Source organism: Ixodes scapularis, unplaced genomic scaffold, assembly GCF_016920785.2.
Source record: "Ixodes scapularis isolate PalLabHiFi unplaced genomic scaffold, ASM1692078v2 PGA_scaffold13__105_contigs__length_92229423, whole genome shotgun sequence".
NCBI classification, from domain to species: Eukaryota; Metazoa; Arthropoda; class Arachnida; order Ixodida; family Ixodidae; genus Ixodes; species Ixodes scapularis.
Window position 1 is genome coordinate 72,221,377 of NW_024609839.1, and position 144,179 is coordinate 72,365,555.

General features: G+C 45.0%; 2 protein-coding genes, 2 non-coding genes and 1 pseudogene across 4 annotated transcripts; 3 read left to right on the forward strand and 2 right to left on the reverse strand.

The window, feature by feature from the left end:
• Nucleotides 1-37,082: 37,082 nt before the first annotated feature.
• Nucleotides 37,083-54,336, reverse strand: LOC120842944 (cytochrome P450 2H1-like). The gene is made up of 8 exons (XM_040214180.1): nt 54,122-54,336; nt 52,698-52,822; nt 51,704-51,810; nt 51,178-51,482; nt 47,041-47,150; nt 44,068-44,326; nt 41,583-41,770; nt 37,083-37,261 (listed from the first exon to the last, which is right to left on the reverse strand). Exons 1-8 carry the CDS (start codon nt 54,334-54,336, stop codon nt 37,083-37,085), a joined length of 1,488 nt encoding a protein of 495 aa, XP_040070114.1.
• Nucleotides 40,466-40,538, forward strand: Trnat-ugu. The gene has a single exon. It is a non-coding gene; the product is annotated as a tRNA-Thr (tRNA).
• Nucleotides 40,768-40,840, forward strand: Trnat-ugu. Its single transcript has one exon. It is a non-coding gene; the product is annotated as a tRNA-Thr (tRNA).
• An 11,125-nt stretch (nt 54,337-65,461) lies between the features above and the next one.
• On the forward strand, nt 65,462-66,590 carry LOC120842940 (annotated as a pseudogene).
• A 5,213-nt stretch (nt 66,591-71,803) lies between these two features.
• On the reverse strand, nt 71,804-89,626 carry LOC8053180 (cytochrome P450 2C15-like). The gene is made up of 8 exons (XM_040214170.3): nt 89,412-89,626; nt 86,100-86,224; nt 85,283-85,458; nt 82,541-82,845; nt 81,420-81,535; nt 77,429-77,711; nt 73,794-73,984; nt 71,804-71,979 (listed from the first exon to the last, which is right to left on the reverse strand). Exons 1-8 carry the CDS (start codon nt 89,624-89,626, stop codon nt 71,804-71,806), a joined length of 1,587 nt encoding a protein of 528 aa, XP_040070104.3.
• Between the last annotated feature and the right edge of the window lie 54,553 nt (nt 89,627-144,179).

Sequence of the window (144,179 nt, forward strand, 5' to 3'; positions counted from 1 at the left end):
ACGGGACCGAGAAAAGACAGCTTTCGTCACGCCGGATGGACTGTACGAGTTCAAAGTGATGCCCTTCGGACTGTGCACGGCGCCAGCAACTTTCCAGCGTGTCATGGACACAGTGCTGGCAGGGCTGAAGTGGCAGAGCTGTCTCGTCTACCTCGACGACGTCGTCGTGTTTTCCAGCAACTTCGACGAGCACTTGCGACGACTCCAAGCAGTTCTCCAAGCCATACGGAGCGCCGGACTCACTCTGAAGCCGTCAAAGTGTCGGTTCGCCTATGACGAACTGAAGTTCCTAGGCCACGTGGTTAGTAACGAAGGCGTCCGCCCAGACCCCGAGAAGACTCGCGCCGTCGCGGCATTCCCAGCGCCGAAAGACAAGAAGGCCGTGCGAAGATTTCTCGGACTTTGTGCCTACTATCGACGCTTCGTTCGGGATTTCGCAAGGATTTCCGCACCGCTCACAAACCTCACGAAGGACGCCCAGAAGTTCGAATGGGCCGAGGAGCAGCAGCAGGCATTCGACGAGCTGAAGCGAAGACTCCAGACTCCTCCTGTCCTAGGACACTTTGATCAGGATGCAGAAACCGAGATTCACACGGACGCTAGTAATGCAGGACTTGGAGCGGTACTGGTTCAAGTGCAAGAAGGAACCGAGCGAGTCATCGCCTACGCAAGTCGGACGCTGTCCAAATCGGAGAGAAATTACTCCACGACTGAAAAGGAGTGTCTTGCGGTCGTCTGGGCAATCACGAAGTTCCGCCCATACTTGTACGGGAGCCCATTCCGCGTAATCACAGACCACCACTCGCTCTGCTGGCTTGCGAACCTCAAGGACCCTTCAGGACGCCTCGCTCGATGGAGTCTCCGACTACAGGAGTTCAACATGACTGTAGTCTACAAGTCAGGCCGCAAGCACAGCGACGCCGACTGCTTGTCCAGGGCCCCTGTCGAAACACCTTCCGGCAGCAGCGACGACAATGACGACGAGTGCTTCCTAGGAGCAGTGACCAACGACGACCTGGCACGACGTCAACGAAACGATCCTGCGCTGCGCGCATTAATTCAGCACCTGGAAGGGCGCGGGAGTACCGTGCCCCGTGTTTTCTCACGAACCCTGCCGACCTTCGCCATTCGACAAGGTGTACTCTGCAAAGAGAACTTTGGGGACAGTAACTCGCCGTGGCTGCTGGTAATCCCGAGTGACCTTCGAGGGGAGATCTTCCAAGCCTGCCACGACGACCCGACGTCCGGACACCTTGGTTACAGCCGGACACTGGCCCGTATTCGTGAAAAGTATTACTGGCCCAAGCTCCCCAAGACCGTCCACCTATACACACGATCATGCCACGAGTGCCAGCGACGCAAGAAACCTCCGACGAGGCCGGCCGGACTCCTGCAGCCCATTTCTCCTCCAACAGCACCCTTCCAGCAGATCGGAATGGATCTACTTGGTCCTTTTCCGCCTTCGACGTCGGGGAACCGCTGGATCATCGTCGCCACAGATTATCTCACGCGGTACGCCGAAACGAAAGCTCTTCCTTCGGGGACTGCTGTGGAAGTTGCTAAGTTTTTCATTGAGTCCATCGTCCTCCGCCACGGCGCGCCAGAAGTTCTGATTACAGATCGCGGATCATCGTTCATGGCACAGCTGACCCAAGAAATCCTCCGACTCAGTCACACCAGCCACCGTCGTACAACTGCGTACCACCCGCAGACCAACGGGCTGACGGAGCGACTCAACAAGACAATCGCCGATATGATCTCTATGTACGTCGACGTAGAGCACAAGACGTGGGACGAGGTGCTGCCCTACGTCACGTTCGCCTACAATACGGCGGTTCAAGAGACCACTGGATTCACACCCTTCCAGCTGGTACATGGTCGGAAAGTAACGACCATGCTAGACGCGATGCTACCCCATGAGCCAACTGACACTGAGAGCGACGACGCCCAGGTGGTTGCTCAACGGGCCGAAGAAGTCCGCCAGCTCGCCCGACTCCTGATTCAAGACCAGCAGCGCGTCGACGCGGGCCGCTACAACCTTCGTCGCAGGGACGTCCACTTCCAGCCCGGAGACAGGGTGTGGGTATGGACGCCCATCCGCCGCCGTGGCCTCAGTGAGAAACTGCTGAAACGGTACTTTGGACCATACAAGGTACTTCGTCGCCTCGGCGAGCTGAACTACGAGGTGATGCCCGACGGAACACGAACATCTTCACGCCGCCCACCACGACCTGAGGTCGTCCACGTCGTGCGCCTGAAGCCGTACTACGCTCGATAGGACTGTGGATCTTATGTGTTTCAAATGACTCTTCAGTTTGCCGTTCCTTTTATGTGCTTTGTTTTGTTTTGTGTTGCATCGGGGCGATGCACTTTTAAAGGGGGGAGTAATGCCGCGCGCAGGGGTCACGGACTTCTAGAACTTTCTCGTTTATTCTTGTTCCGGACATAACTTCTATCGTTTATCCCCGCTTATGTTGTTCTAGAAAGTGCGTGTTCATTCTCGCCCCGAGCGCGCTACGCTCGAACCTTCTCCGCCGAATCTTCGAGATAGTGACTCACTCTAGATAAGACGCCGCTCGCGACCTTGTCGAGTCAGTCTAGCCCCAGCGCTCGATCCTGCGGTTTCGCCGACTTCGACGCCTGCGACGCTCTGTTATTATCTTTTGTACTCTTTTATTTTTTTGGCACAAGTTCGCCACATTAAACGTTTATTTCTTTCTGTTTATCTATTGTTTTTAGTCACCACCCGTGACAATATATACATTTTTTTTTTTTTTTAGGGTTGACAGATTTCTTTAGAGAAAGCCGTGAAAGTTACATTTATGCGGTTTCTGCAGGTGACTTATACGGCCAGGGGGACAAAGTATAGGGATCTAATCGTAACAATAAGTCGGCTAATGAACTAAAATTTGTGAATCGAATTTTTAGATAATAAAAATAGACATATTGTTCTATTGAGAAACTTGTCAAGCGTCATCGGAAACCACTAGATCAGTAATGTTCAGAAAGACGTTGACCGCGTGAGAAGCGTAGTAGTGCACTAAACTTACCATTCGTGGAGCAGGTACTAGGCAAGCGGTTGTAGAACGCGGATGATTAGATTATCATCGCGTTCCGCCACTGCTAGCTTTGCACTCGCTGTACGAGTGATAACTTTGGTGCGCCCCAGACTTTCCCACGTTTTTCAAGTCGTTCTAAAAAGAGTGGATTCAGTGGTTTTCGATGACTCTCTGTAAGTATCAAATTGAAATCATATGTCAATTTGCTCTAATTAAAAAAACATTAATAAACAAATCTTAATTAAGTATCCGACTTATCGCAAAGATTAGCTACCCCCATAATGGCCGCCGGGCCATATAACTCACATGCACAAACCGCATAAGTGTGACTTTCACGGCTTTCTTAAAAGAAATCTGTAAAGCTTAAAAAAAAAAAAAAACAGGTTTCTTCTTTATAGTATAGACCAACACGCGGCTCTGACGTCACGCCTCTGCGGTGGCGCTGCTGTCGGCATAGCGCATGCGCAGTTGCTTCGCCTCACACGAATCCGGTTTCTGCGCACGCGCAGTGCCCACACCTGGTGTAGGCAAACGCGGGCGTGTTTGTAAACAGCGTGTCGGTCTATATAGTAGTATATACATATATGGTATATATACATACAGGGCATTCCACGTAACTTGAGCCAAGGTTGCAAAAAAATTGTGCTGCATTTTATAAAGACAAAACTAAATGAATATGTTTGTTCTCTGTTTGGATCAAGTCATGCTATTTTTGATTTCGCCAAATTAACTACTTAGTTAAGATTAATTCAATATATTTAGAAATATTTATTTTGAGCAAGAGTTTCAATGACAAAGTCGCAGAACGTCCTCAGAAACAGTTAATTCAGTGGTTTTTATTTAAGAAGCCCTAACACCTTTTTTTCTTATGGGCTTCGAAAAACGTTTGCGAAATATGATGGGGGGGGGGGGGGGGGGGGGTGGAAACGTGTGACTTTCCGCGTGTCACGTGGGCACCTTGTATTGCAGCGCTCTCAGCCGGTGCTTTAATAAACTAGCCTGCATGCTGAATAGAGCACTGTTGACAGGGCGCGGTTGACAAATTCGCGTTTGTTTGTGTTTTTAGCATAATTCGGACACTTTTCTTGAAGTCCAGAAAAACGAGCCGCGTTAAAGATTATTTGATAAAAAAAAAAAACATACTGAATTGGTTGTTTCTGAGAGTTTAGTTATTTTAAATATAGTAGTCGACTATAAGAAAAAGCAAACTGGAAATGAAATATTTTGGCTGTATGTCCTCTATTTGAGCCGCAGTCGTGTGAAATATGTACTCATTTGACTTATTGTGCGCCTCTACAATTTCGAAAATATATTTTTATTTTTGTTTACGTTTTTAAAAAAGACCCCTTGGCAGGACTGCTTTTTCTAGGATGTGAAGTATGTTTGGAAAGGGATGACGCATCGCTGGCTAGGCAAGGACTTGATCTCGAAGACGTACTGGAGCTTGCCTTGTAAGAGTGCGGTAACAAGTTGATAAAAACAAAACAAAAAACGTTTGTATGCCATGGTTTTTTTTAACAAGTTTATAAGTGGACAAAAACAAACATTCTCCACTTCATCAGACGCGCCCAGCGAATAGCCATAAGTCTTGAGAAAGCGTAAGTGAAGTCACGTACTGTCATCTTGCACTTCGATTTTGCTGAAAGCTGAGCGTCGTGGTCCAGCGCGAAGTGCAAGGATATCACTGGAAGAGCAAGATGGTTTCCATCTTTACCTGCATGGCTACGACCGAACAAGGAATCTTCGGCGTAGTGAACGAGGACATCGTCCACAACTCGTCCCACTCGTTCTTTACACCCAAGGTTGTCGATGGCCGGCTGGAGGAAGTATTGCCTACTTTCACGCAACTCGTTTATAGTTCAGACGATGCCCTCCAAAAACAGACACCAGGTGTACGAATTCAAGGAAAAGAATGTTGTTTCCAAGTGGAGAAAAAAAAAAAAAGAAGCGGAGGGCGCGAGCGTGCACACCTTCGATCGGCGCTCTGCGAACCATCAACTTCGAAGGCGAAAATACCCCAAATCTTCCAGCAAGAACCACAACACCGGGTGCCTAAATATATTCGCTACCTGGGGACACCAAGTTTATGAAAATCGGACTACCGCCTGGCCTTCTCTGGCCAATTCCTCCTCCCGACAGGCCGTCACCCCACTAAGGGGTAACGGGAAATACGGCGCCTGCGGCAGGCCAGCGGCGGGGGCGGAGCCCTCCCCAAGGCACCCAAACCCGAGATGGAATACGTCGACGTGGCAGGTGAGAAAATTTCACCGGAAGAGTAGACAGCAGAGGCAGGCTGGCTCGTGAGCCATCAACAACGGGGCACAGGAGCCCTCAACGAGCTAGGTCTCACGGCGACGAGCACAGCCAAAAATGACGCAGGTGGCCGGACAACAAGCCGAAAACCACGTCAGAGGCAAAGGAAACAGCGTCAACCACCAGCCCTCCCACGTGAGGGCATAAAAGTCATCCTGCGGCTACGAGAGGGCCTCGATGTTACCAAGGTGACCTCCGCCAGGCTACGCGACAGCGTATTCTGCGCCATCGGCCTCAAAGAGCTGGAAGCCGACGGAGACCTACTGCGAATCAACCCGGAAAAGAACCTCATCGTGACAAGCACACCAAGCATGGTCCGAGCCAAGAAATACAACTCCATTTCAAAAATCTGCAGCGCAAGCCAGACCTATAAAGTTACCGGGTACGCGGCGCCGCCAGAGGAAACGGCAAAGGGATACATAATATCTCCGATTATGACACCGCGGAGGTCATTACGCAAAGCCTCGACTACAAAAAGAATCCTACCATCTTTCAGGCAAAAAGGATGGGACGAACCAACTCGGTGGTCATCGTCTTCGATGGCAACAAAGTGTCCTATTATGTATGTTACCGAAAAGCGAAGTACCAACGTTGTTTTTTTTGTTTCTTTTTCTTTCTTTTTTTTTTTTTTACATAAAAAAGCACGAAGTATGTTCACCTGCGGAAAAGTGGGGCACCGCATGGACGTCTTCTCGGCACCCGAAGACAAAATATGCCGCTCATGCGGTATACAAAGAATCCACGAGAAGGGCATCAGTGTGACCCCAAGTGTGCCCTGTGTTGTGGGGATTACCCCACAGGAGACAAAAAACTGTAAGAACCGTTTCGAAACGCTGTACCAGGGTGTTGGAACGAAATGTTTTTCGTTCCGTTTTTATTTTCGTTCCATACAAAAAAGTTCGGTTCCGTTTCCGCTCCGGAACGAAAAAATAATGCTCCGTTACGGTTCGTAACGGTTTCTTTTTATGCAAAAAAAAAAATCGCAGCAAAAATTAAAAGGAACGTAACGTTTATTTTTACACAAAAATAGATAATTCAGGCGCTCTAGAGGAATCCGCGGAAACGACATTGCTTCTGAGATCATGTTCATTGCCTTGAGAAATAGATCATGATCAAGGCACCGAGCATGATCTCAGAAGCAGCACGTCATCAAGTGTGCTCGGTGAAAGGCAAGACCTCTGGTCCCATCAAATAAATTTCAGCGCCGAGAAGGCCCTGAAGGCCCACGGGGATGAAGAAGTACACTTTTGCAACAGAGTCTCAGACTGCCGTATCCGTAGAAAAACAAAAGATAGACTTCTACAACGCCGGGTCACAAATTCCCGCGCTTGCCGTGATCTGTTGTCTGTCTGTGTCGTCCGAAGAAGGCATGGAGGGAGAGGGCGCAAGAGCCAAGGAGAGCATTGCGAGCGTGTGGAGGCGTCGCGCCACCGCGCTCTCATTGGTGGGAAGCAATGGCGCCTTGCGTCATGTTTTTTTGTTTCTCGTTGTATTTTTCGTGTTTGTTTTTGCTATGCTTGTTCGCCCGGAGTTTAGACGCGGGGGCGATGGCTTGCTTGTCTTCTCTTTAATTATGGTACAAACCAACGGCAGTCTCTTCGCTGCGTGAAACGAACTACCGAAATACCTGATATTTTTCCTTGAACCGAAAACCGATAAGAAAATTTTTCGGTTTCACTCCGGAACAAAATAATAAATAACGTTTCGATTACGTTTCCGTTCCGCCAAAAAATATCGTTTTTTTCGTTTTTCGTTCTTGGTTTTCATTTTGTTCCGATACCCTGCGCTGTACCTTTTACGGAAGAGACAGCGAGAGAGAGAACGCCACGATGGCGCCGGCCAATATGGCGGGCTCCGGAACGTAGCGTCGAGGTCCGTGCTGGTTGGCGGCGAAGGCGGCCGGGGGACAAAAGAAAGGGGGACGAGAGATGACGCCGGCTCTCGGCGCCGTATGCTCGTTGGTTGGCGGCAGTTGGCGTCGCGACCGCTTGCGCCATTTCCTAATCTCCCGTGCGAAACGGCGCCGTGCTGTTTCAAGACCCGTAACTCCGCTGCGTTTCCACAGAAGTTAAGTATTTTTCTTTTCTTTGTTTTTGCCTCAGGTAGGTTTGCTCTTTGCAAACTTTACACACAAAAAAAAAAAGAAAAAAATCACCATCTGGGGGCAACGCTGCAGAAAATGGTAGTGCGATAGGTTAAGAAACCGAATTTCGCGGTCGCTTTAAAAAGCCTGGCCACTATACTGGGGACACCCTGTATATACAAACAATTTTTGACATGATCCGTGCCCCTTCGTATATTCTTCTTGCTCATTGTTTTGTAGTGAGCTTAGGTGGCTTCTCTCTTATTTCGAGTTCAAAATTTTTCTGAATATCACATGCTCGCCTACTATACGTTGCTTTTTAAAAACGTAAACAAAAAAAAAAAAAGCATATTCTTGAAATCGTAGAGGCGCACAATGCTGCTAAGGTTGCTGTATTTGAGTCATATTTGGGCTCATATTTTACACGATTGCGGATCAAATAGAGGACATACAACCAATATATTACATTTTTAGATTATTTTTTCTTGTAGTCGACTATTATATCGAAAAGAATTTAAAAAATAAAAACTTAGAAAATTGGCGTTTTTGAGAAAATTGGTTTCAAACTTTCAATATTTGTTATTTCTCATAATGTTTACGTGAAGGTGGTGAAGCGGCTAGTGGACAGTACCATAATAGTATTATTGTATCTATAATGGGCTTGCTTTGGGCTTTCTATTGATCTAAAGAACAACAATTTACCTTAAGTACAGACAAAGTAAGGACTTGTCAAAGTGGACCGAAAATCGACCTCAACGAGGAGTTTAGCCTTTTCGTTTGAAAAAATTAAAATTTCTAGAACTATTTGAATACATCAAGGTATATTTTAATACCTAATAAATAAGAAGAACAGGTTAAGACGGACGTAGAAAAACTAGTAGCGGCAGCAGAGGGTGTCAAACACGCGACTTGCGTCGGCAGGCCAAAACACTAGTTTCTGTCACTGTGCCTTCTACTCTTCGGAACTCGAGAACAAAAAATCTGGGCAACATGCGGTTTGCGCCCTCCTTCATTTCAGAAATGCCACCAAAAACATTTTTTTTTTTCACAATTAAAAATTAGATTTTTTTAACCTGCCCGATTAGAGATGAAACCACCACGAATTTGAGCCATAACATGTGCGTATACACGCACACATACATATTAATGTGACATAATTTAAAAAAAAAATAAAAACATCAGAACAGGACTCGCTGCGTGTCAAATGTCTTCTTTACCCGAGCATAGATCACACTCTGCACGCGCATGACGCTACGGTCTTATCGCAGAACATGCATATAACGCTATCGCCGGTAGTGTTCTCGTGCCTGTACACAACACACATTCACTATGCCGTTGCTATTTTTTCGGCAATGCACTCCACATGTTCCTGCACGTACTCGCACCTCAATTATACGTCGTTTCACTCTAAGTGCGAGCGCAGCGTTCGCTGTGAGCCGAAGGAGTCGATCAAGCAGCTTCGAAAGTGCAGCGTTACGACGCTGGTCTAGCTATGCAGTAAAATCCACTAAAAAGCTCTGCTATGATCCCCCCCCCCCCCTCCCCCTTCCCAAACTCGAGCGTCGCCGAAAACATACGATTCAATAGACACGAAAGAAGGTACAGTATAAGTTACCACGTTCAAGGTACCGTCTCTTTGAAGCCAAGCTCGTTTGACATCAGACATACATACCCCAGTAAGTCGAATCCACATAAGGCGATCCATCCTGTAGCAGGTGTAGGTAGGAATACGTTCGTCGACCAGAGCAACGTGCGCGGCACCACCTGGACGATCGCCGGCGTTTATGACCGCGAACTGCGACTTTCGTACCTTGGCGACTGTCCCTGTGGGCTCAGTGCCAGACGAAATTAGTATTTGGTGCCGGGCTTCTTTATTAATTTTATTTCCTTCTTTCGTAGCCGAAAGACATGTACTTTGATAGACACGACTCTCGCGGTTTATCGATTGACCTTGGTCACAGACCTCAATCGTTTCGAGGCGGTTGTGGCCTCGTCTGGCGAGGAAGTTTATCATGTATTTGCCGTATTTTGATAACTATACATGGTTTTGTTTCAAGGTTGTTTATTATAACGAGACGTGGCGACTTTTCTGAAGGACACGGTATGTTAATGGTTAATAAAGCTTGGACTTGTGTTGGGCTAGTTGGTTGTAGTACATAGCTGAATGTGCTGCCCTGCGAAGTTCTACAGAACAAACGCGTGACCAGACAAAGAAAGGAAAACAATGAGCTACATTGAGATGAGGAGAAACACAACGTTCATTCAGCTATGTTAATGGTGATTATTACGCGATAAAAGCATTCTTGTGAGCTAGCAAAGCAGGCACTTGTCAATGTGTGCTGTGTGTGATAATTTTTACGTGTGAACTAGACGCTAGGTACCGACAGTGCACCAAGGCCGGACAATGAGGCGCAAAAAACAATTTACAAATTTTATTTTCAATCGAAATTCGCTTTTGTGGATTATAAATAGGGTACCCACTTCATCTGCCATTTCGTCAGACATTTAAGAAAAAAAAACCGAGTACATGGTCAAGTCAGTTCGAGTATTTAAAACGTTTTTAAAAAATCTCAGCTGCCGTGTCTAAAAAAAGATTTGAAAGCCTCGGGTTACCGCAGTGCATGTTAAAATGATGCAGAAAGAGATCGCTTATTAAGGACATTCCTCTCACCAGGACATACCAATAAACTGGCCATTTTTTAAAGAAATTCTTTAAAAAATAACTGCTCAGCTAAAGAAAGCTAACTCACGCTAATATAAGGAAACTTTTTATGATGCCAATAGAGAACGTGCTGATGTTATGTGGAAAAGGATTAATGAAGTTCTTAATCGTAATAGAGGGCCAAAAAGTATAGGTGAGCTAAGCATAAACTATATAACAGTGTCTAGAGCCTCTCTGGCGGCGACGGTGGAAGAAACACATTCAGGTGATGACACTGGCCGCTCTTCCCGCGGGGAGCGAGCGATCAGATCGTGTTTGGAGCGAGCCTCGAACCAGGAGTAGTTAGTTCCGCGCCGCCGCGGAGGGCGCTGAGGTATGAGGTCTCTCCTTGGCGACCAGGGTGTCGGCGGCTTAGCGTGCTCGTCTTTTTCGCGGTGTGGTAATGCGGCGGTGGTGTGCGGCCCGTGGCTGGCCTCGTGTTTTGCTTTGGTGCTGTGTTGATCACAGGTGCCAGCATCGTGCGCGAAGGTGAGCCTTAAAGAGAAACTCCGCTTCATTTTTGATATTTAGAAAACTATAAAGTCCTCTTCAGTATCATACAGGAAGACCACATGTAAAATATTACGATCTAATTTCGTCTATATATTTAGTAAACTAGCCAGCAAAATTTCAAATAAACCAAGTCGCCGAAATCTGCCAACTCTAGCGTACGACGTGAGGCACAATCTTCAGCGCAGCCGATGCCGCGGAATCGGAGCAGCAGACATTCAGCCACTACGTCAGAGGAATGTCTACGTCATCCTCACGCTTTGTTTGTTTTTCCTTCTCAGAGCGAAATTGAACGATGACGTCATGAGTTTCTCCTCCGGGTGTTGGCTCAACGCCGTCCACGTGATCACCGCAATACGGATATGCTTGTTTGCGCTGCCCTGCGCGCTTCTCGGAGCTGAGAGCTGGGAGCAGTCTGTTTTGTCTCGCCGCTGCTCTAGCTTGAGAAGGACGTTTCGTTTACGATATGAGCGCGGGCCGCATCTCCGATGCCTACCTGCGATGAATGTCGAAAGACCCATAGGCTCACGATGTTGCGTTGCTACCTGCTCGAATTGCCAGTTGACCAGCTTGGAAGGTGTCTTTCACAAGTTTCCACATGACGTTGTAGCAAACTACATTGGCGAAAATTGCGGAGCAGACGACACTTGTGGTGGGGTGGGCCCACGCTGAGGTGAGCAGAGACGAGGCGAAAACGATGTCTACTGTTTAATAACAATAAGAGCCGGTGCTGGTGCCGCCCACAGCTCACCGACCGTCGTGGCGTTCTGAAGGGGTGGTGTTCCGTGCTGTCCGTCACTGTGCTGGTGCCTGGGCAAGTTGGCTCCGGGCTCACAGGGTTCAGGGACTTGGAGCGCTGACGCTTGCAAGTGGCCTTGCGATTGAGGCGATCCGGGCTTCTCAGGGCTCGGAGGCTTGGGGCGCTGACGCCAGCGGGTGGACGTTGTGTTTCTCTGGTCGGGCTCACAGGGTTCTGGAGTTGAAAGTGCTGACGCTCGCGAATGGCCTTGGGGTTGGGGGCGATTCGGACTTCTTGGGGCTCGAGGGCCTGGGGCTCTGACTCCAGCGGGAGGCTGTTCCGTTGTGTTTCTTTGGTGCGGTGTTTCCCGCGCTCCCTGGCACTTTTCTCGGCGCGTCTTCCCGTTTGGACTCGCTTCCTCCGACCTGTCCCAACTTGGTCCCCATGTCCGGTTTCTCCGCTTCCCCTCTCCTCTTTCGTCTTGTCCCCTTCCTCCTCTCCCCCGGGTTGTCACTGTTTACGCCATCCGAAGCAGCCTGCTCGCGTCACGTGTCCTGTACCCCGCCCCCACGAGCGTCACAAGACCACGTGGTTCGACGTGACGTGGTTATGACTCTGACGACACGAGACCAATGGTGCCTGACGCAACCGAAGTTTCGGTTTCGATATCTGCTGATGTTTAAATTAAGATTACAAAAACTATATTCCACATTTCGCGAATCCGAAAACGTGGAGCTGTTTAGTAGTGCTTTGGGAAATGGAATCGCATATAAGCCTAAAATTTTTGGAATTGAGCGGAGTTTCCCTTTAACCTGACGAAGAAGAAGGAAGAGAACACAGGTTTACGGACTCTGCAGACTTGGTGGCGGCGTAGCGGCGGCGAGGTACCACAAGAAACGATGAGCGAGGAGATGCGGGACCACCGCTAGGAGAAACAACCGGAGCGGTCGGTTTAGGAAGGATCCCATACTTGGGCGCCATCTATCCCCGTGCGAGTGAAGCGCTCGGTTAGCCAACATAATGTGGTCGCCGCGTCGGACAGAGACTCATCACCTAAATGTGTCTTCCACCATGCTAGCGCCGCATATTAATGCCCACTTTGTTAATGTAGCATGCAGGCCTCATAGCGACAGCGTCTTATCAATTGTTCGTCATATAGGTGACCGCATTTTCTTTGAGCCTAAAAATGAGCGAGATGTATTTAATATTTTTATGTGACAAATAAATAGCAACAGCTGTAACGTCAATGAATTTCAAATTAAGCCCATTAAGTTCGTAATGAACACTTGGCATATTATTTTACTTATTTTTAAGCTCTGGCCTGTTTCCGAAAATTATTAAACTAGCTGAAGTGTCTGTTATTCTTAAAAGAGGTAATAAATCTTGCTAAACAACTGCAAACCTATATCAAATCTTCCTAGCTTTTCCAAGGGGCTTGAAGAAAAAAACTTTTTTTTTAACGTTTCGATATTTTTTTTTGTGAAACATTCTGTACTAACAGATTTGCAATTTGTTTGGGAAAAAGTGAAATCCACGCAGTCGGCTTTATTATTAGAAAAAAAACTTATACTACAAGATATTGAAAACCGACTTCGAACGCATGGTGTTTTTCCTGATTTCAGTAAGCCTTCGATTGCCTTAGTCATAAAAACTTGATTTGTAAACTAAGTAAATATGCTGTTCGCGGCACACCACTGATACTTTTAAAATCTTACTTAAATGATCGCTAACAGTGCGTAAATATTCACAATAAACATTCCTTGTTTTTGAACATCGTGCGTGGTGTTCCACAAGACAGCATATTTGGGCCTGTTTTATTTAATGTTTGTACAGCTCTAAATAGATTATCTTTTTATGACAGATGTATATATACATATATATATATATATACACAGTACTGAACAAAAATTTATGATATTTTGTTTCTTTTACAGAAGTATTGCTCGACGTCTAGTTCATTGATTCATATTTAAGCAAGCATCAGTTCCTACTCTATAAATACGTTAATGTAGTGTTCCATTACAATTTTTATATCTGTATCACAGTTCGAAGAAAAGTTACCTACGTAAAACCGAAATATCATATCTTTTTGTTCACTACTGTATATATTTGTCTGATTTTGAAAACTGATTTACGTTCACGTTTTATCTAGTTTTTCGTGGTTTCATGTTTTTGGTGTATCTATTTTATATTTTGTTTTTGTATTAATGTTAGTATTGTATAATGTATGACTAGACTTTTTTTGTTTGTTGTTCCGTCAGAGCTGCTGCCCATGTAACGGGTTTCCGGACCCCGTCAACCCCTTCAAGCTGATTTTAGCAGCTTTTTGTCCAGGAGACCCCTCGAGTATATGTCTGGAAAATAAAGCCTTGAATTCAAAAAGGTGTTTTAAGGGAGCATAGGAAACACTTGTATCATTAGCACGCCGATGCGCGAAAGACTTTTTTTAAATAAATCGTCCAACCCCCCCCCCCCCCCCCCCCCCCAACTCTTTTGTAGTCAATCTCGCAACGGAACGAACTCAGAATAAGTTAACGCAAGCTAAAAGTGATTTTTATTTTCAGAGACCTTTGGGCTGCGACCGAGAAGGGTCGGACCGCCTTTGCATTCAATTCGAGTTCGAATAACAAATGCGCCACCACGGCACTGTTCAATGTTAGTCGTGTGAGTTACCACATTTTATTTTTATTTTTTTATAACTTACAAAGAAAATACTTCTGGCACCTGAGCTGCCTGAGCCGTGTTGGCAATCTTAGTGATGTGTTGGAAACACTCCTGGAAACCGTAGTCGAGTCGTCCGTTATTAAATCTTATTCGCCTCGGCTAGCGTACTGCGTAGCTTTTCTTATGGACATTGTCTCTCCGTAGGAAGATACAGATTATCTGTGGTAATAATTTGAAGGAAAGGCCGTCATCTACTTGAGCCACCATGCTGTACTGAACTACTTACGCATAGGGATAAGGGAAACGGTGTCTTGTTTACCACAAGATAACAGCAATCACCAACAACAGTTTCTGGCTGTCCACTCATTTTCTGCTCCTTCTTCTCGTTTTTGGTGCAGCCATCTTTTTTTTTTTTTCAATTCCGGATTTGAGCATTTGCTTTGTTTACAGTGGTTTGCCAGTTTTCTGGTGAAGATCGACCTAGGAAGGTGTAGTCGGTGACGCTCAGACGGTCTGCCGATTGCCAATCCTCTTTTGGGCCGTCCGCATCAAAGAGCAAGTTGGAAACCACTGACTTATTTTTAGAGCGGGAGCTGTTAGTTTCCCTTTCCTATCAAATCTAGTGGTGTTCGTACGGCAAAAACCCACATGATCGCGGCACGCGCACCGCCCTATCGCCGTCGGCGTCGAGCGGTCGTGTATCACTACCCCGTGATGCACGTTAAGGACCCCAGGTTTGCGGTTGTACTGCACTGGCTAAATTTCTCGTCTACAGCTGGGCGACAAGTCGCCGGTTAAGGCAGGCTAAGCTCAGGCTGAATAAACATAGACACACCAATATACTTTACTTGCTTGCAAGACATATTTTATTTTGGCTGGCACGAATTTTAATTCGAACCCCAAGGAACTCAAAGCGCAATATGAGTCTGTCGCTTCAATTAGTATCCGTCTTGAAAGCTTGACATATTCGCATCCACTGGTAAATATCGGAATTGACGTTAATGAAAGAAAAAAGAAAGCCGTTTACCATTCCTGTAATGCCGAATTAGAGCGGAGCTCTTGAGGAGGAGGAGGGGAGGGTACATCCCTCCTTTTCCTCCCCTCCTCCTCCCCTTCTATTTGGTGGGTAATTCTCGCTACATTTAGCGAAAATTTCCCCGCTATTATTGGCGGGAAATTTACCAACAGGGTTATTTCAGATAAGATCGACCGAAGGGTGGCTGGTCGACATTTCTAAATCAACTGATTTTTTATATGCTACTGTCTAGTGTATGGTATAAACGGATTCACACTTAGTTTCGACCAGGAAAATATCTGGGGCAGGAAAAGTCGTAAGGCATGAAGAGGTGGACAGTTGCATTAACGCGTACTGATGGAGGGGGCACATTTGGGAGTGAATAACTTAAACGCTAACATTAGGCGAACGCTAATACTTTTTAGACACAAAATATGGGTACAGCTTGCTTGGAATGTAAAGTAATCATGTTTGTTTAAATTTTATTTATTTTTCTAGAAATTGCCAAACATGCCTGCTCGAACGGCAAATGGCAAAATCTGGAGGCCTGTATCTCATGAAATAATTTAATCATTATCATATAAGTTGCAGGTAGTATTCTGCTTATATATGGCTATTATTTAAAAAATAAATAAGGTATCTGAGTGAGACGGCAGTAAGGATATATTTAGGAAAACATAGGAAAAAGAACCAAACAATGAAAAATTCCGATGCTAATAAAGAACAAAAAAACACCACCTTCGATTTTTGTTAAATTTGGGCACCCTGTTAGACTCTATTTCAGCATTCATTTCTATTAAAACATCTTGCATTATTTTATTGAGAAAAAAGACAGAACTCCCCAAAGTAGTGTCCTTTTCCAAAGCCTACACTTAACAGTGCCCAATACGAGAAGTGACTCTGAGTTTCAGTTTCAGGAGGCTGACACACATCTTCCATATATTTTTGTTCAGATGAGGTCACTGACAACTTGAGCAATTGGTCACACAATAAAAGTGAAGAGAAACTTTATACAGCATTTTACATACAGCGTACAAAGAGGTATCATAAACTAGACTAGTGATTCGAGAACTTCGAGGGACTAGTGATTTGAGAAAAGATGATGCAGTGTGAAGTTTTACTTTCCGGTATAATTTATATCTAAAATAAAAGAAACAAACTTTATTTTCACACACGAAAATAAAGATAGAATAATAAAATTGTTTAGGTTAGCTATGTATTTCCAGGGACACACCATTTTAGGATAGCGGTGCCACCACGCCGGACTGTAAGAGCTTCAATACTGTCGGTTTACGAATAGATCGTGGCAAGCCGAGATATTTTATCCTGCTCGAGGATAACGTTTCGTGATTCTCATTCGGTGATCAGATAAAGATTATAAGCTATCACCAAGTAAGATAGTAGGTTAAATACCCCGCGAAGAAAACTGTGATAAATAAGATCTCCCTGCATTTAAAATTATCCTTGGGACATTAAATTTGGCACTTTACACAAGGGCTTTCCTCGATGTACCCATTTATTAAAGTTTCTTCTAACCAGATCCGACTGTCCGTGCTACATATCTGTCACAGGTTTCTTCTGTTGATGACTTGCACAGCCGCCACGCGTGGCAAGGCTGAATGCCATGAAAGGCGCCCACCGTCATCCACTTTTTTTTTTAGAGCGCAGCTCTTAGGGGCCCGTTCCCGGCTTGAGCGGCGTCGCCGTCGCCGTCGCCGTCGGCGTAACCAAGGTCATCCCAAGGTCACGTGACCCCTCCAGGTCACGTGACCCCTCCCAAGGTCAAGGTCACGTGACCCCACGTGACTCCCAAGGTCACGTGACCCCTCGAGGTCACGTGACCCCTCCCAAGGTCATCTCAAGGTCACGTGACCCCAAGACCCCACGTGACCCTTTGAAGGTCACGTGACCCCCAAGTCACGTGACCCCTCTGAGGTCACGTGACCCCCAGGTCACGTGGTCTCCTCCCCAAGGTCACGTGACCCCCAAGGTCACGTGACCCCTCCCAAGGTCATCTCAAGGTCACGTGACCCCAAGGTGACCCCCACGTGACCCCCAGGTCACGTGACCCCCCTCCCCGAAGTCACGTGACACCCCCCCCCCCCCCCCCCCCCGAGGTCACGTGACCGCCCCCCCGGAGCATATTAAAGAATGAGGGGAGGAGGAGGGGTCTACCCCCCCCTCAGTACCCTTCACTCCTCCTCCTCAAGAGCTGCGCTCCAATTCGGCGTTACAGGGATTTGTAAACGGCTTTCACTTTTTTTTCTCACGATACCGAACTTTATTTTTGTCCAGGCACTCAAGGAGCACGCCTTTCAGTTTCTCGGATAGAACGCTCATCATTGGCCTGGCCGTTTGAATGGTGTTTATTAAACTTCCTCTCAGGTTGTTCAGCGTGGCCTGGTGCTTCACGAGTCCGCCAACTCCGTCACATGCATTTGTCCCATGTCCAGATGCAGAAAATAACCACTGGGCTCGTGCGCAATCGTTCTGCGCAAACTTGTGACGCTGGTAGCGATTTTTAAAATGCCTGGCGGCCCCGTCACTTACGTACGTCACGTGCGAGTGTACCGCAATGTTGTCTTCAACCCACGTTTTCACTTTTTCTAGAGCCAAGCACGTGAGAGCGACGTCGTCACACAGGTCCTCACTGATGAGAGCAACGCTGTTTGTAGATTTTCTTGCCGTCGCTACACATGTAAATATCGTAACTTTTTTTTCTTCAGTGGTATGCTTTAACTTTGTCAGGAAGCACGATAATCCAGTTTTCAGCAAAGTCAAAATGAAAGACAATGCGCCCACGCTGCATGCAGCTGCGTTTCATCGTAGATCGCTTTATCTTGCGTTTGTCGGGTATGGTTGGGAAATATCCAACTTTCAACCGTTACTTGAACGACTTCGGACTCCCATGTTGTAAGTACAATCTCTTCATCCTCTGGGATATGAAGTTCCTCGAGTGTAAGATACTGGCCTTTTGGGCAGTGATCACAGTCTGCTTAAATAAACAGACTTGTTAGTGGGTCGCATAGAAATGCTGAGTTCATTTCACCAGTGTTGAATGTTGAGCTTGTAACGTTCTCTAAAGCGGCAATACAAAGGTAATGATTGGCGCAGCGCACCCAAACGCACACTTCCTGGTGCGAAATACAATTGACCCATCTAGGAAGCAATGAATAAAAGTTCGTTAGCCCAACGCTGGAACCAGGATGCTTGTCTTTGTATACACGAAAGGCCTTTCGGATGGGGCGTGTCGGGAAACGCTTTGGCACGAACGTTTTCTCCCCATCGAGCATAACAGAGATCACGTCCTTCTGGATGGGACCTTGGCGCGAACATTGTAGCTCGTCTTTCGTGAAGTACTCTAAGGCTGCAGACAGGTTCTCAAGGCTCACCTTGCACCTCGTGTAAGGATCCGGCTCATACCACACGCCATGCTTTTCCTTACCTAAAACGTAAACACTGTAGCCATGTTAACCTTTCCTAGGTTAACATGGCGACAGTGTTTACGCTCTGTGTTTAGGCGGGGCTCGAGTATTTTGGGGTTTTGTTTTTTGTCGGTGTGCCTCTCTGTGCCTGATATTATCGCCCTCGAAGCCAGCGAGTGGGATGGCGACAGGCACGACTGCTCAGTGAAGAAGCATCTGCGGCCATATTTTGCTGGTTGAAGCGAACCCTCTCGTCCTTGACAGCAAGCGGGGAAATGCGAAAAAAGATTGTATCCGCCGTTTTGCCAGAACGAGCGACGAGTGTCGCGTACTACTTCCGTCAACTATTGCGCCATAATCGTTATCTTGGCGAGGAAATGATTGTTGCTAGCCACAGAACACTATCACGCAGAAAGGGAATGCTTGAATATGTTTGTTTTTTCTAGATATATGTCAGTGATATGTATACGAGAGAGAGAGAGAGGGTGGGAGAGAGGAACATATGGTGCCGTAGGAAAATAAAGTAAACAAAGGTACCCGATGGCTGCAGGATCTTTTCTCGGATCACTAGTTCGTAATATGATAGCTCTTTTTACACAGTAGTTTCTCCCCAAGTTCAGTGTGTGAACGATTTCTATAGTTATCAATGGCCTCATATGAATAACAACATATAAAATATGCGTGTTAGTTTCATGTAACTGGAGCTCAGAGTAACTTCTGGTATAGGGCACTGCTAAGTGTAGGCTTCGAAAAAGGACCCTACTTTGGGGAGTTATTTCTTCTTTCTCAATGAAATAATGCAAGATGTTTTTAATAAAAATGAATGCTGAAATAGAGTATAATAGGGTACCCAAATTTAAAAAAGTCCAAGGAGGTGTTTTTTTTTTATTCGCATCGGAATTTTTCGTCGTTTGGTTTTTTCCCATGTTTTCCTAAATATATCCTGACTATCGTCTCACTCAGATACCTCATTTATTTTTTAAATAATAGCCATATATAAGTAGAATACTATCCGAAAATTATATAATAATGTTCAAATTATTTCATGAGAGAGAGGCTTCCAAATTTTGCCATTTGTCGTTCGAGCAGGCATGCTTGGCAATTTCTAGAAAAATAAATAAATTTAAATAAATATTATTACTTTATATTACAATCAAACTGTACCCATAGTTTGCGTCTAAAAAGTATTAGCATTCTCCTTATCTTATCGTTTTATTTATTCACTCTCAAACGTGCCCCTCCATCAGTGCGCGTTAATGCAACTGTCCACCTCTTTATGCCTTACGATATTTCCTGTCCCCAAACATTTTTTTTTCTGGTCAAAACTAAGTGTGGATTCGTTTATACCCGACACTAGGCAATAGCATATAAAAATATCAGTCGATTTAGAAATGTCGACCAGCCACCCTTTGGTCGATCTTTTCTGTAATCACCCAACATTTTCCCTCTAAATTTAGTTTGAAATTTAGCGAAAGATTTCCCGCTAAATTTCGCGGGAAAACTGAATTGGTGTTGAAATCACGTGCGTAAATTTCTCCGCTAAATTAAGCGGGAAAATTTCCGCGCTAACTTTAGCAGGGAAATGTCCCAAACGGAAGTGCCCGTCTTGTAAACCTTTTGTAAAGAATAATAACTCTCATCACATGGGTTATTCTTTAAACGTAAAAATATGCGGCTCAAAAGGAAATTGCAACAAATAACAAAGGTTTAACAACCAAGGTCTAAGCTGTCAATCAAACTCTTAGCCAATGAGAGCCGATTGGGATTAACGTCACGGAATCCCAACTTCGTGGCGCGCGATTTAAAACGGGCGAAATAGCCGCAAACTAATATCAGTCTCACGCAATAAATATTGCTGCAAAAATGTTTTTTTTTTCTCGCGGAAAAATTGTTTTTTGACATGCTTGTCCCAATTAGGCTGTTTAAAAAAATATATTTTTTCTTTGCAGTTACCCTTTAAGAGGCGTCGTGGTTCTCAACCGGGAAACGGGCGTCTAAGAGCTGTGCTCTATAAATAATTTTTGAGTTAACATGATCTTGTCATGGCTGAGAGTCGGATCAAGCAAGAAAAATAATGTCCCCTTACCCCACTAATGCCGCAAAGTCAGTTTTATCACCGAATGTGATTTAGCGAAGAGCTACACTCTCTCCGCGGCATCGCATTTTTAAAAGAGCAAAAAGAAAAAGTGAAAGCCGTTTACAACCTGTAACACCGAATTAGAGCGCAGCTCTTGAGGAGGAGGAGGAAGGGGTACTGAGGGTCACGTGTTCTCGGGGGGGGGGTTCACGTGACCCCTCGAGGTCACTTGACCTTGGTGGGGTCACGTGACCTCGGGGTAAGGGGGTCCACGTGGGGGGTCACGTGACCCCCCACGTGACCTCGGGAAGGGGTCACGTGACCTGGCGGTGTCACGTGACCTCGGCAACGGTCACGTGACCCCCAGAGAAATGTTTCCGCTAGATTTAGCGGGTAAATTTTTTCCGCTAGATTTAGCGGGGAAATTTTCCCGCTAGATTTAGTGGGGGAAAGTTTTCCGCTAGATTTAGCGGGAAAATCTTTCCGCTAGATTTAGCGGGTAAATTTTTTCCGCTAGATTTAGCGGGGAAATTTTCCCGCTAGACATGGCGGGGGAAAATTTTCTGCTAGATTTAGCGGGGAAAGTATTCCGCTAGATTTAGCGGGGAAGTTTTTCCGCTAGAATTTCCCGCTAGATTTAACGGGGAAATTTTTCCGCTAGATTTAGCGGGGAAATTTTTCCGCTAGATTTAGCGGGGAAGTTTTTCTGCTAGATATAGCGGGGGAAATTTTTCCGCTAGATTTAGCGGGGAAATTTTTCCGGTAGATCTAGCGGGAACATATTTCTGCTAGATTTAGCAGGGAAATTTTTACGCTAGATTTAGCGCAGAGGTTTTTCTGCTAGATTTAGCGGGGGGAAATTTTTCCGCTAGGTTTAGTGGGGAACTTTTTCCGCTAGATTTAGGGGGAAAATTTTCCCGCTAAATATAGCGAAAAATTTCCCCGCTAGATGTAACGGGGAAAATTTTTCCGATAAATCTAGCGGGGAAATTTACCCATAATGCACCGCGCGGTTACGCCGACGGCGACGCCAATGGCGACGCCGACGGCAACGCCGCTTAAGCCGGAAACGGGCGCCTAAGAGCTGCGCTCTAAAAGCAACAAAACATCACTTGCAAGGCCTGTCCCCATTTGTTACCTAGCTTTCTTATTCAAAAGCACACCGGCGTCGCGCGATAAAAAAAAAAAATGTATCATGTGCTCAAGCTATATCAGCTCGTCGCAACAAAGTGACCACTCCTGATCTATATATCGTCTTCTTTCTTTCTCTGGTTTTATGTTGCTTTCGTTTGCGTTCTTTTTCTCAGGAAGCCCATGGTTGGCTCTTTTGGCCTCTAAAGTGTAATGGCACTCTATCTGTAGTCACGTGATGTAACCCGTAGGGACGGAGAAACTAGAATGTACTCGAGCGAAGCTCGACGTTGATTGGCTGGCACTCGTGTCCAATCAGCGAGGAGATGAGCGCTGAGTCAGCGTTCTCTTGGCTGTCGGTATTTCGTTTTCCGCTTCAGTCGTGCGTACCGGGAATGGTTGGGTACCAGCCATATGACACATTCTGTGTTGAAAATTAATATAGCATGCTCTTAACAACTACTCTATAAGTATGTGTTGAGAGCGTACCCAACATGCCGCTAGCGTTGAAGTCTACCCACTACTATCCTTGCAATCGGAGCCAATCGGAGTTCGGCGTTCTGACGTCACCAGAACCCCCTGCGCAAGAAGCACACGAACTTGCGTTTCACATTCGCACCTTCCAGCGATAATGGTACCACGGTGTCACAACCGAGCTCCCTAGCTCCTGGATTATCGGTTTTCGAATAGAGGCGGCTTGCTTACACCTTCCTTATGCGGAGTATAAGGCACGGTTTTTTACATCGCCGGTATTTCACAAAGTTCGAATTACTGGCGCGTCGCGGACCCAACCTCGTACCGCTGTACTGCGACGATCACGCAGATGGCATTGATTTTTATAGAAACAAGAGCGCCCCCTACAGGGCTTGAAAGTTGCGAATAGTCACTGAATGCGAAGTGTTGAAACTCGGGAGAAATTTTACGCAGGCTTGGTGAGGAGAGTGAACTAGAGGGTGCGCTTTTTCCAGTTTGTTTTCCCCCGAAGCTCGGTGCTTACCCCGCGCAATGCCAGTTGATTTAATTATTTTCGTAATGTAAAAAGTGCAAATAATAAACGGAGTGACGTTGTCGGTTTAGTAACTTTGGAAGAACCAAAGCTCCCAAAGTAAAAGAGTTCTGCCTTAAAGTATTCGCAACATATGGACCGCCATTGAAAAGTATAAGCGACAATAGCCCACCATTTGGGAGCTAGGAGTTCAAGCAGTTCCTGGAACAGCTCAAGATAGGACAAGTTACATGAAGCCTCAACCACGCTCGATCAAATGGCATGGCTGAACGACCCGTGAGACAGGCCAAACAACTCTTGCGAAAGAGTGCGAACAGTGAAGAGTTTTACTGCTCCGTCTTTGAGTGGCACAACACTCCACGAGATGATGTCCTCAAATCGCGAGTACAGAGACTGATGAGCCGACACACAAGGACACTGTTACCTGCGCGATCGTAACGTTACCTGCCCGCTGTTGTGTCACGCAAGGCTGTCACACCTCGTCTCACAGAAATAAGGCGACAACAAAAGGCGAACTGCGATAGAAACTCAAGAACGCTGCCAGACATTGACACGGTTTCTACAGGCACCGTCCACAACACCCTGCGGCGCACATGGTAACCTGCCATAGTCGTAGGACATCCAGCGCCGAGGTTCTACAACATTCTAACCTCAGAGGGTCAAGTCCGCCGAAGAACCCGTGAACACTTGTGACCGGCGACAGATTCTCGACAAGAACTGACCTCCACGGGGAAAGAGACAGCCGGCACGGAACAGAATCCCACTGATTTTACTCAGAGTCGGGCTCATCCGGGACCGCAGCCGGGAAGAGGAACATGGGAAAGAAGGCCGTGTTGATGGTGGCGCTCTACGCTAACTTTTCCGGAGAAAAGACATGTAGTAACCAGGGAGAGAGGGCGCCACCTCTCTCTCAACGGTGCCGCGGTTTGAACACGGGCGCGGAGCGCGCAACATAAAGATCATTCGTTCGAATCTCCGTCCTGGCTGGTGCATATTGCTTGCTACAGGCGGGATGCGACAAGCCGGTTCTCTGGTGAAAACAATAGTCAGAGGATACGGGCTTCACCCATTTCGGTCCCTTTGCTGAAGGGATAAGAGTCTTGTACGGTACTAATTTCAAGTGATCAAATTACTTGTAGCCTATCACTTTGTTAGTAATTTCTCAATCATTTGAATACATACACTAGGAAGTAATCTCAATACTTATATGATTACTCTTGGAACTAGTAAATTATTACTTGTTACCATTACAATTTTTTCCTACCTTTTTCTAATGACACTTTTTGTTTCTACAAATTTCCTTCCAAGTAATCGTCTGAACCATGACTCCGACAGGAGGTTGGTTTACCAAAATTGCCGGAATGAGGATATGGGTAGATTTTTTATTAATTCGGTAATCCTTATCCAATAATCTATAGTGCAAAAAGAAAAACGTTTTGACGCCGGCAGGAAAATTTTGTTTTGAAATCTCAAGAAATCTGAAAAGTAACGATTACTTATCTTCTCAAGTAACCAAGTAATATATTTTAAAGCTGTTTAAGCACGGGTAATTGTAACTGTAATCCATTAATTGTTTTTAGTAACGAGTACAAGACTGACAGGACTGGTCACATGCACGGTTGAATGCTGCATTGGTCGCGCAGGCCGGAGTGACTGCAAAACCGCCCCTACTGGGCCAACGTGAGAACCCGAACCCCAGCCGAACACTAACACAGTGTTTTGCTACGTTAGAGTGTAGTTACGCCGGAGAGCGCTACGTCATTGTTGCTTTTCCCAGAAGTGTATAGTTCTAAAGTTAGCTGCTCAGGGCGCAGCAGTTGAATTTCCTTCTCAATACATTCATATGCCACGTTCTCCTCAAACCACAGCGTTTTTCACTAACAATATAATTGGGAAAAAATTACAAATTCGGCCTTTTTGAAAGAAATATGAAAATCAGTTCGCCCGCGACATTTCGAATGTTCCGATATTCTCGCGACCGCCCCGCCATCTCTGCCTAAGAGCGTGAACCTCGGACACGAGCGTGAAAATTTTTGTGAATGTCTCCGGTAGGTGTCGACTTCTCTCGTCTGCAGGCAGCCGCCAAACTCTGTGCGTGGCGTTAAAGACACCTTCAGTAATCTCATATAAACCAACGAACTCGGTAAATTAGTATTGTACAGAAAATGTTTAAAAAAGATCTCATAGATTTTTTTTTGCAAAATATATATTACTTTTACTGACACGCAATCTCTTTGTTCGCTTAGTCTATGGCACTGGGTACATTTCTCGCCACCCTTTTTTGTAAATCAAGTGATTTCCGTGTTGAGAGTGACCATACTTACACGTCGATCTCCACTTTAAAAAGTTTTCAGCTCAGCCCAGATGTGCTTGGAAAGCCGTCAGCTTTTCAGCTCCTCAACCTTGCAAATCCCCTCAGCCCTTCAGCCATTTTGTCGTGTACGTTTCGGTCGTTCATATGTAAATTCGTTGGCAGTTTAGTTAACAAACCTTTTAAGTCAGGAATGCGGCAAATCAGGGAAGACTGGAAGCAGTGGCATGCCGGTCTAGTCTTGAAGCAATAAAAATGATGTTGGGGTAACTAAAATGTACGAAACGAGTACATACATAGGCCCTTTGGTCTCTGGCGAGAAGTACCGTCTGTATAAACACTCATGTCAGATGGGAAAGCTTCTATTTCTTCGTACGTGACTGATTCACAGATGCTTGAGTGTTCATTGATATGGCAGATTCTACACGCGCTCATTTTAACGTTTTGACAGTTGGCAGGGCCCCGTTTTTACACCACTGTTTAAGGTAGTTTACCTTTACTTGTGCATCAAATATCGTGGTTGTTTCAACCATTTAAAAGCACAAATTTTCATATTTCAAATTTAAAAAAAGACTTGCTAGGCTGACATGATAATTACTTTTTTATTTATTAAGGGACACAACCACTATTGCTGTATAATGATTATAGAGCGTCTATTACATAGCTGCTTTACGATAATGTTCCCAAACATCGTGGCCTCGAGGTTCCTAATTTTATGTATTACAGCTTAAAAAATATCTTACCCGTCATATTTATAATATTTGCATGCTCCCGCGACAGCACCGCAGTTTCTGCATGGCGGTGCGAACCACCGGGACGAGCGTGACTTCATTGTGAGGGCGTCCGATAGGTGTCGACTTCCTCCATCTGGGAAGAAGAGAGACTCTCGCGGTCGCCGGTGGTACGTCAGTAGTGGAAAGACTGGAAAAAGATGAATCAGTGAAAAGGCACAAGCGATTTTTAAATTAAGTGGCCTTCTAGAGGCACACATAGAAGGGTCGGTCTGCAGAGGACCATTTGGTCGTTTCGTGTCTGATTCACTTGCGATTCCGAAGTCGGGACAGCGCTTGTACGGCAAAAGCATGCGTTGTGAAAGCTGCGTCTTTCCGCGTGCATGACCGAGAACAAGCGCTTATCCGTGCATCTGGAAGTTTCGTTTGTATTCTTACCCCGAGGGTAAAAGATAAGGAGGCTAGAATGACCTCGCCTAGTCAGTCTCGTCCTAGCTCACTCCCGAACATTCTAGGTCGAACGTTCGACATTACTGTTGTGATAGGTAAGGAGCCGAGCGCGGTATGGCCGAGCCATTCACTGATTCATCCTCGCAATTGCCGGCTGTCACGCCGACGCACCGTCGCTTGCTGCTGCCGCCGTCGACGCTCGCTGCTGTTTTCACGACGTCTGTTCTTCCTTCTGACGTAGAACTAAGAACTACGTCAGAAGGAACTAAGAACTCTGTCATCTATGCACGATCTCGTCACTTCATTGTTACATGCGGCGCCGCACACCTTCTTGGGAATGGGCTCTATCACTAATTTTATCACTATCACTTCTTGGGAATTGTCACTATACTCTGTCTCATCCTACGATGGACTAAAGGCCAAAGCGACAGGCCGCCAGGCCCAATCACCGTTCCACGCTATACTATGACACGCTTAACATTGATTAGTGGAGCACGAATAATGCTCCGAATACAAAAGCGCCGCATCATTTCTATAGCTTCGACGCTGCAACGAGCCTATATGTTCTGGCTTTCTTTGCGATGTAAAATTGTTGAGTCACTCAGTGCTCTTCGATTTAAACCACTGTCCATCCGTCCCCTCATCAGTGATCCGAGACGCGGGCACCGATACGTGTATCTAAGTGAAATACCGCGCGATTTCTAAGTGACTCGTGATTGGAGCTGGCGGTTCGTAGCTTTTGCCTTTAGTCCATCGTAGGGTGAGACGAAGTATAACATATATATTTACAAGTGAACAAATTGACCCACATAATTACGCATTCAACATGCCAAGTTGGATCAGCTGTTCACTGAAAGTAAAGTTGTTCATTGATTTAAGAAATATAAGCCACTTAGGTGGCCCCCAGCAATCATTAGCTTCATTTTTACATATCCAAACCTTCTCACGCAAGCAAGATGAAAATGTGAAATAAAGCTTCAAAAAATGTTGGCACTCAACAGACTGTATAACTGGTTGGGAACCACGAAGTGTCCGAAGCTTTCTTCCTAGCTCCTTGAGACAACATTCAAATGCTCGTTCCATATGTCGCAGCATCTCTAATGTCAATGTGGTTATGATATTTAAAATTTTAAACTGATTTAGAAACAAAACAAATGTTTATCTACAGAGAACAAACTAATGACATAATGCCGTTGTCGCACCCGGAACCATGCAGAAATAAATGAAACTTCAAATTAATATATAGGAAGCCTCATTCTTTTTTTTTTTTTATCCTCCGTCTGTTTGAGGACCGCCAAAGACCATTTTAAAGATTAAACCCAATTGTTACACTTTAAACAAGCAGTTGTGCACAAATCGAAGTGGGGCTAAGTGTATACCATTAACTTTACTAAAACCGTACTTGTTCGGGGTGGAGAATATAGGAAAGCAAATGTTTTTACTACGAGAACGAGCCTGCCTATAGTAAGGTAAACCCGCAAACTAACAGCTATGGACAGCAAAAGTTTGATGGTAAGTTCGGTGAGCAAATAGAACTGGGTACGGGAAGTACATACTCACCTGTCTTTTTTTTCAAATTTGGGCGAGGGTAGAGCGAGGGGAGCAGCGGCGCCTTCCAAGGCCCAGGGCGCCGGCGAGGCCAGCGTGTCGGTTTAGAGTTTTAATTTCAGACCGAAAACAAAACAAACAGAAAGAAATGTATAAAATAAATTGCATTTTATTTTCATGGTGCGGTGTAGACGTTTTGTTGAAATTACTGTTAGCAAACAAAGTTTCATATTTGTATTTTTGTATTAATGAGAGCCCCCCACCACCCAAGCGCTGCTGCCGGTGGCGACGCTATACACAGCGCCGCTGATGGTGGCGACGCTAATGTCAGCGCCGCGAAACTCGGACTCTGACCGGGGGTTGACGACGGCGTGCAGGCAAGCAGGCACATGGCACGCCGTGGCAGGCGCCATTCCTCACGTGATTTTTGTGACGTATTTCAATAAAACTATTTAGTCGTTTCAAGTACTTTAAATAATTCTAAAGCATAAAAATTTCAAAAATGAATACTTCTCACGGGAAGAGTTCTAACTAATTTTAACCAAATTACAGAAAAGCGTCACGTAGCGGAGGGCATTAAACGCACTATCTGGGCCGCGAACAAGGAGGTTAGAAGTACTAGGAGGGGGCACGTTGCAATATTGGTGAAGCCTAGTCATAAAAAGTTTAAACGATTTCGTGCCCAGCGTGACCGCAGATCTCTCTGGCGATTGGTGCGCGTGACATGTCACGTGTGAGGTGGATGGTTGATTGTAGAAGGACTCCTTGCAGGCTTGCGCGCGCTCCGTCCGGTAGGTTTTATCAGAGCCGTATATGTAGAGAGTTTGGTCAATGGGAGGCGCGGGCAGAGCCAGGGCGTGCGGCAGACTCGGAAAGAGGGCTTGGCATGCTCTCTTGGCCAACCAGAAGCCGAAAAGAATCCCCTAGCGGTGGTAGCGAGAAACAGTTCTGAGCCGATTGATCATCGAAGGTCTATGTTCGTATATTGTTTTAATAAGTGCGTAAGAGTGAAGTGTAGTAACTCTTTGTGGTTGAAAATAGGGTGCATGTGTTGTTTCATCATGATCCTGCAGAAAGATGTAAGAAACGAATGCGCCACTCAACTCTGTTTTGCGCGGACAGAGTGTGACCGCTCTGACGGCAGATTCCCGGCGCTCGGCGTTTGGAGTAAGGATTATGTCGATCGTTCCGCTAGTCGCACTCTTCCACCATCATTTTGGATGATTGTGATTGAAACATCACGTGTACCGTATTTTCAGCCATCGAGAGTTACTCCAATGCAGTTATCAGGTTTGTTTCTCGCGACCACCGCCAGGGTATTATTTCCGGCTTCTGGTTGGTCACATTCGAATTTCTGAAGACGCCCTGGAACACGCCCAGCCCGCTTTCGGCCAATGGCGCCGCTTCATTTGTCTCCTATACTTCCCAACGAATGGCCAAACTCTCTACATATACGGCTCTGGGTTTTATCAGATCGAAGGCTAGACTGTGGTGTGTTCTAGTACCCCATAGCAAGACGAAGGTTAGCTACGGTCACGTGATGTGGTCACGTTGGCATGGTAAGTGAGGAGAGTAAGGAGGAAAATGAGAAAGAGGTGAGGCGTCAAGGGAGCATGGCTTGTGGAGGTTACGCGGCCGACGTCATGCCCTCTCCTAGCCTTCTATCCTCCTTGGCCGCGAATCGGCTTCTGTGTCCTCCATAGAGTAATATAGTAAACGTAAAGAGAGGACACAGGAGCCGATTCGCGGCCCAGATAGTGCGTTTCATACCCTCCGCAACGTGCCGCTTTTCTGCAATTTGGTTAAAATTAATTAGAACTCTTTCTGCGAAAAGTATTTATTTGTTAAATGGCAATGCTTTAAAATTGTTTAAAGTACTTAAAACGGCTAAATAGTTTAAATCAAATACGTCCAAAAATCACGTGATGAATGGCGCCTGCAATGGCCTGCCTGCCTGCGCGCCGTCGCCTCTGCATCATTCTGCATGGCCTCTACTCGTCCCTGCGTCGTTCGTCTGTGCCGTGCGTGCCGTCCATCTGTGCTTTCTGCTGCATCATGTTCGGTCGACTTTTCATCAATCAAGGTGACGCATGACCACCCGCGTGCTCGCATGCTCTGCGTGAATTTGTGGAGCCGATCGGTTCGAGCTTCTCGCGCTGTTGTTTCTGCCGGGCTGTCTGGCTGTACTTGAACCTGTGTGCATGTTGATTTTCGATGAGATTGTTTTAAAAAAAGAATTTAACTTACGACCCTGCACACGACATTGTCCATGGGTTTTCAGATGACGGTGTTGAACGAACCTCTAACATTGCAGATAGAGCCTTGGTTGTTATGCTGTCTGAAATTTCCAGGAGGTGCGTTTAGCCCCTTGCATACACTGTTGTGCACACTCCAACAACGTCTTCTGTTTAACGCAGTCTCCTCATTTCTCTCATTCGGAAGCTTAAAGGGGCGGTGCAACGATATTCAATGGGAATGTTTTTCACTTTACACGAGCTTACTGGCACTAGTGGGACTCAAGGATACTCGCACGCAACGCCATTGACCAAGAAACTCCTTTGTTGCGCTGTAAGTTCGAGGACAAAACCAGAGTGTTTTCATTCAATCTCTCCTTCGAAAAACCTGATGACGTAGCTGGGCGGTAGTAGTACCGCCCAGTGACGATATTTGAATACGGCTCATAGATTGGACCCGAGCATGGCGTGGACACTCGATTTGGGCTCGTGATAATTGATAGCTCGAGAAACATTCGGGTAGTGTCCTGTGTCCAATCGCTGCAATGACGGCAACAGCCGAACCATAACAATGTCTAGAACTCAGCGCGTGTCCTGTGCCTTGCCAACCCCAGCGCATGGCTATGATCAACATTGGCGGCATATAATCGGCTCCAGATCACGGGGCCGCTTGTTATTGCTGCGAGTTGAGGGGGTGAACTCTGCTCGTTTTTCTTTATTTTTTTCTGCGACTTCGATCGCGTGTGGTGAAAACGAACGGGTATTTAACAGATTGTTAACGTCAGGGATTCGTTCTAAGCGGTATTTGCGCAAAATAAAAATATCAGTGCATAGCCCCTTTAAGACTGTTGGCTTTACAGTAAAGGCTGTGGTCTGTGGTTAGGGGGCTTCAAACGTCAGCTTCGTGTGTGTGGTGATAAGCCATTCCTTGAAGTTGGCAACGAACACGTTTACCTTGTCTTTGATGTTCCACACCTTCCCAAAACAACCAAGAGCAATCTCCAAGCCCACAAACTTTGCATTGGAAATGAGGTCATTGAGTGGTCTTCTATTGTTGAACTTTATTGTTCTACCCATGAGATGAGCTTGCAATTGGCTCCGAAACTTACTGAGAGACACATTTTTTCAAGAACCTTTCTGTAACATGGAAGATAATTGTGCCCCACAGGTACTGAGTGCCTCACTCTTTCTTGCAATCATATCCCTTGTTTATGCCAAAGAACTTCCTGAGGCAGCCATGGCTACAGCCTATTTCTGTGATAAGATGTGCATACCTTTTGACTGTCTAAATAGCTAAAAAAAATTCAAGAATATCATTTTGAACGTCGTATAGCTGCGAATTCGCAAGCGAAATTGCACCATGGGAATGAGGCATACTTCCTGTCATGCCGTGTCTAGATACATTTCCAGTGAAATGATTTTCCGGCTTGGTCAAGTTCAATGAAAATCCACTTTACCTGTACTTGATAGCCAGATCCAGTACACATTTCTTACTTGAAGTAATAAGACGTCGTACTTGCAGCATTGGGTGCAATTTACGTTCGTTGGATTCGAAATTTCAAGAATCATTTACGATCAGCTCGCATACAGCCTGTTTGTTTTCTACTAAACCATTACACTGACAGTGTGACGTGCAGCGACACCAAAGTAATTTTATGAAGGATCCTGCAGGCTTTGGTCAGAGATATCAGAGTGCGCAATGAGGCAAGTTCTTGGTGAACGACAAATGTACCGATGCCATGCAAATCGCCGTACGCATCATCTCCAAAATGTCGATGCGTCTACAGTGACAAACAGCTTAAAGGGGAGCTCTGCTCATAAATCGTACCGAACGAAGTATGTCTCACGTCGCCTCAGTGCATGAAAGAATGGCCACACCTACAATGTTACGTCAAAGAGACTCCGCAATTTTCACCAAAACAGTTCTGAATAATGCAATAACCAGCTTCTCAGCGGATCACGAGCAGGTTAGCTGTTCCTGAAGCCACGATTGCAAACCCTTTACGCTGTGGCGTCATTTTCGAACGGGTATTTCTTTTCCAGTGATTTCTCATGCCGTTTACGCCGACGAATAGTTCTATCTTTTCTCTAAGTTACTTGGTATTTCGATTCAATCACTCAAACATGGCGCTTTCTCATTTGACCAGTCATTCAAAATTATTTTCAGTATTTTTCAGCTTAAATACCTAAATTGGCGCACGCACAAAGCAGCTAATATAATACTATTCTTAACATTTTCACGTTTCAGCTGTTCCCCTGGTATTTTCTTTAGGGCGCGGCAATTAATTGGTTATCCTAACAATTAATCGATGAATACTTTAATTGCGATTAAGTTTTAGAGTGTTTAATCGTATAAGCATGACACAAGGTGAGCTAAAACAACTAAAAACTTTACTATTACTTCTTTTTCACCGCCGTGCTTTTCATCTTCGAAACGCAAACGTTATCCTCTTCGTCAGCAGAATACTCACCAAATAAAATATATATATATATATATATATATATATATATATACGATTATTCATGGCTATTCAAGGTCACGATTGTTCAATTCACGAGAAGCCCATTAGGTTTTCTACGCGTCCGGTGACATACTGGTTCGCGGCCTCCAGCACAGGGAGGAGCTCCTGAAGGACAGCAGGTTGCGGCAAGGCGGAGATCATTCATCTTGTTAGTGCAATTAATGCAAAGGTACAGCGAGCTGGACAAGACTAATGATGTTTGTCCTATGTCCCTCCCGTTCTCCTTCTCCAGGGATTATCAATGTTTCATTACTCTGCCTGTGCACCTGGTTTAGTGCTTTCCTCCTCGGCAGGCGCTCTAGAAACGGTGGACCAGATCATCCTTAGTTCACTCTACTGCAGCAAGGATGATTGTGAAGAAGCGGTAAGCTCGCTCATATCGGAAAATACTAAAAAAAAAACACACTTTTTCTGCTATCACGGTGGAATGATTATCTTTGAGGCGGGGTGCTCAACTGCAAACGTTTATTTACAGGTGAAGACGCCTGTTGCATTGTTTATCGTAGAAAGAAAAAAACATGAAACAAAAAATGTGCCGTTTCCTTTTTTAACGGTTGTATGCCTGGAAATTAACGCGACGAAATAATCGATCAACTATTGCCGCCTCAGTGGCTCCGAGGCGAGAACGCTGGCCTCCGGATCCCCAATGTGGCGGGTTCGAATCCCGGCGGATGTGCCCGGAATCTGACGGAGGCTTATTGCGGAGAATGCGCCGTGGTAACCGAGCTTTTGGTTGCACGTCAAAAGATCTCCAGGTGGTCCAAATTAGTCCTCAGTCCTCCGCTAAGGCTTGCCAGATGCCCGTCGTTGGTTTGGCACGTAAAACCCCAAATTTGTCGATGAACTAATCGACTAAACAGTGCCGATTAGTCGGGTTAATGCTTGTGCGATCTTTTTTTTTTTTTTTTTTTTTACTTTAGAAAGACATTAGTGCAGAAGCATATTGTAATTCTGAGCTAATACTAGCGCACAGTTATAAAGCACCCTAAAAAGTATACATACGTATTTTATTTAACTGATAGTATAGAGTTATAATGTTGTTGTTGTCGGTTTTCTTTTCTTTCGCTGTGTGTATTTTAAATTGAGTCGGCGCATTGTACGCGCTTCTAGAACAAGAATACGCCAAAACTGGATTAAACGGACATATTGGACGTGCATACATCAGTTGCTGAAAGTATACTGGTCCATGCTAAAACGTGCTGTAAGAGTGCATGCGTCATAAAAACAGTGCGAATGAAGCAGAATTTTGCTGCAATGTTTTTTTGCCAAACGAGGTGTCTTAGAGTCGTTCACAGTTTAAGAAACCCGAGGTGTGGCTCGTAATGTTAACGCCTCTTGATTCGTAATTCGTTATTCGGTGTTCTTATCGGCTCATGACGCAATCTTAGACCTTCAACAAAAAATACCGGTGGCTTGGCTCGGCTATGCCAGGATATACGTAGCGTGAGCTTATGCACACAAAATGAGAGGCGCTATCAGGCGGCTCCGGTGCAGCGTCAGGCTTGGCTACTGCGCAACGGAGGTGCACAGCTGGGCACGCGGCGGCGCCAGTGCGTCTCCCACGGCTATGACGTCACTCCTCTAGAATGCGCTAACCGGCGAGGCGGACGTGGCTTCGGCGCGCCAGCTGTGTGCCGTGTGACGTCACTGTTCTTCGCGCATGCGCAGCACGGAGCACGGCTCAAATTATGCGAGCCACGCGAAACTGCCCAACTTCGGCCACTGTAGTTCACGCTACAAAACGATTAGTGGGTGTCTCCACGTCAGATCGTGCAATAATGGTCCAGGGCCGATTCTTTTTGTAATTGTTGTGTAAACAAACAAACAAAAAAGACTTTCGTAAAAGTTGTGTTTTTGGGCTTTACGCGAACGTCGCGGCTAAGTTTCTTCCGGAGATATAAAATTTTGAAGCTCGAGGCGCGGAGGTTGCCGATGTTTCGATTTAACTAATTTGCAAAGCCGTCCATTTTGCACCGAAGCATGCACGTAGTACTACATTTTTCTACTTATCTTAGAAAATGTTCACGACGTGTACCCAGAACATTAAAAACTGCAATGAAATGTATATTTTTTATGCAAACAACAAAACTTACGATACACGGCAAATATAATCATTTTGGAGACATTCATAAGTTATTTACCAACGAACTACTTCCTAAATAACAACGTGAAATGTATCAATATAATTGTCTTTAAATGGTCTTCCGAATATATAAGAAAAATATTCTTAGCCATTATTGTAGTTATGTTATTAATGCAGAAACGCGGCTCATTTCTCCAGATGTTGCGAAATTGCACGTCAATATTAAAAAAAATAATCTCCACTTTAAACTTTTCCTAATCATTTAAGGTGGCTTGAACTAACTTGTGACGGCAAAATAAATTTGAATTAAAGATATAGTGTGCATAACTAAAAGCAATTATATCCATCAATATTACAAAAGATATAAGGCATGTGCGGCCTTTTTTATGGTGCCCGGCTAATTCCACTCAATTGTCATATGTTTTGAAAAGGGGGTCTAAGGGGACAACGCAAGCCAACAAAAACAAAAAAGCTAAACTAGGACGCCATAACTTTTTTACACCCTACGATAGAGTACCACCGCTCTTAGCCTTTGTCGGTTCTGGAAAACGTTTCGTTGGAGCCCCTGAGCGAAGACAAGCTAGCTTAATTTGAGAGAAAGTTCGTGGTCGTTTTCCACCTTAAAGAGGTCATATCTTACTGAATGTTTGCCATCACAAGTTGGTTCAGTTCGCTGTAAACGGTTCAGGAGAGTTTAAAGAGAAAAAAATATATAGATTGACAGGCAGTTTTGGCATATCTAGAGAAGTAAGCTGCGTTTCGGCATTAACAACAGAACAACAATAATAGGTAAAAAAAAATTTCTTATATATTGATCAAATGCATTTTAAGATAATTATATCGATATATATATTTCGTTCTGTTATATGATGTAGATCGTTCGTCAATCATTTGTGAATGTGTCTTTAAAACATCTTTATTTGACATGTTTCGTAACTTTTGTAGTAATATTTTATTGTAATATTTAATATCTTCTCTACATGTCGTAAACCTATTAAAAATAAGTGGAAAAAATATTACCATGAGCATTTTTAGGTGTGAAGTTGACAGCTGTGGAAAATGTCACTCGAAATCTCGCCAATCTCCACAGCTCGAGCTTTAAAGATTTTATCCCCGAAAGATAATTAGCTACGGCTTTCACATATAGCTGAGTGCTCCTCCCGGGATAATTGCTTTAACATATATTTTTACATAACTATATAAATATATGACCCGGATTATCATTGGATGATCTGACCCTGCGAAGGTAGCCACGTATTATTCCTGCTCTAGTGCCTGTTTGCGTAAGCCCTTCAGCTTTGAATCAACAGGACCAAATTTCAATGTGGACCTCAGTTTGAGTTACCTCCAGTAATGTTTGGAGGTGGGCTAGTCGGTGATGCATTGTAAACATAGAAATAAAACAGCGCAAACAAACACAAGGACAAGTAGAAGGAGGGACACAGACACAGCGCTGACTCACGACTTACTTTCTTTCTCATCTTTTTAAAACATTTCAACATAAGAAAACAAGAAATGAAAAATAAAAGAAGAAGAATCCAGCATGTAGGATATCCTCTCTGTCATATGCCATCTGAGGAATTTTTTTACACAAACTATACATTATATACCATTACAAAAAAAACCAAATTAAAAAAAGCCAAAAACCACAGCGCGAGCCCTAATGTTCTGTGCGTACCTGTCTTGCACGCGGACTCTTGGTATGTCGGAACCCTTTCCTGGCTGCATGTAGGCACGCGCCTGTGGTGATAGGATCACTCCCATGGAAGCAGAAAGAAAGTGTTAAAGAGACGTGCCTAAACTCCGAAGAAACTCGAACTCTTCACTGTATAACGTCACTGACTCTGAACTGACGCATAGATCGGGACCGTGTTGTCGAATGTAAAACGCTTCATGAATTTCCCTTGCCATTTTTTGGCAAGGGAAGTTCAGAGTCAGTGACGTTATACAGTGAAGAGTTCGAGTTTCTTCGGAGTTTAGGCACGTCTCTTTAACACTTTCTTTCTGCTTCCATGGGAGTGATCCTATAACCACAGGCGCGTGCCTACATGCAGCCAGGAAAGGGTTCCGACATACCCTGCAATCCGCGTGCAAGACAGGTACGCACAGAGCATTAGGGCTCGCGCTGTGGTTTTTGGCTTTTCTTAATTTGTTTTTTTTGTTGTAATGGTATATAATGTTTAGTTTGTGTAAAAAATTCCTCAGATGGCATATGACAGAGAGGATATCCTACATGCTGGATTCTTCTTCTTTTATTTTTCATTTCTTGTTTTCTTATGTTGAAATGTTTTAAAAAGATGAGAAAGAAAGTAAGTCGTGAGTCAGCGCTGTGTCTGTGTCCCTCCTTCTACTTGTCCTTGTGTTTGTTTGCGCTGTTTTATTTCTAGAGTTACCTCCCGTTTGGCGCTTAGGCACCAATGGTGCCTAAGCGCCATTGGTGCCTATGACAATGGTGCAGTTGCGAGAACACTTTATTTTTTTCAGTTTCGAGGTACGAAGCGCAATTTCTGCTCTGGAAAAACGTTGAGCGCAGTCGGCTGGATGGCCAGACTTATGGTACGTCCTTCTTCGGGGAGGATATTGAATCTCTGCAGAAGCGTTGTCACGTAGATGAAGATTTCGATGGTTGCCATTATTTCTCCGGGACACATTCGTTTCCCTAGAGGGGGCCAAATAAAACCGCGATAATGCAGAACGAAGGAAGGTTAGCCATTAAAATCACACTCACGCCCTTAAAACCCTAAATTATGCAAACGTGCTTTTTGCAGAGCCATAGCCATCGTGATTGAAACGTACAGCGCAAACAGACGGAACAGACGAGAAAATACATACAATTGCTAACTTACAACTGAAGTTTAATCGTCAGGGCGCAAACCTATGTACGGCGACCAAACGATTAAGGAAGAGCACACACGTACCCCATGACACAGCGATTGTGTGTTTCCTCTGTTCTCTTCCGTCTGTTTGCGATGTACGTCTTAATCATCATGCCTTGCCAGCACGCCCAAGCTTCCATTTTGAACATAGCCATCGATCCACTCGCATCTACCCATTCTACAACAAAACTACAGTGTCCATTATGATGCCTGACCATAGTCATAATCTTGTCAATAACCCAAGATAAAAAGATTAGACTACAAATGTAGGGAGTTTTCACGAGATGTCAACCAGCCATTTGGTTCTTAGTCTGTTTATTGTTGTTTTTTTTCAAACAAATTGACTAATTTGAAGGATCACATGGCAACCTGTTGAGGAGATGTCAGCGTGATAAGACTTAAAACCTTCTGTACTTTGCGTGTTCGAGGGGTCATGAAAATCCTTGGAACACTCACCTTCGGCACACACCAGACTGCTCACAAGAACAAAATGGCGGACAAAATTACGTCAGTGAAAACGCCCTATAGACCAACACGCGGCCCTGACGTCACGCAGCTGCGGTGGCGCTGTCGACGGCACTGCGCATGCGCAGACGCTTCACTTCACGGGAATTCGGTTTCTGCGCACGCGCAATGCTGACACCTTGTGCATGTGGGCAAACGCGGGCTTGTTGGTAAACAGCGTGTAGATCTATACTCCTCTTTTCCATTTTAGAATGCAAGTATTCAAAGAATATACGCAAAGTTTAACGTCGGCAATTGAACATGTTGGTGTAAAAATTCCAAAAACATAAAGGGATATTGAAAGATGTGTCGTATGTATTGTGTTCTATGTCCCTCTTGCAATGTTAGTATACTATGTTTTACCAAAATAAGTATGCCGTATTTTACCCCTGATTCTGATATCTTCTATGGCATTTTAGTACATAAATGTATTGAATACCAAAAATATGTTTTCCATTATTCTCTCTAAACGTTTTTAGCTTTAAAGTATTAGGAAAACAAAAGTTATATTTTGTTTTCCGAAGATGCTTTTTTGGTGAATTTTCCCAAAGGTGTACCAAAGGTTACTTTTTCCAAATGTGTATTTTCCCACGGGTTCAGTCTCTCACACTGGAAATGACGCTAAAACTTTATATTTTCAAAGGCGGACACCGACGCGCATGGCCATTTACCGTGAGTACCTTAAGTTGACTCACGGTTGTACTTGAAGCGTCATCTCCCGACAGGCGCAGCAAGCAGACAAAGGCTCTCGGGTGAAAGCGTGCGACGTTTTCTTCTGCTTGCTTAGTCTTTCGGGAGATGGCGCAACATGCACAACCTTCGATTCACGGCCGATTCACATGGTGCGATTTTGATTGCAAATTCGCAGCTGCGACGTCGGACACCGCAGACTCCACCACTCTCTTTTCGCCGAAAGAGGGATGTCGCAACTGTGAAATCGCAAGTATAAAGTCACACCATGTGTGCCGGGCGTTACACAGTCGTCTGCGTCAGCGTCCGCCGTTGAAGACGTCAAGAGTGTTGATCTTATTTTTCGCACAAAGAGAGCTACACTGTGAAGTTTTGCGAGGTGAAATGTACCACAAGAACTTGGGGGACGCTGCAGCTTCGCCTTTAAGAGTGAAACGCGATAGCGTCATCGGGCCCCGTTCCCCAAAGCCTTCTCATATGAACCCACGCTCTTTCCCAAGCCTTGCAAGCGTGTCTGTGTGGCCTAATTGGAAGCGTCAGGTGTCATGGGACGTGACGGTTGATATCACATGCGTCACGTCACGTGTGACGTCGTGTGACGTCACGTGTGACGTCACATGTTAAGTTGCACGTGACGTCACGTGGGACGTCACAAGAGCCAGGTGACCCGCTTCCTGCTAAATGTGGCGGAAACATTTTCCTTTTTCCGCCAAATTTAGCGGGTCGATAGGGTCATAACGTTACAGCCACGTGTGACGAAACACACGGGACGTCACCACAGCCACGTGTGACGTCACACGCGTGACGTCATATGTAATTCCACACGTGACATCACACGTGGCTGTGACGTCATGACGTTATCATCCAATCATAATTTTCCGGTCCCACCGACGACGCCGCCGGATGTTGTGCGACAGGAGCACCTTAACGCTGCCGCGTTAGAAGTGAACCTTAGGAGGAAGTTGAAAGACGCTTCAGACAAGCGCCACTTTATGCGGAAGTTCTGATGCGACTCTATAATCGGTGGCGGATTCGAATGCCGCCCGAAATGCCCGCAAGCTGCCGGAGGTTTATTGCAGAGAAGACGCCGTCGGGGGGGGGGGGGGGGGGGGGGGGGGGGGGGGGGGGGGTAATTGAGCTTTTGGTTGGTTGCACGTAAAAAGATTATTATTATAATGCAATTAAATGCAAAGGTGCAAGCGAGCTGGACAAGAATGACGAAATTAATCCCTGGAGAAGAGGAACAAGAGGGACAAAGGACAAACATAAATCTCCAAACACAGCTAGGTGACTGGTGAGCGACCGAAAAAATCCGCCTGGTCCGGGGATCGAGCCCGGAACCTCTCCATTACAGGTGGAGCGCTCTACCAACTGAGCTAACCAGGGGTTAGACGTCAGTAGAGCAAACGGGTTTTATCAGCTGCCACCAGTCGAACACCAACAAGGGTGAAGCTTGCAATTTAAAGTTATTATTATAATGCAATTAAATGCAAAGGTGCAAGCGAGCTGGACAAGAATGACGAAATTAATCCCTGGAGAAGGGGAACAAGAGGGACAAAGGACAAACATAAATCTCCAAACACAGCTAGGTGACTGGTGAGCGACCGAAAATGTTTGTCCTTTGTCCCTCTTGTTCCCCTTCTCCAGGGATTAATTTCGTCATTCTTGTCCAGCTCGCTTGCACCTTTGCATTTAATTGCAGTATAATAATAACTTTAAATTGCAAGCTTCACCCTTGTTGGTGTTCGACTGGTGGCAGCTGATAAAACCCGTTTGCTCTACTGACGTCTAACCCCTGGTTAGCTCAGTTGGTAGAGCGCTCCACTTGTAATGGAGAGGTTCCGGGTTCGATCCCCGGACCAGGCGGATTTTTTCGGTCGCTCACCAGTCACCTAGCTGTGTTTGGAGATTTATGTTTGTCCTTTGTCCCTCTTGTTCCCCTTCTCCAGGGATTAATTTCGTCATTCTTGTCCAGCTCGCTTGCACCTTTGCATTTAATTGCATTATAATATTAACTTTAAATTGCAAGCTTCACCCTTGTTGGTGTTCGACTGGTGGCAGCTGATAAAACCCGTTTGCTCTACTGACGTCTAACCCCTGGTTAGCTCAGTTGGTAGAGCGCTCCACTTGTAATGGAGAGGTTCCGGGTTCGATCCCCGGACCAGGCGGATTTTTTCGGTCGCTCACCAGTCACCTAGCTGTGTTTGGAGATTTATGTTTGTCCTTTGTCCCTCTTGTTCCCCTTCTCCAGGGATTAATTTCGTCGTAAAAAGATCCCCGGGTAGTCGAAATTAATTCTCAGTACTCCGCTGGAGCGTGCCACAAGCCCCATTGGTTTGGCACGTAAAACCCTCGAATTTTTTCGAGTCTATAAACATAACACCCTATACTTGTTTGTGTACGTTTTTGTTTTTGTATTCTTTGACTTCCATCAGCGCATAGTACGCCAAGCAACTAAAAACTGTTCTTAAATATATCTTAATACGCCCCCAATTTATACTCTGCAGTCCAAAAAGAGGTAACGTATTTCTGCCCAAATAAAATAATTATCTGTCCCACCCCTAATTTGTCTGCATAGCATTTTTAATGGCCAAGTCGTACTATAGAGTGACGAACCGTAGAAACCGTCAAGCCTCGAGGTTGTGCAGCATGCACGCAAAGGTACCTTTGGGGACTTAGGGTCACTTCGTGTTCGTGAGATAAGTACGAGTGATCGCAAGTTCATCAAAGATGTCTTCGCGTGCACACGTGTTTGAAGCTTGTCGACGTCGGTTGTTTCTGTTTCTCGCTCTAGTGAGAGTCGGGCCAAAGTACTCTGCGAAGAAAACAAATTTCGGATGGGGCAGATAGCTCCAGCAATCAAGCTTGTTCGATGCCGTGTGTATATAAAAAAGAGTAAGTGAGGCTTACCAATTGTGAAGGGAATTAGATACTCGGGTTTGGTCACCAGCGAACCATCACTTTTGAGAAACCTGGATGGATCGAACACTTCCGGATTTTTCCACAACTCAGGGCTGTTGTGAACTGCCCATAAATTGGGCATCACGGTGGTTCCTTTGGGAATGAAGTAGTCTCCGAAGAATGTTTCTTCACCAGCCCTGGGAACAAAGGAATATAGTTTGTTCAATTTATTTATCCGCGAACAAAAGCATGGTCTTTTGTGTTAACGCTTCTCAATTCATGATTGGTTCCGCGGTGTTCACACCTGTCGATGCCGCACTCTGAATGACTGCAGAGACATAGTAAGATGTTCGAAGTTTGCCACGCGCTGTGTTTCTTAAACTCTCCATGACGATAGTGCGATCGCGTGTGCTTTTTACCTTCCTTACGTGATTCTCCTATGTGAAAATGCTTAGCCCGAGACGGTAGTTGACTTGGATCACTCGCCCATGTTTGTCACCGTTATCCGCGGTAAGACTGAAGAACACCCTCGTTTTCTCGCAAATTCCCCACGAAAGTTTCTGGTTTCCTGTCCGTGTGTACCCTCTTTCCGGGCATTCGATGTAGGGCCAGCAAATTTTGACTGAAAACAACGTTATTTTCTTAGTCATTGTGCATGAGGTTTTGACTTCGGCAATCGTTTTTGCCAAATTTTTTTGTTGTCTCTTGTTTTACCTTACTCTCGACATTTTTCATAACAATTTTCAAAGTTAACCAGCCGGCTCCCGCACATACTATCTATTTGTTCAAAAGGGTTTTCCTGTAAAGATGCTCATAGCCTTTGGTTCCGGGACATATTGCTTCACATGCTGACTAATAAAACAACACAAATGTTTGTTTTTAGGGGCAAAGCTCCTTAGGGCTTAGCCTTGTCCGTCCGGCGTCCGTGCTCACATTGATTGCCGTCCCATTTGTCTTCTTAAAAAAAATTAAACAAATGTTTGCACAGTCGACGGGATTCGAACCTTTACGAGGAGACCCCAATGGATTTCTAGTCCATCGCCTTAACCACTCGGCCACGACTGCGGGACGAGTAGGGGGCTCTGAGATGTGGTAGTAACTCAAGAGCTGGGGATGTCATCGATGAAACGTTGCATGTAGCCGCTCAACGTCTATACAGGAGAGGGTGCTGCGGTGAAATGCGTATATAATCGCGTTAAACTTTGCTTCCATTAACTCAACGTTTATAGACGAGGGGGTGCTGCGGCCAAATGCTCAAATGGGTATATAACCTCGTTCCATACTGCACATTCTCTTTCTCACATGGGTCAGGTAGTGCCACTTTATCGCGGAACTAAAGAGACCTCCTCTTTCTCGTATCATCAGCACCCCCAGAGCTTCGCCCCAATCAACATCATTCACCACGTGGAGATGCGGTCTTCTTTTTTTTTTAATGTTTTATCTGTAATATTGCTTCATAACTGGTATAGCTTTAACAGATATGAAATTTTGCACACGTGTACTTCAGGAAAATCGAGACTGTCGTTTTTGAAATACTTCACGGTTATCTGTCTCAACGCTTAATACCCGCAGGCAGCGATGTTCGTTCCACCATGAACAAGCTGATTCACATTGTCAGCTCTGAGGCAGCCATTTTGCGCCCCCCTCCCCCCCCCCCCCCCCCCCCGCACCCCCCCGTGGGGGCATCGAAGGCCAAAGCAACACTGATGGTTTCGGCTTTTTTTCTCATACCCAGCGTAAACCAACGTAATTTGCGCTCACCACGCGGGAGTGGCGCTACTCTAGCGGGCTCCGCTTACGGCTAGATTAGCGCGTCGATTACCCTACTCACGGAAGGTAGGGTGATGAACGTCAATGGCGTTCTTTGCCATCTTAGTTTCGGTTCGAGGACGGACATTTCTCGTCCAATAACGCCCACTACAAATTTATAATAAAACGTTAGACCAAAGCTAGACCACTTAGAGATTGAGCGTCAGTTTGCCACATCAATTCTTCCCCCAAAAGTGTAATTTAATAAAGTTATATTCAAACAAATTACTTCGTTAGCTGCCTAAACAAGTTTTCTTTCTGTAAAAATGAAGGACCGACTAACAAAATTAGCAGTCATGCGTGAATCCACTGTACAGTATTGGTGATGGCTGAGACATCTTCTGAACATTGATGCATCCTTTTGTGTTTTGCACCTTGCGTGAAGGAAGAATCGAAAATGTCTGCTCGAAAAGCGACGCCCACATTTATAACTAGGAAACTATTTAGACAGATGGTGTCACACTCTCACGCAAGAGTGTACTGTCATGTGACACCATAATTTCACATGATAGCGTGACGTTTCGCGACACCTTGTCGTCACGGGACGATAGCGACGACGAACGCTCTTCACCATTTCGAGTAGGGGGGAACAGCCCATAACAGCTATAGATGCAAAACAACCTTTTTATCTCCGATCGTAACAAGACGTTAATGAGATGCAAACAAACGTACGTGAAACACTTACTCTCTTGGCACCCCGAGCGGTGAGTTGGTTCGCCAGCGGAATATCTCCCAGATCGTAGCCATAGTGTAGGGCATCTTGCATCGGTCTTCCCAGCAGGGCTGTCGATCCACGCCTACCACGTGATCAATTTCTCGCTGGATCATCATCTGAACTGTGTCTGGGTTTTTGGCTAGGTTGAACAGGTGCCACTGGATGGCAACTCGAACGGTGTTGGAACCGGCAACGAGGAAACTGAGAACGTTTCCCTCGAGGAATGGCACTGTAAACAAAAAAGATATAAATAATGAGATGCAAACGTCACCAGTTTAACTACCGTAAAATACCGTGAATGCGACTACTTTGTTCAAATGCCCGCTATTAACATTTAGCAAACTTGGGAATTTTACCGGAGAAGCATCTATTCCTAGATTAACCAACTTTTCAGTGAAAGTGGGGTAGGAACTGCCCCGGTACTTTATGGGTGTGGCATTTGGAAGGCGTCTCTGATGGGTGTGTTTACCGCTTACTGAAAAGTGTTGCCTACACTTCCTTGCGATGGTGTCATAGAACTGCTTCGTTGTCGCCAGCCGCTATTCTGATGATGTCGCGGGAGTGGTTGTGGACGTGGCAGGCACCTGTTCGGCTGCAGGTCGCTCTGCAGCGTGACAGTCCATGAAAGCTTCAGCGGTCGAGAGTTGGTACTCCGCGATGATAGCGACACTCGCAGTTTGCGGCATACGACAACGCCACACGCCGGTTTCTGTGACGTCATTTGTTGCCACTTCGGGACAATTTTTGATGCATAGACGAAAAAGGCCGCTGAACACACCAGTCGAAGACAATCTCTATAGGCACCGTATGTCTTAAAAAGACGCGCCAGGGAAACCAAAACATATATAATATACGATAACTAAATTCAAATTTTAAAGTGTATGGTGCTCGGTCTCCTTTTCGCAGATATTGTGTTAGTTTTGATATAACTTGTTTTTCCATGTTCTAAGTGCAGTGCACGCGCCATAAAAAAGAAACAAAAAAAAAACATGTTCTTGCTTGCATCAGGGGCATCGCAGAACACTTAAAAGAGCCTAGTAAAATAGGCTAATTCGATCATTTTAAAGCACTGAGTGCAATGTACAACTCAAATGTTGTGTTGGGGACCGCTGCGAGGTTGTGCGCCCTACTCCGATGTGTTTGAACCTCGCCAAGCACAACCCAAACTTGGAAGCTTCGCCAGTAGTGTGCTCGAACTTTCGTCACTGTTCGCATTTCATTCGAACCCGATGGTAGATGACATGGTCAACGTAGTAAATAGGGGCACAGTAACGTAACACACACGATGAAGAGGTGTGGAATATGGGCTCATTAAGCATAACCACTTTCAAAGGATTACGGAAGCATACGAGGCGCGTTTTCGAGTTCTTAATTTTTAATTGTTATTTTGATTTGAATAATCAAACCAATCACTGAGATGTTTTGTTTCATTCTGAAGAAGAGAAATGTGTTTTTAATATTTATATGGCGTGATAATAGTACAGCGTATCGTCAGCATATTGGTAAAGTTTACAGCTGGTAAAGTTTACGGCTTTTATGTTTACAGCTGGTAAAGTCTACATGTATATTCAGAAGTAATGGCGACAAAATGGCGGCTTGTGGAACGCCGGGTTCTAACCTGACTTCTGAACTCCGCGTCTTTTCTATGTAAACTTGTAAATTCAAATTGGTTGTCACATATGATGCGTAAATGATTAAGAAACTGACTCATTAATTGGAACAGATGTTCTTCAAATATCTGACTTATACAGGGTAAATTCGAAACGGGTCGGTAATGTTCCATCTTCCGACCATCTCCTCAGTTGTGAAGTGGCGTAACTTTTGCATTCTTCATGATATTAGGAATTTTTGTTTATCATCCATGAAACTATTGAGCACGTTCATAAGGACGTTTTTAATGCAGTCAAAATTTCGACGTGGATCACTCACTTTATATTATCAGCCCCAGGTGATTGTTTAGCCTTAAAACTAAACGCTATACTCCTCAGATCATCCTCTGTTAATTTAGGAAGGAAAGCTGAATCCATGTTTAAACTTACTGAGCTAATTGACAAGGTAACGTTGCCCGGCATAAAGCCTGACGACTTCGTAAATAATGTGTTAAACCTATCGGCAAGTGAAAATGTGATTGTACCAAATATCGTTTCTAACGTCTCATCTACCGAATTCGTAACCTTACGTCCACGAAGTTGGTTAAGTGAAGATCAAGTTTCTGCAACATTAAATCTCGTCGAACGGATCTAACATTGGAAGTAATATTTCTTGGCTGCCTGAACCAGCGCATCTGCGTGATTACGCGCGCAGCAAAATACGGTTTCTTTTTTTAAGTTTTTGTTGTTTGTTAATAACGATATTTTTACTACGTACTTAGAAGGCTCATCTCTATGACCTTCTTGGTCGCCGAGAGGTCGTCTAATAAGAATCCTTATAATTTCGCGACCATGTTTCGTTCTTCTTTTTCTGTGCATAAAATATGTAGGTTTAAGGAAAATAAAAACACTAAAACCCACTATAAATTTTTGCGCACAATATTGCCGGTCTTTTAGCCTATTCTCTCACTAATGCACACCAGTTTGTTTGCAAACGTGTATTCGTACGTAGAAGTCGCGGCGTCAATGCTCAACAGCACTTACAGCTGAAATATTTGTACTTGAGCGCCCAGGCGCTCTTTCCTTGTTCGCCCCTCATTAGTGCAGCACGAATAAAATTTAAAAAAAAATATTGGCTGAAGAGACGCGAACTATCCACAGCCAGTGGCAATAGAGAGTTTTAGGTAATCGATTTTGCACATCTGATACGGAACGATGGGCCCTCTGGTACGAACTGCGCATGCTCTACTGCAGAAAGACTCGCGCATGCGCAGTGCGTACCGGAGGGCTCATCGTACCATATCAGTGAGCAAACATGGTTCCCTGAAATTCTCTAATACTGATAACGACCTACTGTTAAAGTTGAAGTTATCCTTCTCCTCCTTCATCTTCTTGAGGTAACCGTCGATGAAGTCTCTGTTAAAACCCGGGTTGAGCGTCTTCTCGTGCTCCTTCGCTTGCTGCCTTTTCGGTGGAAAAAATAACAGCATAAGACATTTTTGGTTTCTTTTCGTTTTTGATGAATTTATCATTTAGTCCTCTCTCCTGAAAAAAAGAAAGACATTTTTATCTTGTCGGTCGACGTCCTTTGCCGAGATATAGATCTCGTCTATCTAGCATTTCGTCTTTTGCGAAACGCACAGCCCGTTTGGTGAAATAATGAAATTATACGTGAACGAAAGAGATACCGGAAAGGAAAGCCCAGATGACAGAGTTTCATTTTGTGTTTTTCTTTCTTGTATGCAGCGGCGTCGCCGTCGTCGTCGCCGCCGTCGGCGTAACCGCCGGACGTCACACGTGACGTTAGGAGGGTCCCGAGTGATGTCACGATGGTCGCGAGGCTCGCGAGGGACGTCACGGGGGTCACGAGTGTCACGAGTGACGTCACATTGGTAACGAGGGTGGCGAGCGACGTCACGTGTGACGTCACGAGGGTCACCAGTGACGTCACAAGGGTCACGAGTGACGTCACTCTTCACGTCATTCGTGACGTCACACGGGCATACTCTCCCCTCCCCTCCTCCTCCTCAAGAGCTGCGCTCTAATTCGCCATTACAGAGCATTGTAAACGTCTCCCTTTTTCTTTTTTTTTTGTTCGCGTATAATTATTCACTTACACACTTAATCTTCCTGCTAACAACTAGAGCAAGTTCGAACATGTTCGTGAGAGAGCTGAGTACTTGTGTCGCGCAAAAACCTCTAGACTGCATCATGAACCAACTAGGCCAACAACAAGTTTGAATTGAGTACATGCCATACATGAATATTCTTATGATCAGTTGCAAGAATTCTACCACACTGCCTAGCTTTACTCTTGCCGGAGCAAACTCTGCAGCCACTAGCCCAATTCTGTCTTGTGTTCAGTCGGAAGCAGAAAATAACAACAAAAAGAAAAGACACGCCTTTGACGGCGTGATTTCATTACAGCATCACTTCACAGTGGCACCCAAGATCACTAGGTAACAGTCATTGATGCTGGAAGACTGTAGTCACTAAAATAGGTTCCAGCTTACTGCCACCTACTGGACCCCGAAATGACACAAATAACTTCTTTATTTTCGGGAGCGAGTGTGCAGGGACAAGATGCCACATTGAGCTGGCCGGGGCTCTTGACCCCGACAGCAGCAGTGACTGCTGCCAAAGAACCATCAAAGAGCAACATTGAACACACATTCAAATACACAAAAATACGCTGAACAATATAAAATACGCTAAACCTTCAAACATGCTTTCCTACATTTTTCGGTAATTAACACTGTCCAGTAAAAGAGCGTGTTAGGACGAAAAAGAGAATAACCAAGTTAGGGTATTTATAGACCTTTTCCATTGCAGACGCCACCAGGCAGTGCTCCGGTTTTTGACGTACCAGCAACCTTCCGGCTCATAAAAAGAATGAACAAAGAGCACCTTGAAGGCTGCTTCACACGTTTGCAACGGTTGCGTTCGCATGCAACCGAAATGACCGTAACGACCAAAACGCCGCAGCAAGCGTGACGACTTATGGATTGCTTCGCGGAGCCATCCGTTGCATCGCTTGCCACGCTGTGTAGTGTGAACACTTGTCCCGATGACTTTGTCTTTACGGTCGTTTCCGTTGTATGCAAGCGCAACCAACGCAGATCTGTGAACCAGTCTTAACACCGCTACTTGAAACGTCGACGAACCATTTGACCACCAGTTCTCCTGGCGAACGAACCAAGAAGCGCGAGATCTGTTGAAACTTTTCGAATATTCTCGTAAACCAGCTGGTCTTATTCTTCTATGCGTTATATCGAGCACAGCCGAAGGCCCTCGCTAAAATTTCAGCTTTGTTTTCCGTGTAGAATTTACGCTTCCCAGCACTGGTGACATGGGCAAGCTCGGCAGGCTTGCAAAGACGGAGCTTGCAAAGACCGGAAGTCGCTTGGGACGGAAACAGCGGTTTGTGTTTGTCGAGAGTGAAAAGGTTTATAGTTGGGGCTTCCTTACAATATCTGTAAAGACTCTCTGGCGTAGCAAATCATTCTGCGCTATTCGAAAGTTACGTTTAGTGAATTCATGCACGTATCTTATACAACATGTAGGCAAAAGCTATATTTTCGTACATCGTGGCCTTTGAGGTGTGAAAAGGTTCTCCATACAACCACTCACATCTTAAGAAACGCATGATGTGGCGTGTCCTCAGCACCTTGTTATGGCCGCACATTCAGCGACATATCGCTGCATCGGCCCAATATGAGCCCCGAAAAACAAATCACGTAGCGAGAAGCGTTGTCATTTCATTCCTCGCGCTGCGTTTATACATTTTTGTTTTTAAGTTAACCCGCAGCACCCCGAGGGCAGTATTGCAGGAAGTGACAAATATCTTTGTACAAATGTTCACAAATATGCACACCAATATACTGGCGATTCGTGATATGGATAAGTTTAATCCAAATTCAATCAAATAATTATCAAAAGAAAATGCATAACATGAAGAGAAAAAAAACTTCTTAATCTTTCATTTACTATGCGGAGATAGTGTCTCCGGCTCCTCGGAACAAAAGAAGGGGGCATGCCAATCAACGGGAAACGTACAGAGCGTGTGATGACGAGCAAGCAAGGTGCGTGCTGTCACTGTCTAAGATCTAGGAAAAACAAAAGCATCTGGACGTATATGAACGGTAAACAAACGTAAGAGGTGCGTAATGAGCCAACGAAATCGCACGCCGTGTAGTCACGAAATTGCAATGATCAGTGTTTTACAGCGGAGCTGTATGGGACTCTTTGGTCGGGCTTTTTCCTGTCCGTCGACAGAATAGTCGACAGCAAACCATCGCGTGCGCGTTATCAGCAATTGCGCGCGCCTTACCATTTATCGTGTGGTTTAGATACTTGTTTCAATAAGAAGACCGCAAAACAAGTGTCGAAACCGCATGATATTAGATAAGGCGCGCGCAAACAATGCGAAGCCCGTAGCGCCCCCTGGATACGTTACGCGGTAAAGATTGCGGTTGCATAGGATGCCGCGGCAACGGCACAGTGCAAAGTGATGACTGACGTCACTGGCCCCGCTAACAATGCAAAGCATGTAGCGCTCCCCGCATGCGTTTCGCGGTAAAGATTCCAGTAGCATAAGCTGTCGCGGCAGCGTACGAAGTCTTTTATATATGAAAAAGTTTTGGTACAGTCCATTTACTTTTCTTTCGTCAATCATTTGGTACAGACCCTTTTGTTGTTTACAAACAACAACAGTCGCTTGCGCCCCAAGCGACCTCCGGTCGCACCGTCTTTGCGAGCCTGTCGAGCTTGCTTATGTCAACAGTGCTAGAAAGCATGAATACTACACGAACAACAAAGTTGGACATTTAACGAGGGGCTTCGGCTGTATAATTGTATATCTTGGAGGAGGCAAGTTGGTTTACACGAATACTCGAAACATGTCAACAGATCGCGCACTCCTTCGTTGTTTTGGCATTTACCTGGAGAACTGGTGGTTAAACGTTTCATCTACATTTGAAGCAACGGTGTTAAGGTGGCCTTTGGTCATTCGTTTTAGAAAGCGGTAGTTTTCTGGGACGCCAAAGACTGCAGAGCACCACCTAGTGGCGTTTTTCATAAAAGCGATCTATGCTGCAATGGGCAATTGTTGCAGGTGACACCACCAGCTTTGCTTCCCAACCATCCTCACAACGTAGCTTAAGACCCCTATATTTTTAGTAGAGCAGTAGAGCAGGCAGTGAAGCAGTAGAGCAGGCAGTGAAGCAGTAGAGCAGGCACACGACTGCTGCTATCATCGCTGAGCACGGCTGGAAGGTGTTTTCAGTTGCCGCCATCTATAACGCGATCTTTTTACGTTCGATAACACTAGGCGTATTGTGATCTTCGATAGCGCAAAGGCAGCCAAAGAGCGACGAAAATCAGCGAGCGCGCGATGGAGGCCCGGCATTGCAAAAGATTCCCCTTCTTGCCCAACCAAAAGACTTGTTATACCGAATTGAAAGGGCAGGAAGCCAACCTTGTTTCGCATTACCTGATAAAGTCCATCAGTTCATCCGAAATGACTTTAACGTGATTAGCTTTGGTGTGCGGCAACATGGCGACGACTTTGTTGGCCCAGACTGGCAGGAAGGCGAAGAAGGACCCGGAAAAGAGGAGCTTGAGGATGCTGTCCAGGTGGACGTCGAGGAACTTTCGCCTCGGGTCTTCAAAGTTGTATCGCCTTCCAAACAGTAGCGAGCACAGGTTGTTGGATATGCTCGGTATCAGGTAGTCTTCGATGCCAAAGGCGGAACCCTTTTTTGCGTCGATTTTTTCACACAAGTACAACGCCTCTTCCTGCATGTAGAAACGAAAAAAATTATTTCCTTTTCATTTAAGGGTAACATCCTACTCAAAGGAAAAGGACTTGGCATGCCCCTACGTACGACCATGGCATTCAGAGATATATCAAATTTCCTAACTCTACAAGCCGAAATTACATAAAATTCTTAACTGTCATTTTTGTGTTCTCGGCGCTCCGAGCAAGTAGATCTCATTAAAACCTTTCTCTGACATACCCGTACACGCTCCTCGATGTCTCTTTTACCGTATCCCACGTCCCGCAGTACATGCATGCAGAACCGGCGGTTCTCCTCCCATTCTTGGCCATTGAGGTTCGCGACACCTGCGACCAAATTGAATGAACCGGGTAAACAGATCAACGGAGGGATGCATACGCTCGAACCATACAAATTGTGTGGCAGCTTGCGCCACCTAGCCCGCGTTTCCTTCGCCTGAAGACGGGACCAAGCGGTGGGCGTACGAACTAACTTCGGTGGGAATATTCGCTCGTTCGTTCGCAAAAACTTCGTCATGCGCAGGCAATCCTCCGAGAGGACATCACCAGCTACTTTTGGCTGCGCCGCCACTGCCGCGTCGCACCGCCGAGCGGCGTAACCATAGCAACAGTCGCAGTCGCTAGGACGGACTAGCCTTGACCAAAGTTTTATTTCATCAGCGCAGTATGGTCTTGTTATTTGGGTTGCCACTACCGTGGGAACCTTATGCCTCTATCTTACCCCTTAGTCAGGAAATAAATCAGATCAGGTAATGATGATAATGCAATTAATGCAAAGGTGCAAGCGAGCTGGACAAGAATGACGAAAATAATTCCTGGAGAAGGGAAACAAGGAAGACAGAGAACAAACACGAATCTCCAAACACAGCTGGGTGACGGCGTGCGACCGAAAAAATCCGTTTGGTCCTAATATCGAACCAGGAACCTCTTAATTTCCAGTGGAGCGCTCTACCAACTGAGCTAACCCGGACTTAGACGTCGGTAGAGCAACCGGGTTTTATCAGCTGCTATACCAGTCTAGCACCGGCATGGGCGAACGGCCTGCCTTGTGAGGTGATGATGATAATGAAGTTAATGCGAAGGTGCAAGCGAGCTCGACAAGACTGATAAAAAAAAAACGCAATGCGTCGCTTAGTTACTATAAAGGGAAAGGGGTATTATTTTAGCTGTCATATATTGTGTGGTCGATATTGACAAAAAAGTTTAATACGTACCACGGCCATTTAGAAGTGCGACAATCCAGCTTTCTGCTCGGTAAAGAATTTCTTTCTGGCTTAAGAATTTTTTAATAGACTCGAAGTCGTTCAGAACGACCACGTTGGCGATCCCAGCGTCTATTCTGAAAGTAACACGAGCGGATATTGTTTTGAAGATCAATACAAAGGGGCAAAGACCTTTCCGAGTAACTCAAGTTCTCAAATTTCCACGGGACAATGCGGCCCATTTCCCGTAGCTGACAGCATTGAGTTCGGTGTATTTTTTAATTTCGTCGGGCTCGATTTTCCCATTGAAGTTGTGAAAAAATCCCATAACTTTCATATAAGAGAGTGGAAATCACGTAGATAGTCCTAGTAAAGGATATTGTTAAATATGTCGTTACTAGTGAACATATATAAAAAGAAACATTCGCAGATGTTGCCTTAAAAAAAGACTTGCGCTCTTTAAGGAGACAACGTATTTAATTTTACCTCCACATAGACATACTGTTATTTTGTTTGTTTTTGTGATACCTAACACATTTTCGAAGGTTAATAATGTTTAGGCAGACGTGTGGATATATATATATATATATATATAGAGAGAGAGAGAGAGAGAGAGAGAGAAAGAGAAAGAGAGATTTATATCATTGCGTGTCCATGAATTAATTTATTTCAATAAGGGTCCGGTACAATAAGCGACAGTATACCATCCAGACTGCTTTGTTTGTACAGTTCATGAAAGTACGTTGTGGTGTATATAGTATATCTCTTCTTTAGAAAGCAATTAATACATGGAACGTTTCGATTACCCCTTTTGAATAAATGGGTACATCCTCTTTCAAAACTCCGAGTTGAAACCTCGGTAGCCTTTACAGAAATTGTTGTCACTTCGTCCCGTCCATCAGTCATAACTTTCTAAAACAGAAGCACGTGCACTGTCCGGTAATTTCCCCGACTGCAACTGTAAATAGTCTGGAGAATTTCCTACATAATAAAGGTGATGAAAGAAGTTCGCCAAAACGCCCGAAACACCACGTTTGTAAAAATGTGCGTCACGAAGAAACACACCTGCCATTTCAGAAACTTGTACATTCCTGTGTAATGACTGGCGCCGTAAAAGTGGATAATATTAATATTATTAATAATAATAATAATAATAATTATCGTTATTATTATTATTATTATTATTACTATTATTAGCGCAACTTCAGGTACTCTGAGTGGCTCGCAAGTATAGGCAGATAGGCTGCCTAAGTTGTGCTACTTTCATGATAGTAAGTACTGTTAGGTGCATTAGTAGAGCGTAAAAGAATACTGAAAAGTACAGCGGCCGCTTTAATAGAAAAGGTTCCTCTAAATCTCTCCCTCAACCTCGCTTTGTTTTTGTTTGTTTTATTATTTAGAACTTGTGAGTGGAACCATGGTGGTGGAAGGCTTACCTCAGCACCGGCCCGTACTTCTTCGCCCACTGCGCGCATCTGTCGTACTGGAGACTACTTTGCAGAAAGGGCAAGTGACCCAAGATTGGCAGCCCCTTTGGCCCCGGAGGCAGCTTCAGTCCCCGAAATTTCGTGCTTCTAAACCAGCTCAGGAGCACGACAGCCGCAACAACCCCAGAGGCTACAACCAGGGCGAGAGGTGTGGGATCTTCCATTTCGGCGGCGTTGTCTCAAGACTGGGAGCTTGCTACAACAGGTACCAAAATATGAAAACGAAAATGGAACGATGATGGGAGAGGGCAACTTTCCGTCTTGTTAACTTCTTGTTTATTGAAACAATTAGATTCGCTACAGCGGCTTGTTGCCAGTGATGTATGATGAGGGCGAAGACTCGGCAGTTGGTCAAGGTCTTGGCACGGTTTCACAGTTCTTTCTTCTTTCTCTGTGACGTCAGGATATGAGGCAACCGACGCCTCGGATAAACATGATGTGAAGAAATCGCGCGTTTATTTGCTTCCGTAGCAACAAACTATTACTTGTGTTTAAGAAGAAGCGGGTTATTCTCTAGGTACTGGTTACATTGCTGAAATAAAAACAGAGCTTGATTTCGGAGAACTAGCTATGAGGGCTCGTGGTGGTAGGTATTTTCATCTATATCGATGACAACATGTACGCCACTATTTACATGATAAATAAACAAAGGTTATACGATGGTTATATTGAAAGGAGAATTGTTGCATGTTCGTTCACACAGCGGGGGGTTAGTCAGCCCAAATGGGCGTCCGGCGATTGCGCTGCAGATGAGAAAATTAGCCAGTGAAGTACCACTGCTAGCGTGGGACCTCTAACGTGCATCATACAGTAGTGATACATCAAAGCACGCTGCTGAGGTGCTCATCCAGATCGAAGCGGGCAGTGTATTTCCGATTGCCTAAACGCCCCACGCGGCGAGGGAAAAAGAAAGAGGGAAAAGAGGACGCCCTAGCAACGATAAACACCCTAGCAACGGCGCCCACGCCGGATTGACTGCTCGCCAACGCGCGGAAACTTGAATTCCGGATTTGGAGGGCGCGTGTACCACTGGTTAGCTCGTTAACCAGCCCCTCCCCCCCCTCCGGCCTGCGTTCACGCCGCCTCGTGGCGACAGTATGCGGTTGCTAATTATAAAACTATTATTAACTTGCCCCTCGCCCCCCGTTCCCCCCCCCTCCCCCCCCCCCCCCCCCCCCCCCCGTACAAGCCGGCAACTCAAGCACCGCTGTCCCCCTTGCACTTCCAGAAAGGGGGTCCCATACCCTTTAGTTCAGTGAAGTTTCGTCGACAACATTCGTTTTTTTTTTTTCAGTGTTAATCGTAAAAAAGAAATGTCGTAAATATCGCCGTATGCCTTAATAAAGAAAAAAAGTTCGAGAAACAAAAAGGTAACCGCTAAGCTAGGCTACCGTTTTGAAAACTTTTTAACCGCTGCCTATGTTGACGGCGACAGCGTCTGTCTCCACGAGCCAGCCAATCCGGCGTGAGCGCCTTTGCTAGGGGCGTCTATCACTGCAAGGTGTCCTCCTCTCCCTCTTTTTTTTCCGAGCCCCGTTGGCGCAGTACCTAGAGAAGAAGGCCGTAGCGCTCTTCTCGTGACGTCGCAAAGGAAGGCCATCGGGGGCGCGCGTCAAAGCGAAGGCAACGCGCGTGAATCCACCGTCGTAACGCGCTTTTAGTCGCACACGCGTTTCTTATTAGCTCAAATGAAAGCTGCACATAGCAACGCGTTTAGAAAACATTGTATTACTTGGGAAAAATATCACACCCCTAATTACTCAGTACGAAATGGCACGAGGTATGCATACGTCTACAGAAAAATGTGATTGTTTGAAGTCAAAACATTGAGTCACGCAATTATTGCTGTAAGAGTGGCCTAGGCAGAGAAGGGCTTGGGGGGTCGAACCCCCCCCCCCTTCCCAAAATGCCAAACCTGCAGGGGGGTAGGGGGGGGGGGGACACATTGGCCTTTGCGGCCCATTCCCGGGGACACGACTTTCACCGACAACCTCGAACCACGATTATCTGCCCCGCTTCCCGGGTGAACACCCATACAGTCAACAAAAGAGGAAGGCAAGCTGTAGTCGATACCAGCCCACTTAAGGTGCTGAAAGGGAAAGACGTTCTCCTCGAGGCGTCCTAGCAGGAACCAACGGCCACGGTGGTTCCTGCTAAGCCTTAAGAGGGAGATGAGCCGTCAGAGATAACTGCCCTATTAATGGGCGTCCAAGGTCATTTCCGTTTCGGCTAAGGAGGGGGACGGTATCCTCCGGTCGAAACTGGAAGTAATTAAGTTTTTGCGCTCGTTATGTCGAGGGAGCCTTCGTGTAGACAAACGTCATTTTTATTTTGATATATGATCTCCCGTTATGAATTAAACATTTCATGACCGTATGTACGAAACTGCACCCCGCATTTTGCCAGTGTCAATGGCTGACATCCGTAGCTGCTGCGTGACGTCACAAAACGCAAAGGTTTGTCGGATGGTCGGGATAACAAGCGTTGCTCGACTGATGTCTTGTATTTTGTTTCGAATTATATAATCTCCTTGGCTGTACCCTGCTGAAATACACCTCTTTTAATGCAGTTCCCAAAGCGTGCGCAAAAATATCACGCCTTTTAGCAGGATAAACAGCCATTAGCTCCGAGCAAACGCATGCCGTTTCGCGCAAACACAACTGCGACGGCCACCAATCGAACTAAGAGCAATAGGAGCGCTTGCAAAGCAAAGGATGCAGATTTCGTCTCTGAAGCGGCAACTAGGTACACGAAGCGGCATCGGGGTACATATTTCGGCGGATTCACTGGACCGGTGATGAGTCTGCGGGTCGTCCTCTCGGAGGCGATGTCCGCGGGTCGAAGGCAAACGGCGAATCGTTCAAATGCATGTCGTCACTTGACTTGGACGAGCTTGGTGAATCGTAGCCAGGCTCTATTTTCAAATGCGGGTCAAACAGAATTTGGCTGCACGCGTGCTAAATACACCTTCTGGTATTGTTTCCAGGTTGCCTAGCTGTTGGTTTCGGTTTCGCTGCATAATCAAAAAGTGATTGATCCGATTTCTGCGAGGAGTGGATGGACGTAGTTTAATATCGTTGGCACAGTATCACACCTCAGCTTGTGAGCCTTCTCTCCGCTTAGAGCTCAGCTCGTAGCTCTCTTCTTTGAGATGATTGCTGCATAAGCGGGATCTCGATCTTGACGGGAACCCAGTCCCTACGCACGGCAATGATCAATTTTGCTCGTCACTGCACGTCTCGCGGTAAGGTGTGGAACGTCATGTCTTGGCTCGCATGTGCTGCCCGGTAGTTGTGGCACCCAACCGCGCAACAAAAATTTCACCTAACCTCGAAACAAGTCGAGCACAACAGAGGCATTCACTCGCAGGTAAGCGAAGAGACAGAAATGCTCGCTTTGTGTTGTGTGACGTCAGAGCTCCAATGTGGCCACCGAAAGCTGCGCTTACGCTAGAGTGCGATTGGAACAGTATAAATTCAATTACTCATGCAGAGGGGCATATAAAATTCAGATATTGTACGTACGATGCATCTTGAGGCAATAACAACGATATTCAATTGTTTTCTCGAATACAAAATTTGACCGCACAATCCCTTTAACCTGTTTGTGTGTTTGTGCGTGCTCTCGGGCGGGGCCAGACCATTTGGCGAACGGCGTCCTGGCCTAGGGACGCAGGAAGAGGGGACCTTATAGAAAGAACGGTTTTACGCGTTCTCTTCGTGTTCTCATGTTGCTCTCATGTCGAACGGCAGACTGTACATAAAATGTAAATAAACAGTCTGAGAAGAGACACCGTGGCTCGCTTCCAACTCTTCCCGATGTCCTGGGCAACGCATGGCTCCAGCGGAGATCGACTACGTGGACAAGCCCTGAGTCTTGACAACACGCCGTCGGTTTTGCACGGGGCATGGAGCAAAGGGGGAGCGCGGACTATCTCCAACTTATATGCTTTCGGTAAGAGTGTTTGTGGGGTAGAAAATGCTCATATAAATAAAATGGACAATATTCCTTCATTCATGTTTATTTAATGCGATTCGGAATTTGAATCTCAGATATATAAAGAACGGATATTTCGAAACACTTGTGGGGTTAAGGGGGGGGGGGCAATTTAAAGGCCAAGTATAACAAACTATCTTCTCTCAAATACACAGCTCAATCAAACCAGAGTCAACATAATAAAACAAACACATGGTGATAGTATAAAACAATGTCAGTGATGTAAGTAATATTCAATGAATTGTAAAAACAACTGCACTGTAAGCGACGGGGGGCGCTGCGCTCACGCACACCTTGAGTACAGTACTGATCAGAATTACGTGCTTTCGACTAAAATTAATAATAAACAGTTTATTTACATCGTACGTTGATGGTGGAAATCAAGGAAAAAAGCTGTATATGGTACAGCTTGACAACTCCATGACAAGTTGACGAAAAAAAAAAACATTCACAAACCTTGATTGCCACAATTTAACAAAGCGTGTTTCGGACATAATATATTTTATCCTCGGCTATAGCAGGAGTGACCTATGTACAGACAGAAGTTATGAGGCCCCAAAAGTTTAGTTATCTTCAAGTAGGTTAAGTATTTTTTGGGATAGTATGGTTAAGCATTTGTGTGTCATAGTTCGTTCTTGCAGATACCACCTCCCAACATTTGCACGACGGGTAGAACATCCGTGAATATTTTCAGAGAGCTGTCCAAGGTTTACCAAAACGTTTGTACCCCTAATTTGTTCAAGTTTTAGGTTAGTGACAAGTCTATAGCTAAACAGAGCATGCATATTGATAACGCGAAACTTCTTAAATAAAAAGGCTGTGTGAAAATCAAATGAAACGTCTTCTTTAGCCCTTAACGCTTCTTTTTACAACAAGTGTATTTTTTCTAGCTTTGTTGACGTTGTTGTACTATCGGGGAAAAATGAAATGCGAACGGAGGAGAGCGTAGCTCGCGGTACAGGCTGCGCCGCCTGGAAGTGAGCCGAGGGGCGAGGGTGCGTGACCTACTTTGATGTGTTCACGCCCCTCGATTGCCGCTCCCCCAGCTTCGGCAGTGCGCCTCTCAGTGCGCTGAAAGCTGTCACTGCTATCTTTGCCTGCTTGGCGAGTGCGGCGAGCTTCTTTGCACCGCACGCGCTGAGCCAGCAAAGATAGCGGTGATAGCTTTCAGCGCACTAAGAGGCGCACTGCTGAAGCTTGGGGAGCGCAGAGGGAGGGCGTGAACACGTCGGAATAGGCCACGCACCCTGGCCCCTAGGCTCACTTCCAGGCGGCGCAGCCTGAACCGCGAGCCACGCGCTCCTCTGTTCGCATTTCATTTTTCCCCGATAGTACCTCTGACTTATTTCAATAGTTTATGTGGGAGTAAAATAATGAGTTGTATATTAATAATTTTACCTTTGCTGGTAACATGCACCGGTTGCAGTTTATCACACTTACTACTTGTGACAGCTTAGAAATAAGGTAGTTGGCACGACTATCCCGTGACATATTCTCCGTAAAAATGACACTTAAAAGCTTGAAAGAGCTGACAATTTCTGTTTTGGAGGAGTTCAAAACAATATATTTTGTAATAGTGACTAGCTTATATTTTGGGCGAAAAAACGTTGCTTTTGATTTTAGACGTTGATTTGTAGGGAATTGATATGACTCCAAATCGCTAATGCAGATAAAGCCTAAATTGCCATGTCAAAAAGCACATAGACTTTTTCAGCTGAAAAAAAGCTAACTAGTGTCGTCGGCATAGTTGATAAATGTTGCATCAGAGTTAATATGTACAATATCATTAACGTCAATATTGAAAGAAAGGTGACTACAAAACTTCCCTGTGGAACACCAGAAAAAAATACACTTAGAACTTGACGAATATCCATCAATATAAACTAATTGAATTCGATGCTCCAGGTAAGATCTCACCAACTGCAAAGCATGCCCTCGAATCTCATATGTATCCAATTTTGCTAGTAAAATTTCATGATTGAGGAAAGCAAACATGAAAATATATTAACTTTTCCGTGTGGCAGGGGTACTAAACTTACTATTTACAGTAAACTAATTTACTTGTCTATATGGGCTTGAGCTGCCTTATAACAAAAGATAACTTATTTTGTATACAATAATAATATTACCTTAATACAGTTAAGATGCTAGTATAAACGCGGTAGAGGCAACGCAATAACATTTGTGTAAATAAACACATCACCACAAACAACGCATTTTGAATAATAACACAAGCTTGTTTTTCACCTTCCAGTGAGAACTAGATTACTACGCATATTTACAAATGTCGACGCAACTGCACAGGGACAACGACAAAGAACAAAACTCCATTCTATCACAAAATTTAAAAAAAAATGCACCAATTTACTCGCGTCCTACGTGACCAAGATAGCCCGTAAATAAGTTGTTTCTTACCTGTCGATCGTATCCATACGTCCCACAATATCCGCGACGAAAACATTTGAACACAAACTCCAAGTCTCTCCTTGTCGGGAGAGAGGTCGATCGATAACCGACCAGTGTCATTGTTGGCTAGTTGTCACACGTCACTCAAACCGTAGCAGGACTTGTTCCACAAATCCACGTAAATGCCGTAGTATCAAGCAAACACGCAAAAAAAGAAACAAGAAAACTACCCGAGTCTGCGGTGACAAGTCTCAGAAGTACCGCACACGAGAGCAGCGGCGACGAAAGGCTTAAGGTTGTCCACCCATCTCTTGCCCGTGTGCGCTCCCTGCCGCGATGACTGGATTTTTTTTTTCGGTTTCCTTCCCTTCTGAAATGTCTCGGCGTTCCTTTGCAGACAGTCAGCGGCTCATACACAACGTAAATTTACCGGAATCGGAGCCCCTATGAGGGAAGATGTCGCATCGGAGTTGTTTCATTCGAAAAGTGGGGGAGCTGCGGGATTGCACATAGTCCCGCGGTGACGGGATACTCATAAATATTAATTTGGTACTTTCAATCTTGGTAACGCGTTGTATATTAAGTTTATATTATATATATATATATAATAAATTGCACAAGACTGCGGTTTTAAAACGTATATTAATGTCAAATAAACGCGCACGAACACCACCGCGTCGCTTGACAAGAAACATTTTTTTCACGTCGATAGCAGAGCTTTTTCACGTAGTTGCGCCATGGCCTTCCTTCCTCCGACATTGTGATGTAACCACTCAGAGCGCTACGGCCTTCTTCTCTAGGGGGTGTTGGTTGGGGGTTTCGGCAATCGGAAACACGCAAATGGGCAGGGGGGGGGGGGGGGGGGGGGGGGGCATTAAGCCTAGGATCCCCTGACTTCTGCAGCCCGAGCTGGCGTCCGTCCGCCTTTGTAGCGAAACCTTATTAAACCTAAGTTGGGCCCCTAAGATTGCGGAAATGTAACTAAGTTAAGCGTTCCTCTGGCGTGCCGCCTGGGTTAACTTAAACTGAATCAGAAGAGGGCAGAGAAAGGACTCAACGGTGTTCAAATCCGGCAAGTAGTGCGGGTGAGGAAAGGTCTCGGGCTGTTCCAACCGAGAAACGGGTATGTTTCTAATACTTTGCGAGCGGGTGCCCTGTCAATAGACAGTTTTAGTATAGCGTTGCAGGCGCTAGCGTACGCAATACGCAAAAGTATATCGTACGCTATAAATAGCCTGCACAGACCCCTTTTAGTGGTCCGTTCCGGAAACGCTACCAAGTCGACCGCTTACTAGATAAATCGCAGAACCTGCAGCTGTGATTTTGAGTGTTACTTAGCGCCACCTAGCGCCTTAAAAAGACGATCTAACATTAAAAAGTCACATTGGCTCGGCCTCAGTTTGGCTTGGTCGGCCAAGTAGCCAAGCCAAGCAGCGCCCGCGGTCACCAAGAGGGAAAGCACGACGAGCAATGACTTCGACGAGAACTTTATGATGCTCCCGTCGAGCATCTTGTCGAATCGCCACCTGTTAGATGTTCTTTCATGGGAGGAAATTGACGATATCGTGATGTGCCATGTCGAACGACGCCTTGCGAGAAATTATTTGTATCTCGATGAAAAATAATCAGAAATGCGTCGCGCGACCGAGAAGGAGCTGTTCAGGTATCGGTCGCGTCATGGACAGCTCGACATAGAAAACCTCAGCAGTGCAGTGTTCAAACAGCAGTTCCGGTTTGATAAAAAAGATTTTGACGATCTCGCTCGTGGTTTCCTGATGCCGGAGTTCGTGACCAGCAGTCAGGACGTAGTCGTGCCCGGCCGGAAGCATTGTGTCTGACACCTCGGAGGCTCGCCAACCTGAATAGATGGTGCGACCTCGAGCCAGTCTTCGGAAAACATGCCTCAGTGATGTCGAGCGTCACTTCTCAAGTGCTGCAGCACATTTCGCAAACTTTTGGTCGCGTTCTGACCAACTGCAACAACCATGAGTGGCTGACGCCTGCCAGGATGGTGGAGTTTGCAAGTGTAAGTCGGCTTCCTTTTCCGGTTACGGTGTCAAAAAATGCGAACTTTCAAGTACTGAGACCTCAGTGGGCTGTTAAAGGGCAACTCCGCTCAATTTTTGCTACTGAGAAAACAATGTAATCCTATTCAGTATAATCTAGAAAGGCTACAAGTCAAATATTGGAATTGAATTCCGTCTAAAAAAGTTGTACAAGCGTGAAAATAACAATATCGGCTAACTATAGCGGGAACGTGCGGCGCAGCCAACATTGCACTTCCGCCGATCTGCTTCCGCCGCTTCCACCGTCAGTGACGTCTATAGCATGCGCAGGTGTTTTCTTCGTTTTTTCGTTTCGAGGTACAAATCCCACAGGCGGCGACACGCTCGCCGCCTCCGGCGGTCACTCTGCCCTCTGACTCTACCAACTATTGGGACTCCACCTACTCTACCTCGGAGGTGGTGTCCACGTGATCTGCGAGCGAACGCGGAGGCTCCGAAAAAATAGTCAGAGTGCAGGCGAGCTGGTGTAAGTTGAACATGACTGTAAACCTTCTGTTGTGTTCTCTTTTCTGCCCCAGTCGGAGGCTCCGGTTGCGTTTGTTGTTGTGCTGGTTGTGCCGTGTTCATCTTTCGTTGTTTCGTGCTTTATTTAGGCAAGAGGCGCGTAGATTTGTTCCTGGTGTGCCTTTGCAATGGCTGGCAGAAAGCGCAAAGGCAGAAGCTCACGTTGTTGTGTCGCTGGCTGCCCGAACTACCAGCTAAACAGCCCAGTCCTCTCTTCCACAGGTTTCCTGGCGACATTGAACGGCGGAAACTTTGGACGGACGCCCTGTACCTATGGGACCCTGAGAAGCCCTTGTCGCCAACTGCCAGGATATTGATCTGTTCCGATCACTTCTTGCCCGAATGTTACGAGCGAAATATGCGCGTGTTAGCTGACTGTGGCTTCTCGACGAAGTACGCGAAGCTGAGGCCGGACGCCGTGCCGTCGATCTTCGCACGCCGCACAGCTTCCCCAACAGCAGACGGCTCAGCGGTGGCTCCATCATGTTCAGATCTCGACAGCCAGGAAATTGAGTGGCTAACGCGATTTTACGTCGGCAACATATGCAATCAAATATTACTCCAGCACATCGCTTTGGCATAGACAAGTGTTGAGCGATTGCTCATGCAACCAGAACACGTTTTCACTACGCGATCGCAAGCTTTCGAGATGTATCTTTCTTGCGGGGCATTGTTAACACGATGCACGATGCGTACGTTCACTGTCTCCTGACAGACTGGCAGTCGCTCATACGCAACAACGCACTCGTTTCTATCGGAGGGTTGCATGGGTTCATAGACACGGGGGCTATTGGAACTACGCAATCGGAATTTAGAACAACGAACGGTCGCACCACGCAAGTTATTAGAACAACGAACAGAAGCCACACATGCTGACTACGTTGCAACAGTCCTTCCTCAGACCCGTTCAGGTTAGAAATACAGCTCTCCCAACGTGCAAGCGCGTGCAGCGTGCACGAGAACGTAGAACGCGTGCACGAGAACGTGTGATTGCACTGGCTTCCCCGCATAAAATAAGATATGACGGCGGCTACAGGCCCAGCTTGCATCTACTGCAATTGCGTACAAAATATACCTTGGCAAGAACTTACCTCGTTGTATGTTTCGGTTCACAACGGAAATGAAGCGAAAGCCGTCCTGTGCAGCCGATGCGATGCAGATGACGTGTGTGCAGCGCATGTCCGTGCGGAAGGCCACGTGACCCTTTGTATCCCACGTGTTGTGTGCATGCTCTCGACGTCGACCGTAAACGCTGACGATAGTGTTGCCCATCCTTGCCGAAGTTTCGGTTTCGTTTTGCGATTTTGCTTCTTTCAAGATTACTCGGAAATTAATTTACTTTTCGGGGAAAAGAGTATGCAGGGTCGTTTATGAGTGCTTTGCAAGGTAACATCATCCACTAACTTCAAATTTTCAAAATTGAGCGGAGTTGCCCTTTAAGGAACCCCAGCTGTGGTCTAAACTAATTGGGAATCTTCTGTTCAGACTCGTGCAATGCTTACCTAGCTTCTGGGACGTCCGAAAATAAAAGGGCACTGTTGTTACACAGTTGGCTCTCTTAGTTTTGCTGGCACTGCACACTGAACCGACCGCATTTCAAACAATGCTCGATATCTAGTGCATGCAATCCAGCTTTCATAGTTCTGTTAACAGACAAACACAATATTTTTACTGCCAGTGGCTCACTTATACCTGCCCATTAGCTATCCCAATATCAAGCACGAGTAATGTGTACAGAAGAAAATGCAAAAGATAACACCTAAAAGAAGGAAAAAACACGTAGGCTTAAATCTTCATTGAAGTCATCGTATTCTTAGAAGTATATTAGAGCTAGCAAGCCAAGTATTCAGGTTGAAGTGTATAATGGAAGTTACTCTTAATAAGACGAGACTAAATTGTACCGAGCTCATTTTGCGCACTCGTCTGGACCATATATTGCTAATCTTTTACCTATTCTCAGCCGCCACAGAAATTTGTGAATTGGGCGTTGACACGGCACTTTAGCTATTGTTTCCTTTTGGCTCGCTCATATGTCATCACTTTCTCATTAGATGTGGAAACTTGCATCAAGACTTGCTTGTACCGTGACGACCACTTCACTAATGCGGGTCTTTAAAAAACATTAGAACCGATTACAACAGTCATAAAGGCAAACAATATATCTTAATTTGCTTCTTCTCTTCAAGGCTGTCCACAACAAGGGTGGGCCTTTGCTCAACTGTTGGGGCTTCATTGATGGCACGGCTCGCCCCATATGCCGCCCGAAAAGGAACCAGGAGGCGTACTTCTCTGGCCACAAAAGGATGCACGCGTGGTAAAATATCAGTCCATATATGTGCCCTAACGGCATTGTGTGCCAGCTCGATGGGCCATATCCTGGAAGGCGGCACGATGCAGGTAATTGTAGAGCTGTGTATCGGTGCACCACATGCAGCTGCATTTAGCGTTTAAACGTGGCAACAAGTTATTTGGTCACGAAAAATTTCACTTACCTTTGAACAGTGCTTTGACTGATGTTTAAAATGAAGAACAGCCTGACAACAAACCAAGAATACTCTCCCAACACCTTATACAAGCTTCATTTAGTGTGTCAATGGTCTAATATGATGCGGCTACAGCATGCTTGATTTATACTCGGAATGTGCAAGAATAGAAGTGTTTGTGATGCAATACTGTGGAAACAGATTTGTAAATCATTTACCATAGCGTGTGCCCTTACCCTTCCGCTCTGTCAGCTCAGACCGGCTGCATGTTTATGTTCCTGTTTATCCGGTTATGCATGCGTCTGTCACATTTTATGTAGATGTTGCTGTATTTTTGGATAACGCACTTATTGTGCACTTCCTGTCATTTTTGTCACAGTTTTGTGGAGTCTGTGCAGCCTCTGCTTCTGATGCCCCGCCATCATTGTGACTTTCTAAACACTGAACAAATTGATGAAGGCAGACTTGTCACAATACATTGCAGAGTGGCTGCACACAATCGATTAACCATTTCATACTCTTAATTTGTCTATGCCACATTTTCGAATTTTGTTTTTGGTGAGCTTTAACAGCTTGACAAGGCAGTCTTCGTTTATAGCTTGGAGAGACTGGTGGGAAACCAAGATCTTGTCATCTATGGAGACCCAGCATATCCCCCGAAGCCACTGCTCTTGAAGCCGTACGGCGGTTCTTCCTTGACGCCTACTCAACAGGCCTTCAACTTCGGGACGAGCCGTGTCCGCCAAGCCGTGGAGGAGGGGGTTTGGCAAAGTATTTGCTGAGTTTGCTTCGTTGCACTTCAAAAAAAATCAGAAGCTTCTCCGGCAGCAAGTGGCACAAATGTATAAGGTTGGAACAATTCTCTGTAACTGCCACACGGCCATATATGGCAGCCATGTAACAAGTTACTTCAACTTGGACCCGCCCAGCCTTCAAGAGTATCTGAGGCCAGTGGCAGCGTGAATGCTCTGTATTTTTATTTATTAATTTTATTTCACATACTATTAGTCAACTGTTTAGGAATCTCATAGGAGGGGGAAAAGAATATTTCAAACAAACTATGCAGGGGTAAAACAACTAAGTCACTTGCATTCGCACATATAAGTCTAAATTTCAGGAAGCGCACTCAATGTAGAAAAAAATTCTTCAGGTAGGCTGCAAGACAACGCTTTCGAACAGTACATTCCACTCGCATATTGTGTGTGGAAAAAAGAAAAAAAATTTAAAGCACTCTTTCTTGTATTTGTATTCTTGTAGATGTCAACTGTGCTTATTTCTTGAAATTCTGGACTGATGAGGTGTAACATACGATGCTGGATCAATATAAAAAAGATCAATAAGAACCATATACTTTCCAACCTTAAGATTGCTGTACAAGCACCCTACATTGCCAAAGGAGTGACGTCTTAAAGGACATTGTCAACTGCCCAGTCAAATGTTGTGACATACCCAACGTACATAGTACCAAGGTGGAGGGAGGTAGGCCAACTACTCCGCAGGAGCTTCAGAAAAGAAAAAAAATGTTTTGGGCATGTTTATACTGTTTTTAGGTTAGTCTGCCTTCAACGAGCGACTTGTCTCTCAGCTGTAGATGATCAATTTAGCTAGTGCAGTACGACTGCTAGCCTGGGGTCTTGGTGCCTGTGAATCCACTAGTTAAGTGTATGTGATTGTTTTTTTTTACTCATTTTCAACTATATTGCACATTCCACGGCTTTCTAAGTTTTGTTCCGTACATCTTTAATTGTTTTCCTTTTTGAATGTATGTTTTCTCTCCACTCCTGCATGACCTCATCGAGCTTGTAATATTTTAAAATAAATAAATAAATAAACAGTGTAACCGAAACATGGATGTTTTGCTGCGGGTCCTTTGGAGACCATGCAGTACTTTCATTCTACATTCTTCTGCCACGGTACAGCATGCCACTCCAACAAATGAATCGGTGGCTTAACGGCTGATCCTCAGTACTCATATAATCAAAACATACTCAGCCTTTAGGCAGTCACCTTCGCGGTCAGATCACGTGGTACAAAGTGCCCCCCGCGGCCGCTCGCTGCTTCCCCAACGTTGCCATTACGGCTCCGGAGCATCCAGGCGGCTGCAGGCCTGGATGCTCGCCTGGTGCACCGAAAACTCCCCAGAGTCCAGAGGCAAGGACGTAGAAGAAACCGCCAGTGCGAAGACGGCAGAACTTCTAGCAATCCTTTGGGCGGTAGAAGAAATCACCCAAGGAACTCCAAAGACCCTGCATACTATCATCGACTCAAAACAAGCCGAGTATGAGAGCCTCAATGCAAGCAGCGAGGATCGAACGGTGCAGCCAATAAAATCTCGAGCCAAGGAGTTTCGACTCCAAGGCGAGGACTTAAAGGGGTACTCCGCCGATTTTTGAGCTACCTCAACTAACTGTATTTTCTGACTCCCCGGCCTTTGCCCTTTCTGGTATGCTATTTAGTATCGTGAAATTCATAATAGTTATTGCGAAATCGGCAAATGAAAATGATGCAAAAACAAACATTCAAATATACCCGCCCTTTTCAGGGCCGTGACGTCACTGGAAGTTTAGCTTGCCAGTCGGGCGAGCAGTCTAAAAAATAGAATATGCCAATCATTTGTTCCGTGCTGGAGCGCGGGGACTGGAGCGAGCTTCCAAAGCATTCATTTGACACCATGAAACTGCTTCGAATCAGTTGGGAACAAATTCTACAGTCCAAAGAGTGAACCCCTGCACTTCCAATGACGTCACTTTTTCATTGTTGCCAGTAGAGACTTTCAGTTTGAAAAACACGGTGAGGACTAAAATTGTAAATTCAATAACTTCGTGAAAAAAAATTATTTTGACCTAATATTTGGGATACTATTTTGGCGATGTTGTCTGGCGAGTTTAGCAAAATTTCAAGCAAATCGGGGACCATGAAGAAATCGGCGGAGTACCCCTTTAAAAATCGCATGTATTCCGGGTCACTGCAGGATACACGGGAATGAGAGAGCTGACGATGCCGCGAAGTTTAAACTACATATCTTTCCATCCTCACCGGGTAACCTCAGTCCCTTCGAAAGAAGTTCACACTTGGTACAGGACCCCGAAGAAGCCAAAGAGGAGGAGCGAAGGGCCAGGAAACTAAGACTGGCCTCACTCTTGCCTCCAGACGATTTCCCCGTCCTTTCTAGCATCTCAAGGTGGGAGGGGGGGTGCGTACGTAGGCTTCAAACTAAAAGGGCCATCTCACCGGTGTGGCAAGCCAGGTTTTACACACCAACGTTGCCTGAAGACGTCGGTCCGGACCCATCTTGCAAAGCGTGTTGCCAAAAAGCCGCATGCATGCATTTGGTCTGGCACTGCAAGGACACAGAGAAGCGAAACCTAGAAGCCATCGCAGAGTTACAGCCGGAACCATGGCCTTAAAGCTACAAAAATTGGACCCGCGCAAGCATCAAGAACGCTCACAGAAAACAAACGTCGTCATCCCTTGTCAGTTTTATTCGACCTTTAGGCCACTTCCCCTACCATCTGATTCCCTTCCTCATTCCCACCTCATCTGCCTGTCTTGCCAGAAGGTTTCAACCAAGAGGAAACGACATGATCCCCTTTTCTTTTCAATAAACGTACTTACTACCCCTACAGTTACAAGAGATTACAACGCACTTGGTCAGAGTCCGGCAGAAATGCACGAGAACAAACCTTTGCTGTCTTCTGGTAACCTAACTTTATTTCTTCATTGTTTCAAACATCTGTTTGCACAAAGTGCTGCATCGAAAATTCGGGAGCGTTTCATTCTCTCCAAATTCATCAAATTAAATTACCTTGAACAATGATTCGCTAAACACGCTTTTTTATCTTAGTAAGCAGTGCCTATTTCTTGATGGGTTATATTAAAACATACTACCCTAACCCAACCGTTCATTATTTTGTAAGAATCCATTTTTGTTCTCGCGTAAAACAAAAATGGGCCGGGAAAATTACAGGCTTCAGTTGAGGTACTTGGTACTTTTTGGTGAAAGACCTGCTTGAATTTACAAAAAAAAAGAAACAATCTTTTTTGTCAAAACCTATTTTGTGTATGTGTGAACAGCCTCTGAAGACAACGATTGCGGGAATCAAAAATTTGACTAAAACAAAGCTGTTACTCAGAAGTTTCCTTTCTCTTCTTTTCTGTGTTTTCTTTATTCGTTTCTTTAAGTTGTGGGCGCCTGCCTTGACGCCACGCACCAAGAACGGCAACCAGAGACCCAAGCGCCGCAAGCGACGGCAGAGGGCGCTTCATTGTGAGGGCCGTTGTCCCGAAGGAATTATTTAAAGGCACGGCCGAGCGGGTACTTGGCTCCTCGGCTTTGGATCAGCGCTCCGGTATCTCGAGCGATAGTAATGTTCAAGGGATCAAACGGCGTAGTCCGGTCAATCCCAACGGCGGTCGGCGGAGCCCGCAAAGTTCAACCTGACCCTTCACCGAAATTTTGTTTTGTTTGTTTTATGTGTATTTGTTTAATATATGAAGCACATAAAAGCACCAACCAGACTTTTAGAGAGTTTTATTTTATTTTTATTTCATAATACCTTGAAGGCCCGGTTACAGGGCATTAAACAAGGGATGGCACACTAAAAGTTTCAATGTAAAAACAGTAATACAAGTTAGTGAGCAGCAACACAATGAATGACAAACTGAACATTTAAATATGGAACATAGTAATACAAACCCGTGAGCAGCAATTAATATACAAATAAAAAAAAATAAGTAAATTTTGGATTAGACATTCTTTTATTGACAAAGGAAATAATGTTTCTTACATTTTTTCCCATTTTATTCTTACAAAGGTGATTTTTTTTAATGTTTGAAACAGAAAGCAGATATTTTTGCAGCCAAAGGGAGAGACATCGAATTTTATTTTTACAACAATTACGGAAACAGAAAAGTTCGAAGAAAAAGAAACAAGATTCATGGCAGAATAGCTGCAAGGTTTCTTGTTTTGTCTTTACATTGATATATCCTGCAGTGTAGGCCCTTGTAAGAACCAAATCGGTCGGAATCAAACAAAATGCCTGCCATAAAAATGTCTTTGTAGTTGTTTTTTTTTTTACTCATCTTACCGTTAATTTGTGGTCGTTGTACACACCATTCTCGACCCCGCAATGACACATGCGACCTTATCATGCGATGTAAATACTGTTTTCAATAGTGTGCTCCGTCTAGACGATTCCCCACCAATGATCTAGAGACGCAATAGTTTGGGTATGCCCCACAAGCATATATTTTACACGTGTAGTACGTCAGCGTTCGAGGCGAACTCGGGACCACCTGCATTGTCTGCGAGTTATATGGATGGATGAAGGTATGGAAAATATTGGCTGTTCCCTTTGTATTGGGAAGTAGCTTGCACCACCTAGCCTGAAAAAAATTCTCTTCTCCCCCGCCCTCGGGGCAGTGTGACCACGTAATGAAGTTCGTAACCATATTTGGTGAAATCCGTAAGCTTCTGGTGTTGTTCTTAGTAAACGACAACCGCAGACAAACAGAGCCGTAAAGCCACAGATGGAAGAAGGTAGATCAAAGGCGAAAGTTCACACAAAAACAACCCTGCAGGGAATACACATAGTACTTATTTGTTCTTCCATCAAGACGTACACTGAGCGACGTGACATTTTTTTTTTTTTTGCAATGTATTCCGAAGGGGTGTGCGCGGGCGTCACAATTTATTGCTTAGGTTAATCCCCTAAATTACTACTTTCTACCCCACTATAGTGGGTGACAGCTATAAGATTGCAGGACAAGCTCCTGTCACAAAGCCCTCTACTCTTTCACCTTTATCAGAGCGTACGCCGGAGAAGATTTTATCCTTGCCTTTTTTTGTCACTTGCTTCCTCATAGACTATTTCTAGTTCAATATAGAGAAGGAAATTTCCCCTTAAAATTCGCGGAAAACATTTTTAACGAATTTAGGGGAAACATTGTGACCTCACGTGACATGACGCCACGTGACAGTGTAGCGTCTTAACCTCAGTACCCTATGATTGCCCACTAAACTGCGACACCTCGAGTCATCCGTAGACAAGTATGGCGACCGCCGCCGTTGCTTGATGAAGTTTCGTAGAACGTCCCTTCCTCAAGTATTTTCTCGCATCACCTCCGTTTGTCCATTCATTCACTAGTTCCTTCCGTCAGGCACCACTTCGTCGTCGTCAGCGTGCGATGAACCGCAGTCTTTGTCCGGGGATGGGATGCGACATGGCGCCGTCGCACGCGAGCTCCACCTCGCGGCCTTCTTCGGCGTCGACACGGTACCTCTGCAGGAGTGTCGTCAGGAAGAGGAAGATCTCCATAGTCGACAGCGTTTCTCCGGGACACATTCGTTTTCCTGCAATAAGCCGGAAGGCGCGAAAAAAATTTCTTTCGAGGAAGACAGCGACCAGCAGCAGGATACACACTGTTCAATGTTTCCTCAAGGTGAGCTACTGAGAGATACTTATCGCGTTTCGCCGATGGATTACGCGTTGCAACAGAGGTGCGACAGGAACGCGTGCTCATCGCTTGCTCGTATTTTATTATTTCAAGCCAGCATCCTTGTTGGACTTCACAGTGTAAAGTTCGATGTAGAGGTCTGCTAAGCCCGCTCATCTTTGTCGAGTTGCCTCAGTGTCTCTAAGGCAGAGCAACGGCCTACGGATTCCCAGGTAGGGGGTTCGAATCCTTTCCGTTCGGTGCCTGCAATTTGACAGAGGCCTATTGCGGATGTTAAACCGAGATTTCAGTTTCACATCAAAAGATTCCCAAGTGGGACGAAATCATTCTTCAATCTTCCGCTCGGGCGTGCCAGGTGCTCTTCGTTGGTCTAACGCTTAAGACGTCCAAATTTTAGTTGATCTAATCTTTGCCGCGGCAGGAGCGGCTATACTAAATCCTTAAGTACCACCGCAGCCAGCGCTACGATCCAATAAAGCCAATCAAGCGACGCCAAAAATGCATTGTCATGGCGCTCGTCGTCTTTGCGCGTTTGTCGTCACCGGTTAAGTCAATTACGCACACACACACACAAAAAAAGACACGGAAAATCACGACGCGTTTTCTGCGCGTTATCATTGATTTGGCTGGTTACAGCAATCGCAGAAAAGGGACGATCGCCAGGACGTTACACGTTTGGCTCTACTTCACAAGCTCAATTGTACCGTAGTATTGGCTGAGGCCTGACTTAATGTGAGACAACGTATAGCGATAGGAAACCTTTTACGTTTGAAACGACCCTCGCCAGCCGAAACTCTCAGTGAAGGCGCGTATTGTGTGGTGGGATTTCGCACAGTAACAAACAATTGCATATTTAGGTTATCCAGTTCCCACTATCGTTAAGTAGCGTCTTCTGCAAGCATGCCATCATAGTGAAGAAGAAGCGCTAAAAAAACGTGTACTTAGCGACAAAAAAATTAACATGTCAGCAAATATGCAAGCGACATGACCATAGCCAAACGAAGGCTATTTCGAAGTTCATCTAATCGGACTACCAACTGTAGTTAGTTTTATTATAGGTCAGAGCTAGGCTAAAAGACATGAAAACGTATACGCTCATACTAAAAGGGCTAGAAAAATAGAATTCACGCAGTTTGATTGGTCTAGCCAGGAATGATATCTGTCCGGAAACACGACCGTCGCCATGGCGTTGCACTGTTTACGCTTTTTGATTAACCCCGTCGGCTCGTAGCGTCAACTGTGCCCGGACTTACGGCGAAATCATAGCCCAGTTTGGCTCCTGATTACTGCTAATTAGTCAGTAGATCGAACCAGCGTGTTTTTCATATAATTCGGTTTCTACCCAAAACGAGGCCTGTTTACTGGTTAATTACGTCATCGACCCCGATGAAACCAACAGCTCCTAAATAAAGAAGATCGAAGTGCTGGATTTTCTGCGCTGCCTACCGGAGGACAGCGCTGGGCATTAATTAGACACGAGTACGTGCCTCGTCAGCGTCTGACCGGTAATAATGTTCAGTCACTGTAAACTGGAGTCCCACCCCAACGCTGAAGCACTGTTCAGCTACGTAAGCTGAAGGCTGCATTAGAAACAACCAAAACGATTGTTCTCACATCACCTGAAGTAAACCGCAAGGATCGAGAATGTTCGGTTTTCCACACTCGCTCCAAAAAGAAATTCGAGTCAAGCTTAGACTATTAGCGACGTACCGAGTGCAAACGGTATCAGGTGGTCCGGCTTGGGCGCTAGCCTGGAACCGTCTTCTGTAAAGAACCTGGACGGGTTGAACTCCTCGGGGTTCTTCCAGACGTCAGGGTCCATGTGGACTGCCCAAAGGTTAGACAAGACCACCGTTCCTTTGGGAACGAAGTACTCGCCGAAGTAGGTGTCTTCCTCGGCCCTGAAAAACAGCGTCGAATGTCCGGTTGGGTTTTAGAGGAACGCTGTAAAGTCGTTCGAGAGAGTATCGGTGGCCCAGTGTTTTATTGGCGCACAGAATCTTGGAGCACGTGACAGCGAATGCTCACAGCCGCAAAACCCAGGCATTTTCGGCTCAATGCCCACCTCTGCCCCTTTCCATCTGGACGAGCATCGTACTGGCGTATGGTCGTGTATCGCTACTGCGTGATGCAAGGCTGTCTGTGGTGTTGCACAGGCTACACTTCTCATCTACAACGGAGACGCCTCAGGCTCACTGGGGCTGACTAACCTCCCGCTGTCTAAACAAAATCACTAGAGAATTATAGGCAGAAAATGCTGGGAAGTTATTTTGGGTAACACAACTTGATCCGGCTTACCCTTACAAAAACAGGTCTCAATATTTTTCCTAATTTTTTTTAGCCTTCTTACTGAGTTTTCGAGATCCTGCTGAATAACTTTTTTAGCGCACTTTGTTTTGAATATTGTTAAAAAAACTTTAAAAAACTAATAGATTTTTGAAGACTTGTTAAAAAAATTAAAATGACGTAGTAATGAGGTTTTTGTTTGTACGTCATTTTCTAAAAACATATAAAAAACAATTAATCATGTCTTTGCTTAAATTAATTTATAAAAAATTAAGAAATATTGACATATTATTTATATTATTTTATTAAAAAAAACATTATTTTTTATTATTTTATTAAAATACCGAGGACATCTTTTTTATATAATTTGTAACAGAGTTTTGAAGATTAATAGCTCACACTCTTTTTTTAAATATTGAAAGGGAAAATACATTCCCCGTTGACGTACTTGTAAGAGTTCTTAAAATGTTCGTAAATTACTTTGCACATCTTTTTCTTTTACTCTAGGATTCTTTTTTTTATTATTATTCAGGGGACAAAGGCAAAATATGAAGGACCTTTTTCATTCCTTTTCCCGTTTCTATGTAATAAAGCATTCTGATAAAACAACACTCCTAACGTAAGTTGAAAAATGGCTTCAACTCGACATCTGTCTCCAGGAAAGTTCTTATTTTTATGGCAATTTGTAGCGTTACGGCCGACGTAACAAAAATAAAAATAAAGTTACGTCCGACGTAACATAAAAGTTCGCTGTGCCCAGCGTTACGTATGGGCGGACCGCTGAAACGCGTTAACCTAACCCCCCTCCCCCCATCCTTCTCGCTCGTAAAGACTGAAAAGCGACAAAAATATAGGGTTGTGCGTCGTTCATAGCCTTGACAATACAAGAGAGAGCCAAGACGGCCGGTTCTTTCAACAGTGCTGAAGCTTGGGATGACGCTGCGCTATTCGATTTCAATCACTATTTGCACAACCCTAATAAAATTACTTCTAGTAGCTGTTTTTGTGGCTGTTGTTTTAACGACTGCGCCGAATTATTATTAGTTGTGCCGATGCCTTTTTGTAAGAGATAGAGCTCACGAACTTCGAAACATTGTTTTCCCTTGACAGACTCCCGAGAAGAAGATCGGACACTGAGAACCTTAATAAGTGCTGAGGCGGTCGCCGGCCAAATGATTACCTTTAATATGTAGGCTGTATAAGGCTCTGGATCAGCCAACGGGTCTGTCATTCTGGTGTTGATTGCTTCGTGGTGTTTGTGTTCGTTTCTAATGTGTATTTGTGGTGTGTGTATAAACCCCTCTGAGACAATATTCGCCAACGAAATCCAAAATATGTATTTAAAAAAATTCGAGTGCCCTTTTTTACGTTATTTTTCGGTTTCGTCAAAAACAATTCGACAATATTTATGTCAGAAGGGCTTCTAAAAAAATCAAGTGGCCAGTTTTAACTAGGAAGTAAGTAGGTTTTCAAAATAAACTCTGGGAAACCTAAATAAAAAACATTAAAAAATAGTTTTAATACCATTTCAGAAAATTTTTAACTGAAGTTCAAAATAATTTAACTACAAATTTTTGTAAGGGTACACATTTCACCAAATGTCTACCCTTACAAATGGGTGCGTTACTAAGCAGCGACTCGGAGTCATTACTCGAGCCACTCCTTCCACTAAACGGACAACATGCACTTCCGGTGCTCGTGACTCGAGTCAAACCCCGGAACTCCGTCTTCGGGCTCGGTGCCCTCATAGAGTCAAATAGTCCTACTTTCGGAACGGTGACGCAGTTCCGCCAGATCTCGCCGAGAGCAGACGCCAATTGACGCCGATCGTGGATTGCTCGCCCTTGTTTTGGTAGCCATTTCGCTACTGTTGGTTTTTCTCGCAAAGGTATCTGATACAAGATGAATGTATCGTCGCGAAAGCAACGAAATGTTATTCATACCATCGTGTAGCCTTATAATGAAGCGGGTATGTTGTGGCAGTCTTGTGTGATGCGTTAAGGTAATCGTCTGCGTCCTTATGCCGATGTTTTCGTTGGAGTTGCTACGCATAAGTCCGTCTAGCTTGGTAAACGCTGTTTGCTACTTCCCACGACTGGCATCCACTAGATCTTTCCTGTGTTCTTTCAATCTCATTCGTGTGATGTGAGTTTACTGCAAACACAACCTTGAGAACGCAGCGGTTCTTGCTTGCATCGTACATTGCATTCGTTCTTTGTTGCTGAGGCAGTTTAACTAAATGATTCCATAGCCACTTAGCTCTAAAAAAGCAGTGTAGCTTTTTCATTCCGAACGGGTGCGCATTACATGCAAAAAACTTCGCTATCCGACTTCGTTTACGTTTATTTTTTTATTTTGTTTTTGTTTTCCGAATCGACGGTTAAGCAAAATAAAGCTCACTATATGTTACCTTTATTGGCAATAGACAAATTCAATTGACTTACTGCGTGCTTAAGAGAAGTTGCATTCGCTTCAGTCCCAATTTCAGGCGTTATAAAGAGCGAACAACGATGCAAGTCTACGTTTGAGCAGCATTAGCGTCAGATTACCGTCTTCTGTGTTCTGCTTTGTGGGCGTGCCGGCCATCTTGCAATGTTCCCCAAGAAAAGCAAAGCGAAAGAAAACAACCTGAAATTCACATAGAAGGTGCGAACTGCATCCGGAGGTACTCTATAAGCCCGTTTAGTGGAAACTCCGACGGAATGACTCGAGTCGAAGTCATGCAGTTTCCACTTAACCCACCCAACGAAGGGCGGTAGCGCTTATGCGCAGTTCCTAGCCTATTACACAGTCCTCTTTTCTACACACCGCTTTCCTCTCCCCCCTACCCCCCCCCCCCCTTTCCCCAGTGAGCTCTGTGCAGCGCAGCGCCCTTGGTCGAGAATGCTATGACGGCAAACCAGCAGCTGCACTCCGTCGCCGACATTCTCTCCCGTGGCGTTTGTATGGTGCGATATTCACGAGCAAGCACGGCTCGTGCAGAGTTCCCATAAGAATCGGTCGCTTTATAAGTGACCGAATTTAGTTTGAGGAATGCTCAAATTTAGGTGACGCCTCACCCTCTCGGAAGACCGAACGGAGAATTTGTCCTCCAGCGGTACATCTCCCAGATTGTGGCGATGGTGAAGGGCATCAGGTGATGGTCATCCCAGGCTGGTCGCCTTTCCCTGCCGATGACCTCGTCGATTTCTTGGTGGACCCTGGCTTGCAGTGTGTCCTGGTTCTTGGCAAAGTTGAGCAGATGCCACTGGATGCTTACGGCTACAGTGTTGGAGCCGGCGATGAAGAAGCTCATGATGTTGCCCACCAGAAAGTCCGCTGTGTGGAGGATGATGCAATCGTCTTTGGAAGTGCATGGGACGCAGTAAAATACTGATGTCTAAATACTTTGGTCCCTGTCACAAAGAACCGAACCATGGGGACGAGTAACAATACCGGAGGGTTTGATTTCTCCGATTAACCTGTCTGCGAACACCTAAGACACATTGGTTTCCTCTATACATTGCTTGCTCTGGCGTCACATCGGCGGCCATTTCGGTGCCCCTTGCTGGCGCACACGTTCCTTCTGCAGCATGTAGACCAGTGTCTGCTCTGTTCCATGCGCGCCGCAATGTTTGTTTCTGCTGACGCCATGATACAAATTGGGGGCAGCGATTTTTGCAAGGCTCCGTTTTTCTTAGAAACCTTTGCACATATCGTAACGCACGAACATCAGAAATGTATAGTCGCGGAGCTCCAAGGACAACACCGATGTCAAAAGTGCTGTAAAAGAAAAATCTTGTTTCATGCGCAGCCCCTCTCTTAACAAGAGCCAACGTTTGAGATTATTATTTCCCATTCCTATCGCTGGGGGCTAGGATTTCGGAGACTGGTCTTTATCTCCCGGAATCGAATGTTTTTGCTTGGAACAAACGAGTAGAAAATATATATTTGGTACGGTAAAATAACGTCATGTGTAATTCCCATGTATACAGCCCAAATGTTATAAATAATTAGAGGTGTAGGTCGAATTACGGGCCCAACCTTTATAAAAAAGTTACGAATGAACTTCGCCAACTATATATATATATATATATATAATTTTCCGAGAAACTAAGGGAGATGAGGAGAAGGGAGCGCGTGGGAACATCTAAGGTCCCTAGATAACGCTATGCGAGGTAGCGACAAGTCCTACTTTCCTCGCTCCTGTCGTCTTCTAACGCGTGGCCCGCCATGTTTTTCCTAACTCGCCCACCATGGTTGTGTTTGAAATCTTCCGAGTTACTCCGGCGGGTCATGTCCCGTGACAATCCAGACGGAACAACGCTGAACGCGGGTAGGTTTTCGAACGCCAAAGCACCAAAGCGTTACTCGGCATGTTATTCCTAACCGGAAACGAAACGCGAGCACGGACCAATGGGAGAGCAGGTCGGCACATCACTCCTGACGCTACTTAGCAAAGCGTTTATTGAGGGACTTTAGGGACGCCAGAACGCCGAGCTCTGGCTCGAATGATTAGTGGGTAGACCCATAGCCTCCTATATAGTGACAAAGCCTGGCAGATCGCCACGAGAAGCGGCCACCGAAACGGAAAAGGTGGTGCGGCAGACAACGGATGAGAATAGAGCCACGTGACTGGCGCCCCGCTGCGGCGAGACGCCGAAACACACTTTTCCCGAGCGAACAAGTGTGTTTCGGGTCCTCGCCGCTGCAAAAGTTGTGCGCTAACGTCCAGATTCCCGAGAAATGGCTCTTTGATGTTGTGTGCTACCAGATCATCGCGCTCCAAATCTGCGACTGGGCACTCTATGGCTCCGTCGTCGAGCTGCAAGGCGTTGTGAGTATAGAGGAGGCTACGGTAGACCTAAAGCTGCCTTTGTTTCCACTGCAGTCATCGAGCGCGTTGGGATGCGAGAGCTAACCGCCGGACGCCGGGCTTCTGAGTCCTAACGCGTTCGACGAGTGCAGTGGAGACAAACACAGCTAGTTTTTGCGTTTCCCCATTAATCAATCTAATCAAAACTTGGCGTCCTGACTTCCCCACGCGCTCTCGTCTTCTTCTCTCCTGCAGTTTCTGGGCAAATTCGAACTAATGCTTTACTGAGTTTTTATTTTTGTATTTATTTTATGGAGAACCGGTACTGAGTTTTTCTATCGGTGTGCTATTTTGATTATGCGACATAACGAAATTTGTTGAGAGTCGGCTGCAAGCCTCGGTGCAGAACTTCCTATGACACATGAAAGGCACATTATATTAGAGCTGACCTCGAACAATGACGTTAGAGGGGCACTGACAAATCAAAATCCTGTTGTGGTTCTTTTTTTTTTTATCTGGGACGATTGAAAGCAATGCCGGGACATTACCCTCAGAATTTTAAACTTCGAAACTCAGTATTTGTAAAGAAAAAAAATAACGATTTCCCAAAGTCGAATTTGAAGTTCCTGCTCGACCCGCGCCAGTGCGGAGACGTGAAAGATTGAGTCGTCCTGCAACTCGAGTTTCTCTCACACCTCCGAACTGACCCGAAGGGTCCTGTTCGCCCACGTCCCGCGAGAAACACCTTTGCGTGCCGCCTATCGCTGTGAGCAGACGACGCTTCACTTTCGAGTTCGAAGTTCTTTTAGGGCTCTTTCAGCGATCTCAAATTGTTTGAAACAGTGTGAGATCGAAGAGAAAGCGCGCTGGATATTTGTGAGTGACGTGAGGTGCCACGTCTTGCCGGTTCTGAGTGAAAGGCTGCCCTGGCGCCGGTGGAGTCACAACTGAACCTACGGCGCACAGAACCTAGTTGCTTTTGACCGTTTGACGATTTCCCTTTCAAAGTCGGAGAGGTCGTCGGTCACCTAAAGAAGAGAACTTCGTCCGATTGCCGACTCACCGATCATCAACGCAGGGGCGGATTTATGGGTCATGCCTGGGAGGGGCGGTAGGCATTCGGCTTACGCGGGGGGGGGGGGGGGTGTTGAGATTTGACGTTACGGCCTAAACGTTGCCCAAATCTATTGTGTTCACCCAATACTTCCTATGTCACTAAAAACTAAACGTTTGGCTGGATTACTTATGGGGTTGATTTATTTTATTTAAATATAATTGACCTTAAAGAGCTTAACGGAGGGGAGGAGGTCGCCCCCCCCCCCCCCAAATCCGCCCCTGCATCAACATTAGTGAAACACTCAGTTAGTAAACTCACCCTTGAAACACGGACCTCTCGCGTCCACGGAGACAAAACTAAACGCAATAACAGCACCACCCTTTAGCGACTAGTCAAAACATGAAAGTTCATTTATATTCCTACTGCAAAATAGCATTGCGAGATGGCACCACCGGCCCTTGCGCGACTCGACCTGGACAGATACGTGCAGACGTGCAGTTCACGGAGCTGCCGCTGCGCGAGAGCAGGTGGCGTTGCGATCGCCATTTGTTCGGTTCTCGAGTACGGATCAAAGCCACTTTTCCAAAGCAGGCTCTATGGCAGTTTCCCAACTGACTTGTTCTAGTAACGTTGCCAATCATCCTCAGTGTTTCAATCTGTCGAGCTCCGCTGTGTATTCCGAGGGAGGATAAAAAACCAGGAGGCGACATCACTCCGTACTCCGATTTTCGGAATTTCAAAAAGGGCAATACTGCGTTCGCAATTGCGTTAAAAAGCATGTTTTACGAATGCCGTTATTAAATAACATAGAAATCTCGCTTAGAAAGATTCTAAATTTCATTATCAATTGCGTCACGCATAAAAACAAGCGAAGAGGTGAGAAGCGGGAGAGAAAGACAAAAAAAAAAGGCTTGCGCGCCTGGAATTTTTTTTTTTTTTTCGTATTGTGATATTTTTTTGCGTGTCCATGACTACAACTTACATAGCTTTAGACAAAAAAAAAGTACTAAAAAAACGCGACTTTTCGGGTGTCAGTGTCCCTTTAAAAACCCTGCGGTCCCTGAAAGTGTTTGTTGGTACTCTAGTCACTGACAAAGTGAGGACGACCTGGGCGTCTTATTTAAACGCCTGCAGCACGCATTCGTCGCCTCCCGCCGTGCTTTGCATGCGCGAGCACCATAGAGGAAAGAGGACTTACTCGTATAATTCGTTTCCGGCTCATGCTTGTGCTTTGTTATCTTTTTCAGATAACCGTCGATGAAGTCCCGATTGGTATGCTCCTCCAGTGTGTCCAGATGCTGCTTGATTTCTCTTCTGCGAGTGAAAAGTATGCATCCAATTGTCAATGTTTATTTTTGTTTTTCTTTTCGATCGCGTTATTTTACGTTGCTTTGGTTTGCTCTCATGTGCTCGCCCACGCGAGCATACTTGTGAATTGTTGTATAACCGGAAAGGTAATGAAAGGCGACTGTACTGAGTCCTGCCATCAAATATACTGAACAGTCACGTATAGTGTTTTCTTATTTGTGCCAGTTTCTAGGCATCACTGTCCCGTTTCGAAAAATATCAATACTTTCTTTTCTGTTTCAATGACGATTTGAAACATATAGAGGCGTCAGCGTGGAGGTAGTTTAAGTCTTTGGCCTCTATGTTACAAGAATAACTTATTAGTTATAACGCTGATTTGGCAGGCCTGTAGAAACGAGCACCGCTACATTAGCTTAAAAAAGAACAGACGATTTTCAACATAATTTACCGTCTCGAGTCACGGAGATAGCTCGTACAGTGTATAAAACTATTTGTGGCTTTCCTAGTGTTAAGATAAATTTAATATCCGCCGAGCAACATTCCCTTTGAACTCGGTGTAACTTAAAGGCGGTAAAGGGTGCGTGTAATTTTGACCTAGATCGATCAAATGAGAGCTAGTCTTCGTAATGGCCATATGGCACTTTTGATCCTTATATTATATACGTCCATTTTGCGACCTATATACGGGCTTTACAAGATAATATATGCGTTACATTCTGACCCCTTTATCGCTAAACCCAGCCATATATGGGCGCCTTTCTCGCCTATGTGGAAATATGTGGCCGTGTATCCTCGCGGATACGACGATACACGGCCTATTTGCGCCTTTATATGCTCATAAATGGCCGCATGTAAAAATATCGAATGTATGTGTGGCACGTCTGTACTGACATATTCACTAACCATTGCAAACAGACTAACATCGCGTGCGAAAACGAGCATGTTTCTAAGGCTACTTTGTACGCGGAACCCCAAAACAACGACTAACGCTGAACCAGCGGCTGACCTCACCTGACGAAATCCACCAAGTTTTGCGTGATGCTTCGAACGACGCCGTTGACCAGAAACGGCACCATCCCGGCCACCTTGTGGAACCAGGCGGGCGGGAAGGCCACAACGGATCCGCTGCTGAGGATACTGACGATCCTAGCCATGTTGTTGTCGAGCAGCATGCGCCGCGGATCCTCGTACGCGTAGCGAGCACCGAACAGGAGAGCCGACATGATGTTGGACGCGCTGGGGTTGAGGTACTTTTCAAGCACGACAGGTTCGCCTTTGGCCTCCGCGATCTTGTCCGCCAGGTACTGGGACTCCTCCTGCAGGGTCAGACATGCATCACAACCCAGAATAACCACAGAGCCAACGCCGTGTGGCCTATTACTACGGCGACAGACGTTATAAGGGAGTTTTAGTGAATCGTTTTGTTAACTCCGAAAAAGGTATACCCGATAATCCGCCGATGACTTTATGCATGCGCCGTATGGTTATCAGGTAACGTTATCCGATGTATTGGAGCTATCCACTGAAACTCCCTTTTTGGCGAGGTTCTCACGCGGATCGCTCGGGCGGGTTTCGTACTTGACGTCAAAGCACCACGTGACATCATGGTCTCACGTGACGTCGCGTGTCCTCGTGACGTTCGCGGAAAAACAACCCCACCATGACGTGAGATTTAGCGGCAAATTTTCTCCACTATATCAGTGAGGCAATTATTTTTTATAATTAACTTAGCGGGAAAAGGCCTTCGAGCACTGTGATTGCGTGTAGCTCGTGTGCGTGCAGAAAAGTATGAAGCCTTCGGCTTTCACCTCAGTTTATTTCTAAATTACAACAAAAAAACTGAATTTTTGTTTTGCTTTTTAATTATGGAAGGGTCGGTTTAACGAGCAAAGCGTACCACCAATACGGTTTGCCTACACACAAAATTGGCTCTTTCCCTACCTGAGAAATCTGCGGCAATATTGGTGACCAAACAAATGTTTTGTTCTGTCGCTGACTGATTACAATCAAGCCGTACGAAATATGAACAATTTTTATTTGATATGACTGGAGTGTAATCAGCGTTGCTCGTTGAACTATGTCTAAAGACTGAGGTACGCTCTCCGTGTCAACTAAGTGGATCATCTAGACAAACTAAATCTGTATGTAAGGTATTTGCAAGTGAAGGTAACCGTGTTTGTTTTACATGAAAACTAAACTACGCATCACCGAACGCCCGATCTTATCCGGAATATAGCTCCAGTGATTGGGGCTATAGGGCAATGTTTCCGGAGTTGGATATATTTTATTTGAAATTAATAGCCGATTTCTAGACGTTTTATAATAGAAAATGGACACCACCACCTGCTAGGTATAGTTTTCCTATCAGTCAGGGCACTTCAGTCCTTCAGAGTTGCCCGGTAATTTTTGACACTGGTGTGCCCATCGAGAAAATTCGGAGGGTCCATAATTCCAAGACCTCGCGGCCTAATCACTGATCCACTTCTGCACAAGTGGATTACTGACTGGGCCGCGAAGTCTTGGAATTATAGACATTCCGTTTCTCTCTATACACGAGAGAGTTTGATTTGTAAGCTTTTGAAGGGCTTCACCACGCGTATACGCTTCCAGCGGAAGAAAACACAGTCAAGACGTGGATTCTTTGGAAAATACTAGACGTACACCCGCCGGCAATATGAAGGTGAACACCATACCTGGTTTCTTGCCTGTTTTACGGCTCCCTAAAGCAATATTAACTTTCAACGTCTCAAATGGTGCGTGGCGGGGGTTCTAAACTTTGCGTTCTAGTCCTCTTCTGGAACAGAGCTTGTTCCAAAACTTGCAGGAGCGTCAAAAATAAGAAGAGGGCTGTTCACCTTCATATCGCTGACGGGTGTACAATGAACCAGGAGAGCCCAATGATCCGTACCGGTGTGCGGTGGGATACCCCACCGCACACTGCATAATATGAATGTGCTGTGGGGTACCACTGCTGCGTGATGCACGTTAAAGACCCCAGGCTAGTAGTGGTACTTCACTGGCTATTTCCTTTTTTTACAGCTGAGATACTAGTAACACACTGAGGCATACTATAACTTCACGCTGTATAAACAAACACACATCATTACACAATTACAATTACTGAACTAGAAGCTTAACCCTGCCACCTGTGATTAGGGTTAGACAATAACAGGTGTCCCGGAATATTCACCCTGCGAGACTTGCAACGAACGCTTTTGGTGGAAACAGGTGAGTCGAGGTGTGCATTCAAATGCGCAGTGATCCGGAGAGCTGTTATTTTGCGTTTTCTGACAGCGATTCCTGTCAGGATCCGGATGTCACTTTTTGACAGCTGCCTCTCCATTTTCATGGTAGTCGCTTCTATTTAGTGTGGTTCGTCGCTGCTTGTGGTATACCGACGTAACTCTTGATGCCGTGGCTCACAATGCACCGCAAAGACAGGCAGCATGTTGTTGCCACTAACAAATCCGCCTGGTCCTGGAACCGATCCATGACCCTCTCTAGGACTAGTGGAGCGCTCTACCAACTGAGTGAGCCAAGAGCTAGCCATTAGCAGAGCAAACGGAGGTTAGCAGCTGCCACAAGTCTTTGCCGTAACCACCGCAAGGGTGGTAAATCTCTAAACACTTTTTTTGTTTGAGCAGTAACGACCCTTCAACCTACCAGTCGTGACGTAACAGTAACTTGTTAGCGAGTAACACGCTGCTCTTAAACAAAAAACTGGATGAAATGTTGCGCGAGAAATCCACTTACCATGACATGTTGTTCCATGTGCGTCTTGCCGTATCCAAGGTCCCTCATAACGTGCATCGAAAACCGTCTGTTGTCCCGCCACTGGTGCCCGTTCAGCAGCCCTAGACCTGCGTGATTGTCGACGAAGCCATTAGTCAGCTGCAAGCAGTAATGCTTGCGTTCAGTTGTGATGTTCCCTTTTGTATGAATGCGTACAGTCATCCTCAAAAAATTATAACTCAAGAAATAATATTTTTTCCTTAATTTCGTGTAAGCAACACTCAGATCGTATGTCAAGGTTAATTTGGTACGCGTGCGAGGATGGTAATATTTTATTTTGGTTTAATATTTTCCTCTAGCGCTTTTCACCCAGACGAACGAAAATGCCGAGTCACTGAGCTCTGAATGCATTGGAAGCCTTTGATACTCCCGAGAGAAGGCATCTGCGCAAGCTCTGGACGCGTTCCGCAACGTAGTCCACAAAAGATGGCAGGGCACAGAAAGCGATTATTGGAATGGTCCCTGGTCTCGATAACTTACTCACTTTAAGTCAAGTGTTTAAGTCAGCCTCAAACAGATTTCATCAAAATTGAACAGCTTTTGTCAACCCTCTTCAACTTTGTTGGCTATCTGAGAACTTAAGCTTAATTTTGTTTCGAAGTTGTACCTGACAGTGTAGGAGGGTATTTTGATATCCTGCATTCCCACCTGTTCATCATAAAGATAATTACATCTTGTCTAACGAATTAAACCGAAGCTAGTATGATTCTTACCTATGAAAACCACACAGCAAAGTTCTACCTCATTAGGACCGTGGGACCGCGGAGCATATACGTACCCTGTATTCCCGAAAGCTTAAAGAGCCAGTTGGACGGTCGATTGAGTACTTCCTGCTTGCAGAAGTAATCTCGTATGCTCTCGAGATCGTTCAAGACGACGACATCCAGGTAGCACATGTTGATCCTGGGAAACACCGAGAGTTCATTTCATTCATTTATTGGCCATTTTGGTTAGGGTGGCGGGGACAAAAGGTGAAAAAATTCACCTGATCATTGTCCCACGCCCCATACAAATTTAAAAGCGACGCAGCAAAAAACTGAAACACAATCCTATGCAAAACAAAATATACCTGAACAAAAAATATATACATTTCTACGCAAGGTTTTACACGTCATCAAAAATATAGGTCTTCATTTTTTTCTTAAAATATATTGAGAGATGTTGCTATTTCTGACATATCCAAAATTTGTGGATGTTCATTGAGAAGTTATTTGCTGTGTTAAAGTCTTATCTCCATAGTTCATGCGTATTTTCTCTTTAACATGTATTACGCGTCTTAAGTTGTAGGAAATGTCTTTTAAAGGAAGTTGACCTAAAAAAAGCTCTTTGTTGTTTTTTAAATAATCAAAAATAACTTTTGTAAGGTTGAAGGTAATTAACTGCTCAAAAGTGAGAAAACAATGATTTTGAATATAAATAAAGCTATGTTCACTATAGCCCAAGCACTTGATGGATCGAAGAGCCGTCTTTTGAAGCAGTAGTATTTTATCAATGTTGCCTTTTGATGCTGTTCCCAAACCAGTGAACATGTATGTATATGAGAGTGAATGAGTGCATACTATATAATATTCGATGCTTTAGCCATACTGGTAATAAAGTCTGACTTTGTGCATAATGCCGGTTGATCCGTAAAGGACTAAATATAACTTGGATATATGAGTTGTCCAGAAAAAATTTTCATGAAACTACACACCCAAAATGTTTTGAGATTCGACCTTTTCTAGTTTGGAGGAATTAAACCTAATGTCGATGTCAGTGATAAGCAACTTATTTTTTTTCCTAAACACAATATATTTAGTTTTTGAAATGTTCAACTCAGGCTGGTTTGTAACTAGCAACGCAAATAGTTTATTCAAACAATCATTGGATGTATATTCAAATTGTCAGAGATCACGGTGTGAAAAAAGACGTCTGCATATAATGCAATTTCTGTATTGTGAGAAGTATTAACTATATCATTATTTTAAGCAAGAAATAACAATGGTCCTAAAACGGAACCCTGCGAAACATCATATGCAATTTTTTTAAGATCCTATTTAACGCAGTTAAAATGATGAATCGTGACTGACAGCTCAAGTAAATAGACACTGATTCTAGCGCTTTCACTCTTATTTCGTATATTGTGAATTTATTAAAAAGTATATAGTGCTTCATGGAATCTAAATACTTTTTTTTAAAGTCAACGAGTATTCCGATTGTGTGTTGCTTATTTTCAATATTGGTAATGCTTTTATCTTTAATGCTAATGAGTGCCATTTCTTTCGACTTATTCTTCTGAAAACTAAACTGCTTTCTGTAATTATTTTATGTTTTTGTAAGGAAGCTAGTCAATCGGCTGTTTATTATGTGTTCCAAATTTTTTTGAAAAAACACATCTGAGATTGATTTATAGTAATTTAGGTCGCTTTGTACACCACCCTTATGTCAAATCAAATCAAATCAAAGCTTTATTTTCCAGCAACACTGGAAGGAGTCCCAGAGAAAAAGACGTTGGATAGCTTGACTGGGTCGGGACCCTTATTACATTGGCAGCAGCCTGGTAGTGCAACACTCTACTAGCGTAACATTTGATGACACAAAAAATAGATTAAGATAGATAACACAGACACACAGACTCGCGCTGCCTTCATTCGGTTGGGAAAGCAACCTTTTGACAAATATAGGCTACATATGTGTGTTCATGGAGCATCTATAATTCTAAACTTGGCTTTGATTGGTTCAGGCTTTAAAGCCGTCTTCACCTGCAGCAGTACTCTTTTTTAAGACTAGCAATCTGTGTGAGTATTTCTTCCTCATCAGTCGGGAAAAAGAAAATAGAGTTAGATATGCTGTGACTCATATGACGTGGCATTGCCTTCATTGGTTTGGGAAGAGGAGGGTACACCTGATGCTAAGAAATGAGTATTAAATATATCCTATGGTAGTTGCATAGTTGCAAGTTAAACAGTTGCAAGTTCTACGAGGATCATTCTTTCAGAATTTGTTGAGAGTAACACATCCTATGGTCATTCGCATTTTACGAAAAGCGGCGTGAAGAAAGTTGTTTCCTATAATCACTGACACGCAACTCGTTATTGTTCCTCACGCCACGAGATTGAGGCATCAGAAGATAAGCACGACAAAGGACCAATCATGAAGCAAACATCTTGAACAAAACTAGCCACATCGTCCGTTTGTTAAGATCTCGATGACAACAGTTTTATATAATTATCATCAGTTGTTTTTTTCTGTCACGCCGACGCAAAATGCCAGATACATCACACTATGTATTATATTTGTTTTTGTGTCTTGTTTAAAATACACCGAAGGATGGGGAGCGTTTGTCCGCCATATACTTTAGCTTAAACTCAGAACAAAGGTTTAGGTGATAAAGGCAGATAAGTATGCCAGTCGTAAATGCTTGTCATTCGTCCTAACATGTACAAAACTTCTGTCTATGCTGTGTTTACCAACGTATCCCCCCTTTCATGTTGTTTATTGCGTCCTGGGTAACTCCTTGTTATGGGGTATCAGCGGAAAACCTCCTATAAAATAAAAGCCAATTTCTAGCCAGCAAATATTGTATATCTGTCGTCGTCGTCCTTAATGTACTGGGTGTTCGAGAAAAGAAAGAACCTTGTTTTTTTTTCACCAGAAATGTAAGCAACACGGCGCCAAACTCTTAGTTTCCGCCCATACTGGTTGAGTCCAGATGTCAAAATACCAGAACTAGCTAGTATTTAAATCAAAAACTTATTAGCGATTCAAAAAAAAAAAACACTAATCAGGAAATGTGCTTTCTTCTGCAGTATAGACCATTTATATCTATATTTTGGCGTCTTCATTGGATGGCATTTCTTTACTGAGTATTTCTTTAATCGCTGATAACTTTTTTTACTTATATGATCCTAAGTTTTGAAACTTCAGAATCTCGTTCTAACCGCTAGCTTTATGATTTAGGCCGACACCAATAATTGCGTAATGCGTATTTTAGTTCGTGAAAAAAAACAAAAAAAAACAGGGTTCGTTTTTTTCTCAAATACCCCGTGTTTTTTTATTATTTCATTGCTGGGTTTTAGCTTTATTTTTAGTCTCTCGGTTACCTGCTTACCTGACAATGGGGCCGTAGGTTTTAGCCCAGTCCCTGCATTTGACCTCGTGTATGCTTCTGGCGATGAACGGCAGGTGGCCGAGAATGGGGAGGCCACTGGGACCCGGGGCCAGCTTGGCGCCTCTGGGAAGAGTTCTTTTTCGTGGCAAAATGGCCAGCAGGTATGCCGCCAGAACCGACGCCACGGCAAGGTAGAGCACCGACAACCATTCCATTGTCAGCAACTGTCCGCGAAGGAGAATTAAGGTGTTTAAAATTGACAATGGCTACCCCACTTTTTCTTTTTTTTTTTTTTTTTTTCGTAGCGTTTAGGAGTTTTGTAATAAACGTGGGACTAATATACACGTTTTTTTGCTAAGGTTAATTTGGGGCTTGAAATAAATGGAGGGCGTAAGTTCTAAGAAATTTGAAGCGTGTACTTTCTCGTAAAGCACTGGGAAGAGTCAACTGTTGCGTTCTACCAAGGGTGTAAAGACGGAAGCAGAGCACGGCGAACACTGAGCTCTGACATAGGTGTTTTCGAGAGGAAGAACGAGAGTGGCAGAAGAGCAAACGAAATGTTGCAATTAAAAAAAAAAAAAGTATAGTCTTACGCCCCTGGTTACATATAATACACTCCAAAACTTCAATTCGACGTGTAGCGCACTGCCGTTTTGAAATATGTAATATGCGTATCAGTGACTGCAAAAATGACTAATTGGAGTTTTCCTGGCCCTACTACAAGACCTCAACGTTTTTTGTGCTTTTTTTATTGTCGTTCCGTTTTGTAGTTTTTTTAATGCGTGCTTTAGCTGTTTCTTATGTTATATCGCACGGTTATCAAGCTCTTCGTAAAAGTTTGTACCTTCGATTCGGCATCAGTGAACTGTACGTCGAACTAAATTTTCAGTGAGTATTATATAAAACAAAAAAAGTAAAGCTACCGCCCCCTTTTTTTTTAAATGTACTAGTGTCAGTTTAATTGCGACGAGTTCAAGTTGTTTGAGCGCTTGTCAACATTAATTATTATCGTGAAATGCGCGATCCTGGTGCTTTTCCGCAAAGTAAGCTAGAAAAAAAAAAGTAGGTGCTGACCTAACAGGTAATGTTTTGTTGCGTTTTTTTTTTTTTTGTATATTAACGCGTCGACAGCGATATGGGACTACCAACTGGCACCAACGATATCTGCGTCTATTCCCCGCCATTTCGAAGCGACCCAAATGCATGGGACCTTCTAATCTAGATTAGTACTACTTGTCCCATTACGCGAAAAGGCGTCGGCGTTGTGCCCGGAACAGGGTCATAAAAATACGTCATCAAGCACGCACCACTCAAGGTCCGAGCGGGCGCGCCTCAGAATTAAAACACAAAGAAAAGCACAGCAGCGCAGATGCTTCGTCACTGAAGCCGTAGTGAAGCCGGCGGGGTTCGCCGCGCATGCGCAGTGGGGGAGCGTGACGTCACTGCCGGAGCGCCGTGTTAAAAAAAAGTTGACGTGGCGCGCAGCTAGTAGGAATGCGCTGCGCGCAGGAATGCGTTCGCATTCCTGTACGTAAGCAGTCTTAAATGACTCTGCCGAATTTATATTAACTTTATGCAGTCTACGGAGGAATCTTGGAAGATAACGAAGCAAAAAAGAATGTTTAGATATCAAATCCAGCCTGCGTTGTACTGCTGAGCACGGCGTTTCACCAGCCCCAGCGGAGACAGCTTTTTTTTTTTCTAGCTCGAAACGTATTTTTATACTCGTTTATTCGCCGAGCCTCCTCCGTAGACTGCAGCATTCGGCTCTACCAAACTCTTAAAGAAAAAAAAAAAAAAGTTCCAATGAATACTGCAGATTGGGTGAGTTGGTAAGGCATAATTACGAGCCAGCGCACAGTTAGACAGTTATTCAAAATCCAAACATACAGAAAAATACACTCACACAGCGCTGAACTATCAATTGATTTATATTTCAAACTTCCTCTTCTTGAACCCCAAGAAGTAGGTTGCCAAAGAAGAAAAGGGGAAAGACAAGGCAACGGGAGGAAAGGCGAAAGAAAAAGATTTTTTTGTAACTCTTGGACTCGGCTGTATTAGTGTTATTCGCCTTTATTTTCCTTTTCGTTGTCTTCTATTTTCCTTTTTCCATTCATTCCTGTTTTTCTTTTTCTTTCGCCTTTCCTTCCTTTGCCTTGTCTTTCCCGTTTTCTTCCTTGGCAACCTATTCCTTGGGGTTGAAGAAGAGGAAGTTTGAAATACAAATCAGGGGGTTGATAGTTCAGCGCTGTGTGAGTGTATTTTTCCGTGTGTTTGGATTTTGAGTAACTGTCTACCTGTGCACTGGTTCGTAATAATGTTTTTTTTTTTTTTTTTTTTTTAAGTGTTATTTTTTGGTGCATGAGATAGATGTCGAGCATGAACATGTCGAGCACGTCTAAAGGAAGTGGAAGACACGCGGAAAGGTATCGTCCGAAGAAGATGGCGTCCTTTCTTTTTGCTGCGGCTTTAAACTCGTCAAACACAAAGTTGGGGCCGAAGTTAGAAGAGCGCGCCGATCTTGTCCGAACTTTAGCAAAGCCATTGTTTTCTAAAATCGCTGGCCGCTTAAGAAAATCAAGGCGCGGTTTATTATTGATTAAAACGTGCGGCGCACAACAGACGGGACAGAAGAAAGAGGACACACAATCGCTGTCGGTCAGCAACAGAAGTAAGCGCACACAATCTTCTTTCCTGCCTTCGTGTTCATAACGTTTTAATCATCAGGGCCCTTACCAACTCGCCCAAGCTTTCATTTTGAACGGTTTAGTATGTGGACGCATTTTTCTTTTATTCGTGTCTACTTCTTCGGCGCCATAATCGGCGCAATGTGATGGCCTGCGGGGTGATAATAAGGACTTTCTCTGCCATGTGTTTCGTAAACTGTCGGGGAGTTTAATTATTTTACTTTTGTCATGCTCTAAAGGGAAGGAGAAGCACTTAAAGATTGTGATGTATCTTAATCGTATGAATAAACTCGAGAGAGACAGAATGTGCAAGAGGAAAATGCGTAAATTTTTCTCCCGATAATTAATTACTATAATGACTAATTAATACTAAATAATCGTCGCAAGCTTACTAATTGTTGTGGGGTGTAAGTACGCTAAATTTCACGACCGTACGAAAGTTTGATGTACTCTCTTTTGTAGTATTTCGCTGATATTACGATAGTCAGCCCTATAACAGTCTCCGTTAGAAACTGAGCTAGAAGCAACGCATTGTAAGTTTCACTATTTTGTTTTTTAAATTTGGTTATTGCACTAATATTCGGCAGGATTTAGCGTGAACCGCTTTTATTTTGATAGAAATAAAAAAAAAAAAACGAGCCGCAATTGTCACAGGGTATGCCTGAACTCTTTTTTCTTTATGAACCTTTTATTTACTTGGAGGCAAGGGGGGAGAGGGGGATAAGTAATTAAAATGCACACACACACACATAAAATAAATACATAATTAAAACAATAACAGCTCGCACATGAGGACAAGGTAAAAGGTGACCGACGGGATCGGCGCGGTGTCCTATCGGTTACCTTTTACTTTGTCCTCGTCTTCGCGCCGTTTTTGTCGTATGTCTGTATACCGACTAGTCCAAACTTCAACATAAAATAAAGTAAGGAATAGAACAGGCTCTGCCATCTGTTCTTTGTCCAAAGTGTCGTGACGTCATTTTCGGTATATTCGAGCCAGCTGAGAGGCAATTCCACTTGGTTAATTCAGTTACGGAACTGTCCATAGACGCTGCTTTCACGAACCGTACCCCCACCCCCTAACCCACTTCTCGTCCATCGACGCGCCATTGTTTTGAGGATGGCTGCCATCGTAAATGCGCTCTAATTAATGGAATAGATATGCTTTGAAGCGCAGCGTCGACATGGCGTTCCACTGTACTTTATGGAACACTCAGTTCTGGAACGAAATTTCAGACGGGGCTTCGAACAACGCGTGGCGGACTTGGGGGGGGGGGGGGGGGGGGGGGGGGAGCGAGCGTGAGGGGAATCACAACTGAGCTAGTCTTGTAACGTGGCTGAAAGGCTAGTGAGGGTCACTGCACTGGCACCATCGATGACGTCACTTTCGCTGATAACTGGGGGGAAAGATATTTGCATGGATATATTTTTGAAGTATTACCATGCACACGGTCGAAGCTTTTTTCTTTTTTTGTTTCTTAAATTCGAAAGGTTCTTTTGGCTTCCCTTTCATATATCTTCACGACCACATCCTCCCGCTTTCAGTGAAAGCGTCAGCCTGACGCAGACGATTGGAAATGCAGCTTGCCGCAGGCTCTCGAAAACATCTTTCACAACCACACCCGTCGAAGGTCACCAAAACATCTTGATTTTTTTTTCTCGTTTTTTACAGTGTCTGAAGTTAAAGAGGACATAACAGAAATGGTTTTGTTGCTCTTTCATTTAAGTGTTGTATCTAAATTTAGGTATGAGCTTTTTTGCTCGCTTCCAAGTAGAGGAAATCCATTAATCTCGAACACGCGTGCCTTCTTGCTTTATCCGCTTCAAGAAAAGTAACGAAAATAAAATGCAGTAACTGCATTGAAGGGTATTGAGTGCCTAGTAAATTGTCGTCTGAAGTAGGTTTGAATAATAATCAATAAAATAATAGCTCTCAGAATGCTGATACGGCATCAGCACGTGCAAAGAACGCCACTGCGTATGCACTGACACGTTCCTTTTCATTCCTAAAGAACACTCGTCTCTCGTCGCCGAACGATTGAGAAACGCAGGGCGTGGTATTTTTTTTTATGTTTACGCTTTGTACTTAATGATTCAGCGTTATTATGAACTGATGCCTCGATGACATTGACTGAGGATCGATAAGGTCATGATCGGGGCTCACCGCGCCTGGCGTACGACGATGTATAGTTTATCTGTGGGGTGACAAGAACACGGTTCTCTTTTTTCTCAAACGAACGGTATTGTCTTACGATGAGCATAAAAAAATATGACTTTCCTTTACTTTTTTTTTTTTTTTTTTGCCAATGAGAATGACGTGTAATGTCGACGTTCTAAAAACACGAATCAAATATCCCGACAATGTATTGCTTCAAACCTTTCTTAGTATTTTGTGTCTCCTGATGAGTGGTTGCTCCACTTGTAATACTTTGGTAATACTGAAAATATGAATCAAGTATATTGCGTGTGCGCAAAATATATGTAGATCCGCAGCTATTGTTTGCGTGATTATTGTGATGTTCTTGTGCGCACAAAATTTACTTATTTTTTATCTCTATAAACAAATCACGAAATGCGAGCATGGTAGGATCAAAAATTGGTCGATAGAATGATTTTCCTTATATAAAACTTAACGCTATTTCATTGAATAAAATTTCCTGAAACCGAGCAGGGTTTCCGCGTTTTAGCCACCCAAGTACCCTGCGGGTTCAAATAGGATTTCGCAGCGCGAAAGAAGCATTAATCTTCTGAAGCCAGCGCCCTTAATGAGACATCTACAACAGGATGTCTTATTCGTATGATGATGTCTCATATGAATCTTCACAAAAAGAAGTCAATCGCGATCCTGGTTTACTTTTGTGATAAAGAAAGATTAGTTTTGTCACAAAAAACACAAATAGAACCATATCATACTAAAGCTTAACCCAAAGGAATTGAGCATAAAATTAAAAAAAAATATTGCACTTTCGAAAAACTTGCAAAAACAAAGGGTTATGTTGCCACTTCATTATGATCATACGCCTGCAACCTGAGAGTTTTGAGATCACGACGCAAGCAAACTACGCCTCATCACACAAAGTGTTTCAAAAGGCTGGCGTCTTACAAACTCTAGTGATGTATGACAGAATCCTGCAAGATGACTCGTGCAAGATGCTGTCATGCATCACTAGAGTCTGTATGACGCCAGCCTTTTAAACTCAATCGGTGTGATCAGGCGTTGTTGAGAGGGGGCACCCTGCGCCCCCTCTCAAGAAGCTACAACCGTCATCCCGCCGTCCTTGAAACTTGGCACCGACCGTCAAGCTTCTTCACCCGGATAAGAACTGCCCTACGCTTCCCTCTCTCGAAAGCTTCAACCGTCACCCCTCCGAAATTTGTACTCGACCGTAGCATTGTATAAATACCACCCGCGTTCATCTGTAAAAGTTCTTCCTGACGAAGGCCGGACTCCGGCCGAAACGTCGAAGATTAAATCGTCCGTTGTTGCTGTTTTTCACTAAGGGTTTTTTTCTTCTCAGTTATATATATATATATATATATATATATATATATATATATATATATATATATATATATATATATATATATATATATATATATAAACGAATATGTGCAGATGAATGAACCATACTTAACCCAATGAATCAAAGGATTGAAGTTTTCAGGAACCAGCCGAAAGCTAAAAAACGGCGGAGCCAGGATTTGAACTCTGGGCCTCCCAATGTCCGGTCGGGTGTGCTAACCACTACACCACTCCACTTTTTTTTTCTTTTCTTTATTTCACTACACCACTCCACCTTAGCTTTCTGGCGTTTCCTACCTATCTTATTAATGCACAAGAAACGAAATGTATCCAATCGGAGGTGTTCTGGAAACACACGCCGCCGCGTGGAACGCGGTACGACGCTCAGTGTCACGTGGTACGTGCTCGTTTGTGCTCCAGAAATCCTCCCACTGTTTGTCCCGTCCCGTGTACATGTGGTATTCTTTGTTTTATGAGCTTTAGAGACACGGTATCATCATCATCTGCGAGAATCAAGAGCCACGTTATTGAACATACAACGCGGGCACTTCACACCATCGTACGTGGTCTCCGAGAAGGATATAAACGAATATGTGCAGATGAATGAACCATACTTAACCCAATGAATCAAAGAATTGAAGTTTTCAGGAACCCGCCGAAAGCTAAAAAACGGCGGAGCCAGGATTTGAACTCTGGGCCTCCCAATGTCCGGTCGGGTGTGCTAACCACTACACCACTCCACTTTTTTTTTCTTTATTTCACTCCACCACTCCACCTTAGCTTTCTGGCGTTTCCTACCTGTCTTATTAATGCACAAGAAACGAAATGTATCCAATCGGAGGTGTTCTGGAAACACACGCCGCCGCGTGGAACGCGGTACGACGCTCAGTGTCACGTGGTACGTGCTTTATTCCAACTGGAAGTTTAAAAGGTTTCGAAGAGCATAAATAATAATTTTTTTATAAAGTGAACGATATTTTGATTCGTAACTTTTATTATCTCCAACTTTATAAACACTTGAATTAATTCTAATTGGAATAAACGTTTCCTTTCCGGTTTGACAGTACGAACGCTCTGCGGTTAAATTCTGTTTTAGCTTACAAATAGAACTGCCAAAAAGGTTTGAACAAGAAATGAATGACTCAACTTTATTGCTTCACATAAGGAGATATGAGAAGCCTCTGCAAACGAAAGAGTACTCAGGATAAAAGACAAATACAAGAACGTTCCGTGCCACTCAGCCGTTGAGTGTAGATAACTCGAACGAATTTCAACTTTGGAAACAAGGCTGAGTTACTGTCACAGAAGAAACATGAAATGCAATAATAAAAAGCATGGTCGGGAACTAATTCTAACAAAACTAAAAGTGTTTAAATCTTTTTTTTTCTTCTTTTTAGTGACCCATTAAAATCTTGACGATTCCTTGGTGGTGTCAATCAATGTCATATAGTAGTATGATTGTTCGGACGCGATTAAAAATACCAATGTTAGGACAAAGCAATGGTAGCAACACAGGTTCTAAATTTACTCTCTTCGTAAAAAAATACCTAGCCCGATATTCCCACCTATCAATTCTAAATACTCATACGTCAATTAAAGGCGTGTCGTGGGTGCTGTGTTATATAAAACCGAAGGATAAAACGAAGAATAAAGTACACTAGAACTACGAGGCACGCGCGAGTAGACGTGACTTTTAGTAGCGCTAGAGAGTCAATTGTACCATTTGCGTTCAGGCAGTTGTGCATGGGCTCCGCCATAACCGGCCTTCAGTTTTTGCTTCCTTTTATTCCGTTCGCTTCACTTCATCATTACCACAACAGGACAGGTTATTGCCACTCTAGGTGCTACTCTGTCCTTATCCCCACAATAGGCTGTTGTGGAGGCTCGCCCGTCAATGACCGCTTCAGTGGCTCGGAATCTCGGTAAGACAAGAGAAGGTCGGCAATCGCGGTTCAATCTAGTCAGTGTTGAAAGCGCCTATACGGAAACATCAATCCACGGATCGTTTTCCTGTTATTGTGCAACGTGTCTAATTCCAGGAAGTCACATATCCTTTCGTAACTGTAGAAACACGCTCAATTACACTTGACTCAACCATTCCAATGCAGTTCCATACAGTTTAGGCATATTCTACACGACTATATACACACCATGGAAGAAAACAAATCTAAGCAAACAAAATGATTTAGGAAAACTGCGTGTTATTCGCTTAACGGCTCCCAAAACTCTGACGGAAGCATTCGTAATTGTAGTTACGTGGTGAGTGAAAGAAATATCGCAGCTATTTTAATTAAACTTAATTCAAGCTTTTGTTTTGTTTTGTTTCAGTCTTTTCTTAAGTTAGGTAATTAAGTAAATTTAAGCATTAAAAATAATATTAAATTAATTTAATATACTTTTAGTAAAATTAAATTTAAAATTATCTTAGACCGAACAAATTTATTCTTAGTTACCCTGAAATGTACACTACTGCGATCTATGCAGGTGAGTTATACGGCCAGGGGGCATAATATTAAGGGTTATTCCTACGATGTCAGAAGATTTACTAAATTATTTTATTTACCTTTTTTTTAGTGGAAATAAGCATATGGTTCCAATTAGAAACTTGCTGGGCGTCGTCGAAAACCCCCGGATCAGTCAATTTTAGATGAACTCCAAGCACATGGGAAGCGCGGGGAGCGCAAAAGTTACCTCTCGTGCAACAAACGCAAAGCTAATGGAGGGAAAACACGGATGATTACTTTATCATCTGTGCTCGCAAAGTTGCAGTGTTTTCTCACGCTTAGCTTTGCGCCCGTTGCGGGAGTAATAGCTTTGGAGTACGCCCCCCCCCGCCCCCTTATGTGCTTCAACTCCATCACTTGACTGATTTGGGGGTTTTCGATGACGCCCAGCAAGCTTCTAATTGGAACCATATGCTTATTTTCGCTTATGAAAAGGTTTGTTAGAAATTAGAGATAAAGAGAGAGAAAGAGAGAACGGGGCGTTCACTAAACAATGAGGTCAACTGCGCCTATTGCCGGTTTGCCACATTCAAAATAAACGGAAATAAAAATCTTAAAACAGAAACAAGAGAGGCTTCGAGAAAAAGATACAAAAAGAAAAAGAGAGAGGGGGAGAGCAAAAACTTTTTTAAACAAAACCAAAACATCGTTGTTGTAATAAATAAAATTAAAATAAAAAACGAAACCCAAAGTACGTCACTGGAGCGTGTCAAAGAAATGTTAGTTAATTATCCGACTTATCGTAAGGATTACCCAACTATATACACAAAACCGCAGTAGTGTGCACGTCAGTATTTGGTTCTTTTTTTGTGTGTGTTGCTATTCGTGTTAGGATTTGTCAAATAAAATACGTAGTCATACTTCTTCGCTAGGCACAAAGGGCGCCACCGCCAAACATTCGACGTGCAAAAACCTACGGCGCGTCAATAACGGGCAGGGAAAAAAAATTACAAGACGACACTTAAAGGGATAGTGAACCGAAATGTCGAGCTCACAAAACAAGGCTGGACGGATAGGCGGGACGCTGCAAAACCCAAGAACATCACTAATCGATATCGCCAACATCGATATCTCTAACGGATGGATGTATTTTTGGAAAACAAGTGCGGAGTTGAACACGGCCGACGAAGCCGACGAGGCCGACGAGGCAAGACGCGTCACGATACTCATTCCCTCTCCTCCTCGCTTCGTCCCGTCAAGCTGGTGAAGCGAAGACGACAGAAACGAGACCACTTCCCCTCATTCTCAACTATTCCAGAGGATAGTGACGTAATAGCCCTCGTTTGATCGCGCCCTTCTTTTCGGAAAGTACGTCCATCCGTTTGAGATATCGATCTATGAAGGATGTTTTGGAGTTCGTAGCGTGTTCGACGCTTCTGCGGCCTTGTTTTGCGAAATCCAAAATTCGGATTAGTATCCCTTTAAGACTGTTTACGTGTAGGAAAACGAAAGCATTACAGTCCCGCGGGAGGAACGTTTTCGAGCAATGTTTCTACACGTATTAAAGTTTAGGATGACGTAAAGAATCGACGCCGTACTTGGCGTCGATCTCTAGGACGTCGTCCTCGACGTCCTAGTGATCCACGCCAAGTACGGCGTCTATACGTCAAGGACGGCGTTTAGGACGACTTCTCGGACGACCTCCCGGACGACCTTATGGATGACGTCGAGAACGACACCTAAAGAACCACGTCTAGGACGAACTCTTGAATGACGTCAAGAACCACGTCCAGGACAACTTCTAAGACGTCTTCTGTGACAACCTCAAGGACGTCTTCTAGGATGACCTCAAGGACGGCGTCTAGGACGACATCGAGAACGACGCCTAGAAGACGATGTCGAGGAAGACCTCTAAGGCGACCTCAAGAACAGCGTCCTCCTTGAGCATAGCATTGAGCGGCGCGTGCTTGATGACGTGTTTTTATGTCCATCTTTCGGGCGCAACAACGCCGCTTTTTCGCGCAGTGGGACAAGTGAGGTTTGCGCCTTAACACATATAACCCTAGACAGAAAACAAGTGTCAGAACATGTACAGAGAAGTTAGATTTCTTTACTTTTACATATGACACCTTTCGCAGTTTCACCCCTTTTATCCCGTACGCTGTCGCAGTACGAAAAGTTCTAACGTTACTAAACAAGTGACAAGAAAACATGTAGGTCTTCCCTTTTCAAAAAAGGTAAGAACCCAGTATTCAGTTAAAAAAACCTGTTACCCTTAGGGGACCAAGTGAACAAAAGAGTCAATCAGGAGAAGTCGCCGGATAAGATAAAAAATAAATAAATAAAGCAACGTCAGCGTGATGACGTCAGCGCTTATTCGCAAATTTCAGGGATGGTGGTACCGCGGTGTGAGAATCGCGCTCCCTAGCTTCTGGATGACCGGCTTCGCAATGAATGTGTTTGCTTACACCTTGCTGGCGTGAAAAACTAAAGTAAGGCTCTAATACTGCTCCTATATATCAAAACTAAAATTATTTACGTGCCCCAGACCCGGCCTCGTACTGTTCTACGACGATCATCCAGATGACAGCCATTTTGTTAGGCACCAGTGCGCCCCCTATAGGTCGTGAAAGTTACGAATAGCCGATACCGAAACGTACGCGTAACAAAAAGACCGCGCTTACCTAATTGTACTCACCGAAACGTCCGATACCGAATTTTCCGGTACCGAAACGTCCGGTTCCCGCCCATTTATACAATCATCCAACGTCCCCCGGAGGTCACCAAACCTCTTCGCAAATATTGACAAGAAACACAAACAAAATACAGACATTATGAACTGCCACGAAGTGAGCCCAGACTACAAGTCTCACTCACATGCCAGTGGAAGTTGAACACCTGTTTCTTGTGCTCCTTCTTATTTCTGTGCGACGGGGTTTGGTTACCTTCTGGGGAGGGTGAACTATCGTATAAATGTTCACGATGTTGAATAAATTCCTTAATTATCGTTTAAGACGTTTCTTTTCCTGTGTGTGGTTTCGGCCTTATCTTTATGAGTTTTCCTTCTTTTTACCTTTTTTTCACTTTTATCGCTTAAGATTTTCGTCTACTCAAAATTAAGGGGGCTCTATGTATACAAGACATGAAAGTACCTGGTAAACAAAAACTCTTGATTCTACAAAAAAAAATATAGTTGCTTCTTTTAAAATGAAACACGCATATAATTGTGATTGGTTGCTTACGTTGAACGAGCATTGGGTCATAACAATAAACGCAAAAGTGTCGAAATATTTTTCTTATTCATTTAGAGAAAACATTTAATTGAATCGAAATGCCAAGAACAGAACCAGTGCAAAAGAATATAGAATATATCATAATTCGGAAAAACGAAGTACGCGAATCACGGCAAGCAGCTGTCGTGAACGGCGGTCCCTTACCGGTGTTCGATAGAATCCACGATGTGATCCGCCACCCTGCAACAGTGTTTTCGATGTGTCCCAGGAGCCGGTGTTTCTCGGAGAATTACTTTTATTCCTGGGAACCTGTTTGCCGACGCCTGACGCATGTCCCTGTCTTCGCGCGGTGTTTATTTATCGATCTAATTTCCTGGTTGTTCACTTTTGATACTTTTTCTTTCTTTTTTTTGACTCTCAGTCTTTCCCTGCGCCAGGTGCACGGCCAAGGGATCGATGATCGTGCGTGTTTGTGCGCAAAACAGCTCCGAGCAGGCAGAGCGAAAGCTCGCGCTGCAGATCCCTGGTGGCCTTCGTCTCAGTATCCTTATTGCTAAATTACCCCAGCATCAAGGACAGTGATGAGAAGGGTTGTTTTCGGGCTTTTGCTTTAGAACAGTATCTGATGGAGATGCCAGCACGTGTAGCGTGTGTAACTCAAGGAAGTTATTTAGGAGGACCTCTGGAGTGGCGTATTTCCACTATCCTATGCGACCGGGTAAAGCCAGGTTAACCGGTCGGCGGCCAAATCACTCAGGGCAAAAAGGGCGGCTCTGGAAGGGGCGCACGCAGTGCTCTGTTGCTTTTGGGGCTGCGTATTAACAATAAAAATATATTAATATTTTTATAGGTTATATTTTTTATAGTTTACATAAAAACCGCTAAAATTGTTTTTTTTTTTTTTTTTTTTTTTGCGGGGGTATTTAATTATGACTTCGGAGTTACTTCCCAAAACATTACAGAAACGTCTAGGCCGGGTGGAAGAACCAAACGATGTTTTCTTTTTTTTCCTGTTTTTAATATTGTTGTAAATGTTAGGTCACTTTTTTTTAGCCGGTTTTTTTTTTATTATTTTTCAGTACTTACAAAAAAAATAATAATGCTCTCAATGATGAGCTCCGCGAATCGGTTCCGGGAAAAATCTACCACATGTTATTGAAAACATAGCATACCTCTCATGATCGAGAAAATTCGTCCGATGAAAAGGCAAACAGCGCACAGTAAACGGGGACTAAAGGAAGTGCAAACAGGACAAGCGCTTGTCCTGTTTGTACTTCCTTTAGGTACCCGTTTACTGTGTGCTGTTTGCCTTTTCGTCAGTATGAACCGACTAACCCACCTCGCCACCCTTGGAAAAATTCGTCCACGTGAGCTATCACCTAAACCAGCATTTTGAAAAATTAGAAAGGTGTTAAGTTTGCGGAAATAAAGTACTTCATAGTACTCGTTTTGCAGATGCATGGCTGTTATAAGCACACCATCTCGAGTTTTAGATGCAACTAAATAAATACAAAATAAGCGTTCAGAGTCGCTACGATACTCACTGCTTTCCCCAGGTATGGTGGAAAGGCAGGAAACACAGTTTGAATGCTATTCGGTAGAAGTCTCGCTTAACCGCGTGCGTCAAATCGGTCATCTTTGAAGTTCATCGAACACACAACGTCACTATTCTTAGGTGACCCCCCAATCAACCCCCCCCCCCCCTCCTCCCATTCCTGCCGAACGTCGCGCTTCAACGCAGCACGCCTAGTATTGTCTTTGGGATACCTGCGACGTGCAAACATGTTTAAGGCTCTATTTTGCCGTTCAAATGCACATAATCATCAAGCATTTCGCGTACACCTTGTCACATGCAATAGTAAGCTATAGCAAGCGAACGGGATTCGTTGCAACGTGCGTGCTGCATATACTTACACATGAACGGTAATTCCTGCCGTTTTCACGCGATTTACGGATCCGAAAGCGACGCAGCAGCTGCCCATCGCCTTCGGAAACGGCTGAAATTGCTTCACTCGCCATCAATGAAATGCGGCACATCACAATTCAAGGCAAAGATCACATCAGTCGTACGCCACACACCGTGTCGATCCGTTTTCTGCCCTGAGTAAGATGGCGAAGTTCGGCGTTTTCGGCGTTAGCTACGGGGAGCCACTCCAACTCCAGAAGTCTTAATATAACATCCGTAATGTAAGTACACTCGCGGCATGGTCTTTGGTGCTTGAGTAATTAAGCAAAAGGTATATTCCCAATCATGCCCGTTTCACTCTGAATATGAGCGTCGTACCGGCGTGTAATCGTGTACCACTACTCCGTGATGCAGCCTAAAAAAACGACTAACATTAAAATAAGAAGTAAATAAAAGATAAAAGCCTCAGTAGGACAGTTTTTTTTTACATTTACGTCATTAGACTGAATTTAGGGGAATGTAGCCCTGCTCTCGGCCCCGCCCGGTGCTTAGCTATAACTAAGCACCTTTTCTCGGCTCTCGATTATTGGCTGGAGAGGTGATTGACGTGTCAAATGTTTGTTGTAAAATTGTTTCTTCGTGCCGTAGTAGTATCTTATTCTACGTTTATGCTTGGAAAAAAAAAAACTATATAGATAGAGTTATTATTGTTCTCACAAATATCATGAGGTCGTCATTTCCGTTTTGGTTTCAAACGATAACAAACATCACTGCCGGCGTTTGCGGCGAGCGTTTGACGCACTGTGTAGATACCTCGTTCAGATCGCGTTTCTAGGAGTGCGAGTTGTTTCGCGTTCACTGAGCTGCTCAGCGGAAAAGATCCTCAACGACTTCCATCTGAGACCTTGACGGCTCCGCCGTGTGCGGCCCCTCCAAATGACCTTCCACGCCTTCCAAGTCCGAGTACGTCAACGATAATGAACCATTCACTAGCTATCTCGAAAACATGTTGATCATGAACTCCTTGACTCCTGGACAGCGCCTTTCTGAATTCAGCGACGATTGACAGCAGACCACAACTGACGACGAAAGCTACATTCTGAACCTGCCTAAGACGGCGAAGAAACGACGTCATGGTAAACAACTGCATCCTCAATTTCATGCCCCTGGATCCAGAAAAAGTGATTACGATTCTGAACGAACCGCGACTCACTGAGCTACTCGAATCACGTGCAGCAGCTTCTGTCATTCAGATCGAACCTAAATTCCGCCTTAATTTAATATCTGCAGACACCCGTAATATGGCAACCTCAAAAATGCAGCACTTGTAATTCTACTCAGGGAATTTGAACCACGCTTCCAATTACAAGCAGCGGGCGTAGTGAAGGGCGTCGACAGAGCCATCAACGTCGAGGTCAGTAGACGCACAAGCACAACTGCGGGCTGACAACAGCATTCCAGTGATAGCTGCGCGTCGACTGTGCACGTCCACATCTGTCGGTATCACATTTGCCTTGTCTGAGCTACCGAATTACATATTTATTTCTCTGGTCCGGCATACAGTGGAACCATTTGTTGAAAACCCAGTCCAGTGTCACCAATGCTCTCGCTTCGGACACGTCGCATCTACTTGTGAACATACGGCGACATGCTCATGATGCTCAGGGTCACACCAGAGGGCCCAGTGCAACGTCGACGCACCTACACGGTGCCGTAACTGCGGTAGAAATCTTGAAGCCTCATCTGATCAGTGCTAGAAATGAAAAGGGAGCTTGAACCACGTCACCCGCGGCAAGCCAGCAAAGCAGATTACACAACAGCACGTAACTCTGTTAGCACGAATACGAAACCATTTTGTGAAGTGCAAGATGTTTCCCAACAAGAAATAACGGCCGCAAACACCACATCGGCGTTTACCCCAAGGAACGAAACGTTAACTCTACATCAAAAGAGGACAAAAATACGATACAGCGAGAACGCTAACAGGGAGGGGTAATTCCCCCAAACCAGACGTCTACCAAGACACAAGCCGAGGTCAAAACATTGAAACAAGATTTCGTACAGGGTCACCAGTGGATTTTACCATCGTACCGCGACAAGCTCAGAGGAAAGAGCTCGAAGGAAAAAAAGCCACTGCCCGTTGATCATCCCTCTGGTCGCTCGCAACCAAACGCAGGAGTTTGGTTGGCAATCATCTTTGGTCGGCAATTACCTTCGCGGCAGAAAAAGCACATACGTGATTTTCTTGCACAGTTTTTCTCGCTAGTTGGTCTTCTTGCGCAGCAAAGATTTGAAATGGTTTTCCCTCGTTTAGTTACTTTTAGAGCGCAGCTCTTAGGCACCTGTTTCCGGCTTGAGTGGCGTCGCCATCGGCGTCGGCGTAACCGTGAGGTCACGTGACCTCCCGGAGGTCGCCTGACCCCCCTGAGGCCACGTGACCCCCCCTTCCTGAGGCCACGTGACCCCCCCCCCCCCCCTTTTCTGAGGTCACGTGACCTGAGGGAGTCGCCTATCCCTCAGTGCCCTTCCATTCTATCCTTCAGTACCCTTCCATCCTCCTCCTCAAGAGCTGCGCTCTAATCCGGCGCTACAGGGAATTGTAAACGGCTTTCATTTTTTTAGGTAGTGCATGTAGTTAGAGGCAATTTCAGAATACATATGTACACAACTTCCATTGAAGACTTAATTAACCGTTCAACATTTTATCAATGGGATTTAATATGGGCTTCACTGACGCATGTCAGATTTAAGGCAATTTACATGCAAACATAAGTTTCCTTTTACAGTCGTTTGTGAACCTTATATTTAAAGAAACTTCAAACTCTCCGGGTATGAAACATTTGACACATTGCGGCCTACCGAACGCAGTAGATTAAAGCTCTCAATGCGGAAAAATCTAAACCTACGCTTTTTATCCTGTGCCTTCCATCTTAACAACGAGTACGTTTGTGCTACTGTAAAGAGCAATAAACGTAGTTTTTCAATAATAAATGCTTAAATTTCGCCGCTTGGGAAATTCGACAATGCATATTTTGCAGACCATCCTCAACAAATGTATGCATTTGGAACGCTGTTATTGCACCAGAAAATGTCTGAACAAAGTATCGCGGATCAATAATCAAATTGACAAAAGACTGTCGTGCGATCTCCATCAGCGAACAATGCCACCAATACCAACACCGATCGACACACGGATGGACGTAGATTTCAGTTTGGCTGAAATTCATACAGCATTGACATCCGTGAAGCGATGATCCTCCCCAGGTCCTGATATTTCGTACAATGTACTTGTACACCTGGGTCCAGTGACTCCAGTCGCGTAACAGAGGTTGCTGGACTTCTTCCGTGTCTCGTGGGGTACAGGTAAAGCTCACTCAGAATGGAAAATCTGAAGAATTATTCCCATACTAAAGTTATGCAAATCACCTCATGACATCACCTCTTACCGGCCGATTTCTTTCACATGTTGCATAAGGAAACTAATGCGAAAAATTATCCATGCTCTTCTCGAATGGATAATGGAACATTACAACTAAGACCCTTGCATAATATCTAGCTTCCGCCGCGGGCGAAGCTAAACTGACAGCGTCATTGGCCTTGCCACTTTATTGGAACAACACAGATCTCAACGACGAATGAACACAGCAGTATATACTTCTAGATATAAAGCGCGCATACGACAATGTCACGCATGAAGCTAATTCCAATGTACTTGAATAACTAGGCATTGGAGGACGGCTATAGTCCTGATTGTTGAGCTACATGATCGCCCGTAAAATTAATATTTCAACCAGTGATGGAAATACTGATCAATATGGCGTTGTCCGAGTGGTGCCAGAAGGCGGAGTGAACTAGAGTTCTTTGATAGGCTCCCTACGGGAGCCAAAGTTCCACGTTCATCCCCGTAGCGCCGTCTTTCCTGCACGGCATGTCGATCCCGCTTCGTCACGTGACTGATTTCGGCGAATCGCGGCGCCGCGCGTTCTAGGCGCGCGGCGTGCTCAAAAGCAGGGTAACGTACGCCGGGGTGCGAGCAACGTCTACTTTCCTGCACGACACCTGATCCGGCTCCTCACGAGATCGGATCTCGGCGAATGGTATTCGACTTCCGGCTCTCGGAGTGGAAGGACGTATCAGTATGAGCTCCGTCGGAGCGGCATCAACGGCTACTGATAGCCGCGGTTTATCTGCTGAGCTGAGCAACGAAAGTTATAAGATAGTGTTGCCCCCGCTGCCAACAGGCGTTCACGCCCTAAATACTGTGTTTCTTCACGGCGATATCGGCGCGCGGTTCACCGTATCGAAGATTTCAAGGTCTGCCTGGCAAAAGCAGGGGTCCTGGGCGACATTGCCGCATGTGGCTCTTTTCAAATGAGCCACGTGTGGATGGTGACCCTGAAGTCCTCATCTGCCAAGCAGAAGCTGGTGTCCGCCGGAACCATCGAGGCTAAAGGAAGACGCTGTCTCGTTGTTGACCCGGAAAAAAACGAGGTGAGAATCAAACTTCACTGGATTCCCTTCCACCTTCCGGACGACAACGTCAGGAAGGCCCTGGAGCCGTACGGGAAAGTGACAGAGGTCGCAAGAGAGACCTGGCGCGTTAGTGGCTTCGAAGGGGTCCAGTCTACCACGAGAATTGCGAGGCTAACTTTGAAGGAGGGAGTCACTAAAGAGCAGCTGCCGCACCAACTCCGGATGCCTGGCTGCACGGCACTCGTCCTGGCTCCAGGTAGGGCCCCGCTCTGCCTCAGGTACCGAAGAACTGGCCACATCAGGAGAGAGTGCAGTGTGCCTCGCTGCGACAGCTGTCGGCGCTTCGGGCACACTAAAGAGGACTGCAGGAGGACGTACGCCGACGCCGCTAACGTGGGGACGGCGGACGAAACCTCAGAGCTCGTGATGGACCAGGAAGAAGCTGAAGAAGCTGCAGGCGCCCCTTCCAAGGCCCCGGCCGCGTCGGAGCTTGCTCCAGATACTGCGGGTGTTACCAAACCCGCGGTCAGAGAGCCAGCGCTAGGCTCATCCTCTCAAGATCAAGGGCAAGGCCAGGACCACTCCCGCCGCGAACCGCGCCCGAACGTCAGTGGTGAGGAAGAAGCCCAGAATGACGGCGAGCAAGATATGGAGGCCACAAGCGGCACTGCAAAAAGACCACTAGAGACGGCACAGATCCAGGAGCCCGAACAGACGGACGGGCTTCAGGGGAGAATGGCCCAGAGGTTTCAGCTGATAACCAAGAGGGGCCGGCACCACGCAAGGCCTGGTGCTACAGGTGGAAGCCCGACAACAAAGGACTCAGCGCAAAAGGAACCATAAATGTAACTGCAGGGTGCCCGGTCTTTGTCACTTAGGAAGAGAACCACAAGTAAGAACGTTGTACCTTGTATTGGTGTATATACCGCAAAGCGTGTTCTGCAAATTGCTTAGTCTCGTTGCATCCTAGCCTCCCTTCCTTGCGTGACTTGGTCTTCTTAAATGAGTTCCGAATGGCCCTTAGTTTTGCTACTTTGAATGTTCGGGGGTTGTCCTCGAGAAAGAAGCAATACCAATTGCAGCGTCTGTTGGCAGACGAGCAGCCGGATTTTCTTGCGGTACAAGAGACGAAGATGGAAGCGGAGGATAATATCGCCAGAGCGCTGAGTCCTTATCTGGAGCGATACGAGGTAGCCGCGAGTCATGCTGTGGGCTTTTCGGCGGGCTGTTTTCTTTTTCTAAAAAAGTCTTTAAGATATAAAAACCTGCAAGTAGTCATTGATGAGAGCGGGCGTTTCATTTCATGCGATTTTATATTGTCAGGAGTGCAATGGCGTTTGATGTGTATTTATGCACCTAATGCTGCGAGAGACAGAGAGGTGTTTTTTCGATTTTTGCACAGTTATATGGAGTGCGACAAAAGTGTTGTTCTCATGGGCGACTTTAATTGTGTGTGTGACGAACGAGACAGAACCGCGCAGGCAGCGTATAGTGACAGTAGTTCAAGTGTTTTGAAAGAAATCGTCGAATCGTGTGGACTTGAAAACGTTGGTGCGTTGTGCAGTAGAAGGCACGACTTTAGATTTACCCATTTTCAAAATGCATCGCACGCCCGCTTAGACCGTATTTATGTTTCAGTCGACGTTCTGCGAGCAGTGCACGACTATCGCGTTAAACCCATTTTTTTTTTACTGACCATTGCTTTGTTAGCGTCAAGGTTGGAAGGAAAGAACACCCGACTTCTAGATTCAACTGGGGGCTCTGGAAACTAAACCGAACGCTCCTGACCGATAAACAGTTCGCTGATACTGTCTGTGAGCTGCTGTGCACTATGGCCAAAAGAGAGACCGCCATCAGCGAAGCTTGGGATGTTTTTAAAGAAGACGTTAAATTAGCCGCGGTAGAACGGGCGAGTAATATTACCTTCCAAAGTCGAGCTCGTGAAAAGGAATTGAAGCGAAATTTGAATGCTCTTTGCCTAATAGAGTGTGAACAACCAGGCACGAGTAACGAGGACATTCGGTATATAAAAGCAGAGCTAGACAAAATCTACCTCGAAAAGTACAAGGGAGCTGTCGTGCGTGCACGCTCAGAGAAATTTCTGTGTGGAGAACAACCCACCAAACGAGCGCTCGCTGACGAGAAAAAATACGCTTTATCCAGAGGAATTCGAGAAATAGAATATAAAGGAACAATCAGTAGCGATACGGCAGTTATTGAAGGAGTGTTCTTTGAATATTATCAACATCTTTTTGGTGAAAAACGGACCCCCATAGGTTTTGATAAGTTAAACGATTTTCTAACACACATGCCGAAGCTTCATGACGACGTCAAAACTTGGCTTGAAGGTGATATCACCCAGAGCGAAGTGGACCACGCAATAGAATCCCTTGCAAAACAAAAGACGCCTGGACCTGACGGTCTCTGTGCTGAGTTTTACCAAACGTTTAAAGACACAATTAGCCCTTTATTGTTACGTGTTTTTCGTGAGGCATACGAAAATCAACGACTACCGTTGTCCTTTGCGGAAGCCCATACCATCTTGATACCAAAATCGGAGGATGAAAAGACAAGGCTTAAAGTCACGGGTTACAGGCCTATTACACTGTGTAACACTGATTACAAAATTTTTACCAGGATCCTTACGCGTAGGCTTCAAAGCATAATCGGCAGTTTAATCGGAAACCACCAGACGAGTGGGATAAAAGGACGCTCTATACAAACTAACATTCATGTCGCTAGAAGCATTCTGGAAACAGTGGGGAGGGGCCAAGTAGCAATGATACAGCTAGACTTCGAGAAAGCTTTCGACAAAGTGCAACATGATGTCCTGACGACTATATTAGAGCACGTTAATGTAGGAGACACTATTCTAAAAGGGGTGTGCATGGCATATAAAGGGTGTACCACCAGACTTGTGTTAAATAATCATGTTTCTAAAAGCATTGCTGTTTTAACGTCAGTGAGACAGGGCTGTCCCCTGTCGCCTTTATTGTTTTCGCTATACCTCGAACCCTTTTGCGTGAGTGTAGCAGCCAGCAATAACATTCGCGGATTTTCTTTAAATAGTGTCGAGATTAAAGTGTCTGCATATGCTGACGACGTTGCCGTTTTTTGTAGTGATGCAGTAAGTGTTATGGAAACTGTTGTGCTCACCAAAGAATTCTGTAATGCCACCGGAGCGGCGATTAACTGGGGGAAATGTTGCGGAGTGTGGCACGGCATGTGGGATTTAAAGCCTCGGTTTTTTGCGGGTATCACCTGGGAAAATACACCCTGTACTTATCTCGGAGTGCCACTGGAGTATTATAAGAGTAGCGCGCCGTACTGGACTGAAGTAGCGAACGTTTTAAAGAGTAAGGCAGACACATGGACAAATCGCAGCCTGTCAATATTCGCGAGAGCTACAGTGTGCAATATTTTTCTGGCAGCAAAAATATGGTATATTTTGCAAGTCTTGTCATGTCCGCGCGTCAACATCCAAAAGTTCCACAGGGTGTTCGCCACTTTTATTTGGAAATCGGGTTGGGAACGGATGAGAAGGGACAACCTCTTCCGTAAAGTGAAGGACGGAGGCCTCGGCCTTTCGCATCTTTTTGTTAGAAAGCTCGTTTCGCGCTTCTTTTTTCTGCACGACCAGAACCACCCGTTTTTACGCAATATTATCCAGGTGAGACTGGCGAACTCCCTACCGACAATGCTGGTGACTAATCAATGTACTGAGCCCCCAAGTCTTTCGGGGTACTTGAAATAGGTAAAAGAGGCCGCACTGTTTTTGCAAACCCGTTTTTCAATGGGATACCTTGGAAGTGTCACGAAGAAAAAGCTCAGCCGAGATCTAGTTGAGCTCCTTTTCCCTGCACCTTTGTATCGCTCACTGTACAGCCAGTGTCCCGGGCAAGATGTACTTTGTCGCGTGAAAAGAATGTGCGTTCCACCAGCTGCTAAGTCATTTTTCTTTAAGTTGCACAGTGGCACGCTCCCGGTCAAACCGTGGCTAAGAGAAAAAGGAATTTTTTGTCCCCTGGTCTGTGGATTGCCTCCTGTGTAAAACACCCGAAACCATCGAACACGTCTTCATCCATTGTTGGGACGCCGTGTTCTTCTGGGACATTCTGCAAAGAACTTTGAAAAAGACATTTTATTAACCCAACACACTATTCGGTACCTTCCAGTTGAAAAGAGCGACAATGTCCCTTATGACGTTTTCATTTTGCTTGGACTGTTCAGTATTTGGAAAACTAGGATGGAATTCCGGCATGCCGACCCCAAGATCAAATCTGTACATAAGCACTTCCTCGATGTTGTCGCCGAGGTTCAGTCTGTATACTGCCGTACTGCAGAAACCGCACCCGATTGGGCGCACTTGTTTGACGAGATAAAGAACATGAAGGAACTTTAGTTTCGCCCACAAGCAGTGAGGCGAGGTGTTTTCATGACTTAGCATTATGTGCTGCATTGTTGTGTCTAATAAAGAAAAAAAAAAAGGATCTCGGCGAATAGCGTCGCAGCGGCACGTTGAAAACAGATGCGCAACTCTGGCTCCGGCGCAGCCTATACAGGAACTCTAGAGTGAACTAGAAACGACTGAGTGGGGCGAGCTGCAGGCTCTGCGCATGCTTTCAGTTGCACCTCAGTATGTGGAACGCGATCAGTGGAACCAAGCCACTTTGATCGAAGCGCCACCTTCCCTCCGATCGAACCGAGCGAAGACACAGATCAAAGTCAGATGGGCAATATAGCCCCTTAGGGGCTATATTTTATTTTATGATTTTGACGTTAGAGGCAAAGTCAAAACACTACGTTACGACGACGTGACGTTACGACGACGCCATGACGTCATCGTCGACTACGACGTTACGTGACGCCAAGGTGCTGTCGTAAGGCCGTCGTGACATCTCGTCGCTTTGAGGACGACGCCGTTACGCGACATCAAGTCGCCGTTGTAACGGGGTCATGACGTCGTGCCGCGTCGAGGACGACGTGGACGTGGTCGTCGATGCGGACGTTGACGTTGACGCCCCGTGCAACGTCAAACATCACTATGACCTCACGTTAACATCGTCCTCAACGTCACAACGACGTCACGACGAAGCCTTGACGGCGTGTAACGTCGTCGCCTTTGCCAACATCAACGTCAACGTGGCGTGAAGACCAAGTCTTGACGTCGTTTGATTTCATAGTCGTCAACGATGACATCGACGTCAACGTCATGAAGTTGTCGGGACGTCGTCGTGACGTCAAGTGGCGTCATGGCGATAACAACGTCGACGACCTGACACCAAGCGTCTTTATGACGTCGCATTTACAAGGACGCCGTCATATTGGCGTCGCGTGACGTCGTCGTCATCGTCGTCAATGTTTACATCGACGTTGTCAATGCAATATGACGTCAGAACGCAGTCTTGATGTCGTGTAACGTGCATGGTCAACGCCGATGACGACGTTGACGTCAAGGCGTCGTGGTGATGTCGCACGGCGTTGTGACGACAAGTCAGGTCGCGGTGACATTATGTATTGACGACGTTTTTTTCGCTGAATAGAAAAATGCAGTATTTCGACATGACTACCTTATTGGTCACTTTCTGACGTTCAGCTTGCGTAAACGTCATAAATTCCGCCACGCTCCGTTGTCGACTGTGTTTTTACCAGCCCACAGACAGATAAAATAGCTATTCATATTATAAAGGAGGCAATAATAGGCTTCTATGTGTTTAAAAAAAGTGAAAGCCGTTTACAAATCCCTGTAACGCCGAATCGGAGCGCAGCCCTTGAGGAGGAGGAGTGAAGGGTACTGAGGGGAGGGTAGACCCCTCCCCCTTCTCCTCCTCCTCCCCTCATTCTTTAATATGCTCCGGGGGGGGGGTGTCACGTGACTTCGGGGAGGGGGTCACGTGACCTCGGGGAGGCGTGACCTGGGGGTCACCTCAAGGTCACGTGACCCCCAAGGTGACCCCCACGTGACCTTGGGGGTCACGTGACCTGGAGGGGTCACGTGACCTCGGGGGGTCACGTGACCTCAGAGGGGTCACGTGACCTGGGGGGTCACGTGGGGGTCACCTTGGGGTCACGTGACCTTGAGATGACCTTGGAAGGGGTCACGTGACCTCGGGGGTCACGTGACCTTGGGGAGGAGACCACGTGACCTCAGAGGGGTCACGTGACTTGGGGGTCACGTGACCTTCAAAGGGTCACGTGGGGTCATCTTGGGGTCACGTGACCTTGAGATGACCTTGGAAGGGGTCACGTGACCTTGGGGGTCACGTGACCCCACGTGACCCCCTGAAAATCACGTGACCCCCAAGGGCACGTGACCTTAGGGGTCACGTGACCTTAGGGGTCACGTGATTTTCAGGGGGTCACGTGGGGTCACGTGACCTTGAGATGACCTTGGGAGGGGTCACGTGACCTTGGGGGTCACGTGACCTTGGGATGACCTTGGTTACGCCGACGCCGACGGCGACGCCGACGGCGACGCCGACGCCGCTCAAGCCGGGAACGGGCCCCTAAGGGCCCCTAAGAGCTGCGCTCTAAAAGTTATATATGTTTTAGGATTACATAGTTACTTAAATCAGCTTCAAAATCAGAAATTTGTTTAAGGCTCTCCCAAATCACTTGAATACTCTTGAGGACATAGACGCCGGAAAATATTTGTAGAGAATCTATGATATAATTTGGCGGAGCATGTACTTATGATGTACTTTTTAAGGTGATCGGCCCTTTTCTATTTTGTCTAATCTTGATTAAATTAAATACACTTTCTTATTATCAATGAATTTGGTCACAAACAGCTTGAGATTGACACGGGAGGACGGTACTCGAAAGCATACGTCGGCAAACTTCACTCATGAGGGCCCTCACTGACCTTCACTCACGCTCATCTTCACAGGTGAGGTGAGGGTGAGTGAGTTTCTGAACCAGAAGAATTCATGACTGTGAGAGTGAGTGAGGGCTGTGAGGACCGTGAGTGCGTGAGGGCCGTGAGGGCGGTGAGTGCGTGAGGGCCGTGAGTGCGGTGAGTGCGTGAGGGGTGTGAGGGCCATGAGTGCGTGAGGGGCGTGAAGGCGGTGAGTGGCGTGAAGGCCATGAGTGCGTGAGGGGTGTGAGGGCGGTGAGTGCGTGAGGGGTGTGAAAGCCATGAGTTAGGGGCGTGAGGTTGGTAAGTGTGTGAGTGGCATGAACGCTTGAGGGCCGTGAGAGCGGTGAGGGGTGTGAGGGCCATGAGTCCGTGAGGGGCGTGAGGGCGGTGAGTGCGCGAGGCTCCCTTCAGACGGAGCAACTTTCTCAGCAATTTTGATATTGATGGCGGATTGTTCCCTAGCTCTCCCTAGTCCGACACGAATTGCTGAGATCGGGTCCGGCTCGAAACAAGCGAGGAACTCGGAGCAATTTAAAAACGTTTAAAGCGGCTGCATCCAATCAGGGACGCTATATTTTCATGTGATACCTCGTGCCGGTGATGATGGCAACAAAAGACTTTGTTCTGGTGTGAAATTGATCGCTTTTGGAAATAAACTGTTTCAGAAAGATGCATTGGTATTCTCAACGAGATTTAAATGCATAAAACACGGTTATAGCGCTTAATTGTGCGCCTAAATAGTGCAACAAAAATAAAATTTCATGATGATGATGGCAAATTGCAGCAATTGGTTGCTGCGTGAAAACGCGGGCAGCCCGTGTTGCTGGTGTTGCGACGTCAAGTTTGTGGTCGAAGTTGCTCCATCTGAAGCGGGCCTGGGTGGCGTGAGGGCCATGAGTGCGTGAGGGGCGTGAGGGGTATGAGTGCCTGAGAGCCGTGGGGGCGGTGAGTGCGTGAGGGGTGTGAGGGTCATGAGTGCGTGAGGGGCGTGAGGGCGATGAATGGCGTGAGGGCGGTGAGGGCGGTGAGTAAGTGAAGGTCGTGAGGGCCATGAGTGCGTGAGGGTCGTGAGGGCCGTGAGGGCGGTAAGGGCCGTGAGGGCCTTGAGTGCTTTAGGGCCGTGAGGGCGGTGAGTGCATGAAGGGCGTGAGGGCCATGAGTGCGAGGGGCGTGAGGGCCGTAAGGTTCAGGGAGGGTGAGTGAAGGTCTGAAGGTGAGTGTCAGTGTGAGAATAAGGGTGAAAGAGGGGCTTAGGTAAGTATGGCTGTGAGAGTGAGGGTGAGTGAGGGCGACCTAAAATGCCGACCTCTGCTCGAAAGTACACCAGCTGTTGAGTCGATCGGCGGAGACATGCTTTTTGTTCGCTGTTTGGCATTGTGAAACCTTGGGTCGCGGGGTACGCCAAAAATTACCTTGTGCTCGCATGATAGATCTGAAGGCAGATGCACGAAGTGTGCAGAAAGGGAGAAATAATAAATATCATTTTTAAGAGAATTCGATACACGTTGCGCAAAAAGAAACAGACAGATATGTAATTCTATTCCTAATTACACGCAAATTTGAAATATCGCGAAAAGCAGGAGAAAGACTTTTTATCTCCTACCGTAAATCACATTTGGGTATCAGCTTGCACGAACTCAAAACTCCGCGAAGTACCGCCTCGGCAGGCTAATGATATATGTTAGGTCTTACGTGCAATTGTTTTGGGCCCTCACTCTACAACTTTGTGCTTTGTCAGTCATGCGCTCTAACATTTGATTTTGCTGCCGTATATCACCCTCAGACTTCTATATACTATACCGAATTTAGACATCTACTTTTTCTAGTGTTGTGGACACCGTATTTCACCAGAAAACTGAACTGTTTATTATAGTTTGCACGTGATGTCCTCACATTATATGCTGGTAGTCATTGCGGTTTTTTTCTTGCTGAGAAAAATAAAATCCGGTGTTGCAAAATGCACGCTCCAGAAGGTTCGCGCTGAGTGCAAGCCATGTATTCCAGAGACAAATTATTCTTGGTTGGTGCAGCGCGCAAGCGGGCTGCCATTACGAAAACGCGCTTTCTGGAAAAAGTATTTTTGCGAACAATGTAGTTTCTGATATGGCGCTTTCTGGTCTGTGGCGAAGATGCGGGGCAGAAAAACGTTTAAACCCCGTATGTCTTTTTTTTTTTTTTATTTTATTTTATCTTTTTTTCCGTTTTTCTTTCAGAGAATAAGTTTTATTCCTGAGGGACTCCCTCCTCCGTTTGGGGTGTGTGACGATTGGTTGTAGTCGTCAAGAGAAATGGGCTCCGGTTTCATTGAAGACACGTCAACCTCCGAGCTTCCGCGCACAACTTTTTTTTTTGTTTATTTCTTTCCCCAGTGCACGCACGAGCCGCACCAGAGCTCGCACGAGTCGTCTGTTGCGGCTCGTCAGAAGCTGTTGATTAGATAATTATGATTGTGTCACTTGTTATAAGTAATCCTCCATTGCCTTTATTTGGCACCCCAATATTGTGAAGTTTCGGCAGAGTACGGAGTTGGTCGTAGTTTGGGGAAAAACTTGAGAACGACACTCTTGTGAGACCTATAGAGCGACTGCCGACCTTCGGCTGTCCCTCTGGGGGCATTATAGATTTTTCTTTTTTGGTATCCCTCCCGTATATACTTGTAGTTCTATGTAACGTCAAATTAATATGTCACGTTTAGTCCTTTCAATGATTCTATTCTGGAGGACAGCTGTCTGAGGAAGTACAGCAAAAACTAACCAACTTTTCGATGTTTCTATGATGTGTAGATGTAAAATAGGCCATGGAACAATTTTTTCTAATTATTTTTAGTAAATATCGCTAAGGACTCAACCCTGACGTTGATAACTTGCAAAAACACCCATTAGTTTTCCTCTCCGTGCCATGGCAGATGAAGAAAAAATAAAGGAAAGGAACAGCTTTCCCCTCCTCAACGCGCAATTAGAACAAGCGGCCAAGTGATCTGACGCTAATTATATACCGTCAGTGCTAACCATAGTCATGCACTGCGGTTGGCCAAACATAGAGGATGAGCTGAGCTTCAGTCATTGTTAGTTCGGTTACTTTCATCTTTAATTGAATACGAGCCATTACCCGAATATTTGCAGACGTTCATTATCATGAACCCGAGCACTCGACTCGGGATCATGACAATCGAGTCCGTTACAGTGTCACGCAACTCGCAATGCGAAGTCGTAATGTCATATGAGGTCACGGTGTCAACAACACTATCGAATCTAGTGACGTTCTCAATTTCAATCGACTTAATGCAGTGAGCCACTGCGTTACGTGACGTGACATTACTTGACTGCATGACATCACGTTACCACGTGACATATGATTAATCATAGTACCAATACAAAAGCGCTGCGAAAACCCACAATTTTTCGTACCAATTCGCTCTATGGCAATATATCAGTACATTGACATAAAGAGTTCTGCCAATTTATAATTCTCAAATATACATTTTTTTTTTTTTTTGCTATTAACAAAAAAGGAAACAAAATATTACAGCGAACCGTCTCCTCTTAAATAAAACATTGTATTCGTTACAGGGCTTTCGAGATGATGCGCTGCCAATTGGGATCTTCAATCTGCGTTCGAAGTTTTTTATTTTTTTGGTGACCTCATGTTTGCATGATTTCATTAAAAACATGAAAACAAGGTGTCATCTAACAATAAAAACTTTGAACGCCAAATCAAGACCAAAACTGGCAGTGACCTGTTCCGGGAAAGGCATGTAACGAATAGAAGATATTATCTAAGAGGCGATCGGTCTAAGTGTTTAAAATATGTTATGGAGTTCTTCGGGGAGGGGAGCGAATAACATCGTTCATTTATTGGAATGACCCACGTCTACACCGTAACAATTCATCCCTGAGAACGCATCGACATCTCGAAATGCGTTTTCTGCGTATTATAAAAAAAAAAAAAAAAAAAAAAAAAAGATAGCTGTTCATGACCACATAAAGTAAACAGATTATGATGCTGATGATGATCAAGATCGGCACTGATAAATGAAGTAAGAGACGTAGAGTATGCAGGAGGACGACGACGATAGCAAGATGCTGCACCGGGTGACTGTGGCGCTACGCTTAAGCCCTGGACGCGAATGCCTTCGGAGTGGCAGTTGTCCACAAAGACTGAGCCACCTCCTGGGGCCCGCTGCCTTCACTGAAGTGAGCGATGACATACCGAAATGCCAGGGCTTTCCAATTTGAGACGTTCGTTGAACTGCCCGCGCGACTTCACCTCAGATCGCTGGCCGACTCGCTTGAACCTCTACCGAACCTTCTAGGCTCTGCCAACGGTGCTTGCGATGTCCAAAAAACAGCGTCGTCCTCCCCTGGTACATATCATCGCATTCTCATTATCACTTTCATCCAAACGCGTGCCTATTTTACATTCTCTACTCAAAATACTGTACTTCAAATACTTTTTGGTAGTATTTTGGTATCCTCCAAATACATTTCGTCTAGAGTATTTGCTACTCTATCTTAATTACATTTCTCACTATCTTGTACTCAGTATCTGAAATACATTGTTTTAAGTTTCAAAAATATTTTTTGTCGGAGCAATCTACGGAAAGTATTGTCAGACTCAAGGGCAAAGCTCAACCGATGGCAGACTTGGAGGTAAGCGAACAAACACAGGACAGGAAATAAGGCACGAGCAAAACGCAGTGTCCGAAATACTAACAAAATACCAAATAGACAGCCGGAGTACGCCCGCCTTTATAAGTAATCATGTCCGTTTTTAATGAGGAAGCATTAAGTGGTTCCATGGAGCAAACCGATGTCGTAAGGTTTGAAGCCGCACCACACGGCACGTAAACTCCGCTGTACCAATGGAGCGAAATGAGGCCTTGATCTGATGGATAAGCTCCCATTGACTGGCGCGCGTCATCAAGGCACGAGGCTCCCATTGGCTCTTGCGCGGCTTATTTCCAAAAACGCCACCAGAAACGCCCTCTGCTTGGCGGCGCAGTCCACTCAGCGGCCCGGCCGCCGGTAAGGCGGAGCGGTGGCCTCGCTGCCCGCTTGGGCCAACTCCGGAGAGGCTGCACGGCCGAGCTCAGCGCGGCTGGCCATTTCACGAGAGGGCGCGCTCGGCCGTCGGCCCTGTTACGAGTGGGTCTTCGTCCCGGTATCGAAGCCGACTGTCGGGCCATTTCCGGGCAGGACGGGAGCAGGAAACTCGAAAGAGCCGGGGTTCCCCGATTTGTACACTGTATAATACATATTTACAGCACGAAGACAAAGTCAGAGACCAATTTGAAGGGGCTCGCTTCTCATTTTTAACGGATCCGTTTTTTATATTTCTTCAGATAGGGAGCTAAAGCAGCTACGTCTGCAGTCTGCCCCGTCTCTTGAAGTTCACAAACCACGAGGCTCCGCCCCCGTCGCCTCTCCCCGCACGCACATAACCCCACGAAGATCCGAGTCGTCAGGACGCCTTGAGGTCATGACATGTGCCGATGCTGATGTTGATCCCACGAAAATCCGCTGGCCAGACGAACTCGCTAAGCCACCCTGAACTTCTTGTGGTCCGGGGAAGCGACGAAACGCTGAGCCAATCGCCGGTTCATTGTGTTGTCGAGATGTCAGCTCTTTTGAAGACGATAATTGAACGTCATTAAAGGCTCGCGTTCACTGTTGATAACAACCCCAGCTGTGTAGTAGCGAAACGTGGCCACCCACGCCAGTACACCGCAGACGAACTAAGGGAGAAAAAGAACGACATTCATGCTTTCGCATTCACAGCTCATATGAAGTGCTTAGGTGTATTTTTTCCAAGTTGTCTTTGAATGACACGTTACGCTTGGAGCTACCAAAATGTTACTGACTTCATCGTGATTTTGACTTTGTATGAAGCTAGGTTGGTTCTGTCAGCGGAAGATTGTGACGTCAACGCTTGGTACGATCACAGTAAACCCTTTCGGAAATCACCGGTTCAGGGGGTTCTGGTATGAAAATGCGCGAGCACGTTTTCAAGTGAACGCGAACACCCCCTCGGCCAAGGAAGCTAGATCCTGCTAGTCTTATTGAGCTGCAGGGACCTAGATTGGGCTTACCCAAAGACCCTTGTGTGCCTGTTGTGGCATAATTTTGGGCTCGTTCAAAGCCGTTTCTTTTATATCCCTCCGAATGCGCACATTGGTTCACTCTCAGAATCCTCCAACCTAGTTTTCCGCCAGGTGGAGAAAGGGATTGAAAGCGGTTTCGTGGACATTCCCTTGTGTTACTGGTGTTTTCCGCTTAACCGTCCTACAATATGTTTTGGCCGTTTGAAGGTACAGGCACTTCTCCCCGCCCTTGGCTGGGGAGACAAAATACTCGCTCTTGGTTTTTGATCAGCCATAGAGGCTGCTGTCCTCTAGCCGATGCGTGCAGGTTTGTCATTCACACGCGTACTCATCAAGTCTGGCTGCCTTATCAACTTCTAGTTTGACTGTTAGGGATATGCAATGCCAGACTACGTGCCAAGTACGCCGAATCGCGTCAAAGCATATTACAAACGTATTGCAGAGTGCGCCATGAGCAGAGCCTACCGCCAAGCTAAAGCACTCCAGTTGCCATGCCTAAACAAGACGTGTGTCCCCCTTGTTCTTAAAAGCTTTCGGTACCCATTATGTTCCATATACCGAATTGTTTCAAAGTTAACTTCAACTGCAGCAGCTAAGTAGTTTCATGAAAGTCATAAATATGTGATTTTCAACGAAGTCATCACACGTAGAGCACCTTTGTTTGACTTTTTTTATTCTTATATTACAAGCTTGCAACTATACTTGCCAAGTATCTTGGAAGGTAATTCCATTCTTTTTGAAGTATGTGTACTCTACTCAAGATAGTTCGTAGTAAAAGTAACTTACATAGTCCTCTAAATATATTTTTAAATGGGTATGTAGTATCTTATCGTAAACACTTTTATTAAGTATTACGCACAACACTGCTAATTATCCCGATACACACATATGCTAATTTTTTACCACAGATTAATTCAGTTTATGACTAGGAAAATTATTCGAAATGTGGCTTTTATGAATAAGTTCTTTTAACAAAATACAGACCTGCAATGTTCGCACATAAGCTATGAAGCGTGCAAGGATGACATCTCAGCGAAAATAATATTAAACATAATTAACAACTGATTTATGTTTGAGAACTCAGATGCATCCACAGTTTTTTTTTTTTTCTTCCTAAAACTTTTAAACTCACGTTTAGAATATCGCCTAAGTTACCAATCATTAAAGGTGACCGAAATTCGGTTGTTGATCTCTTCATGTACGATTCCTCCCAAGGACTTTTCTGTGCGATAATGACTGCCCATGTGTTCATCCTGAACATCAGGCAACAACAAATAAGAACATGAAGCGAATTACAAATGTCGATTTTTTGTAGGATCTTATTTGAAATTGCACTGCTGGTTTACCGAACTGACCGAACTGAAACTTTCCGTGTTGTGTTCGTCCTCCTTATTTGTAACTCAGTCTCGGGTTGTTGTAGTTGTTTTCTTAAATTACGACCTATTAGTATCTGCAAAATACGGCGCTCTAGAGAGTGGCGTCCACAAGACGTCCTTGGCACTAAGAAAACACAGGCCACCAATGCCTCCAAGGTTTCACTCCAAGGTCTCTCCCAAGAATACATCAGTTCGTTACTTTTGCTTTTTATGTGCGCTTGTCCCTAATATAGCCGGCTGGTTATTAGTGTCTCACCAATCCAATTTATTTCTAATTTTTTGGGGGTATTTGGTGTTTCTTTTTACTTTTTAATTGCTTTTTTAAGGAAGGTGTTTTGTTGTTTTTTCTTGAACGAGTTCACTTTAAAATGGGAGCACGTCATTTTTTTTTTTTTCTAATTTGTGTTTTTTGTTAGGTGTAAACTTGAGACTGCGGATCTGATTTCCCTACACAACAAATGCAGTATTTTTTTTTTTGCAGTTTATTTTATTTACGAGTCTATTGTCGGTGACAGCTTAAGAATTCAATAAATGCGACGCCTCCAGTGCGAACGTTCTGCCTTTGCTAACTGTTCGCCTTGCGCGTAGCGAAATCCCGGAGGAAGCCAACGAGCACGTGCTGAAAGCGGGGGTTCTACTGAATCGTTTGACGCTCACCAACTGTAATAACAGAGGTTTTGACGTACAACAGGCCCTTTTCAAAAGACCGCGCCAACGCCTGTCCCCCATTGCTTGCTCACATAATCTGAGTATGTATTAGACACGAGGCCTGCGCCTGTGTCCGGCGAGCACTGGGATCCAACCACGTGCTTCGTGCCCGCGGAATGGCGACTGCCAGTGTTGCTCGATGAACTTTTGAAAAGGGCCTATTGTTGAGGAAGGGACTGTTTCGGTGCCGAAGCAGAACCACGCTGTGGCATTCCGCAATGCAAAGCATTGCGTAATGCCACAGCGTTGGGTAATGCATTGGGTAATGCCACAGCATTGGGTAATGCATTAGGTAATGCCACAGCGCAGACTTAATTTTGAGGCCTAAGCAGATGTTCCGCCTCATCATTTGATGAGCTGATTTTGTGGAACGCAGAGATTGGCTCTCCGAATGTTATGCGGGTAAGTAGACGTGCAGGCATTTCTTAGAGTGTAGTTTTGCAAAATGCGCTGTCGATGTTAAAATGGTGAAAGTAAGAAAGCAGGTATGTAAAGTGCGTACTGAGAATATTAGTTTTATATGTAAAACCAGTCACTTTTGGGTGCTTTAATTTGATATAAGATTACTTTCCAGTAATCTTATAATAAGTAATCCAGTAAAACTAAATTGAATCAGTTACTGGAAGTTCAGTAACAGCCTCTTCCAACTAAAATCTTTACTGTACTCGTTTTCACCTCAAGAACCACAGTAAAAATTAAATTTCGGCACCCTCCGCGGGGCATTACTAATTTCTTACTTTAATCAAAGAATTAAGATATATGTAGGTTCACTTTAGACTCCATATATGTTGTTGTTGTTGCTTTTATCCACGCGTACACCTTTTAAGCGCTAAGAACAACGCTTTTCCCTCCGACAACAAAACGCTTTAGGAACTACTTTGCCCGACGTATGAAAAATGAGAAAAAATTGGCTTATTTCTGGAGGTTACCAGGTGTATAGAATTGCAGATTCTGTTAGAACAAGGTGGATTTCTTACTGCGTTTGACCAAACTCGCAGATATAGTTTTACTGCAAATCTAACGGCGCATGACTACATTGAAAACATATCTAGCTGAATCTTAAAGTGGATATGTCAAATTCACTTTGCCTACTAAGAAACCTTAGTTACATGTTCACTTTGGCGGGAGAAAGAAGTCGTTGGATATTATTTTACTGGTCTACTTTGAGCATGAGATTAATTAGGTTTTTCACGTAGCCGTAAAAAACCTAATTTTATGTAGTAAACCGCACACACACGTCACTTTCTATGTTCGTAAAGGGAGTGATGGTTAAGTATATTTCTAGCAGAAATAATAGAATAGAAAGAGTACAAGACGCAGACGGGCACATTTATTCTGTGTCTCATCCTTTTTCTGTTTTAGTATTTCAGATAGGAGCATACACAATTTTAACTGCATTAATGTGCCACAACCTCGCGTTGGCAATGATTGTTTATGTGAAGAAAGCACATATTGAGTGCCAATATCGTTATAAACAAACAAAAATCGTGACGATCAGCAACGCCTTGCGTTAACGTAAAATCAATCCTGTTGACAAGAAAAACTAAAGGAAATCTAAGTGTTTTAATGTCCAAGGTAAAAAAAAAATATTTTAACCGGGGGGGGGGGGGGGGGGGGGGGACGACACTGGGAACTGATATTACTGTCAGGACACAAAGTTGTCGTATACTTCGGCAATATGACTTCCTAATAATAAAAGTCACGCAAAATGATTTGGTGTAAGAACCAGTATTTATTCGTTCATTTTTTTTTGTCTCATACCTCTACTCTAGTCTATAAAAAAAAATACCCAAAACAAAAGAACGGCTATATTGCCGCAGTCACACTACTTACACCATTATACAAAAAGAACAATGTACCGACACTGTCTGAGACGTCTGCCTTTCTTGTATGACGGTGCATTTCAATATTGTGAGCGTATTTGTTGCGACATTAGGGAGTTTTAGAATAGCGTACGCAATTTTAGCTCACGCTACGCAATAGAGTTTTGGAATAGCATTTCTCCGCCTCGACGCAAAAGCCCAAACATCTCGCGCTCGCAACGGCATCAAGATACAATCACAATGCTTATTCCACGCACAAAATGCTGTAACTTGAGAAAAGAAAAACAAGTGTTTTGGTTCACAGTAACACTTTGGATTTGTTTAAACACGAAAAGGCGACGCAAGCGGTCGACCCGTCGTGTCCGCTTGCGTCGCCTCGGCAAGAGAGGCATCGTGTACTGACCTTCGCGCGCGCCGTAACTTTGCCGAGAAATGCTCGCGCGTCGCAAGCATCAAGTTGACGGTGATCGTTGCCAAACCAAGTGCAATGTCGTCCCGCATTGAAACTCGCAGTCGCGTGCATGCCGCCGACATCGCCGTCACGACGCCTCAAAATCTGCCGCAGGCATAGTCCTGGGAGCCGCCATTTTTTAACTGGGCTCGTCTTGGCTTTAGCCAAGACCTCATCACGAATCCTTGTTGGAGGAGCGCAAAGACTCTTTACGTACGCACTCAATTCCCGAAAAATAGTGAGTTTTAGTATTGCGTATACGAGCAAACGCAAGGGCTATGCGTTTGCGTTAGCGTTGCGTGTTCTACGCTGCGCATGCGCGATGTCGCCGTGCGCCAATCCAAGGCCGCGGTTTGGGCTCCGCGGATATATACGAGGGGGGACCCAAAAGAAACCGAACTAAATTTTTTTGCACTTATTTATTCCCATTTCAAGTACAAACGTTCAATCTCCTTCAAAGTACTGTCCACTTGCACTAATACACTTGTCTAATCTTTTAATCCATGTGTCGAAACATTGTTTAAATTCATCTTTTATGATGCTTGACAGCGCCTCCGTCGTTTTTTTCTTCACCTCAGCAACGTCAGCAAAACGCTTTTCTTTCATTTCTCTTTTCATTCTAGGAAACAAAAAAAAAAGTCGCACGGGGCAAGGTCGGGTGAGTATGGAGGGTGAGGAACAGGGGTCATACCATTTTTGGCCAAGAACTGTCGTACAGACAAGGCAGTGTGAGCCGGGGCATTGTCATGATGGAAAAACCAGTCACCCAACTTCCACAAATCGGGCCGCTTCCGCCGCACACTGTTGCGCAATCTTTTCAAAACCTCCAAGTAGAAAGCTTGGTTAACTGTCTGACCCTGCGAAACAAACTCTGAATGGACGACTCCTTTCACATCGAAAAAACTAATCCGTATTGTTTTGATGTTTGATTTCACCTGACGAGCTTTCTTGGGGCGAGGCGAACCTGAAGTCTTCCACTGGCTTGATCGTAACCATAGCACCAAGTTTCGTCACCTGTAATAACTTTTGAAAAAAGTTTGGGTCACTTCGGGACTCTTCTTTCAAAGCACAGCATGCTTCCACGCGACCTTGCTTTTCTTCAGCAGTCAGCAGTCGTGGCACGAATTTGGCAGCCACCCTTTTCATTCCCAAATCTTCTGTCAGAATTCGCTGCAATGAACTCCAACTCACTCCCGACAGCTCCACAATTTCGTCAATGGTCCGTCGTCGATCTTCGTTGATGATTGCACGAATTTTTTCAACGTTTTCATGTGTTCGTGCCGTGGAAGGACGACCGGAACGAGGTTTGTCATCAATTGACATGTCGCCATTCTTGAAACGGGAAAACCACTCAAACACTTGAGTTTTCCCCATGGAATCGTTCTTGTACGCCGTTTTTAACAGTTGAATAGTTTCTGTTCCACTTTTCCCGAGCAAAAAACAGAATTTAACTGCCGCACGCTGTTCACAGAAATCAGACATTGCAAAAACGACGCCCACACGAAACACCTGTCACTATAAACCCAGCCGCAACTAGTCCTAACCTTCTTCGAGGACGGAATTAGGCCTAATGACTCAGCAATGTTCGCTCTATCAACTCCTGGCGGCAAAACGCGGTACTGCAAAAGCTCTGCTTAAAAAAGAATTAGTTCGGTTTCTTTTGGGTCCCCCCTCGTATATACACACAACTGGGGAAGAAAAAAAAAAACTGGTGAAAACAGCACCAACGGACGATTCATTCTTCGACGTTTCGGCCGGAGTCCGGGCTTCGTCGAAGATTAAATCGTCTGTTGTTGCTGTTTTCACCAAGGTTTTTTTTTTTCTTCCCAGTTATATACCCACGCCTTCAGCCTCCCGCCCACTATATATTTATATATATATATATATATATATATATATATATATATATATATATATATATATATGTGTGTGTGTGTGTGTGTGTGTGTGTGTGTGTGTGTGTGTGTGTGTGTGTGTGTGTGTGTGTGTGTGTGTGTGTGTCTGTGTGATGATCGCTAGTATCGCCACGGCGAAGAAGACGAAGCGCGCTCTGGGAGCGCGCGCCAGGGGAACGCGAACAGATGTAAAAAAGGGTAGCCTAAGACCGAACGCTGTCATTTCTTGGCCATCACGTTACATATATATACAGGGTGTTTTTTTTTTTTTTATTCTTACACATTTGTTTTAAAAAAACCGTGAAAGCTACACTAATGCGGTTTGTGCAGGTGGGTTATACGGCCAGGCCGACATTATGTGAGTGGCTAATCTTTGCGATAAGTTGGCTAATTAATTAAAATTCGTTAATTAACTTTTTAATTAGTAGAAATAGACATATGGTTCCAATTAGAAACTTGTAGAGCGTCATCGAAAACCACTAAATCGACTATTTTTGGAAGGATATAACGCCGCGGCAGGATTTTACAGCATTCTGTAAAAACGCTCCATTTGGACGCGTTTCTAGATTTCGGTTTCTTATCGGAGCGCCTCACCGCGCCGCGGTCCTGCTCCCCAGTGGCTGAAACGCGCAACACACGTGCGGGCTATGGCCCTACTTCCCTCCATTCTACGAAGGAGGCGAGGAGGTGGCTTCGCGCCGCGAGCATCAGGGAGCAGGATCGCGGGCGCGTAGATGCGCTCCGATAAGAAACCGAAATCTAGAAACGCGTCCAAATAGAGCGTTTTTACAGAACGCTGTAAAACGCTGCCCCGACGTTATATCCTGCTAAAACTAGTTGATTTAGGGGTTTTCGATGGTGCTCAGCAAGTTTCTAATTGAAGCCATATGTTTATTTTCAGTAATTAAAAAGTTAATTAACGAATTTTAATTAATTATCCGACTTATCGTAAAGATTAGCCACCCACATACTGTCCGCCTGGCCGTATAACCAACCTGCACAAACCGCGTTAGTGTAGCTTTCACGGTTTTTTTTAAACAAATGTGTAAGAATAAAAAAAAACACCATGTATATATATATATATATATATAAACGAATATGTGCAGATGAATGAACCGTACTTAATCCAATGAATTAAAGAATCCAAGTTTTCAGGAACCCGCCGAAAGCCAAAAAATGGCGGAGCCAGGATTTGAACTCTGGGCCTCCCATTATACGAAACCGGACGCATTATTATCAAACTCCACAGCCTTTTCTTTTCTCATTCCGATGGAAGCAAGCTTCAAGAACTCGCGCGTTCTAGAAAATTGTTATGAAATGAGCACACAGCAGCATTTAGGATTTACGAGATTGTAGGAAAATAAAATCCCGTGACGCGATTTTTTTTTTTTTTTTTTTGCACAGCTTTTTAGTTTTTTTTTTTTTTTCGTGCAAGCCGCGACCAGCGCAATACTGGTTCCTACGTCAAGATTCATGGATGCAGCGTTTGTCAAGATTCATGGATGCAGCGTTTATATTCCTAAGACTGAGTGGAGTATAATATATATCAGTGTGTCGAACCGAAAAAAATACGGGTTCGGTTACGGTTCAGGTTCAGGTAAATTTATTTTGTTCCGGTTCAGTTCCGGTTCGATTAATTCGATTCGCGAACCGGTTCGCGAACCGGTTCGGGGCGCTGAACCGGTTCGCGAACCGGTTTGGAAATTATAAATGACCAATTGCAACATCAAAATAAATTACAAATAAAGCATCTGAAATCAGCACATACGAAACGGGATACATCGTAGTGTAAGGCTCAGGGATTTCTACCAGGAATGGTTTCTTTATGTGCACTCAAAGGTTACCTCACCGACGTTTACGCATTCGGACTTCATCTAATTGGGTCCGACGCAGTAGCTGTGAAATCCGCGACCTCCTTACAAACCCACTTACAAGTAGAACTCGCTAACTATTTCGCCACCTCGGCGTGTAAGCAATTGAAGGAACAGTGGAGAGAAAATACAGCTTTCTTTATTTGAACTAGGCTTCGGTAACTCAAATTAGACCCTTAAAGAAGTTTTCATTAAACAAGATACGGAATATGAAAAACACTTCACCGAACGCAACGCCAGAAGGACGTAATAGGATAAATATTAAAATAGAAGAGTTCGCTGTCGCACAAATATGTTAGCTTCTAAGTCCTATACGAAACCGGACGCATTATTATCAAACTCCACAGCCTTTTCTTTTCTCATTCCGATGGAAGCAAGCTTCAAGAACTCGCGCGTTCTAGAAAATTGTTATGAAATGAGCACACAGCAGCATTTAGGATTTACGAGATTGTAGGAAAATAAAATCCCGTGACGCGATTTTTTTTTTTTTTTGCACAGCTTTTTAGTTTTCTTTTTTTCGTGCAAGCCGCGACCAGCGCAATACTGGTTCCTACGTCAAGATTCATGGATGCAGCGTTTGTCAAGATTCATGGATGCAGCGTTTATATTCCTAAGACTGAGTGGAGAAGAAAAATATGTAAGCGAGGTGTGTGTCAGTTGACGGCACTTAAAAAACCAATGGCAGTGATAGCACATTCATTGTCAACAGGGCGTGGCCGAACCGTTTTGACATGAGCCGGTAACCGTTATTTTTTTTCCGGTTCAGTTCCGGTTCGGGTTCATCGCGATAACAATATAACGGTTCGGGTTCGGGTTCAGTTCCGGAAAAAATACCGGTTCGGTTCCGGTTTTCGGTTCGGTTCGGTTCCGGTTCGACACCCTGATATATATATATATATATATATATATATATATATATATATATATATATATATATATATATATGCATGCACGGATGAACCGTACTTAATACAATGAATCAAAGAATCAAAGTTTTCAGAAAAGCCAAAATAACGGCGGAGCCAGGATTTGAACTCTGAGCGGCGGTGGTTGCTCTATTTTAGTCAAATGAGCACAGATTTCACACGATTGCGGCTCGAACAGAGAACATATAACAAAAATATTACTGTTCTAAATTGTTTGTTTCTTCCAGTCAACTATTATATCTAAAAGAACGTAAACAATAAAATAAAAATGGGGTTTTTGAGAAAATGAACTTCAATCTTTCAACATATGCTATTTCTCACAACGTTTACGTGCAGGTGGCGGAGCGGGTAGTCGACAGATCATAATGGTATTATTATATATATAATGGGCTTGTTTTGGACTCTCTATAAAGCTAAAGAAAGAAAATTTACCTTAGGTAAAAACACACAACCTTAAGGAGGCCCTTTGGCATGAACGTGAGTTTCAGCGAAAATTTGGTATCTGGTTTGTGTTTAAATAACCGTGTTTGAACTGCAGCGCTGTGGGCAGAAAGTGGTAGATTTTTTTATTGTACTTCACTTGCATATGATGTTTACACATCGATGGCCCTCCACAGACCACTTGCACAGTCACCCCTCAAACGCAGCATGTCGGAAGTCTTGTGCATCGCGCGTTGCGTGCTGACGTTAGCAGTATATTTGAAGCAAGTAAATAGAAGAACGAGCGACCTTTGTTGCTTTGAATTGAACTGAACATTTTTTATTGAAGGGAGGATGGCGCTTTGGCCTAGAAGGGGAAAAAGGGTAATAAAAAAGTCACATTCGGCGGTCGATGCCCGCCTCGCGTGCAAACTCCCAGAAGGAAAACAACGTGTCATGGGGCTCGGCTGTCGTTGGCATGGATGGGCCATTCCTGCAGTGACGTTATGTGAGGCTGGAGGTAACGCTTCCTTAGGAAGTGAAAGCCAGGACATGGACCCCTGAGCATGTGTTCGACGGTCGGCCGAGCCGCTGTCGCGCTAGTCGAGCACGTGAGTGTTGGGGTGGCTTGGGCTCCCTTTCGTGGTTCGTCGTCTTCGCTGTCAACAGGGGTCCGATGTGCGCGTCTCTGGTTGGTTCGCCATTTGACGAGGACGTCCTCGATAAGCGCGGCTCCGGCGCGTGCTTTATGGATCAGAATTTTGGGCGCCACGCCGTAGTCGCTGCGGCAACGGGTGGCTGTTGACCGGTACTTGCTCCTTCAAAGTACGTCTTCGGTCCTTCTTCGCCGCACTAATGCGGATAGCCGGCTCGGGGTCGTCTGGTGAGGGCACAATTTTGGATGCCGGGACGGAGCGGTCGTCCTCGCTCTCGCTTGCCAATGCATATGTGTGCGGCTTCGTTTTCGATGCCGTCCGCGTGTCCTGGCCCCCAGTCGACCCTCACCTCCACTCCGTGGCGTTCATAAAGCATGAGGATCGTGCTCCTGATGTTGCGGATGACCGTCCCAATCCGAGGGGTATTGCTGAGCCGGTTGATGGCTTCCCTGCTCCCTGTGTAAACGACAGCACGTTCACCCGCCTGTCGTAGTCCCCTGACGCGTCTCTTCGTACACTTTAAGTAGTGCGCAAAGCATCGCGGACAGAACGCGCTTGCTTGAGCTTGGTCGGTAGTCGTATTGGTGTACAAATTTGCAGTTTATCACTGCTAACTTGCTCCTTCGGGTGTCAGCGTTCCAGGCTTCATGTAAACACAGTGTTTTTCGTCTCGTCTAAGCGAGATGCTGGCGCTCTGCGCTCTGCCTGGTGGTCCTGGGTCTGAATTTCCTGGAGAGAGGCTCGGGGAACTCAACGAGTTCCCAATGCCTCATATGCGTTAATCGCGTAAAAAATATTTCCAGAAAAAGAAAAGAAAAAATAACCAGCCAACGAATTTGGGATAAAACTCCTCTGTATGCTCTTAGGTGACCTTTGCAAACTCACTAGATAATCGTTTTCGTCTTTCTTTCAATCGTTTGACACACAAATTGACAGTTTAGTGTAGTCCATAATGTATTTTTCAAGCACGACCACAAATGATCCAGGCACGCCGAAACACAATCCCCGCGAAGAGCGCTGTCAGGTCGCGGGCAGTCGATGCTGGAAGTGTCGTACATACGACAGCTTGCACTGTGAGGTCAGGTTATATGATAATAGAGCATAGAAATAACAATATTAAAACAAGTGAAAACCGCTTTAGGTTTTACAAAAGCTGCACATTGCGTGTATTATATGGTTTTGAGAAAATGTCTCAACTGCATGGACTGTTTGCTCCTATTTTTTTTTTTTTCTTCTAATCTATCCTTTTTTATGAGTTATTCTTTTTTATTTACTATTTCTTAATAAGAGCCCCTGCTGTCAACGAAGGTAGCGTCAACTATTTAATGCCGTGGACGTTCACGATATTTCAGCTTGGAGAACATCCTTCGGGTATTTTCAACACCTCCAATACGTCATAAGTCAACTAAACAAAACGGCGAAAACAAACTAATGCTAATTTAGTACTAAAAAAAGAAAAAGAAACGAGCTTGCGGGTCAACAACACTTACACTAAAATGAAGTTGACCCGCAGTCTCAGGGTTTGTTTGTCATGACGTCATTATTCTTGGTTAGCCGAAATCATCCACTCTGCCACCTATTTTGTACCTATTTTGTCCGTTTTCTGAAATTGCTTGGGAATCGCCTGCTGTAAAGTGGGCCAGGACATCCGGCAAACTGCTGCAGCAGCTTTCTGTCTTGGTGCCCCGTTTCAGCGATGAAACAAAATAAACACTTATTATTATTATTATTAACTTCGGAAAGAAACCGCGCAGTCATAGTGACAACATTTTTTTTTTTTTTTTATCGAACCTGAGCCCTGAATCTGGAACGTTCGCGGAAGTTATGAAGCACTTTTTATCGAATTTTAAAAAGCTTATTTGACGCAATTCATAACTTGCTGAAGCTTTTTTTTTTTTCTTTTTGAAAGAGCTTGATAAAAAAAATTTTCTCTGCGTTTAAACGAGTATACCTCTGTGTAGAACTTTGGCATGCCATGAAAAATTGAGAAATGTATTTTATATCCGTTTTTTTTTTCTTCTTTGTTTTCTTTTTTTTTTATTTGCAATCTTTGATTTAGAAACCGGTAGAGGGTCGCTGAGTTTTTCCGAGGCTCTCAAGGACTCGCATATAATTTGTATTCTTGCGGTAGACGGGAGGAAGTACCTCTAAACAGAAATATTTATCAAGACCTTCGGCATCGGTGTATAAAAATGTAGAATGGCGTTTTTCCAGTTATAACGCATACCGTAAGTACGTCACCCTACATTTTTCCGTTCGGGCAGTACCCTCGCTACACGCCCTAAGCGACGCCGCGTCAAGGTCCCTCGGCTAGAACGCTATAAGCCGCGGAAGATAAGCGCCCGTCATGTCCATTCACTGAAAAGGATTCCGAGTCAAGAAGTCCAGGGAGTCAAAAGATCCATTCTTGGACCTCCTGCCTCGTTGGATCACTTGACTCCCTAACGGGGCCTAACCGATCACTGGGAGAGGGGGAGTCGGAACAAGACGAGGCGGAAAAGGAACAAAGAAAAGCAAAAGAACGATGAATGACGACTTTAAATATCAAGGAGGGGCGTGACGGTCACTACAGTGCAACGAGATGTGATCCCGCAAATAAGTACAAAGCAAAAAAAAAAGTAGGTACATGGGAGAAGAGGATACAGGTGGCCTCGGTGGCGACAGGTTTTGAGATCCTGAATGGCTGGCTGTGTCACGGCGTTGTGCGGTATGCGTTGTGCGTGTGGTATATGCTTGACTGCCGGAGGAATTTCCCGAGAGTTGTGCGCGTTGTACGAAGGCGGGGACGCAGGTTGTTTCTTGAATATAGACGAACAGTTTGTCGGGGACCTGTTTACAAGACGTGTATACTCAGCGTGATCTCAACAGGCAGGAAGGCTTGTGTGGATGATTTGATGCAGCGTAATGTTTGTCAGTAATCCAGGGTGCCAGCATGTCTTCCCGCAGTATATTGCCGCCCAGTGCAGCATGACTGCTAACTGGCACTACGCTGTACGGAGAACCAGCATTGTCGTGCGTTCGTGGAATCACTACTGCGCGGTGCACGTCCCAGCTATACTCAGTTCCACTTAAGGACAGATCGCAGCCGATGCTATAGGAAGTGTTCACTGGCTGCCATGGTTGTGTGCGCGAATGCTGAGCGCGTGCTGATGTCGAGCTTCCACAGTTCTCTTACAACGTGCATTCCGCACCCTCAAGAGTGCCGGTCTTAGCAGCCTATTGATGTGAGCTCGTTCTGAGCATGCGCTCTAAACAGCACCCACAAATATGGCGTCCAGTGAATACTCCCTATACTCCGTTTACCACCAAAGCTAATAGAGAGAGCTAGTTCGCACTCCTTACCTTGAGACGTGCCTTTGTTGCGCGAGCGCTCGTTCTGCGGTCGAGCGTTTCAAAGCAGAGGTCTCGTGCTCTCGTGCTTGGGGCATTTACTGCAGTCTCAGTTTAAAGGAGCTGTGCAACGTTTTTAGCGTTGAAAAAATCTGCATCTTCTACTTTTGTCATTGTTTGCCTTGTCACAAAGGACAGAAAACAATTTCCTTCCTTCGAAATGTTGCGATTCCGCCCCGTAATCGCGAGGCAAAAATTAGAATATTTGCCGACCTGCAGCCGCGAACAGCGGCCATGAGAACCGCGCGGCTGACGTCGAAGGCGGACTTATAAAAATGTGGGAAATTGTGAAAATACCTGCTCCATAAAAGGTAATTTTCCTATAAATCTTGGCGTTGCAGCATAAATATAAATGCGTCAAAAACATGGCATCATCGACAAAATTTTTAGTATACGGAGTTTTAGTGGCGCCATCTATCCGAGGTCGACAAAACCGTCAGCCCTCTCTGCTACCGCGAACAGCCGCCAGAAGCCGGAGGGGGACGGGGGCAGAAGCCGGACGTGGATGGCCGGACCCGGACGACACTTTCCTTCTCTCGCCTTGTTGATCGCGCTGCGCAAGCACGTGGTCACGTGGTCGCGAGTGGGTGAGTTCTCGCTGTTCACTGATGGCTTTAGAGAAAGAGCTTCACCGGAACCCCGCGCCATCCCCATTCACGTCACAGCGCACGTGACTCGGAAGATGGTGAAGGAGTTGAGAGGTGCTGAAAACCTCAATCTTTGTCCATTTTTAAAATACAAATTAGGACATGCAAGCAAGAGCGGTTTTTGTTCTTTGTTTCAGAAAGGTCGAGACACCAACTCCCAAATTATTTAAGCAAAGCACTGAAACTGTTGCACTGCTCTTTTAAAGGACACCCCAGTGGATCAGGCGTAGCAAGAGCGTCACGGGACATCTCACTCCGCGCAACGCCGCGCCGAACCGGCAGGTCACGGGCCACACTGTCGGCGCAGGATTAGTTGCGCTAGCTCGTAGCGTCTGGTACGACCAACCATAAGGTGAAACAGTGTATAGCAGTTGTACGGCCCAGGCTAAATATCTAATTTGCGGGTTAGAGATACGTCGCCCTATGAATGGCTGACAAGTATCGCGTTGTCTCAATGTCCACAAACCACCCAGATTTGTGTTGACTGTGAACGGTTTGTCGTCTTCATTTCATCTCTCTGATCGATTTTGGATAATGGAAAAATTACAAGGCGGGAGCTGGTTGCTGGTTGAACGACGAAACCCCAACGACGACGAACGTGTCTGTCAAATGAAGTGTCCGCGGGCATAGATTGGGACCTCCAAACAGGCAGGGCCGTCGTTGTTTTGTGGCGCTCACTGAGTTAGTTATTTTGCACAAGATAAACGTATTTCACGTAAGTTATACATCGCCCGCAAGGTGATCTATAGCACACAATATTATCGAGCGTGAACGTGACAAAATTGCTTTTCAAAAACGTGCGCAAGCCGTCATATTTCACGGTCGTGGCGGGGCCTTTTTCTGTAACGAATAGACAATCGATGAAACGGTTGCTCATTGCAAAATATACGCACAAGATCCACTTCTTCGAACTTGTTTTCAAACAAACATCTACCCATTCATAAGCTGTGATCTGACATGCACGGTAAGTACTAAGCTAGTTAGCAAGTTTTTTGAAGCCTGCGTTTCTAACCTACCTATTAAATCTCGTTCATCGGTAATATTGTCTTAGATTAAACGGACGCCTTACGTGCAGTCTTTAGAAAGTTCGTTTCATAATCTCAATCTTGCTATTTTGTGGATGGTCTCTCCAACTCGAGCAGACTATACACTACATTCCCCCAAATTCGGTTTACCATGGATCTCACACAACACCTTTTGCAATGTTTCAGCTTCTCTGTGGTGTTTCTGTAGGCGCGAATGAGGAGAAACTCAGATAAACTTATTCGTTCTATTATGCACATTGGTAACATCATCCTGCTTCACCGCAATCTTGAGACAAAAGAGTTTGATCCACACTTTCTCGTGTGTCTGGTAAGTTACGCTTCTCATTACATTTTCCCTCATGACTGAGTTGGTGTTCATCAGCTTAGTGGTGCTGACTTTGGAGAGGAAAGTAAATAAACGGGTCATTGACCCCCACCCCTCTCGACCGCGATTGTGTTGTGTTTCTGCTATTGTGTTTGATTGGTGCGAGTACAGACATTAGGGGGCATTATTTTACTTGGTAAGATAACTTTCTAACGCATGCTTTTCAGTTTTCCGCATATTGCTTACCTTGAAGAACACGTACATTCTATTTCCGACCATAAATAAACTCATCAGACAAAAACTCACTGAAAAAAAAGCTCACCGCATAGAATCACTTCGGACATAAGCTCACTGATTTTTCAGAAACCCAGGAACGAAAGCTCACCTATTTTTTTTTCCTTTAATGAGCTGTAACAGAAGTTTACCGAGCGCAAAGTTTTTTTTCTTCTCACGGATAACGACTCCGATTTTGTATTTGTCGTTATCTTAATATAGCACTTAGAAATATAAGTATAACCGAGAAGCAATGGCAGATTAAGAAAAAAGTCCTTGGGAGAAGAATAACTACATTATAAACGTAGTAGAGAATGACACAACTTCAGCAGTTGAGTACCCCCCCCCCCTTCCCCCCATTCTAAGCAAAGAAATATCTTCAACAGCACGGCAGCAGAGGCTCAAAACTCAGTCGGTGCCACTTAGGATGCCTTGATTAAATATTTGTTCTTCAGGAATTAAAATAATTTTGTCTTTTTGACGTTGACTAAAAGAAGAGAGAGACGGGGGTGAAGGCTTTAACATTTTATAAAACTTAAATTGCACACGATTCATTTTTTTGTTATAAAAAATCCAAGGTCGGGTGCCATCGTCCATTACTTGTCAAATTGCTTATCACCGCAGCCATGTTATTGTGTTGCGAGCAACATTCCTTGCCGGTGTTAAAATTCTCCCCAATTGTGTTTATCAGCTACCAAAAGATTTTCAACATAATACTCTAATTACGTCACAATTTACACATTCTATTCAAATTGCGTGACCAGTAAGACCGTTGAACGTTTGACCTAATTATCTTCATTAATAACTTAAACCTGTTTTATTTATGTGAACAAAAACTAAGGCATCTAGTCACAAATCGTTTTCTGTGGGAAACGATTTCGGGGGAGTGCAGTTCCCACACTTTTTTGGCCGAAATTCGAAGCAACATAATTGTTACCACTGATAAACCAAAGTTGCTTTGATTCAAAGGTGCCTTCCCGCGACTAGGAGGGGACTGGTGACTAACCTTCCGTTACTCTCGCAATATTACGCCGCAGTTCTCGAGTCATTGGTTTTCTGGACCTACATTGGATATCTTGGCTCGCGTCTGCCGAGTCAAAAGATCCAACGCGTCAAGAGATCCGTTATTGGACCTCCTTACTCGTGTGACCTTTTGGCACGTTGGACCTCTTGACCCAGATTGGGTCTCTGGACTCTTCTCTGCTAGTCAGAAGGTCCAACGCGTCAAGAGATCCATTATTGGACCTCCTTACTCGTGTGACCTTTTGGCGCGTTGGACCTCTTGACCCAGAGTGGGTCTCTGGACTCTTCTCTGCTAGTCAGAAGGTCCAACGCGTCAAGAGATCCATTATTGGACCTCCTTACTCGTGTGACCTTTTGGCACGTTGGACCTCTTGACCCAGATTGGATCTCCGGACTCTTCTCTGCTAGTCAGAAGGTCCAACGCGTCAAGAGATCCATTATTGGACCTCCTTACTCGTGTGACCTTTCGGCACGTTGGACCTCTTGACCCAGATTGGATCTCTGGACTCTTCTCTGCTAGTCAGAAGGTGCAACGCGTCAAGAGATCCATTATTGGACCTCCTTACTCGTGTGACCTTTTTGGCACGTTGGACCTCTTGACCCAGATTGGATCTCCGGACTCTTCTCTGCTAGTCAGAAGGTCCAACGCGTCAAGAGATCCATTATTGGACCTCCTTACTCGTGTGACCTTTTGGCACGTTGGACCTCTTGACCCAGATTGGATCTCTGGACTCTTCTCTGCTAGTCAGAAGGTCCAACGCGTCAAGAGATCCATTATTGGACCTCCTTACTCGTGTGACCTTTTGGCACGTTGGACCTCTTGACCCAGATTGGATCTCCGGACTCTTCTCTGCTAGTCAGAAGGTCCAACGCGTCAAGAGATCCATTATTGGACCTTTTGAGTAGTTAAGATCTCTTGAGCAGAAGTGGGAAAGGGGGAGGGAGGGGGGTGTCGAAGGTTAAAAAAACATTTCTTGCAATCTACGGAAATATATAATTGCCAAAATAAACAAAATGTTGTCTTTTCATGCGTCCCAGCCAATGCATTCCCGCGGCAATTTGACAACATATTATGCGTATATGTTTTTTTAAAACAAATGTTGGCATTAACGTTGTTACGTTCGCGGTTCTAATCGCTTTTCTAAATACCCCCTGCAAATATTGTCGCAACTATTGATTTAATTCCCGCATCCCCGATGCAAAACTCTCGTGAATGATGAATGGGCATAAACATGTAAGGACCAACGGGTTATCGCTGTCGAAGAAACCACCGGTCATCTATTAATTTATCTGATTCTGAAACACGGCAACACAATAAGAACTAAAAATATATTCTCGAATGCCCATCCTTATACTTTTAAAACACGAGTAAATATGCAAGAAGGCGAGCAAGCTTGTCCACAATGTTTCGAGTCTTCGAATAAAATTCGGTTAAAAATCTTATCAACGAACTACACTTCCTTCATGACATGTTAGTTTCCCCAATGAACAGTTTCTCTTTTCATAATACTCAAGGTATAAAGAGACAGGAAGCTAGATAACACCAAACTGAGTGTGCGAATTAAGTACAAACCGAGCGTGTTGGTAACAGTAATTAAACACGAGGAAGATACATAGAAAGGGGGGACGGACAACTAAGACGCTTTGTTATACAACCCCCTAAGAAGTCATCATTTCACTTTCGATAATGGCGTAGTCATAAAAGCTCCACATTTATAAAATAGAACCAAACTGAGAAATAACAATACCCCAGTTAGAATGTCCACAAATGCAGATCCCCAATTATAGTTTCCGGGTACAAGCAATGATCAACGCCTATCTACTGCAACAACATCGATTAGGGCAAACATTTAACCCAGGCTTCACTTGGCATCACTAACGTTTTGGGTGAGCTTTTGCAATGACTCGTTGGTCGGATATCTTCGTGTCGGTGCCCTCACGGAAAAGAAAACACTTCAGCGATTGAAGCGAAAAGCGCGTACAACATACAGCGCAGCATTCGTGTCAATAAAGAACAAGCATAAAACAAGCATCAGAACCAGTTAATTGATGATGAGGCGCTCCTGCTAACAATGCGAAGCACGCAGCACTCGCCGCATACGTTTCCCCCGATAAAGATTGTTGTTGCGCAAGCTGCCACGGCGGCGGAAGCTTGTGACGTGGAGAGTGACGTCAGTAGCCTTTCGTATATAAAAGAAGAACCCGCCTCTACTCCGGTTCACCTTACGTCCGGAGTCCGGACGGAGCGGACGCTACGAGCTTTCCTAGCCAGTCCCGTTCTGTGGACGTAGCCCATGATACGCGTTCCGCGTGTCGCTGTGCCCCCTCTCTAAGGTCATGTGACACTCACACGGCCTCTGATTGGCTCCGATGGCTCGTAACATCCACTGCGCTTGGACGTAAGGTGAAGCGGAGTATAGCAACTAATTTCATTGTTATTGCATCACCGCTATGGGCAGGCTACGCATAGTTAGGGCTCCCGAGGAGCAGCGTGAATACAAGGAGCGGCGAAGGGAAAAGAAGCGGCAATACGACCAGCAACGGCATTTGGCATTGTGCAGTGGGCAACCGTTGCTGGTGATACCAGAGCTTCGCTTGCCAACCACAATCGCACCGTGGATTGGAGCCCCAACTTCTGTGAAAATAGATGCTGCTATTTATTTAAATATTTTTCTTCGATAGGTTTCTCCTTCGTCCCCTCAACTTGAAACTACAGTTAGCGCAGTGTATGTTTTATCACAGAATTAAAAAAAAAAAACGATGTTAGAGTGCTGTCTGCTATCTGTAAGCGGGTCTTGTATTTATCTGGTCAACTTCAGTTTTACTTGAATATAGTAGGGTAATGGAGAGGCCCCTGGTTCGATACCAGGACCAGGCGGATTTTTTTAGTCGCGCACCAGTTACCTAGTTGTGTTTGGAGATATGTGTTTGTCCCGTGTCCCCCTTGTTTTCGTATCACGGGATTATTTGAGTTATCGTTGAAAATGTATATCTTTAATCTAAGCAGGGACTACACGTGCCTAACAGATGAGCTAAGGGTGAATCTTATATCAAGCTGAATTTCGGAGGGCAATGGTTGCTGAGGGGTGACTGGGGCAAGAATTGCCTCAATATATTCCGACTCCGACTCCGAGTCCCGGCACGGATCAGAGGTGGCTGCTTTCTTCGTCTCACAAAATGGAAAGCCACGATCAAAGGAATTTTTACGTTTAAAGGTTTTCTGTTATTTCTTGCTACATATTTTATGACCCATGTTAGCAGGTGATGATATAAAAATAAAAGGAACGCGTGAAATCTTCCCAGTCTTTTGCGTGGAAAGAGAGCGATGGAGAAATCTAGAGCCAGGCAATAGAGTGACGCTTGCTACAAACTTTCGGAAAGAACGACAACAAATGTAGGACTGCGAACGTGGACTAGGCGGTTTCTGATGTCAAACTTTCTTTCATGTCAAACGGGGGTTCAATGAATTATTGCCCGAGTAGCACTGACCTTGACGACTTGGTTCAAATTTTGATTTCGCACATCGTCCAAACGCGAACGCCGGACCTCTGACTCCCCTCTTCTCCCCCCCCCCCCCCCTCCCCTCCCCAAACCTCCTCAGAAGGTCATATTCACCGCCGCTAATGGCTTGTTCTTCAGTGAATCGTCTCAACAATAGCGTGGTTTGTACCCAAGCTGGAGAGCCCCGTTTTCGAGGACAAAACTGCCCGTCTTTTGGTTCGTCAACTATGCGGCCGTCGGTGCGACTTTTGCAAAAACAACCTGATCCTCCGCGTCATCAGGATATGATACGCGGAGTTGGAGAGAGCACAGGAGGAATAGCCTATTAAAATGTCAAGTGGTGCTAGGCTAGCGAAGTTCTGAAAACGGGGAGCGTTTGGTCTTTGCCCTGTGAAGATAGTTATCGTTATGTCCATTTTCCGTTGGCACGACTTTTCCCAACACCCCTACTGATATCCGCAGGGCCCCGGGCACACGCCCCATACGTCGATGTTGGGGGCATATTCGGACGGACAAGTGAATGCGAGTGTAAGAGTACGCAATAGTGAAAGGGCCCGAAGGGAAAGTTGAGAACTTGTCTTTCGGGCCTTTTCTCCAACTTTCCATTCGGGGTTGGAGTCTGGGCTTCATCGCCACTGAACGTTCATTGCAGGTGATTGCGGTGTTCTGAGAAACGTGTGCGCTCCCACCCAGGTTTGGCGGGGAGCGGAGGGGGGAGAGGGGTCGCAGAGGCAAAAGTAGGGCTTGAACTTGGGAGACGAAGAAGCATAAAAAAACGGAAAGAAGAAAGAGAGAGATAGAGATCTTGCTGGACTACCAGCTATGGATTTAATGCTTCTTCCTCTGCTTGAACCTTAACTGTCTGCTTCTTCTTTCCTGCTCATCCTGGGAGCACCAAATAATCCAAGGATGAAATAAAATGAAATTAAATAAAATAATAACCACATACATTCTACATACAATCCCAGATTGACAAACCGCAATCCAGCAGGGCGTGACACACAGCTAATACTGTTTTTCTTTTGCGGTGAGCTTTAGTAGGACGTGACACGCAGCAAATACTGTTTTTTCTTTGATGGATGGATGCAGCTTGATGGATGGCACGCAAACACGTAACTCTTCATTTTCTTCGATCGCCATGGTCTTCGGCATCTCTCGTGAATACTGTTTTCGTTTGTTACGAGGATGGTAATGCTGTTGAAGGCTGCGCTACATTTACAGATGCGGCAATGAGCTGGTAGATGGCCCGCTGTAGTTCTCTTGAGAGGTGCTGCATGCTCACGTGTCCTATCATTAATACATCTGCCAGTTTGACCTATGTAGCGTTTGCCACATGATAGAGGAATATTATAAACAACCCCCGTTTCACACGGTGCATATTGTCTCCTATGAGAGATGTTGCAAATTTTCCTTTCGTTGGTGTTCCGGTTTATATTGCGGCACATGGAGTACGCTTTATTTGGTGCAGAGCACACGACCCTAGTGTCGTGCCTCGCGGCTATCTTTTTTAATCTATGAGTACTCCCATAAATGTACGGTATTACTGATATGTTTTGTTGAGTTTTTGTCGTCTCTCTTCCGTCTGTAATAGCTGATTTGTGCTTAAGTTTTGTGCAGATGTTTCCGCACACACAAACCAGGAGACCAATCGGATACCCAGAATCACCCAGTCTGGAAATTTACTTGTTAAACCTTTGCCCAATATTATGATTGCAGGATTTGTGTAAGGTAGATACAAGAGCAGTATTAGCAACACTTCGTTTTAGTGTTTTTGGAATGCTCGGATGTAAAAGGAAGGAATCCTTTGCTTGGCCTTGGTTTGTATTTCCAACACACGTGTATTTCATTAAATTCTAGTGTGAGGTCCAGGAACTGGATGGACCTATTAACATAAAATCTGGGTGAATGCCAGAGATGGCACTAATGACATTGCTGTAATGGAATTACATTAATTAAACTACTTTTTGGAGCAATGAGTAATGTAATGAAGTACTTCTCTGGGCTAGCAATTTAGTAATGTAATGAATTACTTTCAGGCAGTAATTTCGAGAAAATTCCTCATTACTTTTGAAATTACTTATGTCATAAATTATAAAATTCGTTCGCAAGCTTTAAAAAAGAAGAACAATTATTTTGCATGGTGAAATGTTGTGAAAGAGAATCAGAGGAAATAATCGACGGCCACCTGAGCGCAAAGTCTCGTACGAAGAGCTGAACAGACACACAAAGGAGGACTGGAATGGCGATGTAAAAAAGCTTACATATAGACATCCCTGGAAGGCTAAAGGCTTATGAACTCCAGGCACGACAGATTCACGGCGTCGCGTCATCACGACGATACTATACTTCGTTCATCTCTAAGTTGACAGTGCGGTGGGATCTGCAAGCTAACCAGAACCAATCAAACACCTTCCTTTAATCACCTGACCCGTCCCTTCCTCTGCGCGTGGGTATGAACGAGAGCGTGGTGACGTGGCGAACGATAGGCGTGTGACTGCTGCAACAAACACGTAACTTCCACCGTTCATCCCTAAGCTGACAGTGCGTCAGCTTAGGAATGAACGGCTCATAAGCTACAAGGCGACGGGCACATTACCAGTGAGTTAAACATAATTTAAAACCTGAGAGGACCGGTGTTCGACGTCATGATGTACGTGCAAGACATAGATGCCGGGTTTTTTTTGTTATTGCAGATTTGTTTTAAAAGAAGCCGTGAACGCTACACTTATGCGGTTTGTGCGAGTGAGTTATACGCCCAGAAGGACATTATGTAGTTTGCTAATCTTTGCGAAAAGTCTGATAATTAATTAAAATTCATTAATTAAATTTTACTTAGCGAACATAGACATATGGTTTCAATTAAAAACTGGCTGAGCGTCGTCCAAAACCCTTAAACCAGTAATTTTTAGAAAGACTTTGAGCGCGTGTGAAGCGCAGTAGTGCGCTGAAGTTACCACTCGTGGACCAGGTTCAAGGCTGGAGCTAGATAGGAGACGGAAAAATTGCGCGGGCACCTTACTGAAACCGCTAGCCTTGTACCTGCTCCACGAGTGGTAACTTTAGTGCACTACTACGCTTCTCACGCGCTGAAAGTCTTTCTGAAAATGACTGATTTAGGGATTTCGGACGACACTCAGGAAGTTTCTTATTAGAACCATATGTCTATTTTCATTAATTGAAAAGGTAAGTAGTAAATTTCAAATAATTAGCCGACTTATCGCAAAGATTAGCCG

Coding starts and splice junctions, on each gene's coding strand:
- LOC120842944 (XM_040214180.1), bottom strand. CDS start 54,336: ATGGAAGATCCCACACCTCTCGCCCTGGTTGTAGCCTCTGGGGTTGTT. Junction 52,823..54,121: donor AAGTACGGGCCGGTGCTGAG/GTAAGCCTTCCA, acceptor TGTTACTTTCAG/AATAGACGCTGGGATCGCCA. Junction 41,771..44,067: donor CCGCTCGGGGTGCCAAGAGA/GTAAGTGTTTCA, acceptor CTTTGTTCCCAG/GGCTGGTGAAGAAACATTCT.
- LOC8053180 (XM_040214170.3), bottom strand. CDS start 89,626: ATGGAATGGTTGTCGGTGCTCTACCTTGCCGTGGCGTCGGTTCTGGCG. Junction 85,459..86,099: donor TAAGCTTTCGGGAATACAGG/GTACGTATATGC, acceptor TTCATACAAAAG/GGAACATCACAACTGAACGC. Junction 77,712..81,419: donor GCCGGAAACGAATTATACGA/GTAAGTCCTCTT, acceptor GCACTTCCAAAG/ACGATTGCATCATCCTCCAC.